The sequence below is a fragment of the Callospermophilus lateralis genome, chromosome 2 (assembly GCF_048772815.1).
Source record: "Callospermophilus lateralis isolate mCalLat2 chromosome 2, mCalLat2.hap1, whole genome shotgun sequence".
NCBI classification, from domain to species: Eukaryota; Metazoa; Chordata; class Mammalia; order Rodentia; family Sciuridae; genus Callospermophilus; species Callospermophilus lateralis.
Window position 1 is genome coordinate 148,623,307 of NC_135306.1, and position 121,101 is coordinate 148,744,407.

The following is a 121,101-nucleotide window of genomic DNA, read 5'->3' on the forward strand; positions in this document are numbered from 1 at the left end:
AACTTCAAACAACAGTGCATCAGATTGAATGCAGAAGCAGCTGAGAATCCATCAGTCTTCTATTAAACTAAGCACTAAAGAAACTTGTACACATTAACAATATCACTGTTTTCATTAATATTTTTGTTTTGTTTTGGAGAATTTATTTTTTAAAAAATACATTATATTAATACTTACTAGTAACTTTTTGTTATTTTAATAGAGAAATGCAAATTAAAACACCAAATGCAAATTAAAACACATTATTTTAATTATGTAAATATTTTTAAATGTATCCATTTTAAGTAATGTAAGTATCAATAGGTATAAACTGGTAAGCAGAAGTTCTTGTAAGTTCTCAATAATTTGGAGGTATGAAAAGGGGTACTGAAACTGAAGATTGGAGAGGAGTGTTCTAGCATTCTTTTTTAAAGAAGATAACCTTTATTCTTTTTCTTTTTATGTGGTGGTGAGGATCTAATCCAGTGCCTCACACATGCTAGGCAAGCACTCTACCACTGAGCCAGAAATGCAGCCAGCTGTAGCCATTCTTAGTATTATTCTGCCCTAACCAGAATCAGGCAGCAGGGGGCAGCAGAGGCAGCCAAATGAAAGCACCCTTTGCCTTTCCACAGTAAAGGCACTGAGCCCCTGTTGGGTGTGACCCATGCTCTGGGCTGGGAACGCAGAAGTTAATCTCCCAGACTTCATGGTTCTGAAATTGACAGTGAAGGGGACAAAGTAGACACCTCCTGTTGTGAGCATACCAAGGTGCTGGAAAAGGGTAGGCGTGGAGCTATGATTGCTCACATTTCCCCTGACTAGCTGCAGAGGAGGAAGCCCCCAGGATCTGGGGTCAGAAAGGAAATGAAGGTCCCCATCCTTTCCAGATTATCGGAGAATGAGAAGAGGAGCCAAGTATCATCTTTTATTAGCTTGACACAGACCCTTTCCAAAGTGACCCAACCCTTTTACCAAGTAAGAAGGGGCCATGTGGATCTCCCTCATCTGCCCCTGCACCCCTATAGTTCTCAGGCCTCCCAGAAGTGCTACCTCTCCTTGGGACTGTGTCAGTCTCCTGCCCTGGCCTCCCTCTGCACATAGCTTTCAGCTTTAAGTCCTTCAAACTCCACCCAAATCCTCCAACTCTGCATCCACCTCTGCTGCCACTCAAGTGCCCAGTCACTTGTCAGCTGCCCTGGAAAGGGCTCTCCACCATGAACGAGTGCTCCTCTGCTCCAGCCTCCTTCTCCATCCACACCCATCTCCCAATCACCCAAGGTCTCAACTGCCCATTCCAGACATTTCGTCCCTATCCTCCTGGCCCTTATTAACCTCTTGCCACACTGCCCTCTCCTCCCTGCCTCAAGGGGTCCTCCTCTGGTGCTCCCCCTTCCACATTGGTTTTCCTGCTTCATCCTTGGTGGGCCATGTTCCTTCCCTAGAGCTGCCACAATTTTCATCTTGATTTTATCATTGAGGAAGCAGAGGCACACAGAGGGAGGTAGCTGGGCCAGGAAGTGTCTGGTTCCCAACCCACAGCATCACACTCCACAGTGCCCTCCAACCAGATTGCTCTCCAACCCCAAGCAAACATCTTTACCTCCCTGTGCCCTTCATTCCCTGGTCTGTTCCCACTTACCCTCTTAACTGGATCCATTAGCGTTTAAGTCAAGGCCTGAACTAGGACACTCATCTGGGTGTCCAGGATCAGGGACTTTGGCAATAAATTAGGCCATAAAGTTTTCCCTGGGTATGTCAGGTGGGTGTGGCCACAGCCCCTACAGTTCCACAATACATGGATTGTGGCCAAAGAGACCCTGGGAGCACCAGAAGGCATGGGAGATGGAGGGAAGGCAGGGGACCCTTGGGAGGCCCTTTAATGTGTGGGTGGAGAAGTGAGGCTGGACCCAGGCCAAGCCTCTTGCTCCCCTCAGCTCCTCTCTGTTGCTTCCAGTGTCCTCAAAATGAAGTCCAAACCCAAGCCCCACACAAGACAGCCTCACCTGCCCCTGATGAGGCATGCACAGCTTATCCCATAGCAACATGGCCCAAGCATTTAATAAAAATGAACTTAAGCCTTATAAAGTTCTTATAAGGCAAGTACTTGTATAATCCTCACTATACAGATGAGGAAACTGAGGCACCGAGAGGGTCCAGTGTCAGGATTTGAACCCAGGGCACATGGCTCTAGCATATGTGCCTAAACTGCTCCATTGTGCAGCCTCAGTTCTCCTTCTGGTATTGTTTCTGTTCCCCAAATGCACCTCCCTCTACCAGTCACTCGACAGTGCCCTCGTTCATGTCTTGTGTGATTGGTGTCTCTTCTGCCGAGAAGGCTCATCCCTCATCTTGGCAAGTTCTGTTTATCCTTAGATACCAAATCAAGTGTCACCTTCCCTGTAAAGCTGCTCTTGCTCTGCCCTGCCCCAGCTGAACTGGCAGCCGCTGTGTTCACAAAGCACCTGGCACCAATGTCCATGCAGACAGCCATGCCCATACAGACAGCCCTGGATGGCCTCTTCATGAGATCAGCTTTGGACCCCTTCTCATGGAACACGTGTCACAGGTAGGCACAGTGCTAGGTGGTAGCAGGGCAGAGCTGGGGGCTCCTGACTGTCCCACCTCTGGGTTCCTGATGTCTGGTATAAGACTTGGTCCAGCTCAGGAAACAGCGAGTAGGGCTTGAGATGTACAACCCTTGTGCAGAGAGAAATCAAATCCCTGTCCTTTAAAAGCTCATCATCAAATGGGAAAACCAACTTGCAATGGTTCAGACGCAAGGGGATCGGAGTTCCAAGAGAGAGACAAGACCCTTCAGTGTCACAGGCTCCACAGGAGGATACCGTGCTGCCCACTAGGAGAACAGGGCAGGCTTCTCAGAGGAGCATATTGTGGGTGGGGCCAGGAGGGATGAAGAAAGTCCCACTGGCTGCACGGGGCACAAGCAGGCAGGGGAAAGAGGGGAAGGACTCCAGGCTGGCAGAGCCAGGACAGAGAGGTGAGAGGGCACCACGTCCTGTGAGGGCTGATGAGCTCACTCTAGCCTAATAATCCGGTCAGAGAGACAGCTACTGGGGGGGGGGGCACATTTACCAGCTACGCCCTAGCACTGGGCCTACCCCTCATGCTTGCACCACATGGTTGGGCTGGAAGCAGATCTTGTGGAAAGACCTTTCTGAATTGCTTCAGTGGCCTATTAAGAAAAACAATGCAAAATTACTAGTAAATGCAGGCCTGAGAGAGAGAGCTGGGCTGTGTGAGGAGGAAAGGGCTGCTCTTCACAGTGGGCTTGACCAGGCTGCAGCCCGGCTGTGAGCTTCCTCTAGTGTGAGGCATGGAGAGGGCAGAGGTTTTTGGTAGTAGTGGGGCACAGGCAGAAAAGGCTACTGTTTCCTATTAGCCTCCAGGCTCATGGATCCTGAGCGCCTGCGCCCTCCTAGACAAGCCACCCTGATTCTGGAGCTGTTCTGCTGGGTGGGCCTCCCTGGCCACAGAAAGGCCAGATTCCACCAATTCCGAAGACTCCCTCTTCTCTGAAGGTTATCCAGAGGGCAAGTGTGGGCGTTTGAGACCTGTATACTGGTCACCTCTTGGTAACCCCTGGGCAGGCCTCAGGGGTCATAGAGGGTCCGCTCTGAAAAGCTCCTTTTCATTCTGACTCTGTTCATCTGGCATGGCTGAGGCAACAGGGGCATCCAGACAGCTTTTCTCTGAGAATCTCATTCATTCACTTCCCAATGCTGAGATCTCTTGAGGGCTGCCAGACACTGGGCTGGGAGGCCAGTGGGTGGGGTCACATTTCTACTGAGGTGCTCCTATCCCAATGGCAGGAAATAGACATGAACATACATAATTACAGAACCTTCAAGCCAAGGGATCCAGAACAAATGCAAACTACCTGGAGGAGTTCAGGAAGGCTTCTCAGAGGAGGTGACTCTGACGTGAGAGATGGAACATTCCATAATTATTTACTAAGCACCTGCTATGCACTGGACTCCATGCTAATCTCTGAGCATGCCACAGCAAAGAGGACAGGTGACCATTTGGCCTCCAGTTTCTTCCCTTCAACCCAGCAGGGAAGCAGAAATTAAAAAGTCAGGGCCCCTGACTAGGGAACCAGCAGGAGCAACCACATTGGAGGAAGTCCATGGAGATGTTCGTTGATGGAGCTGAGAGAAGTGAATGTGCGGAGGGTGGAAGAGGTGAGGAGATGAGGCTGGAATGCCAGGCTAGGGATTCAAAGCTTGATCATACCAGCAACTTGAAGCTAGAGAAGGTTCTAAGCAAGAGCTGAAGGAAGAAGGTTTCTGAGCACCATTACCAACTTTGACACATAAGGCAAAATTGCCTCCTACCAGACCTCAGGCCCCAGTGACTAGTCTGAGCTTCCTGGGGCCAACCTCCCAGTCCCTGGGCCTGACAAAGGGCCCCTTACTCTACCTCTAGCCTGGACTTCAGCCTCCAGCCCACGCTCTTCCTTGTTCTTCCAACCAAGGTCTTGGCTGGTGTACTCTACAGAGGGGACTAGGCAGCCTCCGGCTAGGCCTTGGCAGACACCGTCTCTTCTTCAGGCAGACCCTACAACATAAGCTTCTTGGGAGGTTAGAAGTATTTCCATGCTATCTGCTTTCCTATCAAACTCATCCTTCCCATATCAATGCCTGGTTTAAGATTTTCCCAGGGCTCCCCTCTGACAAACAGGGAATCCCAACACATGGATCTTGAAGGCTTGAACCTTAGCATCATCCTGCAGGGCTCAGGATCATAAGGAAAATCCCAGGAGTTTGTGGCTCTCAGAACAAAGTCTGAACCCCCTTGTCTGTACCCCTCTGCCTCTCCACATTCCTCTCCCCATGGATTCTACTGCCCTCTCACTGGCAGCTCCAGCCATTCTTTACTTTTCTGGGCTCTTTAACAAAGTTCTCCTTCACCTGCCTAGAGCTATGTGGGTTCCTGACTAATCCCTTCTGGCCTCAGCCTGCCCATTCCTCCCTCAGGGAACCCTCTGCTAACCAGAATAGTCCAGGGGTCCCCAGAGGTGTTCTTTCAGACTCCACACCTTTGCACAAGCTGTTTCCCCTGGTGGGAATCCCTTCTCTCCATCCTCTAAAGCCTGCTCTCTCACTTGTATCCCTGCCAAGTCTCAGCATCTTAATTCTTTAAAAGAACCAGAGGTTCAGAAAGATAAAGTAATCTTTCAAAACCACACAGCTTTGCCCTGGAATGTGGTACTGACGGGTGGTTAGAATCCTGTGCCAGTTGTGGGATCTGGGGAGCATCGTTTGGACTCTGTACTTGAGTCCTTAGCAGTGAAATGGGGTTCTTACTGGTTCTCGCTTGGTGTGAAGCTTAAAAGAAGCTGTACTGTGCCACCTCCATTCCTCCACTTCCTGGGCCAATTAATGGCTTTCACATCGCCCCCGTGCACATTCAACATTCATTCATACAGCAAATCCCTCCAACGCGTGCTCTGTGCCGGGCCCTGCGCAGGGCGTGGGGGACTCAGAGGCATTAGACACAGCTCCTGCATCCAAGGCGCTGGAATGGGGAGGTGCGTGAGCAGACGACAGACACATCACGATTCGAGGAGTGTTGTCCTCACACAGCTCTGCTTTTGACTTCATATTTGTAAAACTTACAACGACGTTCCTCCCGGCGATGAACGCTGGGAAAGGGGAAGTGTGGAAGACAGATCCGCTCTTCATTTTCAAAAACTTATTTTTCACCGCTTCTTCAAATCTGAACATTCCACAGCACTTAACTCTTCTGTGCGCACTGAGCCCTAAAAGCTAGGGATGGACAAGAGGAGGGCAGGGTCGCCTCACCCCCAGGTTCGCGGTGACCTGGTGGCCATCCTGGCCACCGGTATCCCACCTGGCCGCCATCCTGCCTCTCCTCTGCTTTACCTACCCACCCGTGTTCCTTCCCATGACACCCCCGCGCCTCCCACTGCAGACTTCACGCACCGGTCCCAGACAATTCAGACCACCTCGCCTCTCCTTCCATCCGGGTCCCCAGGTTACCCCCCTTTCCCGCTTGGCTCTTTAAGAACCCCCAACCCATCCATTGTCCTCTCTGCAGCCGCACCTCTCCATTGTCTGCCCCGCCTTCTCGGAGGTAGAGTCCACGTTCCGCAGAGCTCCGCCCTTTACCCCTTCTCTGATTGGCTCCGGCTCGCGACCGTGCAGGGGCCCAAAGAGGAGAGCAGGCGCGCGCCCTGCCCCGGCCCCCGGCGTGTGAAAGGCGGGGCCTCGGTTGGCTCCGCCCTATAAGGGCGGGGCCGCGCTCGCGGGTACTCGGGCGCCGGGCGGTGCTGCCTCAGCTGGGCTCGGCTCGGCTCGGCACGACTCGGGCTGCAGCTCCGGTGGGGGTGGGTGGCTAGGATGACAGCGGCAGTGGCAGCGGCTGCGGCGCGGGGCTAAGCGAGCGGCGAGCGAGCAGGAGAAGAGGAGGAAGTGGAGCCGCTGCCAGGAGCTCAGGAGTCCGCCGTCGCGCTGAGGTCCGCCCCGTTTTTGCAGAGCGAGCTGCGTCCGGACCTCGGAAGACTTCCCAGCGGGGCTCCGGCCGCCGAGTCTCCCAGGCGGCGCCTGCCCTGCCCTGCCCTGCCCGACCCAGCCCCGGGTTCCGCGCCAGGACTCTCCCAGCCCCAAGGTCCGAAGCGGACTCACGGGACGCCCAAGTCTCGGCCCTGACCCGGAGCGCCGGGACGGGACAGCTCAGGCTCCACATTCGCGTCCATCGTTACGGGGTCATTCCCAGTCTTTCTCTCAGTGTGTGTCGGAGCCCCCAGCCTTTCGCCCAGGGGTTAGCGCAAGGTGGCCCCAGCCTCCGACTGCAGTGCAAAGGAGTCCGGACGTCCCCACCCTCCGGCTCCCGGAGAACCAAACCTTCAGCTGCCTCTGATCGACTGCCTCAGACTTGGAACCGTACGAGCTCCCGGGAAGCCTGGCCAGGGTGCAGCGCCCCGCGAGGGGTCCCAGGTCGGCAGGACAGTCGGACTGAACCACTGGGCTCGTTCTGCGAGTCGAAGCTGCCACCTTCCTTCCGCTCCAAGCTCTTGCCCCGAAAGGAACACAGACCCCCTCTGCCGTGGCTGCCGGCGAGAGCCTAGGCTGCAGGTGAGAGAGCCCCGGATGCGCGGCGGGAGCGGTTCAGACCCTTCGCGGCTGGGCTAGAGACTGAGGGCGTGGAGGGGACACTGGCAGAGGCTGGAACTAGCTGAGAGAAGGAGCGAGAAGGGAGAAAACGAGCACTTATTTAGCTCCCATTGTGTGCAGGTTCGCGCCCCGCCCTTGCACAAATGGTCTCTTAAGGGGCACTGCTACCTCGTGAGATAGAAAGTACTGTGTATTGTTATGGGTGCTGACAGATGGAGAAACTGAGGCTAGACAGAGCTGAGGTTCCCTACTCTCATTAAGCTGGGGATAAAGGAGAGGGTAAAAAAAAGAAGAGCAAAGAGGGGCTGGGATGTAGCTCTGTGGTAGAGTGCTTGCCTAGCATGCCTGGGGCACTGGGTTCAATCCTCAACACCGCATAAAAATAAAATAAAGATATTGCGTCCACCTAAATTAAAAAAATAAAAAAATAAAGCAGAGCAAAGTCGGAGAAGAAAGGAAGTGAATAGTGGGCCGGTGGGAGGTGGGGGGGCCCAGTGCAGGGCCACTGATCCTGAGGCTAAGGAGGTGGCTTCTCCTGGCCTCCAACTCCTTGGACATCTCACCTCCCAGAGTTGAAGGCAAAGGTGGGGGGGGCTTCCCAGTTTCAGAGCTTTCCGTGGGGTCCAGGGTAGAGAAATGGCTCCTTACCCCTACCTGCCAGATTCTGGGGTCTCCAAGACACGCTGGATTTCCTGGGATTCTGCTTATCTGATGGCAAACTCACTGTGGAGGTCTCCAAGTCAGTCCTGCAGAAACTGGAGGAGATGTGGCCCCTCAGCACTCACCCAGCTCATGTCCTTCACCCTATTAATGAGGAGGTGCTTAGGATCATTCCCCAGATCATAAAGTCAGTGAGTGGTTGACCCAGAAGTTCCACTTGAGAAAGCTTTCCCAAGCGTCCCTCAAAGTGTCCACTCCCCTCCTCAGTTTGCAACTTCTGGGGGCGTGGCTGGGGTTTTCTCCACTCCTGATTTGAGGTCAGTGTGACCATGTTTGAGGCTGCTGTGAGAGTCTCTGTGGTGGTGCAGGGGCCTGAGACATGCCGGAAACCCCACAGCCTTTGGCCCAGATGGAAAACCTGACCTCAGTCTCTCTTGGGCAGGGGAACTTGCAGGACACCTCTGACCCAGGAAGAGAGGGCTTGTTTAAGATCTTAAGGATGAAGCTGCCAGGGCTGTGGGCATAGTCCTAGGTGTCTTGAGTCCCAGGCAGGGGCTCCTGCTGTCCTTGGGGGCCAGGTGGATACAGGACAGAAGCCCTTGGCATGGACTCTTGGGCTCTTGTTCTAGGTGAGGAAGAAGAGGGCATATGGCCTTGGTCTGGACCTGTAGCCTTGGCTGGGACTACTTAACCCCTGCTGTACCCAGCTCCCTGGAATCAAGGGGGAAACCACCTTGGAAAGCCCCTGGGAGGTGGAACAGGTTAGTGAAGACTAGAAGCTCGTCTCTGGGGTTAGAGGGACTAGGGGAACCCAAAAGGTGACTAAGGGGCTTGGGATTCCCCCTACTCCCTCCTCTGTCTGAGGATTCAAGTCCTCATAATAATCCCTGCATCTAAACAAAGCTCTTCTTTGATGGAATAATTTCACACCTGTGATCTCATTTCATGGGGTGGTGGAGAAAGCCTGGAATCTGGAGTGAGGTGCAGCAGGGTTGGGGCATCTTCTGGTGCCTCACCTCTAAAGTGGGGTCAAGCATGCTCTGTGTTACTTGTGATAAGGCAGTCACATCAGAAAACTGTCGATAAGGAGTTTGTCGTGTTTGCCAAGAAGGGGCTTGTTATTAATGGCTACCTTGTATGGAAACTGAGGCTCAAAGAGGTAAAACCACTCACCTAGGGCCTTTGAGTTTGTTTCAGGAGTTATTTGAGCACCAGCTATCTATCCAGTGATCTGGAAGTTACCCAGATGGGCTAAATGGCAGCCTAAACTGGTGAGAGCAGACGGTGGTAAGTCAGACCAGGCAGGTGAACTACTCTGTCTCACACTCACTGGGCAAATCTCTTCATGCCCTGAGCCCCAGCTGCTTCTCTGTAAAAGTAGAACATCTCCTTACCAGGTCATTGTGAGGACTGAATGAGATACCAATATTCAATGCCTGACCAAATATCTATTTCCTGCCCCATGAAGAAAAGGAAGCTTGAATTTTGACCAGGAAGTCTGGGACAATTCTCAGACTTGCCTTAGATTACAACTCAGGCTATTGTTGAAGCCGCAGAGTCCTGAATTTGCTCAGCTCGGGCTTCCAATATAGATTAGATTGTCCTCGACATCTTCCATAGTCTCATAGCTTCTGGAATCTGCTTGGGGATACTGGCAAGGGTCTCTGGGTTCTGATGATACCTTCCCATGGGGAACAGGGAGCTGGTGTCCATTCCTTGGCCCATTGTCTGGCCTCCCTAGGCACAAAGTGCAGTGAATAATTTATAGCTCCCACCCCTGGGAGGCAGGCTCAGGGAAATGGCTTTGTGTTCAGCTGAGCTTCTGAACCCCACCAGAAGAGGCAAGAGGCTCCTATTTATGCTGTTAGTCTTGGATATGACTGTATTAGAGTGGGGGATGGAATAGACTAGAACAGCAGAGTGACCCATTATCAACCCGATTCTCCTGTTGGAGGGCCAGATGGACCCACAGGCAATAGGGAGAGCCAAGCTAGCAGATCTAGGATCCAACTGTGGGCCTCTTATTCCAAAGAGATATGGGGGGGCATTAAGGGTGAAGGTACAGGGGGAGAGTTGTCAAGGGAGAGGGGAGGTCCTAGGGACTAGAGTAATGGGCAGGCTTCTCTGAGGTCATAGATGGTTGGGCTGGAGCTAGAGGTAACTTACTGCATCAATTGGGAGTCCTGTCATCAAGGTTGAATCCTGACTCTGCCACCTACTCACTGTCAGACTGTGGGCAAGACACCTGGCCCTGCCAGGCTGTTTCCCTCTCTTGAAATGGAGGGTTGTTATGGGTAACCATGGGGTCACCTGCATAGAACCCAGGGCATGAAATATACTCAATAAACTGGTGCTTCACTGTCCATGTGGACCATGGGGCAGGCCTGTAATAGAAGAGATGGGATGGGATGGCAGGCAGAGAGGTGGGGAGAACTCGGGGTAGTGATGCTGGGTTTGTGGGGATAGCGAGGGGCAAAGCAAGGGGCGAATGATCAGCTGGGGGGGCCCTGGAGTGTTAGAACCCCTCTGGGCTCCCTGTGCTTCCTTTGTAAGGTGAAGACCAGGCTTCCAGTTGTGGCATTCAAGTCCTTGCCCGTGGGAGCCACTGCATGGACCTGGGGCTCATTGCTCACCAGTGTCTCCTACGTGCACCACCTGTGCCCCCATTGCTGCCTCTTTGCTTGTGAGGTGCCTCCCATCAGAACCACCAGCCCTGCCTCTTCTTCACTTATGTCCCCATCTGTCCAGGTCCAACTTGGGTCATAAATTCCCCTAGAAACATTCCTAGATTGTCCAACCCTGTGGGTACACCCCTCTGAATTTTAACACTTCACAGGAATATGTAATACCTACCATCCATGGCATTTGACAGTTTATAAAATGGATCAGCACATTTAATAATACTATGGTGATGATATTAACAATAGCTAATATCCTTGAATAATTATTATAAGCCAGACAATGTGCTAAGACTTTATGGACACTCTCATTCACACTAGTGCTGGAGGTAGCTACTGTTATGCTCCAGAATCTGAGCCTCAGAGAAGTACATTGTCTTATCCAAGGTCACACAGCTTGACAGGAAGTAGGGAGTCAGGGCTGCAACTGTTTGAATTAGAAATCCATGCCTCTGTCACTGAACAGCCAGCTTTTAGATGTCCTGTCTCCTCAACTCCACTCAGTACCTCGAAAGCATTCTTTGCATGTGAAGAACCTGGACACGAGCCTTCTTCCAAGGCTAAGGAAGGGCAGTGTGAGACTGAGCATGGGGCCCAGGAAGGAACCTTTGGCCTGGGCTCTGCAGCAGCTGGCTGTGTGACCTGCGGTGACTCAGCCCCTCCGTGCGGTTCTCTTTGCCCACATGTATGGTGAGCTGGCGGTGTCCAAGGGCCTTACCTCTCTAGATTTCTGCAGTGTCCTCTGTGATCCTGGCAGAAGGAGGAGGAGACCACAGCACAGGGTAGAGGATGTGGTGTGACAAGCAGCTGTGATTTTTGGCCTGGCTGCTGTCTGGGCCAGAAGGAACTGTGGTCACCCTAAAGAGGGTGGTGCCCTGGGCTGCAGGCAGCATGGTCATTAGCTGTGATTGGGAGCCGGCTGGGCCAGGCCAGGTTGGCAGGACTGGGAGCAGGCTGGCCTGGGTGCAGTGGGGTCATTGGCAGGGCAGCTGGCTTCTCCTCCCTCTGCCGCCTCCAGGGCAGCAGCGAGTATACCCTGGGCACCAGAGCTTTGTGGGCCACAGCTGCCCTTTCTCCTGTTGTGGTGGCCGGGCAAGAGCAGCGAGATCCTCCAGGCCTGAGGCTGCCTCCTCTGAGAAGGCCCCAGGACTCCTTCCGAGCAGGTGGACGCCACCCCTCTGCTCACTGCCTGTGGTCTGCATGGATTTGCCATCCTTGCCAGCCACCTCGTCCCCCAAGTGCCTGGCAGTGTGCCTGGCACAGGTGGCCACCCCCAGGTCAGGGAGGCCATGCAAGCTGCCCTGGGACCAGTTGTTTAACTCTGCACCTGTTTTCTTACCTGTAAAATGGAGTTGATAATAACAGTGTTGAGGTTTAATGAGGTGAAGGGAGAAGGGGGTACTCATTGAGGCCTGGTACCTAGGCAGACATTTGATCAGCGTCCCCCTCGCCCATCCTCTCGGTGGCCTTGTGAACAAGTGACTCAGTGAGAAACTGACTAAAGAGTCCATCGGGTGCCGTCAGGAGGGAGGGTGTGGCAGGTGGCAGAGAGGACTTCCCTTCAGAGGGCTGCTGAGGGTCAGTTGGGACTTGCAGAGGTGCTGTTCCCAGTGACTTCCCAGTGAGCAGTGCGGGAGCAGGCAGCTGTCAGCCTGGGAGGGACCCCAAGCCTGGTCAAGGGCAGGGAGCAAAACAGGATGTCCACTGACCTGGGTTTTCTTCTTAGGCCTTAGAAACAGAAATGACCCAGTTGGAAGGAGCAGCCAGGGATCTAGCCAGCTAGCAGTGCTGAGCAGAGTGAGTCCTTCCCTACAGGGAGGCAGCCTTCTTTTGACCGTCCCCCTACACACACATCCAGCCCCAGTGTGACATGATTGGAGAGTCTGTAGTCAGGCAAACACACAGACACAACACTTCCAAACTGTGGAGAGTGCTGAGCTCCTGAGGCAGGGGCCAGCCCACTGGTAATATCCTTGATGGTAAAGGGTAGGGCTCAGGTGACTTGGGCAAGTGATTAAACCTCTCTAGGCCTCAGTTACCACATCTGAAAAATGGGGCTTAATCACAGAATCTGCTTCACAGGGTTGTTGTGAAGTAGGTTAAATGGATTGTGCACGTAAAGCACAAAAAAAGAGCCCAGCACATAATAAACCCTCAGGCAGGCTGGCCCTTGTTATCTGTCCCCAGCACCTAGCGAGGAGCTGAGAGAACAGGTGCTCAGGAAGGCGTTGGAATGAATCCCAGATCAAGGGCAGCTGCTCTGTGGAATGAATGAATGAACAGCCCAGTAGGAAGGGAGGACAGAAGCAATGACAACACAGAATGTGACAAGGCAGGCCAAGATCTGGGTTGCCCAGAGCTGTGTGGGAGGGAGCCAGGATGGGCTTCACGGAGGTGGTGCTCCCAAAGCCGCTGTGACGTCTACACCCTGAGCAGTATCCAAGGGGACCGCGGCTCCTCTCCAAGGGCAAGCGGGTGGCTGGGGCCAACCCCAGGAAGCTGGGCTGCATAGGCTCTCTGTCCCCACCACCCACGCTGCCACCCTGCCCCTGACATTCAGCTCTGAGGGCGTGGGGAAGGCCAAAAGGCACCTGCGGAAGAAGCGTGGGCCGCGGTCCTGAGACACCAAGCTCTTCCCCGGCTGGGAACCAAACTGTCCAGAGAAAAGAAGCCACAGGCCCGCGCTGAGTTCTTTTATCTGCATCTTGCTCCCAAGGCACACCAGCAAGCTGAGGGGTCTCCCGGCATCCATCCTGCAGCTGTTTAGCTTTGAAACAAGTGGACTCTTAGAAAACAACCCCAGGAGAATTCATCTCACCCTCCCACCCAGGAGGCTCAAAGAGAAAGTTCTGTCCCACTGACAAGGGAACCAGACCCCCCAAGTATCTTAAAAGACAGCACCCCAGAGGCCAGCCCTAAGGTCAGAGCTCCCCACCCTGCCTTTGTGTGGCTGAGTGTGGACCTGGAGGACACCCTTGTATTTTGCCTGAATCCTGGCTCTCTGTAAAATGGGGTCAGGAAAATAAGTCCCTTCTTACCTAAAAAAGGTGTAAGGTGGGGGGTGTCTTCTTCAAGCCTCAGTGTTCTCCTCTGAAAAATGGGAATAACAGTAATCTCTGTCTGAATTGAGGCCACACATGGGAAACGCAGTGTCTGACACCTCAAGGGTGTGTGGAGCAAGGCCACAGGAGCAGGAGCAGAGCCAGGCTGGGGGCAGAGCCAGGCTGGACACAGACCCCGGGCTCCTGCCCCAGCCACCTTAGCTGGGTTTCCGAGATTAGGGCTGGCTGGGGAAAGGGATCGGTCCCTTGCCTTGGTAACTTCCCACTGTCCCCCTTCTCTCTAAGGGATAAGACAAGGCAGCAACATTTTGTTTTGCTTGGTTTTGTTTTAATGGTCAAAGTGTCAGATTCTGTAACAATGAGGCCTTGTATGAATCTGCTTGTTTTTCCAACCCGGATACCCAACTGCACTGCCTGCTTCGGGCCTTGTTCCACCTGGGGGAACTAAAGAATGTCAGAGGGCTTTTTTGTTCCTCCTAGGGGAGAGCGTCTGGGGACACTGGAGGCTACTACACAAGCCCTCCTGGTGGTGGACCCCACTGAAGCTGGTCTCCTCTGTCCTGAGCTGCTTGCACATAGTAGCTTAGTGTATTGCCAACCTGGGGGACTTCAGAGGCCGAGGAGCTCGCGTTTGAATCCTGGCTTTGTCACTTACTGGCAGGATGACCCTGGGCGGGTCATTTTGTCTGTTCTTTAAAGTGCATAATTTATACCTACAATCTGAGCCATTCAGGAGGCTGAGGCAGGAGAATGGCGAATTCTAGGCCAGCCTGGGCAATTTTGCAAGACCATGACTCCAAGTAAACAATAAAAAGGACTGGGGTTGTGACTCCATGGTGGAGTGCCCTGGGTTCAATCCCTGGTCCTATTAAAAACATACGACCTTGTGTGAGAAGTGAATGAGGTTCTCGGAGTGTAAAGCACAGTGCCTGCTGTATACTCAGTCTCAAAACAGGCAGGAAGTATGCTCTGGGGGTCCTCCTTCTCAGGCCGGTTCTTGCTGCTCATTCTCGGGGTTCTCAGGGACGCCCAAGCTGAGGCAGGGCAGGCTGCTCAGGTGAGCCTGAGCGTCCCCTCCAGCTGTTCTTTTGTAATTTGTTTGTGAGGGGAGCCCCTTCTAGAGGAGGCCCTGAGGGCCGTTGCGGGGGAAGACTGCAAAAGCAATCATTGGTGGCAGGGCTTGGTCTCCTCTGGTCCAGCAAGAGAGGTGTGGGGCCCAGAAAGGAGAGTGCAGCCCCAAGGGCTCACAGCAGCTGGGACCATCACTGTCACCGCCAGGGTTTGAAGGAGAAGGGAAGAAGTGGTCAGCTATAGGAACAGGGGCTGGGACCTTCTGTAGAGCAACCCACTCAACCCTGAGGACCCGACAGGGCACTGGACCTCCACTTCCTTTTCCCTCCCTGTAGTCCCCTTGCTTCCTGTGGCCTGAGCTCCCCAAGGCCAGCAGCATGGAGCCCAGTGCAGCCCTCAGAGGTCAGGCAGGGTGGGCGAGGCCTGGAGAGGTGTGCTGAAGCCACTGCTCACCCTGTCAGTGGCAAGGCACAGAGCCCGCGGATGCTGCCACCTGAAGACCATGGGGTCTCAGCCCTCACCCAGAAGAATCTCAGCCTTCCAACTGCCACAGCCCGCTCAGCGAGAGGAGTTTGGGAGGGCACCCATCTCTCTCTCTCTCTGCCTCCTCCCCCAAATCAGGCTGCAGGTGGCTTCTGAGGTGGTCCCGGCAGGGACAGTCGTATCTCTGGAGTGGGCAAAGGCCATGGGCTGGCTAGCGGCAGGTGTGCTCAGGTGCACGGAGCCCTCGGCAACCCGTCCAGTCCAGAGCCTGCGCAGAACTAGGCAGCTGGCCCTGCTTTACTGCACCCCTGGGCCAGTGTTGGCCTCTGGCTCCCAGAGTGGGTCATTCCACCTGAGCTCAAGGGACCCCTGGGAGCCTGTGAAGGCCACCAGATGCAGTGTGGGGCTGGCAGGCCTGGGGCAATCTGCAGGGCCCTGGAATGGGCAATCTGCTGTCGGGTGTGGGGCTCACAGGGGCTCCTGCCAAGCAGGTAGTAGGCAGCATCCTGGCGCAAAACTGAGCCTGGACTCAGAGGAGGCCCAGCTGGGGGAAGGACAGGAGATGTGCCTGGGTACTTTGCATGGAAAGCACCGGGAGGCCCTTGGGATAGTGTCCATGGGGCACAGCCAGGCTGCCTAAAACACACAGCCTCTGCAGCCAGCCCCTGCGAGCTCCTGGTTTCCCCACAGCTCACCCCTGGGCATTGTCTGAGTCCCTAGAGAGGCCTGAGGAGGAAGGTGTGTGGCCCTTGGAGTCATAGTCCTGGCTTTGAATCCCAGCTCTGCCTCTTTTGAGCAGAGCTCAGAAGACACTGGGCGAGTCATGCAGCCTAGCTGAGTCTCAGCTGCTTACCTGTGAGATGGAGGGAGCAACACTCTCCTGCCAGGCTGAAGACAGCGTCTTATATTTTAGAGGAAGTGCTACACCCACATGCATCCTGCTCCCCTTCTCTGTCTGCTGTCCATTCTTAATGCTTCTCTAGGAAGTTCTTTCTTGCATCTAACCGAAGTCCATTATGCTGTAACTGAAACCCTTTTCTTCTTATTTCAGACTCTGCAGAGGCAGACTGAGCCTATCCTTCATCCAAATATACCTTGTCAGTATCTATAGTGAATGAGACAGAAAAAGGAGCAACCAGGTGTTGGTTTTCACCTGGGAGCTTAGGGTCCTAGCTGTCAATGACCACAGCATCCTGACCAGAGCAGAGTGTGCATGGGTGCGGCAGCCTAACTGTTCACTCTGTTCTTCCTCTCTTTGCTTGACCCATGCTCTTGAAAGGGTGGCTCTGGGGCAGTGGAGACAGCCTGGGCTGGACCTAGAAGGCCTGCATTCTGGTACCTTCTGCCTTGCTTTGTGGCCTGAGGCTAGTTAGCAACCTCTCTGGGCCACAGTGGGCATAGGGGATGTCTGGGCTCTGGGCTCCCCCTTTCCTACCTCCCCTCTGCTAAGACTCCAGCCACCCTGGGAAGACAGAAGATGAGGGTCTTGCTGGTGGCCGCTGGTAGGTTCTGTGTCTACCTCTCTGACCTGGGGCTCCTGAGGGCCAGTCCCCAAGGGCAGGTCACAAGTTCACAATTAGAGTGGGGATTCTTTGGGGGGATAGCACTTCCCTTCTCAGACCAGGCCTTTGGAGAGCCTGATTTCCTCTGCTTACCTACCTAGCTAAGTCAGCTGTTGGAGGTTAGGTTCGTTTGAGTCTCTCCTTGGGGTAGACCTGTTCCATGTGTGATCTGCTTTAATCCCTCATTTAGCAGGTGGCAAATCAGAGACTCAGAGACTCAGGTGAGATGATTGGCCTGAGGTCTCACAGCCTGTCAGTGGTGGGTGGTGAGGGATCTTGGAGTGATTTCATGGCCCCTGGGCCAGGAGGTGCCCTTTAAGTCCCTGGTAGTGTGGAGCACAGGAGAGACAGGTGATGGTGAGACGAGTGGTCTTCCTGGGCAAGAGGGGCCTGGTGGGCCTCGGGAAGAGCCCTGCTCTGAGGGCTGCATGGGGTCAGCTCAGGCCCCTGGGACTGCAGATCCCTTTCTCTGAGAGGCAGTTGGCCAAAGAATGCAGGAGGTCGAAGGATCAGGAGCCCAGGGGTTCTGGGCTTGGCACATTCTAAGTGTTCTTCTGAACTTCAGTGTTGGGTTTCATGGAGGAATCAAGACTTATTTTTTGTTGCCTTTGGACACATACTAGTTTAACTTTACAAAGCCCTTTGATACCTGTGATGTCACTGAATCCTCAGCAATCTGTGGGGAGGCAGTGTGGGATTGTTTGGGAGGGCAGGAGAGGGGCGCTCTGGAATCAGACACACCCAGGTTACATTAGGACGCCCACAACCCTTGGACCTCAGGCAAGTTAGAAACCAGCTGAGCCTCAGTTTGCTCATCTGTGAAAGGGACAATCCACCCCACAACAAATAGTTAGCAATCGCTGCCTTGCTGGCTGTAGCATTAGGTGAGAGAATATCTGTGACTGCTGGCCAGGTAGCTGGTGCTGTGGAGTAGTGTTTGTAACTTTTATCATCCGCCTCACTTTATAAATGGGAAGATGGAGTCCTGGAGAAGGAAGAAAGCTGGCCTGAGGCAGCGATTTAGGTTAGTCCTCCAGACTTCCTGTCTGTGGAATTTTTTCTGCATCTCCTCCCTCCCTCTCATCCTCAAGTGACCAGATGCCTCGCTGATCCAGAATCTTTCATGCATGATGTTGTCTGCGGTGACCTCAGGTCCCCACTGCCTAACAGTCCCTTGCCAGGCACAAAGTCAGCACTTTAAAAACGTTTGTCCTGTGCATGAGTATGTTGAATGGTATAAATACAGGAAGCAGTTTTCCACTTAGGAAGCTAAGTGGGTGTCAGGTCCTGGAGCTGTCCTCTGCTCCCTATACCAGCCAAAGCAGTCTAATAGTTTAAGTGGAAACCTTGTTTTTTTTTTTTAAAAAAAAAAAAAAAAAGGTCACTTCCTTTCAGCTCCTCCCACCCTGTCCCTTCCCTCTACTGCCCAGTGGACCTGACTCCAGCAGCCCGGCACCTCTTTCTCCTCCCCTTCTGCTTGTGTGTGTCCTTCCTAATTTGTCACTTCTACCAGTTGGGCACTGAGAAATGAGACAGTTGACCTCATTTCAGCTCGCTGGTTTGTTTGTTTGTTCCTTCATTCATTCATACCTAGCTACGAGCCACCGGTGAGCCTGGGCCCTGCTGGGACTTCCGTCATCCTGACAGAGGACCTCTGCAGAGGCTTGTGATTGATCAGGATCTGCCCACCCCTCCTGGTAGCACACACAGGGAATAATGGTGCACATAGTGAATGCTGGCTCAGGACGTCACAGTTTATACTCTGCCTCTGTTCACGTCACCACCGTGAATCACAGTAACCTTAAGCAATCCCCACTTTACAGACAATGAAAGCAAAGCTCAGCAGGATGAAGTCCCCTACCCAATGGCCAACCGTGAGCACAGAATTGCAATTGGGGATCATTCATCCCCAGCCTGGCCTGTCACCTTCTCCTTTCTGTGCTCCATTTGCAAGCTGCACTATATCCCCTTCCTTTCTGTTTCTGTCACCAAGGATTGTTGTTGGCTGAGATCAGACCTTCTACCTCCATGAAATGGTCAATGCAAAGAAGAATGGCTTTGGCCAGCACAAGTCCCCTTCAGTGTGCGTACCTTGTCCTGTAGTGGACCCTGCCTGGTCAGGTGCCCCCACTAGTGTACACTTCCCAAACCGTGCTCTGGGGAGCTCTAGTTCCAAGGGACAGTAACAGGCTCTAGAATCCATGCTGACACACAGATTCAGAAACTGCTAGGTTACATAACTCAGAACATGCCTTCTCAGGTCCTTTAATGTGTTGATTTGGGTCAGGGAACTGCCTCAGACAGCAGTGCACAGCCAGTGCTTGTTGGGATGTGTACCTCCTTTGTCACAGAGCAGGGCTAGGGACTTGGGACAAGTGGATGGAAAAACTCTTGCTTTGATGCTTTGCACAGGGAAGCCCCTAGCCCAAGGTAAATTCCCGGCCAGGACCATTTGCGTCTTGAAGAACATCTGAGGAACACTGTTTAGCCCCAGAAGAGGATCTGGAATAATGGTGGGACTTGAGACATCGGGGGCAAAAGGAAGGGGGATATATTTTTATTCTTCACCTAGCAAACATATCTCAGGCATCTACTGTGCACCAGGCACAGAGCCAGCTCTGGGAAATGCCAAGACGCGTCTCAGAGCCTTCCACTTCATTTCACCGTGCCCACTAAGGTTTTTAAAGAAAGACAAATAGAAGCCTTAAAAGGAAAAAGTGATTCTTTTCATTGTTCTGAGTCGTGGCAGTAGGTGGGTGGGTGACACATTGACTCAACTAAGTGGAGCAGCGCTGAGTGCCAGGTCTTCCCAGGGGCAGAGGGGTCACCATGAGCAGAGTGCACAGATGTTGTAAGAGGTCAAGAGTGTGGGGAGGCCCAGAGAAGGGAGCGTCGGCAGGCAGGGCAGGAGCTAGGGAATGAGGCCAGCAAGGAGGAGGTGGGTGGGACGCAGGCTCTGGCCAGCTGGGAAGGGACAGCAACAACTAGAGCAAAGGTGTAGAGGTAGCAATGTGTGGTGACACCATGAGGGATACTAGATGACGGGGCAGAAGGAGGTAAAAGGGAGCCATTGGAGGTGGGGCTATAGAAGTCACTGGGGCAGATCGCGGGAGTCCAAACACCAGCTGAGCAGGTGCCCACCTGACTGGGAGTGTCATGGGGACCAGGACCATGTAACATTAATCCCAAGCATCTGGCTGGTGCCCAGTAGGTGTTTGTGGACTGACAGGACTTAGACAATCCTTCCCTTCTCTGAACCTTGGGCTCCTCTCACTTGTGGTCTGGCAAGGTCCCTGGCACATCCCTTCCATCTCCAAATGGCTCTTGGGAATTCTGGGTGGGTGCAGGGGAGACCCGATTGCCTCTCCCCCAGCCTTGAGGTTTTCTGGGCTGCTCCCGCTGGGCAGGCGTCAGCAGCCCCCTGGCGGGGATGTCTCTTGCTGCCAGTGGAATTCATTCCTGTGCTCTCTCCTTCAGCAATTGGTGCCCTGAGCTCAGATGGACCACCCTGTAGATTCACTGAAGGCTCTTCTCAGGTCCCAGCCTCCATATGGGTGGAAGCAGGGTAGAGAGTGGGTGAAGAGTTGTGCCAGGCTAGGGTTGAGGGTGGTGTGCATACAGCAGCTTGGTACAGGGCAGGAAATTCTGTTGTATGAAAAGAGGTAAGTTACTAGCTCTGATCCTCAGTTTCCTCCTCTGTAAAATGGGAACAATAGTAACTCCCACACGATTCAGTTGGACAGTTTGTGGACACGGAGGGCAAACTGACACGCTTGTGAACAGTTCTTGTCATCCAGAGTGTTTATTTGTCCACTTTCCATTCATCCCCCAGGCCTCTGGTCCACTCATCGCCCTTTCCAGAAGTGATTCTTGGCGATGGCTTGCCTTTCCCCTCATAGGCTCCTCCTGCTGGGTAGGTTTTATCCAGGCCACGGCAATAGGAGCCTGTGAATTATGTACAAGTTGCACTCAGAGGCTGAGAGCCTTAGCCCAGTGTCTGTGTTACCTCCAATAGGAAGAGAAACCCCACAGTTCCGCCCATCTCCTGGACCCAGGAACTAGTACTGTCCCCTCCCTAGATGCAGCCCAGAGTGCTGGGTCCCAGCCTCCTGGAAAGGATGGGAAACACATGTCAGGGACTCCCACAGCCTGTCTCTTTAGCACCTAGACTGGGTCCAACAACCTACATACCAGGGACTCTGTGTCCTTAGGTAGCTGGTGGGAGGTGGACCTTTGGGGTTTGTGGGCATGGGACCTGAGGGACAGAACAAGACAATTACCCCTCGATCTCCTCCGCGGCCCTGTTCTCAAGACAGGAAGTGTCAATCAGGGCAGCTCTGTGTCTGGTGTGGATGCTGTTTTATTTCAGCAGGGCCCGAGGCACCCACTCTGGGGGGCCTACAGCCTGTCTAGCAGAAAACTTGGTCAAAGCCCCTGGGCTCAGGATGCAATGCCTGGGGAACAGGGGTGGATGTGCCAGCATCCCTTCCCCCAGAGTTCCTAGGGTCCCTCTCAATGCCCTTGTGCCTGAGCAGCTCCCAGATGGTGTTCTGGCCCCATCAGGGCAGGATAGGGGGCAGACAGCTGGTGAGGTTGGCCCCAGGGCAGCACAGATGCTCCCTCTGCTTGGGTTGGCGTGTGTGTGTGTGTGTGTGTGTGTGTGTGTGTGTGTGTGTGTGTGACTGGCAGCATGGAGAAGGATACAGTGGAATATCAGGACAAACTTGGGCAGCTTTCTGAAAAGAGAGCCCCCCTCCAACTCTTCCTTGCCTTTTTTTTCCCCTCCTCCCCCCCCCCACAGGGCTGGGGCTCCCTCCCAGGCCTCTGCCATGCCAGGCAGGAGCTCTGCACTGAGCGGCACCCTCAGCCCACCACCCATCTTTTAAAGAGGCCAAGCAGGAACACACTGGCTTCCTTCTCAGTTCTGCTCCTATACCTGTGCAGCCTTGGCTTTGTGACTTGGCCCTTCTGAGCCTCGATGGTTTCTGTAAGGTGCTGACGATGAGGCCTCCTTGTGGGTACATGATGGGCCACCGATCCGCAGGGGAGACTCAACTCTAGGCCAGAGCAAAGAAACTGGATGTTTTTAGATACTTGATCTGTGTCCCTCTAAGCAAGAAGGAGGGCATTTCTGCTTGGCTCTAGGAAACGGTCAGCGCAGCTTAGAGGCCCTCTCACACCTGTTACAGCCAAGGATCTGCAAATTACCCTGGGGTCCTTACCTTCCTCGGGTACCAGGAAAGACCATGAAGCCAGGCATTCCTGAGTGTGTGTCCCCTCTCTGCCATGCTAACTAGGTGCCTTGGGTGTGTTTGTAGTTCCCTTGACCCCATAAAACGGAGGGAACACACACCAAACTCAGGGTTGTTGTGAGGTTCAGATGAGAAATAAATTTTACAACCCTATTGGGAAAAAAGCAGCAACTGATAGGTAGGTAGTTGCATGGGGTAGGGTGGGGTCTGGGGCGGATGCCCAGGGTACAAACCAAGGGCTCAGGCAGCTGAGGCTGGGTTCCAAGTCCTGTGACTGCCAGGCTCTGTGAGGACCAGTGGAGTGGAGCCTCATTTACTTTCCTTAATGGGACAGCTGATTAATTGGCCTCTGAGTGCTCCTGACAAGCGCTCCCGTGAGTGTCCCTGGTATGTGTCACCGTTAGCCCTTGCCAGGCTATGTGTGTGCTTAGCCAGTCAGCCTTGGGCATGAGGCTGTGACCCACTGTCCTATTCTCTGATTCTTAGCTTGTCCCTTAGATGACCTCGTGGAGCAGTTGCTGTGTTGGGGACTAAGGGAACCGGAGAAGTCCTGCCCTGGGAGCCCCAGTTCCGGGCAGGTGTAAAGGAAGAATCCAGAGAAAAATCAATGGTGGGGACTCAGCTCGATGATGGGGCCAATCAGTATCCCCCAACCTGGGCAAAATTCTGCTTGGCTTTGCCACCAATTCCCTGTGTGCCCTTGAAACCTGACCTTTCTCTCTCCGGTCCTGTTTTCCCATCTAAAACAGGGTGCTGGAGGAGTTGGTCCCAGGAAGCTGCGGCCAGAAGCAAAGCAGCATATGGGGAGGAGTGGGTTATGAAGCAGTGGCTCGGGGTTTTCACCCAGCTCCTCAGAGCTCTAGTCCATGACCTTGGATGGGTTTCCTAGGCACTTAGCGAGCTTGACTGACAGGGGTGCTGGCCCTGCTGGTGTAGAGCAGACACTGCATATGGAACCCTGCCCAGCAGTGCCTGAGGTAGTGGGCTGCGGGACAGCTTTGGCCCACTCCACTTCTCTCCCTTTATCCTGCAGTACCCAGAGGCTCCCTAGCAGGTTGCAGGTGAGGTGGGGCCAGGGGAGCATGACTGACCTCAGTGCTGAGTCTGCCGGACTACTCCCCTAGGGGGGACCCCACGGCCCGGAAGAGCTGGTCATCCTCAGCCTTTTATGGGCAGGCTGGGAAGTGAGGGGAGCGCTGGGGTGAGGCGCACACACTAGGGCCCAGCCTCTTGGAACCTTGCTCTTCTGGAACCATGGACTCTTTCTATTCCCAAATCACGGAAGCAATCAATGGATTGTGGGACCTTTAGAAATAAAGAGTTGGACCTAACCTTGGGGTTCATTTGACTCAAAACTCTGTCCAGCCCAGGCAGCCTCTCTGCTGACCCCTGTACATCCTGGAGACCCTCCCATGGGTCATAGGGCTGTCCCCACTCCAGTGGTCCTGACTAAACCCAGGCTCTACCATTGGCTCCCTGGGCTGGTTGGTGCTGCTGCGGGGCTGGGAGGAAACCAGGCCCTTGCTCAGCTAAGAATAGAAGGCTTTGTGCGATTTAAGTAGCAGCCCCATCGCATTGGGCCTCCCGCTGGGCCCCTGGGAGCTTATTAAGCGGGATCTGGGGCCATCCTGGGTCCTCCTGGGTGGATGGGTGGAGGCCACGCTTCCTGGGGATTTCACTCCTGTCCCAGGGAATGATGATTTTCCCTTTTTCCATCAATCAGGGCTCTTCCTTCTCCTCCCTGGGGCCCACTGGGGAATGGCTCCAATTGTCCTGGGGGAGAATCTCTTCTGGGACAAATTCAAACAAACAGATTTGCCTTTGAACAGAACAAATAGATCGATGAAAATGGTTTTGTCTGAAAGGACAGAACTGCTGATGGTGAAGACTGCTATTGAGCGCCTATTGTATGCCAAACCCTAGGCTCAGGGTTTGGGGCTCTAGCCTCATTTAATCCTCCCAAGAGGCCGCAGGGAAGGGTTCTTGTCCCTGTGGAGCAGATGAGGAATCAGACCCAGATACTATTTGGTATAACTGGGGTTAGAACCAAGAACTTTCCCATCCCATCCCATCTGGGGGAGAAAATAGGGATTCCTGAGAGTCCTGGGAAGGGGTGAGGGTCAGAATTCTTGGAGAGAGCCCTGAGCATGAAGGATTTGGTCAATGACAGCAGTGAATCACATTTTACCTTATGTTAGAATGTTTTCCACTTTGGGCAGCATGGAGATATCGCACTGGGCTGGGGACAGGAATTGTGGCCCTGTCACAAACATAGCAGGTATATGCCCATGTTTCTTAAGTTTGAATTAAACCAAACCCTCTTGGGTCTCAGAGTCCCTTCTGTGAAGTGGGCAGAAGCTGCTTGGGGCAGATCACGAGGCCAAAGCCAAAGATACCTGATTTTCTGACCAGGGAGTATCCTGGTCCTTCCTGTCCACAGTCCCTAATACCTCCCCCCCCCACCCCCCCACCCCCCGCCACCTCCCTAACCTCAGAGGTTATTGCCAGTGTGAGAACTGGAAGGACACTAAGAATCCTAGGCCACCCTATGGCTGTACACATGGGAAGACTGAGTCCCCAGAAAGACAGAGTGATCCAAGGTCATGGGTAAGTGGGCCTGTGAGCATATGTTGGTGTTCAAGAAATCCCTCCTTCCTTCCAAGCCATTGCCTGCTCCCTCAGGAGCATTGCTTTTGGGTGGAGATCTGGAGGGCTCAGCGGGTAGGAGTCAGCTGATCCCAGCAGGGAGGCAGGGGCCAGAGATACAAGCCTCTGCCTGTAGCACCCTGGGCTCATCTGTGCTCAGTCAAACCTGCCCAACTCCACTGGTCTGTCTGCACAAAGCTTCCAAACCCTCTTCCCTAGTCCCCTCTGGGGACAAAGCTCCCCATTTATCCCAAGGGTGGGAGTGTTTTTAAAATTTTATTTAATGTTAAAAACATAACATAGACTTTATCATCTTAGTCACTTTAAGTGGACAGCTTGGTAGTGTTGACTATATTCACACTACTGTGCAGTGCCTCTCTAGGGCTTTATTTTTTTCTTTGCAGTGTAGACCTCACACATTCTAGACAAGGGCTCTACCCGAGCTCCTCCTCAGCCCTGACCTCCAGAGCATTTTCATCATGCAAAACTGGAACTCCCCCTCCCAGGCTCCTACTAACCACCATTCCACTTTCTGTTTCTACGTGACCACTCTAGGCCCCTACAGTGTTGGGCCTGGCTCATTTCACTTAGCATAACACCCTGTGGGTTCATCCATGTTACAGCAAGTACCAGGCTTTCCTTCCCCTTTGAAGCAGAGCAGCATTCCACTGTGTGGCTACACCATACTGTGTCTGTCCACCCACCTGTTAATGGACACTTTGGTTATTTCCCTTTAGCTGATGTGGCAAGAATGGGAGTTTTGAAGTGAATGGGCCTGGGTTGGACCCCACATCAAGCATCACCTTTGCTATTTGTCTAAATCCCTCCTTACTGGCTGCCCGCCCTGTGGGGTGGTTGCAAGGAACAGCATCTGTGCCTGCAGAAAGGCCCGGCACACAGCAATTTCACTGTGGCAGGATTTGTTCCCATTACCTGCTTTCCTTCTAGGGATGGTCCCTTTTGTCTATGGGTTATAGGACCCCCATACCCACGTCTCACCTATAGCCTTATCCGTGATGCTGGTGTAATGCCTTGGGAGTCTCAGTATATTGAAACAGGAGAGAACTTGGACCCAGAAAGGGGCAGGGACTTATCCAAGTTCACACAGCCAGTCATTGGCCATGGTACTAAACCCAGGTCTCCAGCCCTCCCCTACTCCCCAGGATCCACAGACCTTGTCCTTAGGAGGGATTGGCTCCCCAGGGACCTGCATATAATCTTGCAAGTATCAGGATTCTGGGAGGCAGGGGCAGGGCGAGGAGCATCTCAGGAGAATCCCTATGGGGAACAGAGCCTGTGACACCTGCAAGTCTCCTCTGATCTCTGACTCCCCCCCCCCCCAGGGCTGTGGACAGGGCTCACCTCAGGCTCATTTGCATGGTGCAAGCTTGCCCAAGGTCCTGGCCTTGCACCTGGGCACTTCCTCTGCTTTTACTCATTCAGTCATTCATTTACTGATCCCTTCCCGTGGTCAACCACACCCTGAGGCCTGCCGTGGACTGAAGGACCAGCCAGACTTGGAGACAGTGTGGCATAGCAGGGAAGAGAAGATTCTGGGACTGAACTGGTGGGGTTCGCATCCTGGCTCTGCCAGGTATTACTTCTTTGACCTTGGGTAATGGTTTAACCTCTCTGTGCCTCACATTCTTCTCTAAAGTGGGGAGAGCAATGGTTTCTACTTTATACTTGTTCCAATTATTATCCTCACATAACATATCACCCTAAAACTTAGTAACTTTATATAAGAACAAACCTCTCATTTTCTCAGTTTCTGAGGGTCAAAGATTTAGGACAGCTCAGCAGTGGCTCTGGCTCGCGGTCTCAGTCAGATGGTATGAGCAGCGAGGACCTGGGCAGCTGGGATTGGTGGCCTGTCTTGCTTTCCCTGCATCCTCAGGGCTTCCTTTCTCCCTGAGTCTGGTTGGGCTGGCTCTCCCATGGCATGGCAGCCTCTGAGCAGTGCCTATGTGGTGGCTGGGGACTGCAGCAGGAACATCCCAGTGAAAGACACAGGAGCCACATCACTTTTGGTGGCCTGGTCTCAGAAATCTCATAGTGCCACTTAATCCACTATTCTCAAATCCTCCTAGATTCAAGTTGTGGTAGGAAGACCCTACCTCTTCTGGGAAGATGTCAGCATTAGACTGCAAGAAGGGCTTGGGGCCGGGGGCTGGGGTTATAGCTCAGTTGGTAGAATGTTTGCCTCACATGCACATGGCCCTGGGTCCAATCCCCAGCAACAACAACAACAAAAAGGGCATGGGGGATGGGAGGTCCTGCTGCAGATCTCTTTGGAAATATAATCTGCTATAGTCTTGAGGGCTATGTGAGTCAAAACAGGAAATGCCTAGAACAATGCCTAGGCATTGCATATAAGTGGTAGCTATATATAGCCAAGGATGAATTTGACCATATGCAATTTGCTTATGGTACTGATTTGAAGACCTGAATTCCACTGCCAAAGCCAATCTACAGAACAACAGCATTTTCCATCTGGTATTGAGGAGTCTATTGGAGTTTACCAAGACCAGAAAAGTGGGAGGTCTTCCATGCAGCAGAAATTAGTTGTACAAAGGTATGGAATAGAGTGGAGTCCCTGGAGCAAGATAGAACTCCTAGTGGCGGGGCTGTCCTGAGGGGGAGGGGGAGATTGGAAAGGTGTGCTGAGGCCAGGTGGAAAAGAGCATTGCACATGGGGTTTGTACCTGATCCTGTAGGTTCCAGGGAGCTCTTGGCTGTTTCTTAAGAGATGAAGGACCTGGTGTGCTACCTTGGGGAAGCCTTGCAAGGTGGACTCAGCAGATGGAGGGAGGTCTGGACCTGGGAGTGGTAAGGAGAGGGCAGGCCTGATGGGGATCACACTGGGAGTTTCCCTTCGGTTGTTTGCTTCAGTTCTAAGTGTGATGTGCAGACCCAGCTTGCTGCCCTCTCCATCCAAAAGACTGAACACTTTGTGATTCTTCTCTGCTCACATTGGCTTTGTTGTAAGAGAGGGTACTGCTTCCCCTTCTGCTCCCAGCCCCATCCATGGAGAGAACAGCCCTTGCACCCCTCATCCTCTCCCTCCCATAGTCCTCTCCACTCTGCCTACAGCCTTAGGGTCCAAACAGACTTGGCTGGTCCACCCAGGGCTGTTAGTCCTCTCTGGGGCCCAGTTCTGCAGTCAGGGAGCCAGCCTGAGCCCTAGCTGTGCCAGCCTGCACTCCAAGTGAGTCAGTGGTCCAAGTTCATATCGTTTCCTGGATGCTCAAATCCCCATAGGCCCATCTCTGCACATCCGCATGTACCTCTGTGAGCCTGTGTGCTTGTACCACCTGTGTCTGTAACTGTGCTCTGTGTGTGTGTGTGTGTGTGTGTGTGTGTGTGTGTGTGTTGAGCTCATTGGCTCTCTCTGGGCCCCACGGGACAGCTCCTTGTAAATGGCAAGTAGGTTAGGAGCCTCTACGTGTGACTAAGCACACCAGCCCGAGGAGGATCAGAGCAAGGACACAGCCCTTGCCCTGGGAGGCCAGAGGCCAGAGGCTGAGGGAAGATCCAGACTTCACCAACGGGGCAAATCCAGCAGAAATACAAGTTCCCAGATTTGAGAGAGCTTACGCTGGACGCCAAGGCCCAGGTCACAGTAAACAGCTGCCCCTGCTTTCCAGAGCCAGCCTGGGCATCTGATGTGCCACTGAACAGTAGCAGGAATGTGGACCGGGGGCTATGCGGGCCAGGAAGACGGACGAAGGCCGAGTCTGTGGGAGTCAGGGAAGGCATGGTGCAGAGGAAACCAGAGCTCAGACTCCAGGGACACTTGAGGGGATACAAGGGAGAGGAGTGGGGAACAGGAGAAGGACCTGCGGCCCCGGTGGAACTTGGGGGTTTGAGGAAGTGGAAGGAGGCTGGAGAACAGGGAGGATGGAGGTGCCCCGAGAAGAGTGAAATGGTGGGGACAGGCTTCAGGGAAGGGATGAGCTCCTACTTGGCCACTGTGGGTGTGAGACTCCTGTAGGACATCCAGGGGAGAGGCGACTGAACCCGTGGGGGTGGCTGACATGGCCCAAGGAGAGCATGAAGCAGGAGGAGGCGGGGGCAGGAGGCAGGGAGCAGGAGGAGGCGGGGGGCCGGAGGAGGCAGCGGGCATGGCGTGGCAGCAGTGGTCAACCTGGGCAGAGAGGAGCGCAGGGGCTGGGGAGGCAGTGGGGAGCAGGAGAAAACCAGGCAGCGGGTGTCAGGAAGCCAGGGAAGGAGAATGTTTCCAGAAGGAGGGCCAGGTCCAGTGTCAGCTGAGGACTGAGCAGGATCTGGCGGATTTTCCCATGTGGATGTTGCTGGTGACCTGGTGGAAACAGAGGGTGGTGGGCTTAGCCCTCTGGCGGGGAGGAAGTGCAGAAAACTCTTTCAGAAGTTCGGGAGGAAAGAAAAGCAGTTTGGCTGGAGAGGGGTGGAGGGAAATGGACCAGGCAGGACTTGGGCCTGTTTATTGCTGACTGGGAGGTGGCCTGCAGAGAGCAGAGGGACTGTGCGGGAGGGAGGGAGGGAGAGTCGTCCATAAACACTGCCCTGGCCCTCTGCAGCAGGGTCTGCAGTGGTGGGGGTGGCTCTCTCCCAGGGATAGTTGTGATGGGGAGGAGGTGCCCGTGGTGGCAGCCCTCATCATGCTTTGAGCGCTAGGCGGCCAGGCTCCAGGGCCCCTGTCTGACTTCAGATCTGCAAAGTGGTAGTAACCACACTGGAGTGTGGGGAGGATCCTGGGAGCCCCACAGACTCAGTACAACCTCATCAACCCATTCTGGTCAGGAGCTGAGCCTCTGGCTGGGAGGCCCAGTAGGTTGCCCGGTTGGTTGCTGCATGGACACTTCAAAGGAGGAAAGCCTGAGAAGTCAGGACAGGGATTTGTCTGCTTCCAAAGAGGCCACACCCAACCTCACCCCTGGGCCCAGCTCCCAATTACTGGGAAGTTCTTCCTTCGGGTCTGGCCTGAGTCTTTCCTGCTGTGTGTTCCCTCTGGCGAGCTTGCTCAGCCCTGCCTGCACAGTGGAGCCAAGCCTATCAGCCGGCCACTTGGAGTGGCCGCTCATGTTTTTACAACTTGTTTTCATGAAATCGGGTTTCAAGTCTCCCTGCATTCCCAGGACGCCAGACCCGCCCTGATTCACAAGGATTGACCAAAACAGGGTCTGAGCCAGTCAGAGGAATCCGAGAACTTAGTCATTCTCCCTGGATCTCCCACAGATTCTCCTCCTTTCCTTCCAGTAAATAAATAAATAAATAAATGAAAAGAAGTAAAGTTAGCCTAAATGACCAGTGGTAAGGTAGAGGCTCAGATGATGCAGGTGGTGGACAGAGGGACTGGGCTGGTGAAGAAAGGAGCCAGTATATCTGGTGGACTTCAAGTTCCCCTGCCTAGAAGGCAGCAGAACTCAGTTTGCACAATGGAAGAATTAATGGCTGCACCTCTAGGTGCTGAGGTTGGTCGGATCAGTAGGTCCCAAGGCAGGAGCTGTGTGAGAGTGACTTACTGGGAAGTTTTCCGGGAGACACACTAAGGGAACAGGGAAAGTAGAAAGCGGAGAAAGGAGGAGGAGAGGCAGGAGACGATGTTGTGCCAACTCCACACAGGGAACTGCAGCTTAGTCTGGCAGAGGAGCTCAGGGGACAGTGTCCGGCCACACCCCAGGGCTGGCCCTCCTGTGGCAAGGATGCCAGGGCACTTACAGCCCACCTGGTCAGTCACTGGTGAAGGGCCACCTTGGGAGCTGGCCATGACCTTGGTAAAGGGATTTCAGCAGTCCAGGGGCATCTGGACATCACCCCCCCCGACACACACACACACATACACACAGCTGGGTGCTGGTTGTTGGGAGGGACCACACAATCCCATGTGCCCCGCAGTAGTAAAAGGGTCCCAGGGGATATGGGTGGAGCACGCAGAGTCGGCTTCAGGGGATTAACATGTGGATTATGTGAGATGAAGCTCGCAGGGTGCTGAGTGCCCAAAACCTGGCACCAGTAAGTGGCAGCTCTTAGGAAGGCATGTGCCGGGGGGGAGCCCAGGGCTGGGGTAGCACCTCCTGAGAGCTGTGTGGCGCTCCTGCTGCTCTCCAGCCCCAGGTCTCCTCTCGCTCACCTTCCAGAGGCAGAATCCCAGCGCTGCCCTCGAGGTAGGAGGTGGGACAGGCAGAGGTTAGTCTGTCCAGACTAACAGATCTGAACACCAGCAGGAAATGGAGGCCCAGTGGCCCAGCCCCTCCTGAATTGAATTTGGCTTTTGTTGCCAGCCCATACCACTGTGTCTTTTTCTGGACTTTGTCCCTAGAAGGTGCTCCGTGTCACTTGGGGGAACTCGTGTTGGTCAGCATGTCCCAGGAAAGAACAAACAGAAATTGTCCTTCCAGGCTGTTTTGACTAAATCCTAGGATCTGACAATGTGACTTTAACCGCTGCCTGGGTCAGCCTGCCTGTGTCGGCCTGGATGGTATCCTCCCTAACTCTTCCTCTGTCCCTCATGACAGACATCACAAGAGATGTCACCCATGACCTGATCTCCCCACTCAGGCCCCTGAGGGTCTATCCCTATAGACCATGAGAGACGTGAATACCAGTCCAGATTCTATGACCTGCTAGGTGACCTGCTAGGGCTAGGTCACCTCCCTTTTCTAAGCCTCGGTGCCCCATGTTCCTAAGCAGAGCTGTAAATTGCTCACCTAAAGTGAGGCAATTTCATGATGCTGATCCCTGTGTGACAAAGCTGATGTCCAGAGAAGTCAGGTGATTTGCCCGTGACCACACAGCAAAAGGATGGAGGTGAGAGGGTGAGGGCCTGCTCCCAGGCAAGTGGCTGGTTAAGTGAGCACCTTGACATTTCTCAGCTCTGCCCTGGCCCCCAGCCCTGGCCCCTTTTTGCCTGGGTTCATTAAATGCTTCACCATGTGAAGGTGAACTGAGCCAAAAGGTCCTCATTGCTGTGTCCCTAGTGGCTCACCTGGTCAGCACTAGGGGCAGCTGCTGGGTGAGGGCTCTGTGTTCAGATGGGCTAATGTCCCATCCACTGCAAAGCTGGGAACCTACAGGCCCCAGGGGTGAGGGTGGACATGGGGTGGTGACCCCAGAGGAGGAACTGGTCTAAAGGGTCAGGTCCCTGCTGGGCTGGAGGTGGGGGTGCCAGGGAAATAAGTCTGCTCACCCCCAGGGGGCTCCAGCCCTATGCCAACTGACCCACCAGTAAGGACTCCCCTGGCTTCTGTCATCTTTGTCTATACCATTAAACCTTGGGCTCCCCCATCCCGAGCCCCATCCATTCACTGGTTGCATGGAAGCTTAGGGAATGTGTGTTGGTCACTCCACCTGTGATCGTCTAGACAGGCTGGGGGTAAGTGTATGAATTCCAGGAACTAAAACTCCATCCCGCCTCTGCCCACCCTGTGCAGTGAAGCACCCCCTGCCATGGGAGGAACAGAGCTGAGTGACAGCCTATTAAATCTATTAAATAAAACAAGTGTGACCTTCCCACCTTGAAAAACATACCTTCATTATGTAAATTGAACCACATGCATAAAGGTATAGTGTTTTTGATGTTTGTTGTACTAGGAATTGAACCAAGGGGCACTTAACCACTGAGCCACATCTCCAGCCCTTATTTAGATGTTTTATTTAGAAGTAGGGTCACACTAAGTTGCTTAGGGCCTTGCTAAGTTGCTGAGCCTGGCCTTGAACTCAAAATCCTCCTGCCTCGGCCTTCTGAAGTGACAAAATATCAAGGATGTCTGAAGTTATTGTTGCCCAACTCTGCTTGGTTTATTGATGGGCTGGGGTTATTTGGGTAAATATTAAGACTTATAATTATGATTACTTATTTTATAACATGTATTATCTTCATTTTATCAAAATCACTAATTATATTGTTATAATCAAGATTTTCCTATTATTTGTGCTCTATTAATGGCAATAACCTAAAGGGCTAGAAGTAAAATATGATTATATTTCAAAGTATATAAAGTTGAGGGCCAGTGGTGGAGCTGAGTGGCAGAATACTTGCCTAACATGCACAAGGCCCTGGAGTCCATCCCCAGCACCAAAATAAATGTGTAGAATTTGAACATATGTCCAATCCAATGTAAACACAGGAACATTTATTTAAATTTTCAAAAATTGTTTTTATAATATCTGTTAAAATTAAAACAATATACATCAATTGACATCGGGTTTTAAATAAAATTATTTAGAGATGAAATACCAATTCAAAAACTTTATTAAAATGAGACTATTCAGGGCTGGGAATGTGGCTCAGTTGGTAGAGTGTTTGCCTTGCATGCAGAAGGCCCTGGGTTCAATCCCAAGCATCACAAAAAAAAAAAAAAAAAAAGAGAGAGAGAGAGAGAGAGAGACTATTCATAGTTGTGTTCAATGTCCATCTCATTGCCAATTTAAAGAACTAGTATCACGATTTATGTTATGTTGGAACAATAGGAATTGTTAAATACTGTAAGAGATTCCTCAGCCAACACGTGTGTTTTTTGTGAATACCACACTAATTCATGAGTACTTTCAGAACCACAAAATGGAACAGGAAGAAATGCCAAAAAAAAAAAAGGATGCTCAGCATTACTGGAAAACTGATACTTGGTTATGCAAGAAGCTACTGCACGTCGCCGTCAGAGAGACTGACAGCGACAGGAGTTGACAAGTTAATTTGTCTTCCCTCTGACTCTTTTTGCCCCTCCGTGCCCCTCCACCTTCCCTCGCCTCTGAGGCATCAGCCACCCCCTCAGCAGATGACCTTCCTGGCATCTGGACAGAATCACCTTTTGTTGTTCAGGTTCAAGAAATGGAGAAGAGTTCGGCTGGGGCCTGAGTGGTGTCAGGAAAGCAAATGTTTAGGATTACAGGTCACGTGGGTGTCGCGTGACAGGACTCCTGTGTGCGTTCTTCAGACGTGTGTGCATTTGTGACCTGTGGGGCTGGGGGGGTGGGGCTCCTTTCCCCATCTAAGGGTGGTCCAGGGAGTGAGTCTTCTGGCCAATGAGAAACCCTCTATCATACAACTAGCAACAGATAAAGGATGGGTCCTGTGCTGCCGCTGGAGTTGAGGTGTCTTTATTCAGTCATTTCATTCAGGTGTGTTTGGTCATTCATATAAACAACCTGCACCAATGCTCTTGCACCAGTGCTTCATCCAGGACACAGGAGGCTTTTAGTGCAGCCCATGATCCTATGGAGGTTCAGAGAAGGGCACTGATCCACCTGAGATCACTGCCAGGCCACAGCAGGAAAGCCCCCAAGCCAGGTGTCCCAAAGCAGAGGGTGCAGGCCACGTTTGAGTTTCTGGTAAAGTCTGAACGGGTATTGCTGTGTCCCATCAGCTTTCCTTCTTTCATCAACTTCTACTTCCTGTCCCAGAATGTCCTAGGGCCATCCTGCAGGGGGGTTTCAGCTTAAAGGGCCACTTCCTGTTTGGGGCCAAGCACTTCCTTCAAGTGACTCACAGGCTCCCATTGGCCCTGTGCTGGGGAGTCAAGGTTGGGATGGAGCCAGGCCCCAGCATGTCACTCTGTGACTGGACCCCAGCAGGGTGACCCTGAGACTGAGCCCTGACCCAGGCTGGAGGTAGGAGATGGGAAATGGAAGACAGGGATTGGATTGTTCTGCGTCACCCAGCCTGTGCTCAGGGGCTCTCACAGGTGGGGCTGACAGCAGAGCTGGTACCACTCAGGGAGACTTGGTGATACTTTCTCTTCCTTACAGGACAGTGAGGTGTGGCAGAAAGAGCATCGGGCCAGGAGACACGGACATCAACCCTGCCCTTCTCTGGGCTTCAGTGTCCATGTCTACCCAATGGGTGTAGGACTTGCTGGCTGTGACATTTTTGTGCAGCTTGATGTGGCAGGGTTTACATTAAGACATTTGGGTGTAAGCCAGGCCTGATGGCACACAGCTAGAATCTCAGCTACTCAGGTGGCTGAGGCAAGAGGAGCCCAAGTTCAAGAATAGCCCTGAAAATGTAGGGAGACCCTGTCTCAACATAAGAAATCAAAAGGGCTGGGGAGGTAGCCCAGCAGTAGAATAATCCCTGGTTCAATCCCCAATACAAAAGAAAGAGAGAGAGAGAGAGACAAGAGACAGAAAGAGAGATTTGGGTTTGAATTCTAACTTCACCATCTTGTGAGGTCTGCCTACCTCTAAGAACCTCTGCTTTAAAATTTAAGTAAACTTTAAGTGTTTCACACGTTAGCTAATTTAATCCTCACATCAGCCCCATGGAGTAGGTTTATTATTACTATTTTGTACATAAGGAGATTGATGCAGAGGGGTGAAGTAACTTGCTTAAGTTCACATCATGAAAGCCAAGATTCTAACTTGAGCAGTGTGACCCCAGAATCATGCTCTCAATAATATCTTCGCTGCTCAATTGTGGTCTATGGACCTGCAGAATTGGTATCATCTGGGAGCAAGTCAGAAATGGAGACTCTCAGGTCCCAGCCTGGAACTACTGAGTCAGACTGCAGCTTAGCAAGATCCCCGGTGGTTTGTGTGCACACTGAAGTTTGAGAAGCCATAGTCTATTTATATTCTCCTGTCACTTAGGCCTTAGGATCATTGTGGGAATAAAGGAAACAAGTGTGTTTTTGTAAATGAAGTGCAGGGATTCCAGGCATGGTGGAAAACCTGGGCACTGGAGGTGCAGAGGTAGGGCTAGGGTGCTCTGGGGTCTGTCTAAGCTGTTTCTGAGCCCAACTTTGGGTGCCTGAGTCAGAGGTGTGTTTTTTGCTTCCAGAGTATGAATGGGTTGGGGAAAGTTCTCATGTTGACGCAGGCCCAGGGCTGGGCACTAGGCTGAGACACCATGGCCCTGGGTCCCAGCCCTGGCTCTGCTTCTGCCTCTCTGGGTAACATAGGAAGGCCTTGGCTCTGCCAGTTTCAGTGTCCCCAAATAGGCAAAGTAGCAGCACCTCTGAAGCCTGCAGTGCTGACCCCAAGCCCCTTCCCCTCCCCTCTTCTCCCCATGTCCTGAGACTACCATCTCTCCCCGCAGTTCCTGGGCAGGGGGCTGCCCTGCTGGCTGTGGGAGCTCAGGGAGCAGGGAGGTGATGCATGAGTCACTCAGGCACATAATTGTGGTGCCCCAGATCCCGCCTCCAGCCCACCGGCCCTCCCCACTTCGGCTGCTTTGGAAGAACAGCTGGTCTGGCAGCTACCTCAGAGAAGCAGGTCCCTGGCAGCAGAAGAGGGCCTCTGCCCCCAGGGTGGCTGGGCTTGGGTCCTGCTTCCGTGGGCCCTGCAGAGGGGCACAGGTGGTTTGAGAAGCATGCTGTCTGGATTTGGGATTGGTTGGTTTGTGGGCAGCATGTGTGGAAAAAGAATTGCATGCTCCATTTCCCATGGGCCAGGACTAGATAAGCCACCAGATTCATGCCCAGGGCAGGGACCAGCGTGACCCATCACTGGACTCTACATCTAGCACAGGGTGGGCCCAGGCTAGGGGCTCCTTAAGGGCAGGGTGTGGAGGGTAGAAGGCAGGGCAGAGTGATGAAGGATCTCACTGTCTTTGTCCCCTTGTCCCCTTAGGTGTTCCAGTGAAGTGACATCTCCACCTCCGTGGACAGGACACCCTCAGGAGCTCAGCTAGCAGCCACTGGTACGTCTTTTGGGTAAAGAAAAAAGACATGAAGGAAGAAGAGAGAAAGGAGGTGGAAACCGGCCGCAGAGAGTAGCCCCCTGGCTTCTATGTGATGCCTGCCTCTCCTGAAGGGAAAGAACAGTTATGGAAAAACAGGAGGAGTGGGAACTATGGACCCATTTTATAAGACCCACAGCTCTGGGTGGGGGTCTCTTGCTTGGGACAATGCATATGTACCAGGCACTTGTCTAAGGGCTTTCCGTGTAATAGTTCATTTAGTCCTTATAAAAGCCCACAGGATTGGTGTCATGACCCCCCCCCCCCATTATAAAAGAGGAAAGTGAGGCACAGAGGTGTAAGAATTTGCTCAATTAGGCGCATGGTAGAACCAGGTGAGTCTCCTTCCCAGCGGGATGAGTTCAAAGCCCTGGGATTCACTGCCTCTCTGGAGTCAAGTGGTAACTAAATTTCTTTGACCTCCAATTTGGGGTTTAATGGGCTCCTAATTCCAGGGAAGATTTGTGTTTTAAGAGAGAATTTAAATTTAATTTAGAACCCTAAAGAAAACAGTGCTTCAGCCAAAGGAATGAATAGCAAGCAGTAGCACTGGAGGCCCTGAGTCATGGAATTGGCTTGGACCTTCAAGGTGGGCTGGCCAGCTCCTGGGATTTTCAGCACTTGAGTAAGGTCAGTTTTCTCTGGTCACCAAAGAAAGAAGTCATTTGAAAGAGGTGAAGAAAAGTTTAGGTTCTGGGTCCTGAGACATGCCCAGAAGCAGAGACTTCTGCTTTTTGCAGAATACTGTGAAGAAAAGCAATGTTAATGACAGGGATGAAATTAGGATCCTATGCTAAACCTGAGGTCATTTGCACTAGATCTGTGGGAGAAAAGTACCTGAGACTTTTTTTAGTAACTTATTTTTTTTTTTCCTGTAAATTGGAAAAAGCCTAATTATTATTCAAAGGCGGACTTCAGCTCAGGCTCAGGAGTGGTTCTGCAGTCGTGTGGTTTACACAGCTCTGATTAATTCCTTCTTTCCTTCCTTTGCATGTTTCACCAGGTTTTCTTACTGTCAAGCACATAGGCACCTTCTTGGTGCTAGGCCCAATGCAGGGGACACAGACCCCCTATACAAAACTCCTCTAGCTGAAAGTGGACAGGGGACAGGGTTGGGGGTGGCAGGGGTATCTTTTGTCCCCATCACTGGGCACAGGGCAACAGACACTCAGGTCTTCAGAAAATCTTGGCCACCTTGGATAAGAAGCCTCAGCCTGGAAGAGCTCTGAGCCTGGGGGTAGGGCAGCCAGGGTGCAGATGATTACCAAGTGCTGAGGCCTGTGAGTGTTCTCAAGAGCTCTGTCAGATGATGAGTGCGGAGGAAGGACACCCTGGACCTCTGGGGGCAATCAGACTAAGTCTTGCACAGGGTCCATTAGTTCAGATGGACAAGATTTGGTTGGGGTCGGGGAGGGCTTTCCTGGCAGCTTGCCCAGCCTGGGCACAGGCGTGGAGGTGGGACAGCTGTGTAGCCTGGTGTCCTTGGAGCACAGACTAGGAGGAGGGCCAGCGGGAGGGCAGGCTGTAGAGGTAGGTGTCAGGGAAGGAAGTGAAAGGATTGCTTAGATGGTAGGACCTCCATTCCGGGCCTGCTTGGGAAGCCTGTTTGTATAGCAACTCTGCTAGTTTACATAAGTAAATAAAATAAATCACTAGCCCCATCCTGCAGGGGTAAACACCAGGCAGAGAGAAGGCCCTGGTGCAAGGCCCTGCTGGACTCAGCTTCCTCCTCCCCCTCCCCATTGGGAGGGGGCCCCCCCTTCTCTTGGGCCCAGGGAGAAGCATCAGAAAAAGTCACTTAGGTCCTGTGACTGAGGCTCCTGGAGAAGGCCCCTGGAATCAACTAGAGGGGTGGAGGATGGTGAATCTGCTCCCTAGGCCCTGGGGCTCCCCAAGAGGCCTGAGCGAGACCTTAGGCCTGTTTGCTGGCTCTGCCTGGGCCAGGGGGAACCTGTCAGTGCCAGTGAGGAAGGTGGGGCAGGAGACCTCCCTACAATCCTGGAGGCTTAGAGAGAACCTAGAGGTCCTGCAGAGCCTTGCTGGGAGTGCACACACCTGTGGCCCCACTGGAAGGCTGGGCCCACCACTAGGGAGAGGAGGCTAGAGAGAATGGCTCTAGGACTTTGTTCAGGCTGTCATTTTGTGGCTTAATAGTCTTAAGACCCCAACTGGATTATTCCAGGATTTCTTGAGAGTACGGTCTTGGGTGATGTAATTCTAAAACTGGTTTGGGGCGCTCGGGAGTTTGAGCTCTGAGATGCTCAGCTCTGCTCTCTGTGAGGTCTCAGCTGAAGCTGACTGGAATCAGAGAGGTCTGAGTCTGGCCTCTGCCCAGGTGTGTCCCACACATGCAGGTCTGTGTCCTAAGGGCCTTACCTGAGGGAGAGGCTCAGCAGACCTGGTCCTCAGCCTGGTGCTGGGTGAGTCCTGCCTCCAGCATCCTCTGCTTCCTTGTCTGTGAGTGAGGTGGGGTTCTTGGTGATGGCCTGGGAGTCGGTGTGACACTTCAGTGGCCGGCAGCTGTGGAAACTCTTTGTAAACTGTAAGCACTGTGAGTGTGCTCGTGACTGTAGGGGCTGTTGCTACAGTGAGGCTGTCTCCCTGCAAGGAAGAGAGGTCCACATGTGATTGTCGGTGAACCCCTCAGCTCCAGGGGAGGCGGGGAGGCCCCTGAAATTCACAGTAAGGGAGCAAAAGAGCTGGAGGGACAGGACAGATGGTCCCCTGAATGCGCAGTTTCAGGGAGGACACCGCCCCCTCCTGCTGGGGGACCATTTCCTAGGGAGGCCAGCCAGGAGGGTGGGAGAACTGGAGAGCCACACCGGAGTAAGAGCTGGTCTTCCTTGGCTTCCAGCCTTTCTCCCAGAGAAAGAGCAATCGAGGTCTCTTGGGACAGAAGTGTTGGGTAAATAGGAGGCCCTGACATCATTGTGTAAGATTCATAATGACCCTAATTATGGCATGATTGATTCTTTGAGAGCTCTGGCTCTCAGCTCTCAGAGTAACTTTTCCCCAAACAATGAGCAGGTGTGATGAGGGCGGGTCCCACCTGGCCTTTTCCCCTCCCAGCCCTTCTACCCTTACCCCCAAATCCTCCTTCACTCCTCCTCCAACCCCCCCACCTCACTGCAGCTGCTTTGGGTACTTAGACTCTCTTCCTATCCTAGGTCTGGCCACCTTCTCTGCCAAATTCATTAGAATCTACGGTTTTCTCTGAGGCACAGAGTGGTGAAGGAACTTACCTAAGGTCATGCAGTGAGATGGTGACAGCCTAGATGTCTTGATTAGAGCCATCAAATGATGCCGGCACTAGGAACATATGAAATTTCTAAGTGTGCCAAAGAGCTAACCACAGAAGGCTGGAGAGCAGTAGTGTGGGCCTGGGATTGGTTAGCCCCATAGTTCTCCGGGTGGACTTTTTATCAACCTCAGGGAGAGGGGCGTCCCAGAATCAGTGCTGTCCCCCAACCTCCAGCCCTGGCACTGGGGCCAAAGATTTGTGAGGTTTGTGTTTGTGTTTTGGAAAATGACCTGGTTGGTGAACTGTTTGGGGGGTGTCTTGCTGTCCTGGGTCCCTGGAGGGCAGCAGGGCCTACCAGCACTACTGCATGGAGCCCAGCTGGGGCCTAACTTGCTGGCCAGAGCTAGGGATCCTGCTCTAGGAGCCCCGATCACTCCCTCTTGGCCTTTCAGGCTTACTCTGTACTGTCCCTGCACCTGAAGTGTCCTTCCTTCCTTCTGAGTTCTGCTTAGATCCCACCCTCTCCAGAGTCTCCACGCATAGGCCAGTTCTACAACCCAAGGACACTCGGAGTTCTGGGGTCCAGAGGAGACCTGGCCCATCAGGGAAGGCTTCCAGGAAAGGGGCTCCCTGCCTTGAGGTGGGGGTTGAGGACAGGCAGAGGGGCTCCCACTGGCACACTGGGTGGGAACAAGGGTTGGATGATCAGCAACGAGGACCACACAGGGGCCCCAGCCATGCTCCCCAAGCTCTGTGTGAAGAAGTCTCTGTGGCCCTGACCCTGTGGCACCGAGGGGTTGTTCTAGGTGAAGTTTAGGTCATTACTGAGTATGTTTATCCAGGACCCCTTGGTCACTACCAAAGATGGCAGAGGCCCTTGGGGGGCAGACTGAGCAGGCAGCTAACCTTGCTGTGCACCCTCATTAAGCTTTAAACCAAGCCCCAGGAGGACAATTCACTGCCAGGACTCCCAGTGATTTTGCCCTAGGAGCAGAGAGGGCCCTTCCCCAGCTGGAGCAGGAAGGACTGTGGGACATGTCCTTCTGTCCTTGAACACTCCCACCTCTGCCTTGCTCTTGGGGATGTGGAGAGAGCAGGTGGCTAATGGGTTTTAGAAACCATGCTAGAAAGGCCCTTGGAGATCTCTGGAGGTGTTCAAGGTCCCCATATAAGGGTGGGACAGCAAAGGCCTGAGGCTTTGGGGGGTCACCCAGCCTGCAGGTCAACCCAGACTGTGGGGCCTGAGCTCAGCCTCAGACCTTCAGGCCTGGGGCGGGGCTGGGGTTGAGGCCCCAGGGAGGGGACCAAGGCCAGGGAGGAGGGAGGATTTCCTTTGCTTGCTTCCCTCCTCCCCCTGGGGCCCTGGCCTGCTGCAGGAGAAGGTCAGGCCTCCACCTCCCCCAGCCCTGGCACCCCTCAGGGGTTTTCCTCTTTCCTCCTGGGTTCCTGGCCTCACTCCTTGCTTGAACATCCCCGCTGCCAACCAAAACACTAAGCTCTGCCCTCTGAGCGCAGTCCACTGTTCCACAGATGCTGCAGCTGGCAGATGCGGAAGGGGGTGGAAATGTGGGTAGACCTCCCTCTGCTGGTGCCATGAGAAGTCTGCCCTTCAGAGTCACCGGCCCTGGGTTCAAATCTTCCCTTCTCCATGATTAGCCCTTCGGCCTCAGGCAAATCACTTTTTGCACATACACACATGTGCATGTTTGTGTGTGTGTGTGTGGTGTGTGTGTGTGTGTATGTGTGTGTGTGTGTGTGAGAGAGAGAGAGAGAGAGAGAGAGCGAGAGAGAGAGATTAATAGACTTTTTGTTTTATAGAAAAGTTCACTGGGAAATACAGAGTTCCCAAGTACCCTCTTCCCCTCCCCCGACTCTCCTCTGTTTTCACATTTTGTATCCATGTGGTACATTTGCTTCAGTTGATACTGTTACGTCATTACTAGCCCAAGTACATAGTTTACACTAGGGCTCACTTCCGTGTTGCACATTCCATGGGGTTTGACACATGGGTAAGGACACCTATTCTGGGCCATACAGAATAGTTTAACTGCCCTAAAACCCCCATTTCAACCTACTTCTCCCTCCCTCCCCCTGAGCTCCTGGCAACTCCTGATCTTGCTGCTTCTGTGGCATTGCCTTTTCTAGAATGTCATATAGTTAGAATCACACAGTATGTGGCCTTTACAGATTGGCTTCTGTCACTTAGCAATATGCTTCCGAATTTCCTCTGGGTCTTTTTGGGATTTGAGAGCTCATTTCTTTTTATCCTGGAATAACACTGCATTGTGGGGATGGGCCACAGCTGAGTCATCTATTCGCTCAAGCCCTTATTTTTGATCTGTAGGACAGGGCCACGGTCCTGCACTCGGAAAGGTTGTCATCTGAAAGTAATATACACTAGCTTGATGCCCAGCAAGTCCCCAGTCCTCCTGGTCCCCACCATACACCCCACGAGCGAGCGACAGCACAGCATGCTGCAATGACTGTGATTGGCAGTAATGCCACTGTGCGGATGCTGGGTCCACCATTTTAGGAACACTTTTATTGAGTGCTTAAAATCTGCTAAGAACTGGGAACACAGTGAATGTCCTTGTACCAGTTGAGGGTTTGGGTTGCAAACAACAGAAATAATTCAGAGTAATTTAAGCAGAAGATTTCCTTGGAAGGGAACAGAGCAATTCCTGGAATCTGAGGCCCTGGAGGCACCAGCCAGGGTAGGAATGAAGGGGGTCCAGCTGTAGTCAAGGACCCCAGGCCATCGTCCTTTCTGGTACAGCAGCCATCAACCTTGCAGCACCTTCACACTAGAGCAGATAGTCTTCTGGTGACTTCCAGATCTGAGCACTTAAACAGTTTTACCCAGATAAAATCCACACACCATACAACTCACTCTCTGAAGTGCACAATTCAGTGGGTTTTCGTGTATTCAAAGAGTCCTACAGCTGTCCCCACTATCTAATTGCAGAACATTTCCATCACTCTAAAAAGAAACTCCATACACCCGTTATCAGTCTCCCCACCCCCGTTCCTCCTCACACTCCTGGCCCTGGCATTCACTAGTCTACTTTCTGTTTATATTTGCCTATTCTGGACTTTTCTGGAATCATATAATCTTAGCCCTTTATAACTAGTATCCTTCACTCAGCATAATGTTTTTAAGATTCCTTTAAGTTGTTCAGATTCATCAGGTTTGATTACAGACTCAGGCACTTCCATGTGCCCCGCCCAAGGCTCAGAGAGAGCTGGTGGCCTGTCCGAGGAAGACCAGGTAGAACCCAGGCCCTCACACCTGGCCTGAAACTCTGTCTGCTCTCAAGAAAAACAGTGGGCAACAGGGTCTGGGAAAGTAAGGGCCTCACAGCCTGGCAGAGCTGGGATAAAGGTCAGGCACATTCTGGGATGTTGGGATGGCAGAGGACCCTGGACGTGGGGGCTCAGCCTCAACATCCTGCTTCAGCTGCATGTGGGCATTGGCTGCCTCTCAGGCGTGACTCTGGGAAGGTCTTTCCCTGTGCAAACAGGAGACCACGGAAGTTCAGGGCAGGGGCCAGAAATTCAGACAGAAAACAGGACTTTGTGCTGGGGAGGGGCTTTCCTTTGTCCCACAGCCAGCAGGAGCTATTGGCAAGGGATTTCTCAGGAACTTGGCTGGTATCAGCAGTCCTGGGAGGTGGCTTTGAGAGATCTGTTGATGCTAAGGAATGTCATTAGCCTGGCAGGAAGGGGAGGTGTGTTATGGCTGGGGACAGGTGGGAAGTGTGCTGACTCCGAGAGCTTGTTTGAGTGTCTGCTGCCCAGTATCTGAATTGCACAACTGTGAGCAGAATTTCCAGGTACCCCCTGAAGCAGAATCCAGGGAGCCCTTAGTGTGTCTTCTCTTCTCACGGCCCTGTGCCAGTCACTGGGGACATGGGATAACCAGGCCATCCCATGGAGGAGACAGGCGTGTCAATGGTGTATATGTGGTGTGCCCGGGTAAGAGTGGGGGGATATGCAGGGCTATGGAAGGGCTCTCACCAAGCTGGGGCTCAGGAGAGGCTCCCCAGAGGAAGAGACATCTGAGCTGAGATTCAAAGGATCAGGAAGAGGTAACTAGACAAGGGACAGAAAGCTCTGGAGAGGCCAGGCAGGAGGAGCGGCAGGGGCCAGATCCTGGTCACGTGACTGGAGAAAAAGTTCACTCCGGTTTCAGCAGGGAGGTCCTAATGGAGGGACAGGGCCCACCCCAGGGACTCCAGGGAAAAGAAGAGGTCTGAACCAGGGGAGTGGCTGAGGATGGTGAGAAGAGGGCCAAGAGGGGTGTGAGAAGCCGGCTGGGGATGGCGAGGAGGTCACCGCGCAGAGTGGGTCTGCAGGAGCCTGGGTGTCACTCTCGGAAACAGCCACTGGCCATCTCCACCAGAGGCGGAGACTAGGTGACCTTGGCAGGGTCTGATAACTGCAGCTGTGGGAGTGGACGAGCTGTCCCTGCTGAGAGAACACACAGAGGAAGGAGAGGAGGTCTGTCTCCCAGGGGAGTCCTACCAGCATGGCAGGACGCACACCCCCTCGGGGGAGAGAAGAGTCACCCCAGCAGTCATCCGCTGAGCCCTGGACCAAGGCGAGGTGTACTGTTCCACTTCCCTCTTTTCCAGATTGAAGCGGAATTTCCATTCCCAGGTGGGTTGTAAGGAGGTGACTGGGAAGGGGCAGCAGAGGACCTGTGGGCATCAGGCCCATGGTCAAGGATGCTGGGAAAGGACTGGGGACATGGCTGTGGGTTCCTGCTCCCAGAACGCCCACTTGCTGAGCTTTGGTCACTGCTGCGCTACTCAGACACCTTTCTGCCTACCCCTATGTGTTTCTCCAACAAAGCCAAGGCAAAGGCAGTCATCCCCACCCCATGCTGCCCCCAGGCCCTGGGCTCAGGGAAGTCCCCTCAGCAGCACCATATTCCACAAGCCTCTCCAAGAGCCCCTGGGACAGAGGCTGCATCAGACAATTCCCAGCAAGTAAGAGGCTCATGGTCGTTCAGTATTCCCAGCAAAAGCTCTAATGCATCTTCCCCTGGGGACCGGAGGCTGTAATCCCTAGGTTGAGGTTAGCATTGGTGGTGGGGTTGGGGGTGGGAGGAGGAGATAGGCAGAGGCCCTGGTGAGGCCCAGAGGAAGAAGTTGTGAGTAGGCCCAAAGACCAGTGTTCCCCAAGGGGCACCTGGCGGCAGGCATTTGGAGACAGGCATCTTAGGAGGTCTTCTTACGGCCTCAGCTCGGCCCTTCCTCAGGAAGCAGGCCCTGACCCTTCCTGCACACGGCAAGTGCCCACAGCCCCTCTCTCCCCCACCGCATGCCTGCCGCCTGTGGCACTTACAACGCTGGCCCAGAAGCAGTGGAGCCTGGTGCAGGAGTCTGCAAATGTTCCCTCCGAAGGGCCAGACAGTGAGTATTTTGGGCTTTGCCGGCCATATGGTCTCTGTGGCAACAACTTAACTCTGCAGTTATAGTTAAAGCAGCCACAGACAATAATCCATAAATGACTGAGTGTGGCTGTGTCCAATAGAGCTTTATTTATGGACACTGAAATTTGACTTTCATCTAATTTTCATGTCTCACAAGATATTCTTGTTTTGATTTTGTTCCCCAACTATTTAAAAATGTGAAAAGCATTCTTAGGGGGCTGGGGATATGGCTCAGTGGTGGAGCCTAGCACGTGTGAGACACTGGGTTGGATCCTCAGCACCACATAAAAATAAATGAATAAAGATATTGTGTCTACCTACAACTAAAACAATATTTTAAAAATAATTAAAAATAAAACATTCTTAGCTTTTGAGCTGTATAAAACAAGGCAGCAGGTGGGGTTTGGTGGCCTCTGGGTTAGTTTGCTAACCCTAGGCTTAATGAAAGGCCCTTGTAGCCAGACTGCCTGGGTGTGAGTTCTGAGCTCTGCTGTGTGACCTTTGGTAAGTAGCTAAATCTTTCTGTGCTTCAGATTTCTCATCTGTAAAATGAGGATGGCAATGATAATATTTTGGGAACATAAACTGGTGGTGCCACTATGAAGAGTAGTTTGGCACTTCCTCAAAATGTTAAATGTAAGCCAGACACACAGATGCACGCCTACAATTCCAGTGACTCAGGAGGCTCAGTCAGGAGGATTTTCAGTTTAAGGCCAGCCTCAGCAACTTAAATTATATATCAAATTTTTAAAAAAAGCACTGGGGATGTAGCTCAGAGGTAAAACACCCTGGAGTTCAATCCCCAGTACAAAAAAAAAAAGTTAAACCTAAGATTTATCATCTGACCCAGGACCCAGCTAATCTATCCCTAATCTATTTCTAAAGAGAAATGAGAACATATATCTACACAAAACCACATTCATGGCAGTGTTATTTATAGCAACCAAAAAGCAGTGACAAACCAAGTTGTCCATCTACTGATTAAAAAAGAATAACAAAATGTGGGCTGAGGTTGTGGCTCAGCGGTAGAGCGCTTGCCTCGCACGTGCGGGACCCTGGGTTCGATCCTCAGCACCACATAAAAATAAATAAGTGAAATAAAGGTATTGTGTCCAACTACAACAAAAAATGAATATTAAAAAAGAATAACAAAATTTGGAATATCCATACATTTGAATATTATTCAGCCATAAAAAGGAATGACGTCGTTACCCATGCTACAACCTGGATGAACCTTGAAAACATCACACGAAGTGAGCCACACATGAAAGGTCACATGTTACATGAATCTGTCTGAAGTCTCCAGAATAGGCAAGTTCATGGAGACAAAGTAGTTACAGGGTCCAGAGGTGAGCTGGGGTAAGTAGGGGGACCTGACTACTAATAGGTATGCGGCTTGATGGCGATGAAGGAAGTGTTTTGGAATTGGGTGGTGGGATGGTTGCACAATTTTGTGACTATAGGAAAAATTGAAGGTGACCAATACAGACTTGTACAGTGTGAAAGGGTGGCTCTTACAGCATGTGAATTCTATCTCAGTAAAGAAACAGTGATGAGGGCTGGCTGTGGCTCTGAGGTAGAGCACCCGCCTGGCATGTGTGAGACACTGGGTGCATCCTCAGCACCACAGAAAAATAAAATATGTTGTGTCCACCTATAACTAAAAAATAAATATTAAAAAAAAAAAAACAGCAATGATACTTCCTTCTTAGGATTGCTGACTGCGCTAACACAGGGCAGCCTCCTGGAACAGGAGACCCTCACGGGTCCTGGAAGGGCCCTGAATAGCCACCGGGCCTGTCCTCTACCCACTGTCTCCCTGGCCTAAGACAGGGCCTGGATCAGAATATATGGCTTGGAATTCTGAAGTCTCCAGACCAGGGGTGGAACTGTCAATAACAACTGCCACATGATGGTTGAGACTTGGGATGAGGTGCCTCAAACCAATTTCACTGGTTACACTTGACCAACATTGGCCTCCAGAAGCCAAGACCCCTTCAGGTATCCCCAGGGTGCCAAGCAGACTGGGGCAGTAGCAGTTCAGCTCTCAAGATATTTGCCATTGCGGGGCACAGTGGTGCACACCTGGAATCCCAGCTGCTTGGGAGGTTGAGGCAGGAGGATTGAGAGTTCAAGGCCAGCCTCAGCAACTTAGCAAGGCCCTAAGCAATTCAGTGAGACTCTGTTGTCTCTAAATAAAGTACAAAAAAGGGCTGGGGATATGGCTCAGTGGTTAAGTGCCCTGGGTTCAATCCCCAGTACCAAAACAAAACAAAACAAAAAAACATTCCATTGCTCCACCAGCCTCCCACAGGCTCCGCCAGGCTGGGCCCCTGGGCCTGGAGAATGAACACCTTGGGGCACTAGAGCAGATTCCTACATCCACCATACCCAGGTGTGACTGCAGGCCAGGCATTCCCCTTTTTCTCTCTGAGCCTCATCTGTTCAACTGTCAAATGGGTTTAGGACACTACCTGCCACTTCAGCTTATTATGACAACCAGGTGGAACAGTGGATGTACACAGGGCCTGCTGTATTTTAGTGCTCAGTGCATGTCAGCTGTTATGATAATGTATTTGAGAGTGTTTATTTTGAAAGTCTACTATTGCTAGGCACAGTTCCAGTTACGGGGGCTAGAGCAGGGAATAAAAGAGACACAAATCCTGCGTTCGCGAAACTTATAATGGGGTAGGCAGACAAGAAACAAAATAAGCAAGGAAATTTAAGAATATGGTTGCTCCGGTGGTGCATGTCTGTCACCCCAGCCCCTATGAGGGAGGCTGATGCAGGAGGATTGTAAGTTTGAGGCTAGCCTCAGCAACTTAGCCAGGCCCTAAGCAACTTAGTGTTTTAAAATTTAAAAAGTAAAGAGGGCTGGGACGGGGCTCAGTGGTAAAGCAGCCCTGAGTTCAATCCCTGGTACAAAAAAAAACAAAACATGATTGAGAAAGTAAAACTGAGAATGTGGGAGGGAGCTTAGGGAATACAGGAAGAGGTTCCAGTTCTGTAGTAAGTCATCTGGGGAAGTCTCATTAAAAGAAGACATTTGACCAAAACCTTTAGAGAGGAAGGGAAAGAGGAAGCCACACGGGTTTGCAGGTTTCTAAGGGCAGAGCCTCCCAGGCAGAGGAAAGAGCAGCATGCTGGGCAGGGGTGCAGGACACGGGAGGGGTTGGCAGGAGAAGGAGGAGGCAGGATGAGGTCATGAGTGGATGGCAGGGACAGGTTTGGAGACCTGACTCCAGGTGGACAGGACCCACTTCAGGGCTTGACCAGAGGCTGCCCACCCCCCTCACCTCGGCTACGATGACGCTTCCAGTGTTGAGCCCATCTCCTCGGCCCGGCCTCACAGCCCTGTGCTTCCTCCCACAGGACCGCCGGGGCCTCCATGGGTGCTTGAGGGCTGGGCACCAGGGCGGCGGGCACGAGCATGGTGAGACACCAGCCACTGCAGTACTACGAGCCCCAGCTGTGCCTCTCCTGCCTCACCGGCATCTACGGCTGCCGCTGGAAGCGCTACCAGCGCTCTCATGATGACACCACACCGGTGAGCCACCCTGGGACGCCATGAGAGGGACCTAGCCAGCCCAGGACCCAGGGAGACGGGGCGTTCGCTGTCTCTCTCCTGGGGGGCTCTGGACAGGTCTATGACCTTTCTGGGTTTGTTTCTTCCTCTGTGAATTGGGCTTGTAGTAATTCCTGAACCCACCTGTCCAAGTGGACCAGCAGGTGCTCAGCTGTCCTGATGTGTCTAATTGTTAACTTTCCTCTGATGGCATGGGGGCTGGGCTGCTCCCGAGGTCTGGGAAGGAAGGGTCTACAGAGGGTAAGGTCATCCCAAGAGAAAAAGTTCCCAGCTTCGAGCCCTGGCAGGTCTAGATGTGGGCAGTGGCAGGAGGCTGAGGAGGTGGGCCCAGCCATTCTGGAGCCTGGGAGCTGGCAGGGCCGGGGTCTGGCACCAGGGCCCAGTCACCTGAGCCCCTGGCCTGATAGATCTGGCAGCAGGTGCTGAGCCAGATAAAGAAGGCCCCCTCAGAGCCAGGCTTCCCAGGCTAGACCCCTCACTCCTGTCCCTGGGGCGCTATCAGCGGGTGGATCTGGTTTCTTCTCTGAAGTTCCTGTGTGGTGTTTATCTAAAAGCTTTGCTGCCTAGAGAACAGCTCTCCTCCTCCCTCCTGCTTGTCTGAACAAAGAAGCCAGCCTGGTAATTCAGGCAGCCCCAGGCAAGCCTCAGTGCCTAGGCAGGCTGCCGCCCAGGTTGGAGGCCAAGTCAGCGGGCTGTCTGGAGGCAGAGGTCAGGCTATCTTGTCTGCCCGTCTGCCCTCTTCTGCTTATGCTGGTAAGGGACACTGAGACAGGAGTCTGGGTTCATAACTCCCAATCCATGAAAAGCAAGGGACCCCCAGAGTAGCCCCTAGGCCAGGTTCCTGGCCCATGTCCCCATTCCCAGGACAGAGAAGACAACGTGGCCAGACCAAGTCAACAGAGAGGCTGAGGCCTGTTCAGGGCCTCACAGCAGGCCCCTGGCAGTCCTGGGACCGGAGCCCCCGGCCCCGCCTCCAGGCCCCAGCCTAGGAGGCCTTTCCCCCATGAGCTGCCTCACCTGGGAACTAGAGGTGACAACACCCTGCTCATGGCCAGCAATGTGAGATGAGGGATGGGGAGTAACTGGCTCTGGGGCAGCGCTGTGCTGACACACATGGTCTCCGTTCCTCTCAGCAGGCCTGTGAAACAAGCCAGGGAGGGAATGACTGGACCAGAGTCCCCCAGCCCCACTGCCAGGAAGAGCCCAGCACTGGCTCCGGGGGTTGATCCAACAGCTATGGGGATGGGGGTGGAAGGACAGCCGGGGCAACCCAGAGGCAGAGGACGGCTGAGCGCCAAGCCCCTTGGCCACCAGCGCAGTCCTGGAGGGAGGTGCTCTCCCAGGACACGGTGTGCCCCTTGGTGGCCCAGGCCAGCCTATCTGGAGTCAGAACGTGGTGGGTCTCGGATGTGGCTGGCACAGGGTTCTGGGTGGAGGAAGGGGCTCGAGGCTGCTGGTGGGAGGTGGAGGGGGGCAGGCTCTGGGGCTCCAGGGACAGGGCCAAGGCTGAAGGAGCCACAGGAAGCCCAGGCCAGGCTGGCACAGTGACAGGAGGTGTAGAGTAGGGGCTCCATAACTTTTGCTGAACGTATAGAGGCCTCTGTGATCTGGGAAGTGCCGGGAAGGGAGAGGAGAACTGCCTGAAGAGCCTCTATGAGCACCATGCACCTTCCCCTCCTGGGGAGCCCAGTGCCTTGAGGAGGTGTGTCTGAGTGAAGGCTCAAGGGAAGTAGAGGACGGGGGAGCTGGGCAGTGGTGCACCCCTGTAATCCCAGCAGCTTGGGAGGCTGAGGCAGGAGGATTGTAAGTTCAAAGCCAGCCTCAGCAACGCCAGGCCCTAAACAACTCAGTGAGACCCTGTCCCTAAATGAAATACAGAACAGGGCTGGGGATGCGGCTCAGTGGCTGAGTGCTCCTGAGTTCAATCCCTGGTTTCCCCCACTGGCCACCCCAAATAAAGAGGATGGGGAATAGCAGGGGAGCGAGGAGTTGCCTGAGGAGCACTGGGACATGCGGGGAGTGTCCTCTGCTGCCGGGCTGGGACCCTGCATCGTGCAGGGGTGCCCAGTGGAGCCGGGGTGGAGCCCTCTGCATCCTTCCCACCGGCCCCAGGCCCCGCTGTCCCTCCTCTTCAAGTTCTGCTCATGCTGCCCCTTCCCAGGACACACACTGGACAAATACAGAAACAGGAAATGGGGGACCTCAGAGGTGAAGTGACCTCCTCTCCTGCCCCCTGCGCAGAGAGCATGGAGCAGCCTTGGCAGCAGGAGGCCGGCTCACTGACAGCCAGGAAGGGGAAGCGAAGCTTTTTATAACTGAGGATAATTAATTGGTTGTTGTCTGTGACTCATTACTCTAATACTACCAATTAGGGACGTGATAGGACAGAAGACTGTTCTCAGGCTGTCCCCACTGGGCCCCCTGAAGACTGTGTCTGCGGGAGTCAGCACAGTGGCAAAACCAGCTTCCCTGCAGTGGCAGGGATATAGGTCAGATATCTGGAGGAACTTCCCAGCCAGAGACTCTGAAAGAACAGATTACAGTTGTCAGCTCTCTTGCACCTCAACAGTACACGTGCCCTTTGATGGCTGTTATGACCTCAATTGATCCCTTCCATCTTACAGACAGGGCTGTAGGATGAAAGGCACAGCCTGCGCTAACCTCTGCTTAGACCCCTGGCCTGTGTCCCCTGCCCTATTCCACAACAAATAGGTTTGTCTGGGGTGCGCTGGTCACTTAGTCAATGAACAGAGCTGGTACCTGCTCTGGAGTCTGATAGGTGCATCAGACCTGGTTCCCCCTCCCTCCTGGAGCCCTCAGACTGTCAGGGAGCAGATGTGAACTGACACAGCCAGACCACCCAGGTGACCATTGGTGAACCCAGGAGAGTTGGCTGAACTGCAGCTTAGTGAGCCCCCCTCACCAGAGTGGGGTGTGTCCGGTGCCTTGCCGAGCACCCTGTACTTCAGCCTAGCGGGGCACCGAGGACCACTGTGCATGAACCCAGAGGGTGCTGCTAGGGCCAGTGAGTGAGAGTGGGCTGGGGCCTGGTGGGGGGGTGCTTGAGGGAATAGGCAAGGGGAGGGACCCAGAGTCCTATAGATGGTGTGATCAAGAGATTGAGAGAAGGAGACCTCTGAGCATGACTCCCATCCCCCCTAGCCCCCCATTGCAGCCATTTCCAGAGTTTCCTCCCATGCTGTGCCTGGGAGGGGGGGGGGGGCTGCCAATGAGTGGAAGTGACCCTCCCCCGCCCATGCCCCCCCCCATGGTGGGCTGTGAGGGGCCCCTCCTGCCCTGCAGAGGAGTCCACCCCTCCACCTAGCCATCAGCCTTTTCCTATTCCCAGATAACAGCGCCATGTCTTGGTTCGTGCCCCTCCCACTGCCTGGAATGCGCTCAGGTCTCCTCTGGGCCTCTTGACTCCTGGTACATGCCCCCCACCCCCTCCACCAAAATCAAGCCAGCTCTCCTTCCCCTCCCTCCCCTCCTTCCCTTCTCCCTCCCCTGGGCTCGCACAGCACCCTGGGCCTGTGCTGGCCTTGAGGACCGATTCTCTGTGTCCTGCAGGGTTGTTATGAGGGCAGGGCCTGGGCCTGCTCCCTCCTGGTTTGCCCAGGGAATGACTAGAAAGAAGGACAGACGATGGGATGACAACAAACGAGAAGCTGCTCAGGGCTGTGCTGCTATCTCGGGTGGGAGAGGCCCAGAGAGTCCTCTGGTGTTGGTGATCTGGAGGAGGCAGGCACACCTGTGTGGACAGGTGCACGATGCACTCCTGACCTGCTTCCCAGGCCCCTGGCTGTGGTTGGCAATGGAGGTTGCCGCCTCAGTGGTGGAACTTCCAGGGTCACCTTTAGAGCTGGGGTTGGGTACTAGAGGTGGTCAAGAGGGAGGAGGAGAGGAGTTTCCCAGCTGGCCACCAGCTCCCAGCCCTGTGGGTGTGTCCTGGGTGAGGATGCACTCAGGAACCCGGGCAGCTTGGCAGGGAAGCCATCTGGAGGTGGGCTCTAGCACGTGGTTGGATTTAGCCAGATATAACTAGGTGCTGCTGGCCGAGGGAGCTGAGCCTGATCTCCACCCTGCCTCTACCTGGGACCCATCCAGGCAAGGGCTAGACACTCCTGGGCTTCACCTTGCTTGCAGGTTAAAATCCAGTGGTACAAATCCAGGCCCTGGGGGTCCCATTAGATGACTGATGTGGCTGTGCCTTTGTTCTTGGGTAAGAAGAGACCATCTTCCAACCTTGGGAATGACCCACCCTCCCTACAAACTTTCGAGGGGTGTCATTCTCTTTTCTGGTGCTGTAGAGAAAGGGACCCAGCAGGGGTGAAGGAGGAGCTCTGGGTTTTACTCCCCCATGGAAATGGGGTGGTAGCAGTGGTGCAGGATTGCAATAAGAAGGAGAAAATGAGGTTGATACTTCACTGGGAGCTGAGAGCTTGTGGCTGCAATAAAGCTATGCTGTCACTGGGCTTTGGAACCCCACATCCCACTTAGCTCCTCTCAGAACAGTACTGGCAGCCCCTGTCATGGCTTCGCCACTCCCAGGGGAAGCGGCTCGTGGGTGACCCTCTGTGAATGTGCTTTAGGGAGAATGGGTGGGTGTCACAGGGGCTGCAGCCTCCACCCTGGACCAGGGCAGGGCCCTCTGAAGCTCTTTGGAGGGTCCTCCCTTGAAGCCCCTTCCTGGTTCTTCTGTGCCTGTGCATATCTCCCGGGGGCTGATGCCACCCAAGGGATGGGTGGGGAGGGACCAGAGCTCCTGGCTGGGCCTGGCTTCGTGCTCCTGCTTGGTGAGTTGCTCTGAATGCCCCCCAGCAGAAGCCAGGGCAGACAGAGGCCTAATTGCCTGGCATTCTGTAGCCCCGGGAAATAAATCCAGCTTCTTAGGCTGCCAGGAGCTGGCTGGGGGGTGGGGATTCTAATAATCCCTTTCCCAGCTTGGCCCTGATGCTGCAATATATCTCAAACCTGCCTGGGCTGCCCCCTCCCCCAAATCTCCTGGGTCAGGGCCAGGGCAGTCCTGCCAGAGCCTGCCCTTTTCCCCTCCCAGGAGCTCCCCGCACCTACCCAGCCAGCATCTTCCAGGCCTTTCCCTTGTGTCCATTCCTGCATTTGGAATTTGGTGAGTGTGAAATAGCCTGACAGTGGCAGGAGCCGGGGTGCCCCAGATTTGGCCTGCATGTGGGCAGACTCGGGTGTTGGCACCCCATGAGCTCTATCTCCCAGTCCCTCAGCACTGCTGGGAGCTGGGACCACTGGGGAGGCCCTGGGGGCTGGCTCAGCAGAGGGAGAGGGAGCTGAACCAGGCAGAGCCAGCTCGCAGGGGCAGGTCCTCAGGACAGAGAGGGAAACCTAGACACAATCTGAAGACCTCCTCGAATTTACCCTGTGGGAAATGGCTGTTATCCCAAGTGTCATGGTGGTGTAGGGACAGCTGAAGCATCCATGTGACGAAAGTAAAATTAGATCCCTGCCTCTTACCTCACACCAAGATAAATTCCAGATGGATTAAAGTGTATTTTTTGCCTGGAGCATCATCGCACGCCTATAATCCCAGTGATTCAGGAGGCTGAGGCAAGAGGGCCACAAGTTCTAGGCCAGCCAGGGTAACTTAGTGAGACCCTGTCTCAAAATTGGGAAAGAAATAATAATAACAAAAATAAAAAGAACTGGGGATGTAGCTCATGGTAGAGCACTCCTGAGTTTCAGTCCCCAGTACCAAAAGAATTAAAGGGAGCCTCTGCACCCCTTAGCAGCCTTACTTTTCCCACTCTAAACTTATCCCCAGGATTGGAGTCACCTGTTTTCTGCTCAGTCACCACTGCAGGTTGTTCAGAGTGGCCTAATTTATCTCCAAGTAGCCGAAGCCCATCAGGCTGGTGCAGAGAGGGCTCCATGCATTTGGGGTAAGTGGAGAGTGTGGGAGAAGATGGCGGGCGCTGAGCTTTGGCATGAGGTAGGGGTCAACTTGGATTTTTCACCAAGTGCAGGTTCATATGTCCCCAACACAGTCTGCTGAATTCTCTGCCATTTCTGCACTGATTTACTGACATACTCATCCTGTGTCCATGTTTCTAGGCTGTTCTACTTTCAGATCTGCTTTTTCATTTCTTCGTTGGACCTTCTGGGGAAGAGGCAAGATGACGAAATCTCCTGAAATCTTGTCTAACTCTGAAACTCTGAAATTCCAGGGTCCCCCTGGCACTGACTGTGACTTGCAGTGTGACCTTGGGCAAGGCCCTGACCCTCTGAACTTATTTCCTCTGTGGCCAGACAAGGATAATTACATGGCCTGCTGCTCCTCCTTGCTTTGAGACAGTTGGGGATGGTGGAGGCACCTAGACCCGGGGGGGGGGGGGAATTTTGGCTGTACCCATTGCATTTGCCCCTTTTGACCTTGGGCCAGTTGCTTCCCCTCTCTGGGCCTCAGTTTCCTCAATTTTATAACCTACTTTTGCAGACCTTCAGGGAGGAAGAGATGGGGAATGCCAACCCACAGTGCCATGAAGAGGTCCTGTGGGCTCTGTCCTCTGCAGGCAAGGGCGCAGCCTGGGACAGGCACAGCCAGGCCACCGGCTAGGGCCTCTTCTTCCTTCCTCAGTACTGGCCTGACCTGCTCTGGCTGCCCCTGGCGCCCACCCCTGCTGGGGGCAGGTGACCAGGCTTGCTGTCCTCAGCAGCAGGAGAAAACTTTGGTGGAGCTCAGGCAGGGGGAGGGAGAAGACTCGATCACTGTCTTCACATAATTAAAGGGCTGTCAGACGCCAAATGATAATTATAGGAACCATGGTGGATCTGGCGATGCGCGGCTTACATCTGTAATAGCTGGGCCCAGCCGCCTCCTGTGAGGTGGTGGTGATGTCATCACTGTGAACAGAGGAGGAAGCTGAGGTCTGAGGTGCTGAGTGCTTGGCCCACAGCCACGCAGCCAGTGGGGAGAAGGGCCCAGACTAAAGTCCAGCTCTGCGTTATAGTCCCCCATGCCTTGGCCATTTGACCCAAGGATTTCTTGCCCTTTTGGCTGGATTTGTTCTCTGTAGTATCAGGGACCCTCAGGAGCTGGCAGGTTTCAGCTCCACTCAGGGCAGGGAGGAGGGAAGGGAAATGATCCCCCTGCCTGGCCGAGGGCCCAATGCCTCACAGCTCTGCACAACACACCATGGCTGCTGTCCCAGTTCCCCGAGCAGGAAGCTGAGGCTCAGAGAAGGTGAACATCTTCTCCAAGGTCATTCAGCAGTGGCCAGCCCTGGATTCAAACCCAGTGTTGCTTGGCTACCAAGTCCCCCTTTCCCTGTCAGGCTGGGAGTCGTAGAAGTAAGAGCTTTTGGTCAGAGGACAAGGCTGTCCCCCAAAGGAGCTCTGTCCCTGGAGCTACTGGAGCAGGAATAGGCTGAGCCCCCATCCCCAGAGAGAGCGCCTCTGGCCTGGGGAGGGTACAGGCAGGGGAACAGCATTGAGCAGGACAGCGTTGGCTCTGAGTGTCTTGATTCTGAGAGTCTGTGATGTTGCCAGGGTGGCCTTGGCAGCTCCTGTCCTGGCTCTGTCCGGACTACAGAGTTCAGGCTCTGGGTTCTGTTTGGGGCTTGGGGGAGGTGCTGTATCTCCTATAGTGTCCCCAGCAGCAGCAGGGCAGCTGTGGGCATCCTGGCCTGGGGCAGTGGTAGTGGTACGAAGCAGGCAGGAGCCCATAGTGAATGGCAGCCAACAGTGGAAGGGCTGTCCCTCCCTGGCAACAGAGCCCACATTTCCTGCTTGGATTGGGGTCTGCCACTGCAGTTGAGTTGAGCTCCGTGACTCTGTGAGCCTTGCTGCTGATAATCTCCTTTTGCTTATTATTATGCAGAGGACTCAGGAGTGGGAGGGACAGAGATGGGGAGGGGTGAGGAGAGGATGTGACTATCAGCAGGAGGCAGGGTGGAGGAGCAGTGGCTTTCTATAAACTGGTCCACTATGGCCAGGATCCTGATGGAGGGTCTCATCTCCTGGAGGGTCAGGGCAAGAATGGGAGGAGGTGAGCCAGTGATTTGGACTAAATGCTGCAGCCTCTGGGAGTCAGGCCTCTGGGATTCTCTAACAGCCACTGGGCCTCAGCCTCGTCCCTCGGAGCAGGGCTACAGCATCCTACCCACCTACACCCAGGGTTTTCTCCCGACCAAGCCGGGCTTCTTCTGGCTGCCCCATATGCAGCCACCTCCAGCACACTCCCGCTGTAGCCTGGGTGAGCTGAGGAGTTGCTGACCCCATGAGGGGGCGGCTGACCCCATGAGGGGGCGGCTCCGGCTAGGTCAGCTGTGCCTGGCTCAGCCTTTGTCCTGCTCCCTGGCTGCTGCCAGGGCGCTGAAAGGAAGGAGAGGAGGCTTGTGTCATGGGAGTTCCTGCCCTTGCCTCCCTGGGCCCCTGGCTTGAATGATGGCCTTGTCCTTCAGTGGCCCTGAGCATCCCTGAGGCACAGTCCCTTCTTCAGTTATTCCCACCATATCTGAGTGCCCCCTTGTGCTCCAGCGTGAGACATTCCAGGCATCCCTGCCCCAAAGGAGCCCAAACTTCAGTGAAGTGACCTTTAGTATGCGCATGCTGTATGCCAGTTGAAGTACATCAGCTCATTTAACAGCACCCCTCTATGGCAGCAGTTATGATACCCATTTTATAGGTAAAAAAATCCAAGGCTCAGAGGGCTCTGCCATGTGACACGTGTGGCAGAGCCTGGCCTTCAGAAGTCGTGCCTTTTCCACAATGATGTTGTGTAGGGTCAAGTTGGTAGGTACCAAGAGCCAGAGCAGGATGCTCCAGGAGGGCAGGAAAGAGCAGAGTTTGGACCCAGGGTACAACCCAGAGAAAGGGAAGGGTGAAGCCATGCTGGGCCTGAGATGGCCAGATGGGGTCCCGAGGTAAGGGCAGGTTTGAGGGAAGCAGTTCAGGGCTGCTTCTGTCAGGAATCCAGGGTTCCCACTCTTCTCCCACTTGGTGACCTCTCTGACCTCCACTTGCCCACACTGAGCCCTGTGCAAATGAAGAAAAAAAAGCACCCCTTCTGCCACTTGACTGCCATTTGTCAAAAATTGTCGTCATGAATCTGCACCTGTGTGGAAACCCTGTGCTTCTTGGCGTGGGGCAGAGCACAATTTGCTCAGCCATGTGTGGGGATCCTTCTCTGAGTGCTGGAGACACACCCCCTGACCCTGTGCAGGCTGTGGGAGATGGGGAGGCGGGGAGGCAGAGAAGTGCTATCCCTCTGCATGGCAGCGGCCTCAGGAGGCCAGTTGGGGCAGTGATCCCTGCTGCCATCCCCCGGGAGCAGGGCCAGATTGGCTTGTTAATGGTAGAGCAGGCACAGGCCTTTTTCCTCCATAATGCACCCTGACAAGGACCATTAGTGCCATTTGGAACCTCTTTATCAGTGGAGCTGCACACAGGCCGCTTCCTCCAGTCCCTGCCTTCCCCTTCCTTCCAACCCCTGCCATGTAGTATTTTCCTCTGATTGTTCTCAGCGCACACCCGCCCCTCCCCCTCCACTGCCTGGCCCTCTTCATCCTCCTCCAAGGGCCCCCTGTAGCCAGCTGGCCTCCAGCTCCCAGCTCCCAGGCCTGTAGTCCCCAGACCCCCCAACCCTCACTCAAGCCCCTGTCCTGAAAATGGAGTTCCTAGTTCCTTGTTGCTGAGGCCCTGTCCCCGTCCCTGCCATGCCTGGGTGCCTCACCTACCTGTAGGCTCTACGCCTGTCACCCTGGTCAGTTTCTAGGGGCAGGGATGCAGTCCCTCATTCTTGTCCTGTTCTGGCTCAAAGTAAGGATCTGGCCTTGTCGTGGAGCACAGGACCTCTGGGGGCCACCTGACCCCTGCAATGCCTGTGGTCTTCCGGGCTACCTGTCGGTGTCACCCTGGGTCCTTCATCACTCCTTGCTGCCGGATGTCTTCCCAGCACCTGCAACAGGTGCTCTACTATTTCGACCTTCAGGACATTTGTACCATCCTAAGCTGTGGCTCCTCGTCACCTGGGGCCTTGGCCACTGCTCAAAGTGCAGTGCAGAGCTCGCTGCTGCTGCAGGAGAGCAAGCCCTGAAGACAGATGGGCACCCAGCACCGCCAGCTTAGTCCGTCCAGGACTGAGCACTCCTCTGGCAGGTGGGGCAGGGTGGTCAAGCCCCAGTGAAATCTCTCCTGGATGAGCATATCACACCAAGGTGGGAGAAAAGGAACCTACCAGTCTTTCTTGAGTTCCTCCACCACCTGGGGATACGAGGACACCCAGCTCCTCAGTGTGCTCACATCCCGAGGGCAGAGCCACACACAGAATCACAGACCTGCAGGTTCTGCTGACGCCGAGGTTGGTGTGAGGGTGGTGGGGCTCCAGCTGGGATTCATCCTGTAGGACAGGGATGCCCTCGGGGATGAGGGGTCTCACTGAGGAGGGAAAGGCTGCCTTCCATGGAGGATGTGGCTCACATAATGCTGTGGGCTCCACAGGGCCTGCTGGGAACTGCGGCAGGTCAGCACGCATGGGGCTGCAGGTGTGGAGCTTGGCCTGGCCTCAGAGTCTGTGGAAGAGCTCAGGCAGCAGGGAGTTGGAGCTGGGGCGTGACACACCAGAAGGGAAAGAGGCTGGGGGACACGGCTCCCTCTGTGGGAGCCCCAGACACTAAGACTGGCCTGAGAGCTGCCAGCTGGACCCTGCAGGAAATGGGGTCTGTTATGAACAAATAAGAATTTGAGGCAACAGCAGAGACTCTGAGAAGGACTAAACCGAGGCGTTGGGCCAGCCAGGGTGGAGGAGGTGGAGAGGCCTAGCCCTGGCGGTGCGGGCCAGACCCACAGCCTGGCCACGGGAAGCAGCACGGAGCTACCACCCAGACTGTCCTAGTGGTTCCCTGACATGGGCCTCAGTCCCCCAGGAGGGCACGTGGCCTGCTCTGCTTCTCACCAGGTTTTCTCTGTTCCTAAGCAATCCTGGGTTTGCCATGTCTGGAGCTGGGGCTCATGCCAGTGTACGCCCAGGTGGGGCAGGCACAAGCAACCTACTCTGAGAAGCCATCCCCACCCCAGATCTGCTGGGAGGATTGGGTTTTAGAGTATGGTCACCTTCGTCCCTGTTTTAAATCAAGTGGGGGTTAAGCAAAGCAGCCTGGCTCTGCATATGACAATGAGTGTTGGCGGCTGCTTACCCAGACATGGGTCACCAATTTGTGTGACTCACGGGGTGGGGGGAGCTGCTAGTGTGTACCAAGTCACAGATGGCCCAGGAAGATGGCTTCCCCTGCATGCTGGAGAGAGGCATGGGTGCTTATGGTATGCTAATGGAGAGTGCCCACTGTTTGCCAGTCATCGTTCTGAGTACTTGACTTGTATTAGCTCATTTAATTCTCAAATCGACCTCATGATTTGAGTGCTCTTAAGTTCATTTCTCAGAGGAAGAAGCAGGCACAGGGAGGTTGAGTAACATGCCCAAGGTTAGTTACACAGCCTCTTAATGGTAGATAGGGATTTGAAGTCCCAGGCAGTCTGGCTCCAAGTGCTGTAGTTAATGCCTCCATGAGGTGTCCCTGGGCAGCAAAGGAGAGCGATGTTCTGGACTCTTCCTCCCCTTGCAGCTTCCTGCTCAGGCATAAATGCTAATGGAGTGGAGGCAGACTCCGTCTCCATCTTGTTGGAACCATGTCATCTGGGGAATGGCCACTTGAGCAGGTCAGGATGCAAAGAGTACAAGTTTAAAAACAGAGGGATGCTGCCAGGTGCAGCATTGTACACCTTAATCCCAGCAGCTTGGGAGGCTGAGGCAGGAGGATCACAAGTTCAAGGCCAGCCTCAGCAACTTAGTGAGGCCTTAAGCAACTTAGTGAGACCCTTTCTCAACATTAAAAATAAATAAATAAAAAGGGCTGAGAATGTGGCTCAGTGGTAAACTCCCCTGGGTTCAATCCTCAATACCAAAAACCAAACAAAATCAGAGGGACCCTATTGCTGTGGAGTAGAGAGATGGTATAAGGGTGCTAAGGCAGAGCCCAGGAAGGCTTTCCAGAGAAGGTGACATTTGAACTGACTCAAAGGTGAACAGGGCTGGGCACAGTGGCGCACCTCTGTAATCCCAGTGGTTAGGGAGGCTGAGACAGGAGGATCAAGAGTTCAAGGCCAGCCTCAGCAATGGTGAGGCAGCTAAGCAACTCAATGAGATCCTGTCTCTAAAAAAATTTTTTTAAAAATAGGGCTGGGGATGTGGCTCATTGGTCAAATGCCCCTGAGTACAATCCCCAGTACCAAGAAAGGAAAAAAAAAAAAAAATGAACAGGAATTTTGGCAGAACAAGCTTAGGGACAGTGGCCCTTCCTTAGGGATGTTGACCTCCCCCAAAAGGCAGTCATCACCCACTTATGCAGGATGTTCCTAGCTTGTGCTTCTGAGACTGGGGTATAGAGAAAAGAAAGGAGGAATAAGGCCCAGGCAGAAGCACCTGTGAGCCAAAACCTCAGGAAGCAGCAGTGGTGGTCAGCATACCCTCCATCGCCACTCTGGACTGGAGACGGCCTCGCCAGGCCCTGAAGCAGCAGTGCCCAGAAGAGGAGGCGGAACTTTATACTTACTTCTTTAAAGCCTAGAGACTGGGGCCCTAGTTCTGGGGCCCTGGTCCCTAATCCTCTGCTAACTTGCTGTGTGACTTGGATAAATCACTTGGCCTTTCTGGGTTTCAGTGTTGTTATCAGAAGAGTGGGGTAGAAGTGGAGAAGAGGACCTGCTTTGTAAGCATGTCTGAGGACAAAACAAATGAGGGATGTGACTTCACAGACTGCAAGTCACTGGCCAGTGTGAAGGCTTTAGGGCAGATGAGACTTTGCTTCTGGGGACCATTTGCCAGAACAGGGGACCAACATACACTGACCTTAGTCTGCAGCAGAAAGACCACAGCTCTGGGGTGGACCCTGCTCCTTGTTCCCCACTCATTTGTGACTTTGGTCCCTGTGACGTTGGACAGGTCCTTTCCCCTCTCAGCCTTCATTCCTCACCAGTACCAAGAGGGCCGCACTTGACCCCTCTCCTCCTCTGCCCTTGCAGTGGGAGCGCCTCTGGTTCCTGCTCCTCACCTTCACCTTTGGCCTCACGCTCACCTGGCTGTACTTCTGGTGGGAAGTCCACAATGACTACGACGAGTTCAACTGGTGAGTGGGGCTGGGTCCTGGGCATCAGGGGCTGGGACCTGGGGACTCCAGTTTGAGCTTCTCTCCCAGGCTGGATCCGAGGGCTCTGACACCTGTCCTTCCTATGGCCTTGAGCAGGGCCCACCCCAGGAGCCTCTGTCCTGCCCACCTGCAGGGCCTCAGTGAGGTTGGCAAGAAAGATGGAGAGGAAAGGAGATCCCTGCCCTGAGGGCATTCCCACTGGGACCTTGGGAGGGCACAGGAACAGCCTTCAAGGACGCAGGGACTGAGCCCATGGAACTCAGTGCTGGCCCTCAGACCTTTGGTGTTTATGTGGGTGACTCATCCTGCATGGCCTGCCTGAGGAGGCACGAGGGGCACCTGAAAGATCAATGGAGGCTGGAGCGGAAGCACACCATGCGGGCTACAGGACACCCCTCCCGGGGCTGTGCCAGGGAAAAGAGGAGCGGAAGATGGGCACAGCACTCAGTCCGGGCCGGGCCTCTGGTCATCTCCTTTTTAGACAAGAACTCCGAGGCCCAGAGAGACCAAGGCCTCAGCGGAGGAGGAGCCCCAACCCCAGACCTCCTAACTCTCTGAGCCAGCCCTGGGCATGGCTGGCCATGGCTATGGTCTGGGGACAGCTCAGTCTCCTTCGTGGACACCTCAGGTCCAAAGGCAGGGCTGTCTGAGGCAGGTACCTGGGTGCAGAAGGGGTACTGTCTCTTCTCGCCCCCAGTCCTCCCCTGGAAGGCACTGGGTTGATCTGAGGTATAATGGGACGGTGGGTGTGGGAGGCTGCCTCCCAGGAGACCAGGTCTCCAGCTGGAAGGTGCTGTGGTGGGGGCTGTGGGGTTCCTCAGAGTCGGCTTTTGATGGGCCATGCTTCTGGGATTCTGTGGGGATCTGAGACTCCGTTCATGGACCGTGGAATCTGGCTGTCCCCTTTCCTCTGTACAGCCCCAGCCTGTGCCCCTGTTATTAATGAGCACAATAAAGGACGTGCTGCGGTCTCACTCCTTCTCCACAGCAGCCCAGAAAGATGAGCCAGAGCCCTCGCTGGGTCCCAGAGGTGGCCTCTGGTCTTTATTAAATTCCATAAATCAATTATTCGTCTGCTCAGGTATCCAAAGCATGAGTACTATTGTGAACATTTCCTCCTGGGCCTCAGTGGCAGACCCTGGATAGTTCTGCTGAACTAGGAGATCAGAGGGTGTACCAAGCACTGATCGGGAGACCGAGACCCAAAGAAGGAGGGGACACATTCATGGTCATATGACCTGTCGGTGACAAAAACACATATTTGAGGGCAGTCTGAGGAGGCAGACCCAGAGAGATTAAAGGGCCCTTGCAAGGTCATACGTGAGGTGCGGGTGGATCTGGCACAGGACTTGGGCTTAACTATCATGTTGTCCACGGAGCCATCCACTCTTCACAGAGAGAGCTCCCTGTTCCTGGGAGACTCAGCCGAGGATACCTGCCTGCCTTGGTGGGAGACTGCAAGGAAAGGCCCGCACAGGACTGTGGAGTGCCTGGGAGCTGCAGCTCTTTGCCTGTCACCTCAGGGTCTTGGAGGCTGGCTACCAAGGTTCAGGAGATCCTGACTCAGTCCTCATGGTCTTACGAGCTTTTGGGGTTAGTTCGTGTAGTAAGAGATTGTGAGCAAGACCCAAGAAGGCCCGTGCTCACCAAGTGGGACAGAGAGGGCCATCTGAACTGTGGTGTCCTAGAGAGCCCCAAAGTGGTTGAATTTGAGACACTTAGGACCAGAATATCTTCCAGGAGCAGTTACAGGGGAAGCCCTGCCTCAGTTTCCCCAACTGAGCAGCAAGATGACTGTGCTCATGATCTTCCAGGTAGTAGGTCTTCCCCTGGGTCCTCCTGGTGTCCCCTACCTGCCCCCTTCCAAGGCCCAAGGTGACAGCAGGCTGAATCGGCCTGGTGCTGATGTTGGCTCTCTAACAACCCTGAGCAAGTTGCTGTCTCCTTTGGGCCTCAGCTCTCCTAGCTGTACAGTGAGGACGTGAGCAGTTCCGTCGTTCTGAGAGCGGCGAAGCTGCGGAGAGCCTTAAGAAGCTCATTCCCTGGACTTTATAATCCTTCTGGTGGGCATCTGTCCTAAGGGCATAGCCAGAAATACAAAAAGATATGCACAGTTTTTTTCATTTTTGTGCTAATTTGTAATAGTGAATCAGTGGAAACGATGAAGTGCCATTCTAGGAAGTTGGCTATATATGGCACATGGATTCAATAGAGAACCACATGGCTGTTTTTAAAAATCACATTTCCTCAGCACTTTTGCAGACAGCAGTAAACACTGTGCTGAGAAGAGTCTGTTGAGTGCTCACCATGTGCCTCGCCTCTTTTCCTCCTCTCAGAACCCTCAGAAGGGCTCCTATCTGTCCTGCAGATCGGGGACTAAGGCCCAGAGAAGTCAAGGATTACATTTCATCATCTCTGAGACCCCATATTTTCATATTTGAACACCGGGGTGGGGGTGACTGTTACAACCAATGGCAGAGAAGCCTGTCACTTCGAGGTCCCATTAGCGCTTCAGAGGCAGAGTGGGAACTGGAGCCAGCGTGTCCACGGTGCCCAAAGCCTCCTGCTGTGGGTGCTCCTGGGTGCCCAGGGCCCAGCTTCGCTGTTCAAATACATAGGTGTGGGGGACCCACAGGAAGAAAATCCTGCAGTCTTGGTGACAGTTATTTCTGGACAGTAGAATTGCGGGGAATTGTTCTTTATGTGTCTTGGACCCCCTTGGTGGACACTGGGAGACCAAGAAGCTGAAGAGCATTAGTCATGTTCTAATGACGAGGGAAATGTTGAGTGCCACTACAGGGCCAGCAGGACCTGGCCGCTGGACCAGCCTGTGGGCCACCCGGCTGCGGCTGTGGAAGACCCAAGATCATTTTGGTTCCTGAGCCAGGCAGTGACCCTGTGGAGGTCTGACCCCTGCCTCTTCTCCTCCCGGCAGGTACCTCTACAACCGCATGGGCTACTGGAGTGACTGGTCTGTGCCCATCCTCGTGACCACAGCTGCTGCCTTCACATACATCGCAGGCCTCCTGGTACTCAGGGCTGTCTCAGATGGCTGGTCCCCCTGCTTCTAGTAGGCAGGGACGCTTGGTTGGTGCTAGGCCTGCCTTGGTTTAAAGGGGAAAGCTGGCTTTGCCCAGGGTCCCTCAGGTGGCTGCTCTTCTGAGACCTGGCTCCCGCAAGGAGAAAGGTCATCTGTTTTGCCAGTCTCTTTCAGCTGTCCATCCTAGAATGTCTGTCCTCCCGCACCCCTGCCCCAGCCCAGTGAGAGCCACCCTGCTGTCCACTGCAGACTTCCTCTTCCAAGAACTCCACGTTAGGTTCCTGCTCCCAGTATCCCAGTGATAGAGATTCATGTGGACCCCATTCTGGTCTGGGAGTTCTTAGGGCCAGAACTCAAATCTGTCTTAGAATCCCAGGGCCTGGGACTCCCAAAATATTTGATGGATTAAGTTGGGCAGTCCAAGTGCAGCAGGGCCCAGTGGCTGCTTCAGGGAAAAATCCAAGGGGAGGGGCCTGGAGTCCTAGAATAATCTGGAAGGAGGTCAGGCTTGGACAGGGCTGGGCTGGGCATTCCTATCGCCTGTAGGAAGGGTTTGCTGACCCTGCCCTGGGTCAGGCCAGGTCAGGCACCGGCCTAACTGCCACCCTGCGGGCCTCTCCTCAGGTGCTGGCGCTATGTCACATTGCCGTGGGGCAGCAGATGAACCTGCACTGGCTGCACAAGGTAAGCCTGCCTCTGCTGGGCCAGGAGCCGGGAGGGGAGGCTGGAGGCCAAGGCAGCAGACGAAAAGCCTGGGTCCCCCCATCCCTGCCCTGGATCACAGCTGCAGCCGCTCCACTGGCTCACAGGGAGCCCTTGCTGGGGGTCAGGCGGGATTCTCGGAGCCTGGCCCTTATTCTGCCTGCAGCCCGCACAGGGAGCCTAGGAAGTTGCTCTGACATCATTCCATGTCCCAATTGGAAGAAATGAGGTACAGAGGGGTTAAGTCACTTGCCCAATGTCTCCCAGTGCTTAAGTGGAAGGTCCAGGATTCCAGCCCTCCTGCCTCGGGTTGATCCAGCACAGCAGTGGGAGAGAGCGGCTGGTGAGAGAGCTCCTATGGCCGCCCAGCCCACCCACTGACTCTGTCTCAAGTCCCACCTACTCTTCGTTCTTCAGTGAGTTCTTTATAAAATCCTGGTCAGGCAAAGTCATTTCCATCACTCCCAGGGATCCCAGGATGACCTCAACTCCCCTACTTTCCCACCCACCCAGCCAACGCCTCCCTGCTCCTGACCTGGGCCGGTCACCCTCAGCTCCGGCTGTGTGAGACACCTCTGACCCTCCAGCCCTCCCACCTGCCTTTTCTCCTCTTTTCCCCCCTTGCTCGCTGTCTCTTGACTCCTTCCTTGTTACTGGTCCCTACACACCCAGACTTCTGTCCTAGGGCTCCCCAGTCTCTGAGATCTCCCCTGCTACATTTCGGAACATCCGTGTTGTCAATTTCCATCTGGCTTGCCCACCCCAACCCATTCCTTGGTGCTCCCTGCAGGTCTAGTGCTCCTTGCAGGCTGGAACTGGCATTGACCATCTCCCCACCCCAGCACCCCACTCAGGGCTGGACCCAGAGCAGGCAGGCTTCACACCACCTAGAACCTTAGTCTGCACATCACACGTGAATGCTTGGTGCAATTCCCTGGGTTTCTGATGCCCACTCTGCCCGAGTAGGTGCCCAGGTGGGGTGCAAACCTGATCCAGACAGCCCCTGGGCCATGGAGGGAAGGCTAGGTCATCTCTTCCCAGAACCTGGTTCAGAGTGGGCACACCACTTAGGAAGGAGCAAAAGTGTTCAGAAACAGCCATGAGCCCATGAGATGGGTTCAGAGTGACTCCAAGTGAAAGGGCTCACTTCCAGCTAGAAGGGAGGCCAGGAAGAGGAAGAGAGCTGAGAGCTCAGGCCTGTGAGCAGTGTGGGAAGGGGTGGGGGTCAAGGTTGGTTGATGACAGGGTCTGGAGCCAGCAGCTACATCTGTAGCATAGCTGGTCTTGCAGGGGTTTAGAGCAGTGAGCACCCCCTGGTCCCGTCCCACCTTTCCGAGGCTGGTGACTCTATCCGGAGCTCTCCTTTGAGCTTCCGCAGCCCCCTCTGTGAGGCACTTTCTTCTCCTGGCAGCAAAATTAACACTTGAAAGAACTGCACCAGCTGGTACCCTGGGTGGGGCTGGCACATGCTGTGGTCACCTCCTGGGGCCAAGCCTGCCTCTCAGCAGGACAGGTCACATCAGCTTGATCCAGGTAGAGAGGCCTATAGAGCCACTGAGCCAGCCGGAGGTAGCACATCAATGCTATCTCTGAACGGGTGCCCACCTGGGGGCCAGGCATGCCCTCCTCTCCCTTCTGCCCCTCCACCCTCTCTGTGGGATCTTGGGACTGCCTCGCCAGGGGGAGGGCTCAGGGATTTTGAGCAGGTGCTGGAAGTTTTCCATATGTATTCTATTTTTTCACGATTCTGTCATTGTATTCTAAGAAAGCTGTCTTTTGTTTTTGTTTTAATTTATTTTTGACCACATAATACATTGATGTGGTTCAAAACTTATGACACAAAAAAGTACATAATGAAAATTTCTTTATTTCCAGAGATATTTTAAGCACAAATATACATGTACATTTTGTTTTTCTTTCTCTTTAAGCACAGCACCCTCTGTCCTGTCCCTTGACAACATGCTTGGCACTCCTGTTAGGGACATTAAGAGTAGACCTTTGGGGCCATCACTTTCTCCTGCTCCCTGCTCTGGGCATTCCCAAGTTCCCTAGGTATCCATGCCAGGCCCCTGTTGATGGTCCTAGTCGCTAACCCAGCTGCTTTCAGTCCACAACCCAGGCAGTGTGGCAATGACCCAGGAGAGGAATTTCTGGGTAAAGAATGTCTACTTTCATAATCTTGATCTTGCCAAGTGGCCTAGTTGCCAAGTGCCATTAATTCATACTCTCTTGGCAATGTATGGCCAGGCCCACAAAAACACCCCTAACCCACAGATGTGAGCTGATTTCTTGACCTTTGCCGATCTGATCGTCGAAAAATGAAACCTAACTATAGTTTGCATTTCCCTTGGGATGAGTTAGAGTCAGCACTTTTCACAAGCTTGAGTCACGTGTGTCTTCTCTATCTGCTGTCTCTTGGTGTTTTGCCATTTTTGCTATGGAATTTGCTTTTTACTTATTAATTTGCAGGAGCTCTTTATAGATTTGGGTGATTAGCCCTTTGGCTGCAGATGATTTTTCCTAGTTTATCATTTATCTTTAGACTTTGTTCATTGTATTTGTGCCACAAGGTTTTTTTTTTTTTTCCCTAAGTACTTAGATCTGTCATCTCTTTTTATGGCTCCTGGGTTTTGTGTCAGACTTAGATCTTTCTCACTCCGAGATTATATAAAATTTCTCTGTGGTATCACTTGGTAATTATGTTTTCACTTTTTTTTAACATTTAAATTTTTTTTAATCTTTTTGGAAGTTATTTCGGGGCATGGTGTGATCTTACTTAGTTCTTTTTAGATGGTTTCCCAGTGTTCCCAGCTGTCTTCTCTGAGCAAGCCTGCCTTTCCCCTCTAATCTGAGATGCCACTTTGATCATAAACCATATATTTTAATACATTCTGATCTATTTCTGAACTTTTTACTTATTATCATGTTGCTTTGAAGACTTGAGTTTTATGGTATTGTTTTGTTTATGTTTTTGTAATACTGGGGATGGAGCCAGGGCCTTGTGCATGCCAGGCATCTACCACTGGACTACATCCCCAGCCCTGCTATGTTTTAATCATGACCTATATTTTGAATCTGGGTTTCCCCTGGATCCTGAGGAAGGAAGGACAGAGGTGCTCAGGGACTGGGTGGGGAGGGAGCCATCTATTCAACACCTGGTGTTGTGAGAGAATCAAGGATCCCCTGGGGACCTTCCTCCTCCCCCCAAGTCTGCCCAGAGTTCCTGTCTCCCAGAACTCCCTCCCAGGAGCCCAGAAGGTGTGGGGAAGGTGGAAGTGTTCTTGGGGGCTTGGCAGCAAACACAAGGCCCTTTCCTTGGGATGCAGCACCTCTGTGGGGTGCCAAAGGCAGCTCCTCCTCCTGCCACAGGGGATTCAGCCACAGCCTGCAGAGGAGGGTTCTGTCAGTGACCCAACTTGAGGCCAGAGAGGAACACTGGGAACCGTGGAGCCCCAGAGCAGCTGGGCTGGTGTGTCTGCCCACATCCCAGACTCGATCAGGGCCTCGGCTTGCTGACCACTCTGTCCACACCATCCACATTGCCAGTGAATTCAGGATTTTCTCTAATAGCTAACCCAGGCTCCACAGTTCTGCCTGGTGTCCTGCCTCTATCCCTCCAGCTGTGGCTTAAGAAAGGAACATTCATTGAGAACCTCCTATACGCTAGGCACTGTGTTCATCATAGCAGCACTAACCATTGGCACATAAAATTAGGCACTTACTGCATGCATCAGGCACTCTCCACACAGAGTTTCATTCCTTCCTCACACTCATCCTGTTCAGTTGCTGTCACTTAAAATGATCCCGGAAGCATTTCCTCTCGATGCTGGCATTTCCTCATTTATCTTCCCCAAACTCTCCCAGGTAGGCGCTCACTGTCCCCACATCTCAGCTTAGGTAAGATTTATGAAGAGCAGAAGAACCAGGATTTGACCCAGGAGTGGGACTTGGGTGTGGCTCTCACCTTGAGCCAACTGTCTGCCATTGGGACCCCAGAACCCAGAGGCCAGGCACCCGCAAGAGGTCAACCCATTGCCCCTCTGCAGGGCTGGGTCCCGCACCCAGGCAACCCTCTGGAATGAATGAGCGCACTGCCGCAGCCTCCACCCTCATCGCCATCACAGACCGCAGCCCCAGCAGGACAGAAATCCAAGACCACTCTCTCAGTCCGTCTCCAGGCCACCAGCCGGGGAGTCATCCTTCCTAGCAAGCCTTAAGGCCCAGGGCTCACATTGTTGTGAGTTGGTGCTATTACCATCAGAGAGAGGGAGATCCACGCTGAATATTCAGCAGAGCTGCTGAGCTTGTAGTTGCTGCTGCAGCATCTGTAAAACCCAGAGGTGGTCGGATTTTTAATTGTATTAGGATTATGAGGAGTCAGTTTTATTGCCTGTATTTCCACCAACAGTTACTAATTGTAATGAGATCCCACAGAAACGACCCTTCAGGGATGCCAGCTCTTTCCCGAGGCCACAAGGGGGCAGATGTGTGCCTGGAGTGGACAGCCTGGGTGTGGAGGGAGAGGCTTCTCAGGATGGTTAGGAGCCCCCCCATGCCCCGCTCAACTCCCAGCCCTCCCCACAGCAGCCTGAACTCTGAGAAGGAGCACAGGCAGAGGGGTTTGAATCTGGATCCGCCTCTGAAGCTGTGAGACCAAGCGAGTAGAGCCCGCTCCCCAGGTGGAAATGAAAAGGCCTCACCCGGGGTGTTCGAATACAGGGGAGGACACCCTGAGTCCCGCTGCAGGCAGACCCAGGCACACCTTCTTCCCTTGTCCCAGAAGAGGCGTGTCACGACCCATGAAGGCCTTTACCTGTTAGACTTGTTACTGTTTCTTAGGAGAGGACCTATTTTTCCAGGCCAATGGGCTGAAATGACAAGTCTCCAAAGGAAAAGTTAATTCCGGGCAAGAACTCCTCTTCCCTGCCTGGCAGGGAGCAAAACAAGAGGCCGCTGTCCCTGCCTCAGGTCTAGAAAACCCGCACAGCCCTTGCTCAGCTGCTGGAGGTTCTCAGGGCGCTGCTGTGAGGACAAAGGGCCTGGCAGGATGAGAAAGGCCATGGCTGAGGGAGAAGAGGGCTTGAGGGAGGCAGAGAGGCCAGGCGGCGTGTGGGCCACGAGTCTGACAAGCCAGAGAGCAGCATGCCGTGGTCCCGGCCAGCTACCGGGCAGCGGGCAGCGGGAGGCCGCAGTGGAGGTGTGACTGGGCTACAAAGCAGGCCTTGCGCACAGGGGGCTGGATGGGCAGCAAAGTCCAGGGCTCAATGGAGGGTAGCGCTGGGGGCTGAGAAGCAGGAAACCTGAGCTTAGTGGCATTTAGTTTGGGGGTTCCAGATGCCATCCATCCTCAAAGATCTCTGTCCCCTGAAGTTGTCCTTGTCCTCTGTCAGAGCCATGCTCCTCACTTTCTGGAGAAGCTCCCTGGAGGGCAGACCCCTCACACGTTAGAAGCTGCCAGCGCTGGGACCCTGGGGTTGGTGGGCCTTGGTGAAGGAACCAGTGCTTCCTCTGCCAGAAGTGCCACTGTGAGCCTAGTCCTGTGCGTGGGGCAGGGTGCACACCAGGCCCTGTCCCTGTGGCCTGGAGCAGGCAGTTTCCTCATCCCATCTGCCCTGGATGCCACCGTCCCTCTGAGCTTGCTGGGAGGCCAGGGAGGCCCTGCTGGCCGAGTGCTTCCAGTCTCCTTCTCTCCACCCTCCCTCTTTCTGACTGTCCCTTCCTTGCAGGGTCTGCCTGTCCCTTCCTGGCTGTCCTCTCTCTCTGCCTTCCCCAACTGCCCCTCAGCCCATGCCATCTCTTTCCTTCCCTTCTATCTTGCTTTCTCCAGCTCCCCTGCTTTCTCCATCTCTTCCCGCGTGTCCCTAGGTTCTCTCTCCACCCTTCCTCTCAGACACCCTGGAGCCTACTACCTTGCTCTGACACTGTGTCTGATGCTTCCTCCTTTCAGATTGGGCTGGTGGTCATCCTGGCCTCCACTGTGGTAGCCATGTCAGCCGTGGCCCAGCTGTGGGAGGACGAATGGGAAATGCTGCTGATCTCCCTGCAGGTAAAGGGGTGAGAGGGCGCTCCACCAGGACCCTTGCAATGGGCAGTGCTTTTTGTCTCCTGTTTCTCCATAGCATGGCCTGAAGTTGGTGCAAATTTGATTTGGGTCACACAGCAGGTCTCTGGATTCCCAGAGTCCTTATCAGGCAAACAGAGACAGGGTGCTGACTTTGTGGGTTAAAGGTGGGCTATCGGCTTGCTGGCAACTTGAGGGCTTGGGCATGTCTGGGAGTCCCAGGGCCCTCCTCCTCTTCACACACACAGGGCACAGCACCATTTCTGCACATGGGGGCCCTGGCTGCCATCACTGCACTCTCCTGGATCGTGGCCGGACAGTTCTCCCGCGCAGAGCGGTCCTGTGAGTACTGCCTCCCCACTGGCGTGACACCTAGGCCAGGTTGGGCTTCCCCCACTGGACTCCACCTGTGTAGCCTGAGCTGAGAAGGGGCCCTTGTGATCAAAGGGCGGGGGGGTCCTGGTTCAGAGAGGCCTACAGACTCCACCAAAAAGTGTGGCTCTGTCAGCCTTCAACTGTATCTTTCCTCCAAGTGCACGTGCATGCACACAAGTGCGAGCTCGTGTGTATGTGACTTCCCAGCAGGAATGAGCTCTACCTCTCAGAATGCTGGGCTCCTACATCCGCCCCTGGCTACCGAGGGTTCCCTGTTGGGAGAAGGTGCTCCCAACCATGGGGTGCTCATGGCCTGTGTCTGCAGCTTCCCAGGTGACCATTCTCTGTACCTTCTTCACTGTGGTCTTTGCCCTCTACCTGGCCCCTCTTACCATCTCCTCTCCCTGCATCATGGAGAAAAAGGACCTGGGCCCCAAGCCTGCCCTCATCGGCCACCGCGGGGCCCCAATGGTGAGTGCCATCTTAGGGTCCTAAGAGACTGGGTGAGGGGTGGGTGCAGCTGCCATTCCAGAGGAGGAACCTGTTGGGAAATGGATATGATATATGCAATCTAATAATAGGAACAATGCTTAGCTCTTTGGGGGAGGTGTGTGGGGAAGGCTGTGGCAAAAGCCAGAAGAGCCGGTGTGGGCCCAGATCCTGAAGAGCCCTGAAGGCTTCTTACTAAAAAGATTTCACTTTTATTCTGAGGGTCCTGCAGAGATGCAGGAGGTTTCAGGCCCAGGCACAGCACTGCCAATTTTCAGGTTAGAAAGACCCAGAAGAAAGCTGCTGGGTGAGGGGCCTGGGGCTGCAACCAGGCAGCAGGAGAACCCACCAGGCTGTGGGGCAGCAAAGCTGAGGTGCAGCTCAGAGCCCACCATGGAAGGGAAGGCTGTTGGAGCAGACTGAATTGGAAAGAGAGGATTAAATCAAAAGTCAAACCCTATTTTGCCACTAAGGTGCCCCACACCTCTGCAGGAGTACTGAGGTTGAGAGTTCCAGAGCCATGCTGTCTGGCCAGCTGTGAGAGCCTGGGGTTTCCATCTTCTCTGTTCCTGCTCCCCCATCCTGTGCCATGGGGATAGTGAGCGTGCCTGCCGGGTCAGAGGGCAGCTGTTAGATGTAGTGCCCAGACAGGCTACTTGGGAGGCTGAAAGTAAGAAGCCCCCTTTGGACCAAGGTCTCCTTACCCACTGGAAGGCTTGAACCTTCTCAACTGAGGCAATACCAGCCCCCACCCGCAGGGGGCGTTTGGGGACTTCCTGAGAGCTTGGTGTCTGCTCTCCCACCAAGCCATTCCCTGTGCCATTGGATTTCAGGAGAGTTAAAGAGGCCTCCACAAGCCATTGTTTTAAAAGCATGTGCATATGGGCTGGGGATATGGGTCAGTGCCTAGTATGCACGAGGCCCTGGGTTTGATGGAGCTCTGAATTCCCCCGAAAGTCCTCTCCTACTGTATGAGATAGGTGTTATTTTCTAGATAATATTCAGCTGGGAGGAATGACCCACATCTGCAATTCCTGCTACTTGAGAGGCTGAGGCAAGAGGCACATGTTCAAGGCCAGCCTGAACAATTTAGCGAAACCCTGTCTCAAAATAAAAATGGGCTGGAGAGAGTATTAAAGCACCCCTGGTTCAATCACCAATAATTAAAAAATAAAATTTAAAAATTAATTAAAAAAAAAATCACAGAGGACTGTGTCCCTGAGTTGGACCGTGGTACTCTCCCATCAAGCCACATTCTGCTTGTTTTCTTGGGGGTAGGGGAGGGCAGGTCATTCACCCCCTTGGAGCCTGAGTTAGGGATGCCCATGTTGCTGGGTCTTGTGAGGAGAGGTCAGAAGCACTCCCTTGCCAGGCAGACACCCTCGTGGGGGTGGGTGACCTGTCTCACTTGCTCTGGAGGCCAGAGGAAAAGAACAGTGTGCTAAAGCACGAGGGGCAAAGAGGAGATGACCCAGAAAGGGCTGTTTTCATTTTTTTTTTTCTTTTTTTCTGATATTGAATACCACAAAGCTACACCCCCCCCCTTTTTTTTTTAGGCAGTTTGCTAAGGCTGGCCTCAAACTTGTGAGTCTCCAGCCTCGACTGCTTGAGCAGCAGGGATTATAGGCATGCACCACCATGCCTGGTAGTTCTTTTCTTTTCTCTCTTTTTTTTTTTTTCAAAATTAGTTTATTTATCTTAATTAGGTATATATGACAGCAGGATGCATTTTGATTCATTGCACACAATTGCAGCACAAATTTACATTTCTCTGATTGTAAATGATTAGTGTCACACCATATGTGCAGTCATGCATGTACCTGGGGGAATGATGTCCATCTCATTCCACCGTCTTTGGTAATTGTTTTCTTTAGTAGAAAAATTTCCAAACACACAGACATGAAAAAAGCAATATAAAGTATCATGTAATGAAGAACCATGTTATGAATCCAATACCGCCTTCAATAGTTAGCGACATTTTGCCACTCTTGCTTCATTGGTCCCCATACTTTTTTGTTCTGTTGTAGTAAAGCAAATCCTAGACATCATGTTACGTCTTATTTCAGGATGTATCTCTGATCCATAAGAACTTTAAAAAAATATAACCACAGTGCTGTTATTATATCCAACCAAATTAGCAATAATTCCTTCATATCTAATATCAAATCAATTTTCTTTTGTTGTCTCAAAAAGTATCTATAGTTCAGTTATTAAAGTTGAGGCTGGCCGTGGTGGTGCACACCTATAATCCCAGAGGCTCTGGAAACTGAGGCAGAAGGATAGCAGGTTCAAGCCCAGCCCCTCAACTAAATGAGTCCTGAAGCAACTTAGCAAGGCCCTGTCTCAAAATAAAAAATAAAAAAGGCTGGGAACCTGGCTCAGTGTTAAATATCCCTGGATTCAATCTCTAGTACCAAAAATCAATCAATCAATCAATTAAAATTCAGGACTACCAGACAAGTGGCACATGTCCATAATTGGGAGTCTGAGGCAGAAAGTTCACAAGTTCAAGGTCACCCTGAGCAATTTAGAGAGATCCTGTCTCAAAATTTAAAAAATAAAATAAAAACAGGAATATTTCTCAGTGATGTAATACCCCTTAATTCAATCCCCCACCACCAAAAAAATCAGGACCTAAATGATGTCCACACTGACCCCTGAGTACCTTTTAGTCTATAGTAGTAGCCATCCCTTTTTCCCTTATGCCATTTATTTGTTGAAGAAATTCATTTATCCTGTAGAATTTTCCACATTGTACATCTGGCTGATTTCATCCTTGTAGTGTTTATTTTATAACCAATCAACTAATTAATTTTAATTAATATACAAGAATTATGCATATTTATGACAGTGTTTCATTTTCATACATGTATACAATGCATAGTGGTCAAACCAGGGTTAATTAGCATATCTATCACCTCAAATATTTAGCATTTCATTGTGTTGGGAACAATAGAAATCCTCTCTTCTGACCTGAAACGCACAGCAAATTCTCATTAACTATAATCACACTACATGCTGTGGAACTCCACAACTAGCTTCTCCTATCTGACTTTAACCTTGTATCTGTAGACCTCTCCCCTCCAGCCTATAATAACCACTATTAAACCCCAGCCTCTAATAACCACTATTCTGCTCTTTATCTCTACAAAACCAACTTTTAGTGGTGTTTGAGAAGGCCCAGCCAAGGTCCCCTCTGTGTCCCTGAAAATGCATGTGGATTTGTCCATGGGTCCTCAGGTAATTGATTATCCATGGGTTCTGACTGTCGTAAGCTGAGTGCACCTCCTGCCTGAGACGCTGTGTCTGTGTGTCCCAGATGGGCTATTCCTAGGTGGACTTTCTTATTTGGTGTGACTAGATCCAAAGCTGGGACTCTCAAGCACAGTTTCCTGTTCACTAAGAGAAACAACTTTCCACCCCACCCACATGCACCGTCCTGACAGAGCCCCACTTGGACTTGCCTGAGGCAGGTAGGAGCTCTGAGAGAGGGATTATGAATTCACCGCAGGGATGAGTGTGGTAGCATACATCTGTAGTCTCAGCTACTGAGGAGGCTGAGGCAGGAGGATTGCAAGTTGCAGGCCAGCTTAGACAATCTAGCAAGAATTTGTCTCAAAATAAAACACAAATTGGCTGGGGATGAAGTTCAGTGGTATGCTGAATGTTTGACTAGCATCCAAAGGGCCCTAGGTTCAACCTCCAGCACCACAAAAAGAAAAAAAAAAAAAAACACCCCAGAAGCCCTGCATACTTGGGGAGGTCATCCTGGAGCCCTGGCAATGGAGGACAGGTTTCCATGCCTTGCTCTAGGAGGCCAGCACCTAACCTAGGGAGAATTAACAGTGCAGAAAAGAAACGTTCCCCTCCCAGACTCTTTCTGCCCTCTCCTCAGGGTCTTCACAGCCCTTTCTAGGCTACTTCCTGTCCACCTTGTCAGGCACAGCCCGTGTGCAAGGGAGTCTACACCTCTTGCATGGTCACTGGTGGAAGGAGAGATGGGTGGGGGCCTCTACCACCCTGCTCTGGGGACGGGAACTCACAATGCCCACTGGACTGGGAGAACAGGTGGCATGTTCCCCAGGCTGGACAAAAGGTAAAGAAAGGTACTCATATTACAGAATTTCTACTGTCTACCAGGCTCTGGCCTAGGGTCTCTGATGTGCTATTCCACCTATGAGGTTGATAGCATGAGCCCATTTTATAGCTAAAGAAACTGAGGCCCTTGGGCATGGTGGTGGCTCACCTGTAATCCCGGTGACTCAGGAGGCTGAGGCAGGAGGAGGCCAGCCTGGGAAGCTCAATGAGATCCTGTCTTAAAAAATAAAAAGGGATGCAGATGTAGATCGCTGGTAGGGTACCCCTGGGTTCAATCTCTACTACCAAAAACCAAAACAAAGCAAAACTGAGGCCCCACTAGGGATGGCATTTCTCCCTCTTGGTCAGCTTCAAAGCCTTTCCTTGCCATTCCCTGGCTCTCTGGTGCCAGGCTGCCCTCCAGAAGAGGGGAGTGTGTTGGAGCAGAGCATGGCCAGAGGGACATAAGGTGGGCTTAGATCAGCCACCTCTCCACGTGTCTCCTTCCTCCCTCCCTCCCTCTGCCAACACCACTTGCACCAGGTCTTAGAGGAATCCCTGATTTGGTGCTGACCCCCAGTGGCAGAAAGGGAGTATGACAGTGTCCTCAGACTACATGGAACCAGGGAGGGAGACTTAGAACCCCAACTCTCCCAGCTTAAGGACCCACAGAGAGCAGAGAGCACCTCCTCAAGGGGCCACTGGGGAGAGAGCCCCAAGGAGGGAGAAATGCACCCAAGGTCGTAAAGCTAGTTAATGCAAAGTCAAGGCTAGAACTAGGATCTTCTGACTCATGCTGTACAGTTGCCATTTAAGCACCTTCTCTGGATCAGGCAACCTGCTAGGGGCTTTTAACCCATGTAACGAGCGACCCAGGGAGGAAGAGGACATGATATTTCATCACTCCAATGAAACTGTCACCTCAGGCCCCTCCTCTCCCTCCAAATCTTCATCTGGACTGAGCTCAGGGTATAACCAAGAGGGAACATGGCATTCTGCCTTTCCCCAAGGCTGCCAAAGAGCCACCAGACTATGGGAAAGGTTTCCTGCCTCCAGTGTCTAGCTCAGTGCCTGGGACACAGTAAGGATAATCTCATGATCGAAGCTACTATTTATTAGGTGCTAGCTGTCTGTCAGACATTTATATATACCCACCCTAACTGTCATGTCTGCCCCTCCCCCAAAAAACCTGCAAGGTGGACATGACTTAACAGAGGGTGAAACTGAACTTCAGAGAAGCTGAGTGGGCACCCAGGGTCACACAGCTGCTCCAGGGAGGGGCCAAAATTAGAACCAGACCCGCCCCAGCCTCCCAACACAAGGCCTTTCTTTGGCTGGGGAGGGGGATCTCATTTGAATCCTGGCCCTCCGCTCACCATGCCTTCCTCTCCAGCTGGCCCCAGAGCATACACTGATGTCCTTCCGGAAGGCACTAGAGCAGAAGCTGTACGGGCTCCAGGCTGACGTCACTGTCAGGTAGGTGTCGGGAAGGGAGGAGGGCGCCTCTCCTCCTCCACAGGGTCTCTGCTGGTGGAACCTCCGGCCCTGCCCTCAAAGCCGTGGAGATCCGCAGCAGGGAGGCACCCTTTCCATGCCAGTGAATCTTGTGCCAAACTCCAGGGTATAAGAGAGAAGAGAGCAGACTCTTGGTCAGGCAGAGTGAAGGGTAAGGACCTGGAGGCACAGATCCACCTGAAGAGAAGCCAGCTCTGTGTCGCGGCTTCATGGGAGGGCTCAAACGCTCAGATAAGGGAAGTTAGCTGGGGGGGGGGGGGGCGGACAATACTATTACTGTGATGCCAGTTATATTTTAAGGGACCACACAAAGGTGAAAGGTACATTTTATAGCTATAGATATTGAAATATGTATTAGTATAAAGGGGAGGAGGAATCCACCCCAATCTTATAATAGAGATCACCTCTGAGAGGGGGAGATGGGCAGGGTGCCATATAGAGAGTCATACTGGCCATAACAAGGACACCATATATGTGAGGTCACCATTCCCAGAGTGGACATTGTAAAACTGTTTATCATATGTTTCTAGCATGTGGTGGTGACATGCCTTGAGGAGTGGGGGCCGGGCACAGGTGCACTGGGTTAGCTCTTGACAGCCCTGGTCGGGGAGGTAAGGTGGAGATGGGGTGAGATTCGTAAAAGAGGCCTACATTTGCACTGTTCTCATTATGATCAATGGACTTGGTCCCAAGACATGTTCTGCTGCTTCCTGGTGGTCAACCTTGAACCTAGATACTTTCCTCTCCTCGTCTCAGTTTCTCCATTATCGAGTGACCTAGCACCTATCTTCACAGATGATAATGGTCCCAGCCTTTTCCTACCCTCCCTCTCTGGCAGTTCTCACCCCACCTGACCCACACACAGAGTGGAGGGTATTGGCCCTTCAGGGTCACCTACCAGCCAGCCCCCTGTCCACTATTCAGGCAGGGAGCCTGAGGCCCAGAGAGGGGCAGAGCCAGTCCAGGCCCCATGGTGGTTGGGGAGCAGTGTGTGAGGGGCTGATTGTGGATGGCAGGTGACTTGGTTGGGTGGTGACTCGGTGCCCCCTCCCCACAGCCTGGACGGTGTGCCCTTCCTCATGCACGACACCACACTGCGGCGCACCACCAACGTGGAGCAGGCATTCCCGGAGCTCGCCCGCAGGCCCGCTTCCATGCTCAACTGGACCGTCCTGCAGAGGCTTAACGCCGGGCAGTGGTTCCTGAAGGTCAGACCCCAGTCCTAGACAGGGATTCCACACAGTGAGAGAGGCAGGTGGCCATCAACTCGGGTCACGAGACCAGGCTGGTTAGTGGCCTCTCCAGATTCCGCAGCAGCCAGACCTCATGGTTGTCACTGCTTGGTCTGGATCTGCCTCCCTGGCTGGGACAAGCTGATGGGGGTGCTGACAGCAGAACGGTTCACTCTGGGACACTCTGGAGGGAGGTCAGTTGTCCTGTCTGAGAGGCTAGAGGAGAATGGGCTGGGGTGGAGGTGCTCTGGGAAAACCATTCCCTCTGGAAGCGGAGTTGGGTAGAGGGTAAGGGCGGGGGGCTCTGGAGGCCGCAGCACCACTTCACCTGACGGACACCAGCGGACTCCCGAAGCCCAGGGCTCTCCACACTTGGTTGCTAGGAAAGCATGCAGAGGCCCCAAATGGCAGGTGACAGAACCATGTGTGTCCCTGTCTCTGCCAGACTGACCCCTTCTGGACGGCCAGCTCTCTGTCACCCTCCGACCTCAGGGAGGCCCAGAACCAGTCCATCTGCAGCCTGGAAGAGCTGCTGGAGCTGGCCAAGGGCAACGCCACGCTGCTCCTCAACCTCCGCGACCCGCCCCGGGAGCACCCCTACCGCAGCAGCTTCCTCAATGTCACGCTGGAGGCCCTGCTGCGGTCTGGCTTCCCACAGCACCAGGTGAGGCCCTGCAGCCACCCCAACCAGCCCTGGCCAGCCCTGCTCCAACCTCAACTCACCTGTCCCCTCTAGACTTCAGGTTTCACATGGGGTCTTAGGCCCCTTGCCTCCTTGCCAGGGTCCTCGCGGGGACCAGAAGGGAACCAGAAAGTCCTTCCTGATGTTCAGTGGGCAGGCGTGGGTCCAGAATCTCCAGTTACTTCAGTGAAGGGCTGCCCAGGTCACTGTGGTGCAATGATTAGGGACCAGAGAAATCAACACCAATTTGTGACAGCAGAGTGATGTGTGTTTGGGTTCTCCATCTTGACATGGCAGCAATCCAGAGTTGTAGCCAGAGGGCTTACAGCCATGGCTGGGACCAAGTGTCCCCTGATAACCATCACACTTAAGTGGTCATCATTTTAACCTTACTCATGCTCTAGTGAGGTAGGTCTTCCTACCCAGAGTTTGCAGAAGAAAACCCTGAGGCTGCCCGCCCCCCTTGCCTGTAGGTCATGTGGCTGCCAAACAGGCAAAGGCCCCTCGTGCGGAAGGTGGCTCCCGGCTTCCAGCAAACGTCAGGCTCCAAGGAGGCTGTCGCCAGTCTGCGGAGAGGCCACATACAGCGGCTGAACCTGCGCTACACTCAGGTGTCCCGCCAGGAGCTCAGGTGCTTGCCCCACCTGGCCCAGAGGTGGGACTGAGTCTCCCCTAGTCTTGACACTCCTCTCACTGCTGGACAGAGGGCAGGGCACACAGGGGTTCTGCACACGTGGTTCAGAGATGTTGTGAGCAGCAAGCAGAGCTGGGTTGGACTGGGAGCTGGGTCCTGGTGCGGGCATTCCTTCCTCCAGGGAAAGTTGGTGGCATGAGGCTATGAAGGGAGCACATTTTACAGGCTTCCCACAGGGAGAAGCCAGTGCCCGGAACCAACCAACCTCTGTCCCTGCCCAGGGACTACGCGTCCTGGAACCTGAGTGTGAACCTCTACACTGTCAATGCGCCGTGGCTCTTCTCCCTGCTGTGGTGCGCTGGGGTCCCGTCTGTCACCTCTGACAACTCCCACACCCTGTCCCAGGTGCCTTCCCCACTCTGGATCATGGTGAGTTGGAGACTGTTGGGGGGCAGAGGACACCTGGGTTGGTGTAGAGAGCTGCCTGTGGCCTACCCCTACCACTCAGCAAGCTCTGTGCTGGGGGCTGTCCCTGGGGAGGTCTCGGGGCTGGAGGTGTCCCTGGTGTGGATGCAGGCTTGAGGCAAGAGGAGAATTTACCTCGCCTCTGGGGCTGCACTGAGGCGCTCAAGGAACTCTGGGCCCTACTCAGGGAGGAGCACATCACGTAGGGGCCCTCAAAAAGCAAATAGCTACTTGGAGTTTTCGTTTGGAGTGTGTTCATTATATTTGATTTTAAAGTAAGGGAAAAGAACAATAGGACAAGAATTAGGAATGTTAAAAGCCTTCCTTGAAAATAGTGAATCAAATGGTGTTGAGCTGGTGGGCTGAGCACCCGCAGGCTGAGTTCTAGTCCCTGTGCTGCCTCCCAGTAGCTGGGGAGCCCTGGCTTCCCTCCTGTGCGGCTCCTGCTGCCATGAAAGGCAGACACAGGGCCCCTTATGGCCTCGTGGGTGGCATCGTCAGCAAGTTACATCTGAGTTAGGATGGACTCATGAGGGAGAGAGAAGGAAGCAAGAAGCAGCCCTCGAGGAGAGGAGGAAATGGGGATCCGGGCCGTGGCCTGCATGTTAGAACCCATCACAGCCTCCAGGTCCCTAAATACCTGCTCTCCAGCTCTCACCTGCCTTTCATCCTTTAAAACCTCCCGAGTTGGCACAAAACCACTCACTACCAGCGCGGGTGACGAGCTCATCCCCTCCCAGCATGCCTGAGACCCAGGAGCCTGAGGCTACACACAGGGCCCTGCCTTTCCCAGCCCCTCAGTGTTCCCTGGGGGGAAGCCCCTTCTCTCTGCCCTCCAGTCCTCATGCGGTGACACATACTCCTACCCCACACAGTGCTACACACCTGTCCACAGGTTCGCAACTCACCGGCCAGTTGTATCACACCCTTACATTCATATGCACATATGTTCAGACATACAGTACCTTTGTTTCATCATTTGGTTCTTGCTTTAAGCCACGGACCCTCCAGATTTAACATCCATCATTTCTACCCTGAGTGTGTGCATGTGCACGTGCGCACGCGCAAACACACACACACACACACACACACACACACACACACATACACTCTCTCTCACACTGAGGCCCACAGTACGCAGAGCCCACTCCTACAAAGTAAAATCATAAGCCTCCATCCCCCTCAAGGTCCTCCTTACCCTCCTTGATGGTCACGTAGGGTCCTCCAGCCCATGGACCCTCTGTCTGGATGGGCCATGACTGGAAGCTGGCCTCGGGCCATCTGTCCACAGCCCCCGGACGAGTACTGTCTCATGTGGGTCACCGCCGACCTGATCTCCTTCACCCTCATCGTTGGCATCTTCGTGCTTCAGAAGTGAGTAGGCGCTGACACTTCCACGGCCGTCCCACCCCTTGGCAGGCCCAGCCCCCACCCAGCCAGGTGGACCTACCCAGGAGGGAAGATGGGAGTCCCCGGGGTCCCCCAGCCTTGCCTTCTTCCAGCAGAGGCTGGGTGCCTTCTGGAACGAGTGCCCAGCTAGGAGCCCAGAGCCAAGCTCTGTCCTGATTCGCTGTGTGGACTTTGGCCAACTGGGCCCCGCTGTAGCTTGCCTGCCCCTGTTAGCCGGGCATGATTCCCAGCAGCACTGAGCCCTCGCCTGTGCCTGGTGGAAAGCCTCCCCACCTCCCCCTCAGGGCGGCAGCTGGGATGTGGGTGGGTGGGGTCCAGGGGAGGGTTTAGGGCCAACCTGGGGGCCCAGCCCAGCCAGGAACCAAGGGGCTGGGTTTTATTCTTGACTGACGTTCTCTCTCTGTCCCATCCTGCTCTGATCCGGCGCATGTCCCTCCTCTCTCCCCTCCCCCCCTCTGCTGCACTCTGGCACCTCACAGCTATCACTTGATCAGGTAATTCTAGTGTGCTCCTCCTCCTGTTCCTCTTTCTCCTTACTTGCCAGTCCCTTCTCTAGTTCTGTCTGAAAAGCTGCCGTGCATCAAGCTCTGGGCCTGGGTCACCCTCGCCAACACACCCCCTTGCCTGAAGCCCCGCACCCCTCCTTCTCTCCCCAGCCCTCCTCCCTGCTCTTCCCATCTTGCCATGTGTGTCCCTCTGCTCTCTGTTCTCACTGCAGTTTCTGCCAGTGGGGACCAGTGTTTCCTTGACAGGTCCCTGACCCTGTCTCTCAGCACCAACGTGTCTCCCTCAGGGAGGGGGTCCCTGCCTGAGCACCCCATCCCCCCGAGTCCAGACCTTATGGGGGCCTTCACCACCTGCCCAGCACAGACCCCAAGTTCCTGCCTCTCTGGCTTCCTCCTCCCTCCGCCACACTCTTTACCTTTCTCTGTGTCTCTCCCATCCCTTCTTCCCTCCTCTGTCTCTGACCCCCACTGCCACTCCTCTCCCTGACATCGCCTCTCCCCTTCCCCTGGGAGGAGCCCCACAACGTCTTCCTGTCCTAGATGCACCTAGCTGCAGAGACCGTAGCCTGATACCTTCCTGCTGGGTTTTAATGTTAATTTCCAAGATGAGAACTTTGTCTTAGGCATCCCTTGGTCAACTGCCTTGGGCCCTCCTGGGTCAGGTACCTTTACTGACCAGCTTTTTTAGGAGGAGAACCTGCCCTCTGGCTATGGGACTGGGGGAGGGACATTTAGCCAGTTGATCCTTCCTCTGTCCACAGAGGCAGTAGACACTCACGATGCTGCCCAGTGTCGTGCTGGGTCCTTCAGATACAACCAGGGCAGTGTCATTGTCCCCGGAGGGTCGGGGCAGCATCATGGAGAAGGAGACCTGGGGGATGAGGCAGGGGGAAAAGATCATTTCCCTGTGGGCCTCATTCTTCTGTTTGTTCACTCAAGGAGTCCTTGTCTAGCACCCGCTAGGCAGGCACTGAGATTGGCGTTGGGGGCCCACTGCTGGATAAGAGGTGCCATCCGTACCCCCGAGGATTTGCAGGGCAGCCAGCCCAGCCAGGGGGCAGGTGCCTTCCCCTCCGCCTCCTGCTTTCTCCTTGTCTGTCTGCTCTGTCCACCCATCCGTCTGTCCATTTCTGCTGTGCTGACCCCATCCAGAAACTCACAATTGATTTCTTGTGGAGTCTTGGTTCCTTCCACCGGCCCAAGCAGGATTTGGTCCCCTAGAAGGCTGGGTGCTTGTTTCCAAGCTGCCCTTTATCTCCTTTTGGTGGGGTAGGGTGCGGGGGGTCATGAATCCTTCTGCCTAAATCCTAGGAAACATCCAAGGGAGGCCAGGGATTTGGGGTTAGTTTGGAGGGACTACTACAGCGAAGGCAGTGTCCGGGGCTGGGCCCAGGAGACTGAGTCCTCCCCACTCTCTCTTGGTCCCTGCGTGCCTTGTGCACGCCCATCTCCCAGCCCACCCTCAGGTCAGTGTGTTCACCACCCTGCCCCTCCCAGCCTTCAGGAGGATTCATGCTCCAGCCTGCCCCTCCCTTTAGGGTTGCTGGAGCAGAGCCACAGACACCCCACCCCAAGTCGCTCTAACGCCCTTGCCTCCCAGACCTGTGAAGATCACTTGTGAGCAGTGCTATTACCCTGCTGCCCTTCCCTTCCCTTCATCTCTGGGTTTCCTTCTGGCTTCCCTGGGCCTGTCATGATGGTGGAGCTGTGGGAGGCATCAGCTGGAACTTCCTGACATTGATGTGGATTCCAGGGCAAGTCACAAGTCATGCCTGCTAAACTCCTTCCTCCCTGAGATTGTCCCAAAGAGCCAGGTGCATAACTGGAGGCACCTGAGACAGAACTAACCAACCATCTTTCTGGGCCGGGTTGCCAGTTTAGGGTTCTGGAGGTAAAGGGAGGCAGGAGAGCCCTGGCCGAGAACCAGCAGACTCTGACACAAGTCCCCGCCCTGCCCCTCTCTGGACCTGTTTCCCTATTTGTCCAGTGGAACATGAGTCTTGCCGGTTTCTCAGGCCACATCCAGAGAGGCTCTGGAAGTGGCAGGGTCTGTGCTGCAGGAAGGGGTGGGGAAGGACCTGATGCCCATGGGACCATTTCTGCAGGTGGCGCCTAGGTGGCATCCGGAGCTACAACCCTGAGCAGATCATGCTGAGCGCTGCGGTGCGCCGGACCAGCCGGGATGTCAGCATCATGAAGGAGAAGCTCATCTTCTCGGGTAAGCAGCCTGAAGACAGGCGAAGCAGGCCCTGGCCGGGGGCTCACACCTACAAGCAATGTCACACAGCGCATGTATGTAGGGACACAGACGGGTGTACATAGCCCACTTGGGTTTACACCTGCACACATACAGAGGCACACACATACAGAGGCACACACAGGAACACACACACCTCCACAGGCAGGCAGCTCGGGATCCTGTGGCTCCCTTTCACACCACAGTTGTTGGGCAAGGGCGATGTGCGGGCGGGGAGGGGCCTGTTTGAAGGTCCATCTCCCTTCCCCTAGTTCACATACAGGAGCACAAATAATGATTTTACCCTACTCGTTGCTAGCCCCTGTTGGCAAGCCCTGTCGGATGGAGGAGGCAGCTATATGGACAGACATGGAAAATTGAGAGTTGCTGGAGCTCTCCCAATGCGGGTGCTGAGGAGAGTGGGGTCGGAGCTCCCTGGGGCAGCAAGGAAGGTTTTGGTGTGATGATGTAGCTGGAGTGTGGAGGGCGGTAGAGAGTACCCGGGTAGTGGGTGGAGGGTGCTCCCGGTGGGGGCAGTGTGGGAACACTTCGCCTGGGCACCAGGAACCAGAGAGATTCTTCTGGGCTGAGCTCCACTCAGCAGACCTTCCCCGAACCCGCCTGTGCCCTGCATTCTGCCATCTCTACAGCCCAGATGTTCGGGAGCCACTCTGTTTAGTCGGGTCCTAGAACTCACACCAAATGTGGTGGGGCCAAAGGAAGCAGGGGCTGTCCATGAAGAGGCCCATCCCTCCTGGGGGACTCGGAGGAGGCTTCCACAAGGGGGACACAACACAGCTGAGAAGACTTGAGTCAGAGTTTAGGAAAAGGAAGTGTCCACAGGGACATTGGTCCCTCCCAAGAGAGGGGCCAATATGTACAAAGATCCCCTGGAGACTAAGAGTGCCAAACTCAAGAGGGCGCAGGTGGCTTCCTGTGGCTGGAGGGGAGAGTTCCAGGAGATAAGATATTGAGGCAAGGCCAGAGCATTCAGCAGACCAGGAGGGCCTTGAATGCCAGGCTCAATGCCAGCTGGAACCCAGCAGCTGCACCGGGTCTCTAAGTGCCCCACTAGGAATTGCTGCAGGCCACCCTTTCCGCCCCACCTGTCACCATCCTCACCCTGGCCTCCCCACTCACATTCTGTCTCCCTCTGGCCCTATAGAGATCAGCGATGGCGTGGAGGTCTCCGATGAGCTCTCCGTATGTTCCGACAGCAGCTACGACACATATGCCAACAGCACTGCCACGCCTGCGGGCCCCCGAGGGGGCGGCAGCCACACCAAGACCCTTACAGACCGGGGTGGGCGCTAGCAGAAGACCTGTCTGTCTGGGCCTGTACCTGACATAGAAACCAGGAGAGCCCAGGAGAGCTGGCAGAAGCGTGTTGGACTGAGAGCTCCGGGAGCTGGCTCCGCAGCCTCTACTTGGGGCCTGGCCCCTTGTCACCATGACCTCTCTTGGAGGGTGTTTCCTCTCCCCTGAGGCCCAGCTGGGCCAGGATTCCAGCCTTTCAGATGCCCCTGCAGGCCTGGGGCTCCTTCTTCTGGGAAGTGTGGGGTCTGGGGCCTGGTCCTGCTCTCACAGGCCTCTCTCACATCCCAGCCAGAAAGCTTTGATGGGTCACTGGATGGTGCCATCTTCCGTGGCAACGAGGATGTGATTGCCCACCTGTGTCTGTCTACCTGTCCACGCCATGGGCAACTGACATCTCCATTTTTATCCTGCCTTGAAGACCTGAGCTAGGCTCTTACCCCTGGCTCCTGGCAGCTCTGCTCTCCATGTCAGTCTCAAAGCACAAGGAAGTTCTGCCCAGGGAGAAAGCCGGTGGCTGTGATCCAGATACATCCTCCTTCCCAACCAGCCTCCCACCACCACCACCAGCCCCTTCCCCACCAGAGGGCTCGAACCATGTCCCCTAGGAGGAGCTGGAGATAGCCAGAAGTACAGGCTTAGGGCTGGTCTATCTCACACCCAAGTGTCCAACAGGCCTCTGGGGAAGAAGTGGCCCTGAGGCCCAGGAGATCTACAGACTGATACAACCTCATGTTCCCCCACTGTGGCCACAGGGCAAAGACCCCTTAGGAAAAGTGTTCTGAGCATGATGAAATGTGGACATGTGGCCAGTAGGCCTGCAGTGGAGGGAGCCTGAGGGCCTCGTCCAGGATGATTAAAGCTGCCATCTTGATGTGTGCTGTCTATGAGTTGTCAGCAGGAGGGTGGGGACAGAGCATACTGGGTTTGGGGCTCAGTTCTGGCCCTGTGATTTGAGGAGGAAATGTTCTCAGTAACTCTGGGATGGTGGCAGGATGGCTGAGCCCCTACCCTGTCAGTCATGATGCCAGGTGTCCTTAACAGCCCTGGCTCCAGAGGTAAAGCAATTGTCTAAGGCCATGTAGCTAGAACAGGCAGAGCCAGTGTCCCACCCAGAGACTGGCTCCAACCCACATCGCCTTCCATAACAGGGGGGACAGGTAGTTAAATGCAGGGCTGGGGAGTGGGACAGCTGGTCCCTCAGCCATATGGAGGCACTTTGAGCTCCCCTATAGAAGAACAAGCCCTCACCAGGCCTCTGCCCCATGACAGGGGGTGGCTTTGAGTTCTCAGGGCTTTGGACCTTCCTGAGGCAGGCGCACCCCTATGCCTAGCATAATGGGAACACCTGGGCCAAAAGTCAAAACGCAGCCCAGGGACCACATATGTCCCTTCCTGTTCTTCAATATTTGGGGTGTGTGCTCTCTGCAGGGAGGGGTTCACTGTGGAGTCAGGGCAGATCTTCAACTCTGAGTTTGTCCCAGGGGTCTGTATGTCTTGGGTGTGTCCCAAGGGGAAAGGGTGAGGCTGAACCCCAGCTCTAGCCTGCCTGAAGCAAATGCCACACTTCCCGGGAGCCAAGGGATGTGTCTCATCTCCAGACAAGGATAGATAGAATTCTTGGGGCCTCAAAGTTTCTGGCACTTTCTTGAAGGGAAAGAAAAAGAGTCCCTTCCAAATGTTGACCCCTCATGTTATAACCTCTAGGACTATCCCTCTTTCCCTTGCTACTGAATATCTGACAAATGCTTCTTCCAGGGGCAAGGGTCAGCTCCAGCCTCTTCTCTGGACACAGGCAGTAAGTGAAACTGATGGGCCAGTGTTGGGGTTGGGGGCATTGCCCTACCCAAAATGCACACCCCCCACCATGTTATGCCTTCTCTCCAACCTCTGTCAGGCCCACATAGGAAAGAGAATAAAACTTTCACACCAGTCCTTCCCTATCTAGTCAGTTCCCCCTGGCCCACTGGCCAGGGTATCTGAGGCTCCTGGCCACACTTGGGAACCTTAAGACATCCTGGAATCTTAGGAGAGAAAAGTGGGGATGGAGGGGGCTGGGGTCCCAACTGGAACAGCCAGCCCATACCCCATCCTCCAATCCAGGGCCAGTCTAGCTGCCACCCTTTCACCCCAAATAATGGAGGTTGGAAGGCGGTCCTACCTTAGATGGGCAGACAGCCTGGCTTCTCTCCATCTAAGCCTGCAGCCATGGTCCACCCTGATTCCTCTTATATAACCTGGGGAACCTACCTTCCTGGAACCCTCCACGACCTTCCCTTCTCTGCGGAAAACAGCCTCGCCACCTACTTCACAAGGAAACAGAGAAGGGACCCCTAGACCTCTGGCTGTCCCCTGTAAACCACTCCTTTCTTCCTTCTGACCTCAGAGGATGGAGCCTCATCCTGTCTGAGCCCACTTTCCACCTTCTCCAGGCCCCTCTGTGAACCCCCAGTCCCTTCTTCCCAAGAAGAGATATGAAGACCCCCAAATATCTCACATTCTTTAAATAATAGTCACACAGGAAATCTTTTTTTTGCGGTATAAGGGCAGTTCACCATTCCCTGGAGCAGGTCCTCAGAACAGACTCTAGCCAAGCCTCAGGACACACATTTGGTCAAGATCATCTTGAGCGCCCCCATTCTGTCTGAGCCTGCTCTGCCTGGGTCAGGGTCTCCTCACACCTGGCCTCTCTAAGAGCTTTCACTCACCTTCTTATAAGCAACCCAATATGATAGGCAGAGCAGGAATCTTGTGTATCCTGCCTGCTGAGATGAAGAGCCAGGCCAAGAGGTGGGCAGTGCTAACCAGAGTCACAACCATCACAACAGTGCCAGACTAGGTCCCAGGTGCCCAGGGTCTACCCAGATTCTTGTCAAAGCAATCTTCTCCCCAAGTTGGGCCCCTTCCAAGAGGGCAACCCCGTGGGTGTCAGGCTCTGTGGGCCTTTGTAGAGGCAACAAATCATCCAGAACCAGCCTGTGGAATCCCCTTCCTTAGCTCCAGGAGGCCAAGTCAGCCCCTCTCCACCCAACTCAGCCTGCCCAGTAACACCATGCCCTACCCCACTGAGCCCCCTCCAAGGGCTTATCCCCCACTCATACCACACCAGACAGGCACAGGACCACATGCTATACAGACCCCTGTCACACACACAGACACACCATGGATATACAGGCCCACAACACACACAAGTCCGAGACACTCATGACATACATAAAAATGAACAGAAAGACACAGATACTGAGATAGAGTCAGGCAAAGTCCCACAATGACGTCTGCCATCAAGCAGGGACATGGATACAGCATAGTCACACAGAGGCAGAAGGAGAGAAACCTCAATCCACATCTGTAGCAGTCACATTCTTGGTCACTTCTGCAGCTGTGTGGTCATCCATCCACAAGTCCACACCACCTCAAGCTATAGTCACGCACTCCCACATTCACACATATTTACACTGGAACACCAACATGTTGACAACCACCTCGCCTACCTGAGGCACACCACACACACACACCCCTGTGTATTACTGAAGGACAAGGCCAGCACAGGTCACTCCCAATCCCAGGCATGCCAGATCCCAGAGTTGCACACACAGTCAATCCCACTCTTACTCCCACCCCCTCCCCTCCTGGGGCTGGTCCAAGAGTGGAACAAAAGCCCAGCGTCCACCCCTCCCCCTCCCCCTCCCCTCCTCCTCTCCTGCTGGCGTCCAGCCCCTTTGTCCTCCCGCAGCTGAGCCTGAGTGGGAGTCTGGGCAGAGCGGCAGGAAGGGACACTGGAGCCTGGCTGCTGGGGTGTAGGCAGCAGGTACAATCAGGAGTGGTCCTCGTGAAAGCATCAGCTGCGGAGCCTCTGGGAGAGGGAGTGGCCAGGTAAGTGCCAGGTAGCCCTGGGCAAGGCTCAGGATGCAGGGCTGACTGGTTGTGTGGTAGTGGTGTCAGAAATCTGAGCTGTGTACATGTGAGTGAGTGTGGGGGTGACAGAAAGACAGGGACGTTGGCATGTTGAGCCGACTTCCATAGGTGGGGCCTCAGTCACGACCTTAGCCAGGGCTTAGACTGCCCCATGGAAGAATGCTGACGAAGCCCTACCTGGGAAGCTCTACCTTCCATATTCCAACTGGGTGGAGCCCCCCACGCTCCAGACTGGGAATCCTCAGGATGGAAACTGGGTCTCAAGTCCCTGTGTCCATAGTTCACAGTACCTAGAGTGGTGGAGAGTAGAATGAAAAAGTACACGTGCACTTCCCAGGACAGAACCTCTTCCCTCCTCTCAGGGAGCCCCTCCAGCCCTGGGACATCTCAGGGGGGAGAAGTCCCTCCTTTTCCTGATGAAGTTGACCTCAGTGTGTGGCTTCATCCTGGGCTGGCTTAGGATACACTGAGGGCAGCACACTGGAATGACCTGCCTTATCTCCCTCTGATGGTCTCTGGCTGCTCCAAGTCACACCCCCACCCTGGCCAGTGGCAGAGAGTAGCTAGGCATGCAGAGCCTCTACACAGCCAGTCAGGGCTCAGCCCGCTCTACTTGGGCAAATATAGTTAACTTCCTTGTCCACCGGGAAGCTTACTTTCTGTGAAGCTACGGTAGGGAGTCCACCGCCCAGCCAACCAGACTGACACCAAGCAAGATCTCACCTCTAGAGGTGGCAGAGCAGTTGAGATCAGGAGAATGGAGGGAGAGGCAAGGAGCTCCAGTGCAGAGCTGAGCTTCCCTGGAATAAGACATAAAGGTGTGCTCCCCACCCTGGAGGGGTACAAGCAGGGGCTGTATGCTCATAAGGTCCAAACCCAAACCAGTGGGGAACAGCTCTTCAGTCTGTGGAGTGCAGCTCTTCCCAACACCCCTCCTTTACTCCTAGCAGCAAATCTCTGAAGGGGAGGTTCCCTCTGAGTGCTCACAACTTACCCAATCCAGGTCAGAGCACTAGAGCCAGGTTCTCTCCACTTCCCCACAACAGTAGGCACCTTCCCTTTACTCCTTTGGCTTCACTAATTCTACCCAGTCTTCTCAGTTTGAACGACCCCTCGGGAACACGTCCCCTGAATCCCCTCAAATTGAGTTTACTACCCATTCTGTGAGCTCCCTAGATTCTTCATACTTCCCCCAGAGGACCTCTGCCAAACTGTGACCTCTGGGAAGTCTCTGAATAAATACTTGTTTCATTACATTCACTCGACTTTGAACAGGTCTAAGCACTTACTATAGCATGATGCTGTGCTGTGAGGGTGGGGCAGACATTAAATAAATATAATCAGAGTTTGGTCAACAGGAAGCACCTACACCTACAGGAGAGCAGCAGCAAAGTTGGAGAAAGGGAGATAATCATTGCGCACCTGTGTGCACATTCGTACGCACACACTGGGGTCCCTAGGGTAGCCTGAAACCCTTAATCAAATACTGCAGCTCCTGTCATGGAACCGTCCTTATAGAGATATTTTGTCCATGTTCCTGGAACCCTCCCTCCTTCAGACCTTGGTGATGAAGACTCCCTACTGCTGGTAGCCCGTGGCACTGTTCTATCCCTGTTGGAGTCCCTAAATACTGCTTAGGTTTTTGTAAACCGATCCTTTATTGGACTCTCCACAAATTACCCTATTTGAGAGTCTGCCATCTGCCTCCTGCGGAGACTGATAGAAAAAAGCTTAGCGAGTCTGAAGAAAAAAGGGCAATATGGCTTTAGTGGGTGATGGGAGGAGGTGGTACAGATAGGGCAGAGGCTAGATTAAAGTCTGGTTAGAAGAGCGTTTGAATGAATCCAAGCACACGTTACGTTTGTGCGTGCAAGAGTAAACCAATGAGCGAACTAAAGAATAAGTGGCTGGTTTGGGTCGCGAGTAGTGCCTCCTGATCCTAGGCCAGCCTCGCAGGACAATTTCCCGACGCTGTGTTCTCCACCCTGCAGGATGCGGGAGGCCCCCGGGCCGCAGGATTCCGAGAGGGGCTGCGAGGCGCCGTGCAAAGCGTCCTGCCACGCGCAGCGCGTCCTGCAGACCCTCAACGCGTATCGGCGAAATGGCATCCTCACCGACGTGGTTCTGCGCGCCGGTGGCCGCGACTTTCCCTGTCACCGTGCCGCGCTCAGCGCGGGCAGCGCCTACTTTCGCAGCCTGTTCGGGGCCGGTCGACCCGAGCGCTGCCTCGCCGTGGTGCCTGTGGTACAGATGTCACCCGAGGAGCCTGGCACCGGGCCGACAGGCAGGGCAGCGGCTGCGGCGCTAGCCGTGGTGCTCGACTACGTCTACGGCGCGGGCGTGCGGCTGCGCGCCGAGGAGGAGGCGGCCGCCGTGCTGGCGCTGGCCGAGCGGCTGGGAGTGGTGGGCCTGCGCGAGGTCTGCGCTCGCTTCCTCGAGGGCCGCCTGCGCGCCCACAACAGCCTGGCGCTGCGCCGAGTAGCTGCTGCTTTCTCGCTCGCCTCTCTGGCAGAGCGCTGCGGCCGCGTGCTACGCCAAGCCTTCTCCGAGGTGGCACGCCACGCTGACTTCCTGGAGCTGGCACCCGACGAAGTGGCGGCGCTGCTGGCGGACCCCGCGCTGGGCGTGGCACGAGAAGAGGCGGTATTCGAGGCAGCCATGCGCTGGGTGCGGCACGACGAGCCCGCCCGCCGCGGGCAGCTGCGGCGCCTGCTGGAGCACGTGCGTCTCCCGCTGCTGGCGCCCGCCTACTTCCTGGAGAAAGTGGAAGCTGATGAATTGCTGCAGGCCTGCTGCGAGTGCCGTCCTCTGCTGCTCGAGGCCCGCGCCAGCTTCATCCTGGGCCGAGAGGCCGGCGCGCTGCGGGCCCGGCCGCGGAGGTACGGCCGGCCGCTGCTTCCCTTCCTCCCACCCTCCGCTAGTTCCCTGTTCTTCAACTACCCACTCATTCTTTCACCATTACTTAATTCACTTAGTCGTGCGTCTTGAATGAAATTCAGTCATTCGTGCAACATTTCATAGGCCCAGTGCCCAGATACTGCCCTCCAGGAGATAACAGAGCAGTTGGGAGAGGCACAGAGGTCGTCCTGGAACACACTCTTTCTTGCAGATCATTTATAACTCTGAGTGCTTACTCTGTAGGTCTTGAAGTGAGTGCTCTCTAGGAGCCCAGTGACTAGCGATTGATATAAATGGGCGGGGGCATGGAGAGTTAAATAAGGGTTTTACCCCAATCCCCAGAATGCCAGACCAGGAGACTACGGGTGGAGTAGTCCAAGATGATCTGTCACCTCAAGGACAAAAGAAGGGGATGACACTTTTACCCACTAAATCTCTAACAGCCTTACTGGGGCAGAGATAATTCTCACTGTCAAAGTAATAAGGAAACCGCTGAGTTAAGGGTTTGGAAAATGTGGTGAGATCAGAAGCCTGAAGGGTGAGGGGTTCGGGGAAGGGTTGCTTTGCTGAAAGCGTGAGCAGTCCTATTCAAAGGAATTACCGATGGCTTGGGGGATGGAAGCCAGAAAAGTGTAAAGAGGATGGATTGTCTCAGATGAAATGGGATCTGGCTTTGAGCAAGTTGTAGCCTGTGATCCTGTTTCCTCCTCTGTAAAAGGGGTAGTAATCCCTACCTCCTACCATAGTCATAATGATTAAACGAGGTGATTTTTATGGGGGAGGACTTTTTAAAGTTTCTTTTATATATATATCTATATATCTATATATAGATATATAGATATATAGATATAGATATAGATAGAGATAGAGATAGATATAGATATAGATATATAAAAACAAGTAGTGAACAATATATATATATATATATATATATATATATATATATATATATATATATAAAAGAAGTGAACAGAATAAAATTCGTGACCTTTTCCCATTGGTAACCAAAGGGAAGGTTGGCAGTGATGGAGTTCAGTGGGGTCCCTGGAGAGGTGGGTATTTAGGTATGGAAGGGCAGAAGTACTGTAGTGTGGTCAGCAAGAGGGTGAGAAAGGGCTACACCTTGGTTGCTGGTCAACAGGCCTTGGGTTTATCCCCACGCCAGATTCATGGACCTGGCTGAAGTGATCGTGGTCATTGGTGGTTGTGACCGCAAGGGTCTCCTGAAGCTACCTTTCGCCGATGCATACCACCCAGAGAGCCAGCGCTGGACCCCACTGCCCAGCCTGCCTGGCTACATGCGCTCAGAGTTTGCGGCCTGTGCTCTTCGCAATGACGTCTACGTTTCTGGTGAGGGCGGGGCCACAGCAGGAGCCCCACAGAATTGGCTCAGAGCCTCCTGCACACCGCCCCTTTATTTTTCCCCTCCAGTCGGGAGACAGGGACGGGACTTTGCCTGATAACCTACAGATATTGGTTGAAGAGGTATGTAGTCTAGCAGGGGGACACACTAGTGTAGCTAGTGGTGTCCTTCAGCAGCCTAAGTGCTGGGCTTGGGAGCCAGAACATGAGGCATTCGGCAGGTCATTCCTGAACTCCCACATCTCATGAGTTTGCTTATGGAAACTAGGTATCATAATTCCTGCTTCTCATGGAGGGTTGAGAATGGAAATGAAATCATGAAGGTAAAAGCAGAAGTGATGTAGGATTACTGCCTTACCCTCTACCCCTTCCCTCATCCCTGTGCAGATGGCTCTGCTTTCCCCTGGTCTCCAGAACATTCCTGAAACTCCTACTCTTGCCTAGAGTCCCCACCCTGACATTTGCTTCCCTGAGTACAAAGCACCCAAGGCACCCAGTGAAGATTATCTCTTTCTTCCTTATTCTGTTCCTCAAGAGCCCTAACTCAAGATCTTCTCTTCATTCAAAGCAGTCTGGGATCAGAGGGTCTTACAATGGCTCAGAGGATGTCCTTTCTACTTTCTATCCTTAACCCTTCCTTTGGGCGTCTGTGCTTCTGTTTTTTGGGGGGATAGCAAGAGGGCCTGGAGGCAACGGTTGCTTATTTCTCCCTAGGGGGTCATATCAACAGCCGTGATATGTGGATGTTTAGCTCCCATCTGCACACCTGGATCAAAGTAGCCTCGCTGCATAAGGGGAGGTGGAGGCACAAGATGGCAGCTGTGCAGGGTCAGGTAGGCATACAATGTGATTATTTCGGTGGGACCCAAGACACAGATGTGGACCATCTGGGAGAAGGCTGTCTATGAACCTCCGGAAGTAAGAAGGGATCTGAGGTCCAAGAAAGGAAAGGGACTTGCCTAAGATCACATAATAATACCAATGCTAACAATAATAGCCATTACTGTAATAATGCAGGCTAGTGGTCAAAGGTGTGAGCTGTGGGGCCAAACAGTCCAGGTTTGAAACTTGACTCTTCCACTTAAGACAAAAACTTCTAGTTGGGTGTTGGTAGTGCATTCCTGTAATCCTTGCAAGTGGGGAGGCTAAGGCAGGAGGATTGCAAGTTTAGGTTAGCCTCAGTAATTCAGGGAGATCTTCAGCAACTTAGGGAGATCCTGTCTCAAAATATAATATTATATATATATATACACACACACACACACATATAGTGTGTGTGTGTGTAGTTGTAGATGGACACAATACATTTTAGTTAATTTATTTTTATGTGGTGCTGAGGATTGAGCCCAGTGAGTACCTCACATGTGAGAGACAAGCGCTCTACCATTGAGCTACAACCCTAGCCCTCTCTCCTTTTTTTTTTTTTTTTTTTTGAGGACTGTGTTTGTAGCTCAGTGATAAAAGTGCCCCTGGATTCAATCCCCAGCACACACACACACAAAAAAAAAAAAAAAAAAAGAAAGAAAGAAAGAAAGAAAGAAAAAGAAAAAGAAAAGAAAAGAAAAAAAATCTGCCAATTATCTTTATAAACTACATCCTGAATTCAAAAACACAGAAATGCTGGGTTCGGCAGTGCACGCTTGTGATCCCAATGGTTTGGAGGATGGGGCAGGAGGATCAGGAGTTCAAAGCCAGCCTCAGCAACATATCAAGGCCCTAATCAACTCAGAAGACCCTGTCTCTAAATAAAGTATAAGAAAGGGCTGGGGATTCTGATCAGTGGTTGAGTGCCCCTGAGTTCAATCTCCAGTACCAAAAGGAAGGAAGGGGAAAAAAAATCTATTTATTTATTTGGCACCAGGGGTTGAACCCAGGGATGCCACTAAGCCACATTCTCCAGCCCTATTTTGTATTTTATTTGGAGACAGGGTCTGAGTTGCTTAGCGCCTCGTCATTGCTGTGACCCTCCTGTCTCAGCTTCCCTAGCCGCCGGGATTACAGGGGTGCGCCACCAAGCCCGGCACAGAAGTGCTTTTTAGCATCGATTAAGTGGAGGTGGTAATACTCTAGCTATTATTAGTAAGCATCAGGTATTTGTAATCTGCATTCATTAGTCATTTTAGAGACCAGCCTCATTATCCCAGTTAAGGAGAGGAAGCATCTCAGCGAAGTTCCCTAACTGGGTGAAAGATGCCCAGGTGGTGTCTGTGCTAAAGATTTGCCCATGTTAATTTGGAAGCTGGGGTGGTGACAGTTGCCCACTCAGACTATGGCCCTGACTCCAGACGCCGCTGATGTTCTCACCTACAGCTGTTCGCGGTGGGTGGCTTCGATGGCCTTCGGCGCCTGCGCAGCATGGAGCGCTATGACCCTTTCTTTAACACCTGGACCGCGGCCGCGCCCCTGCCAGAGGCGGTGAGCTCTGCGGCGGTGGCGACCTGTGCTGGTCGTCTCTACGTTATCGGGGGCGCTGGGCAGGATGGCTTCAATACCGACAAGGTGGGTGCAAGTCTAGGGGCGTGGAAGGGGCATGAGAAGTTATAGGGAATCAGCGGTGCTTACTGTGCATCAGCCGTAAACTTGGGTGTTTGCGTGTGCTGGTCCATTTTCTCAATCACGTCAGCAGCCCAGGAGTCATCCTAAGATTTCAGGCACGGCAATGAATTCAGAGAAATGTCCCGAGTGTCACACCAGCAGCACACCTGGACTTGAGTATTTGGGCTGATCCCATCCATATGGGTCTCATAGATTTAAAAATTAAGTGAGGGCAGGGGTAGGATTGAAGTTTTTTTCTCCATCCCTCTCCAAAAATACATTCATTGAAAGCCTAGAAGGAAAGGTAACAGCCCCACCACCTAAGCATAAGTTCTACAAATATTTTGGTATATTGCTTTCCAGGTTTCCACAAATTGACTTTTGCTTTTCTGTATTAGTTTTATGTTCTTACTGTAAAATTTTGCATTCTGCTTTCTAGTTTAAGTAAAAGCACTTTCCACATGCTTAGAACTTAATGGCTATCATTTCAGTGTCTGTAACATCCCACTGGGTGGATGAACTTTAGTCTACTAATCTATTGTAGCGTTTAGTTTTTTGTGAATAAAAACTTATCTTTTTCATGGCTGCTCCCTCCCTCCCTCCCCTGATGGCCTCACAAGCCTGTGGTCCTGGTACCCAAATTTTTCCCAAATTAGGAACCCTCACTCCTCCTTATTCCCAGGACCCCATTTCTCCAGCAAACCTTCCTGGAGTGGAATAGGGGACACCAGTAGTGGTTGGTGCCATTCCACACCTTCTCATGTAGCACTCGTTTATTAAAGGCTATTCTGGGAGGCCTCCAAGGATACTACTGAGGAAAGATAGTAATGGTAAACAGGCAGCCAGCTACAGGTGTGCACCCCTGAAAGGCCTGTAGCAGCTGTAGCAGCAGGCTGCAAGGTGCGTTAGCTGGAACATCGCCATAACCCCAGAGCACCATGAAAGAGGATTGACAATGTATACAACCAGGGACAAATCTCTGTTGAGGAAAAAGGGGGAATATGGATAGTACCTTCACCTGCTAGGACATGAACCTCTCCCAGCTTGATATTGGGTTCAGATGATTAATCTCATTAGGGCCTAATTTCTCCTCCATTAAAGATACTGTTCCTTTGGTGGAGGAGGCAGGAAACACCCCGAAGGGCTTTAGGAGTGGGTGACATTTGAGCTGGACCTTGAAAGATGAGGAGGCTTTTGACAAAGGGCATCCAGGGATTGGGGATGGAACATAGAAAGCAGAACTAGGCTGATAGCAGGGACAGTAGGTCTCTACATTCCAGACACTAGCCCAGGCCTGGTTGATATTGGTGGTGTGCTGAGTATCCCTGGGAAACGAAGTGGCAGGACACGGGCAATGGGGCACTTGAAGATAAGCTTCACCACCACTGCTTTCCTGCCCTTCAGGTACAGTGCTTTGACCCCAAGGAGGGCCAGTGGAGCCTGCGGTCACCAGCGCCCTTCTCCCAGCGGTGTCTTGAAGCTGTCTCCCTTGAGGATACCATCTATGTGGTGGGGGGCCTCCTGAGCAAAATCTTCACCTATGACCCTGGCACAGATGTCTGGGGGGAGGCTGCTGTCCTTCCCAGTCCCGTGGTAAGTGGAGGATCCCTAGCCTGGGCCCTGGCAATCAATGGTCCATTCAGGAAAGTGGATCTTGGAAGTGATGGGTCTTATATGGTACATGATTCTCTAACTCTGTCCTCCCAGTAATGATCAAACTTTCACAGATGAAGCAGCTGGCCTTAGAGAGGTTGGCCCAAGGCTACCGATTAGGACATATTAAGGCAAAGCCTAGAACTGCAAGTGCTGTATCTTTGAGTGAAGGGTTGATCTCAATGACCCTTCAGTGTGTTTTTTCCTACCCCCAAAGGCCACCAGCTGACATGTTGTGCAGTGGGAAGTGGGGGAGGATTCTGCTAAGTTTACTTGCTCCAGTAGTATCACAAACAGGAGGTCCAGGTCAGCTACTCTGGTGCCTATAGTTCCTTGTCTCCTGGACTTTCTATCTCCTTCCAGAGACTCCAGAGACTATGGGGAGGTGTGGTTGGACTGGTGGTCCCTGCCAATCCTGACCTTCAGCATTCCTAAGAACCAGATTTCTGGCTTCTTAGGTGTTGGTGGTGTGATTATCATTCCCGGTGTATTTACTATATCCCGGGCAATATTGCCTTTGCCTCCTAAGGCACTATATACAATGCTTTACATACTTATTCCCATTAACTGTGGAAGAGTACCCTATGAAGAAAGTACTATTATTCTTCATCCTTTGCAGATGAGGAAACTTAAGGCCCAGAGCAGATGACCTGATTATGCCTCATTTAAGAAGGGCCAAGCCAGAGCCTGAACTCTAATTTCTGCCTCCCTACGTTTGTAGGGAAAGTTTCTATTATCTGGTCTGGCCAGCTAGGATTGCAGTAGGGAGCCCCAGGCTGGACCCCATAGTTGACTGTTTTCTCTTTGTCCATCCAGGAGAGCTGTGGCTTGACTGTGTGTGATGGGAAGGTCCACATCCTCGGCGGGCGGGATGATCATGGGGAAAGCACTGATAGGGTCTTCACCTTTGACCCCAGCAGTGGGCAGGTGGAGGCCCAGCCATCCCTGCAGCGCTGTACCAGCTCCCATGGCTGTGTTACTATTGTTCAGAGCCTGGGCAGGTGATTCAGATTGGGACTGCCTGAGCCAGGAACAGGCAGGGAGAACTCAGGCATACCACTCTCCCCTCCTGGAACCTGCAATGTCAATGGCCCTTTAACTTATTGCCCCCTTTTCTTGTGAAAATAAAACCTCATTCAAAGGTTGGTGTGTGTGTATTCCAAGGTGAGCCTCCTTGGCCTGGAGATGCAATCCCTAACATCTGTTCCCTGCTTTTATTGTTTTCAAAGCACTTTTATACCATCTTAGTCCATCAAGCTGCTGTATTAAAATAACCTTAGACTAAGCAACTTGTAAACAATAGAAATTTATTTTTCACAGTTGTGTAGGGAAGTTCAGGATCAAGGCACTAGCAGACTTAGTGTCTGGTGAGGGTTCTGCTTCACAGATGGCGCTTTCTTGCTGTGACCTCACCTAATGGAAGTGGGCAAGGCATCTCCCTTCAAAAAGGCACTAGTCTCAAGTGACTGCATGAGTTCCCCAAAGGCCACACCTCACAATATCATTACGTTGGGTATTAGGTTCCATTGTGAACTTTAGAGGGATACCTATTCAGCCCATAAAACACTCATTACCTCATTTACCTTCAAAACAGCACTGGACATTTTCTAAAAGTATGAAATATTTCATGAAGGATGAAGGGCTCCAGAGTCACAGGCCTGAGAACCCAGCCAGCATGGCTGTGCACCTGGACCTGCCAGATCCCCAAAATCAATATTAGGCACAAGTTCCTGATGCCATTATAAACACGTGGTGTGGCCTGAGGCTCTAGGGGCAGTGACAAAACTGCTGGGTAGGTGGGGGTGTGCTTAATAGAGAGGGAACAAAACAAACCAGGCAGATTTTGAAGCTAAGCCCAAGGCTGGAGGCCCTGGCCAGGCCCATCTGCAGAAGCCCCCTTATTTATGCTCAGATTGCCTTTTGAAGAGGAGTTATCATCTGTTCCTCATATCTCCCTCCAGAACAGGGCTAGACCCCCTGCTCTCCCCATCTTCCAGAGCCCCAGGGCCTGTCTGCAGTCTTTCCTGCTGGGGCTGGCACATCATAACCAGACACAAAGACCCAGGTCCCAGCTGGGCTGTGACCCACCGATTATCCCAGATTAGGGATCCTGTGACCATCTGGACACAACTGATAATGGCAGCAGGGGGAGGGGAGGGGAAGCCCAGACCCACCAACCCTGCCTATCCCACCTCATGAGTAACAGAACAAAACTAAGAAGGTGCCACATTATTTACCTACCCAGGAAAAAGGAGGACATCCAGGGCAAACTCTTTCAAAAAGAGCATCTTACCTGAGTTGGATATTTTCTGTGCCAGGCAGAGTGCCCCATTTCCTCCATGCTCACCATTTTGTCCCCAGTGCCAATGTTCTTTCCTATTTTGTGTGCCTAGGCACACCGGATACCTACACCCGAGTTACCCACTCTCTTCTTGTGCTCCATATCTGTTGCCCCTCTTTTATCACCTAGCATATAACCCAGGCTTTTTATGTGACATCTCTAAGTTCCTAAAACACACCCAGAGGAGGCCCTAAGGCCTGTTGTGAGCTTCACCTCTATCCCCCAGTGCCTGAAACAAGGCCACTTACAAAATACACTCAATCAAATTTCCTGGATTTGTACCTTATACCTTTGAGGTAGGCACTATCACCATCTGCCTCTATCCTCACAAATGAGGAAACAGAATTGTCAAGTGGGGTTGAGGCTATAGCTCAGTGGTGGAGTACTTGCCTAGCATGCACAAGGCCTTAGATTAGGCCCCCAGCACCACACACACACACACACACAAAAAAAAAAAATTCTGAAGTGACTTAATTAAGGTTACTGGGATGGTAAACAGTGGCAGAGTGAGGATTCAAACCTGGGTGCAGCCTTCTCCAAAGGCTGCTCTCTCCATGCTGCCTCACCCAGGCTCTCCTAAGGAAACAATCTTGTTGAGCACACCACAGTTGTATAGAAATAAGTAGAAACTACCATCAATTCCACCCCGAGAAATCCTGGTCTGATAGGATATTGTTTGCCCTTGAGCCTCCAACCGGATGAGGTCAGACATGGTTTAAGCCCTTCAAGAGTGAGGCTCACCAGAAAATAATCAGAAGGGAACACACCAAGTGTTCTAATCTCCTAGGACTTATTGGTTAGCTAGAGATCATACAGAGAATCTCCTTGGCTCCAATTTCCCTGCCCTTTGTATCCAAGGCTGACTCTTGAATGAGAGAGCCTGTTACCATTCTCTAGGAAGCCAGACCATGAAAAATCTTAAGCATAGATAGACCCCTTAGCCATGCAGAGTATTTTGTTTTGTTTTTGCAGTACTAGAGATTGAACCCAGGGGTGCTCTGCCACTGAGCTACATCCCCAGCCCATTTTTTTGAGACAGGATGTTACTAAATTGCCCAGTCTGGCCTAGAACTTACAATCTTCCTGCCTCAGCCTCCCAGGTAAGTGGGAGTAGCTGGGATTGCACACATGCACCAACACACCCAGCAGCCATGCAGGTTTAACATGCTCTCCCAGTTGAGAACAGAGGCTTAATAGAACCCCCAGACCCAATCTAGTTGTTGAGTTCTAGCAATTTATAATTGATATTTTATGTTATTCTTTCTTAGCAGTCTTTTAAAGAACAATAACCAAACTTGTATGTTAAAAACAGAATGGGGCTGGGACTGTGGCTCAGTGGTAGAGAGCTTAACTAGCACGTGTGAGGCACTAGGTTCGATCCTTAACACCACATAAAAATAAATAAAGGTATCGTGTCCATCTACAACTAAAAAAAAAAAAAATTTAAAATATAGAATGCAGCTCAATTTATCTTGCAATCACCATAGATTCATAGGATTTTTATAAATTTAAAACACATCAAAATTTTGACACTCTTATACCATGAAAGACTATTTCATCATTGTAAAAATTACTTCATACAATTTAATCCAAACTATGCTAGACAAGACTAAGATAATAATGGAAGGATGATGGTATTACCTAGAAGGAAGATGCAATAGTAAAAATGAAATCATCACTATCATATCATCCTTCAGTTTCCTTATTGTGTTTCCCAAAGTGTTGTATCATCTTTTAGAAGTCCAGAAACATCAACTGATAATTCAGGATTTCTTATTTTTCTAGTCATAATGAAAAAGGAGAAGAAAATTGAGAGAGGACATCATATAAATCAGAAAACAAATGTAGACACATAGCAGCACTCCAGAATGGTGGTGCAATATTCACATAAACAAAAATATTTCTTAGATTCATTTTGGTAATGAATGAATGATTTCTAAACACACAAAAAATGGTATTTTCATCCAGTTTATTCATAATAGGAAGATTTTATTGCTCTTTTTTTAAGAGAGAGTGAGTTTTTTAATATTTATTTTTTAATTTTCGGCGGACATAACATCTTTGTTTGTATGTGGTGCTGAGGATCAAACCTGGGCCGCACACATGCCAGGTGAGCGCGCTACCTCTTGAGCCATATCCCCAGCCCTTATTGCTCTTTTGGTAACAAAAACCTGGACCATCCTGTTTTGCCAAAAAATGGTGTGACAATATTTTTTCATCTTTACAGTTACTATGCATCATAATTTACTAGGTACAATTCATAGGTAGAGAAAGGCTGAAAGCAGTTGTGCCCAAGGTGACTAGAGGGAAACAGATGGGATAGAGAATTTTGTTTTTAATACTGGGGATGGAACCCAGGGGTGTTGTACCATTGAGCTTCAACCCCAACCCTTTTTATATTTTGAGACACAGTCTTGCTAATTGCTGAGGCTGGCCCTCCAACTTAACAATCCTCCTTCCTCAAGCTCCCAACTTACTGGGATTATTGGCATGTGCCTTGTACCTGGTTAGATATTTTTTTAAACTATGGATTGATCATCACAATTGGCCTTTTTAAGTCTAAAAATTGTTTTATAATTAGGGAATAAAGAAAATGGTTGCCATCTCAATAAAACTATGAGCCATCAAAAATTTCAAAGTATTATATGCTGAGGATACAAGTGCAAACACAAAACAGTGAAAGCAATGATAAATCAGAGCCTATTAGAGATGTATTTGAAATCTGAAATCAGTAGTTCCAGTTGAATATGTTCCAGTTTCATGCATGGCAGACTACTTCATTGCATTTAAGGGACAGTGCTCATTTTATCTCCAAAGACAAGGAATACATGAAATTATCTGCTGTTTTAATTTACATGCGCACACATGTATCTTCACAGATATTTATTTATGAACGAAAGCCTTAAGGAAATATATTCATCTATTTAAAAGGTCCAGTAATTTCTAGTATATTAAAAAATATGATGTATTTGTTAAGATTTGAATAGTTTTGAGTATTTGAATGCCTGTTAATCCTTGCAATTATTTTTTACTATCACTCTTAGTTCTGTAAATCATTTGTAAAATTACTTAAAACATAAATGGGGGTGTCCATTGCACCAAAACAGTGAACAATGATGACCACCTTTCCTGGCATGTTGAGGGAAAAACCATAGAGTCAGCAATCCATTTCCTTTGGACCATCCAAGCAGGAAAGCAGCCCTATTATTGTACCTATTCTCTCCTTTTAAAAGGAAAACATCCTTAAACAAGAAGACCAGGGAGCTCTGTCCTCTCTAGGCAATTTTGGAAGGAAAGATTTAGCTCTTTGGCTCACCAAACAAAGGGCTGAGGAGCAGGTTGCTCAGGACAGTGGATGGCCCACCAGGGAGAGTGAAATAAATCTATCATACTATACTCCCTGCTCAGTGAACAAAGGCCCAGCTGCACCTGGCCAGGTTCGGCTGTTGATAAGTCATTCCTAACCTAAGATTTCATGTGACTTGTTCTCAAATCGGAAATGAAAATTTTGATATCCTAAATATTTTCAATGCCTAAGAGAAACTGCCATCCTCCTAAGATATATACTGCATGAGTTAAACTGTCAACTAAGGTTAGTAATGAAATCTGCCTGTTATAGGAATGCTGGACAGATTAAATGAGATGTTAACAGGATATAAACTGTTTCCTCACCGCAGCCATGCTGCTTATGTTATAAATGTAGTTTTTTGTTGTTTTTTTTTTTTAGTACTTTGTAGACTGTTAGGTGCTTTACTCTTTTTTTGGTTGTCAATGGACTTTATTTATATGCAGTGCTGAGAATCAAACCCAGTGCTGCACACATGCTAGGCAAGCATTCTACCACTGAGCCGTAACCCCAGCCCCTATAAATGTAAGCTTTGATTAACAGAGAAAGAGCTGGTAGACAAAACAGTAAAAACAATCTTTGAGGTTGAAAATGCTGATTCTCAATGGCACCTAAATATTTTTATAATTCGGTGTTGGCAAGCCCCACTTTGAAATGTAACAGCTGTATTTGTACATAGCAACATGGGAGCTCAGGAGTCATTAGACAGCAACTGGGTCAAGGCATGGCAAAAGGCATAATTTCCCACTTATAATATGGGAACATCGATACCTGCCTACCTGTGACCCTTGAACAACACAGGTTTGAGCTACATAGGCCCATTTTTTTATTTATGTGGTGCTGGGGATTGAACCCAAGGCCTTGTACATGCAAGGCAAGCACTCTACGAACTGAGCTACATCCCCAGCCCTTCCATGGTCCACTTATACATAAAACTTTTTTTTTTTTTTTAAGATCTGTGAGAACTTGTAAAAGTTTGCAAATGAACTGTGTAGCCTATGAATATTGAAAAAAATTAAGACAGGTATGTCATGAATACATAAAATATATGTAGTCTACTTTATCGTTACATGAAATACACTTATTACAAAGTTGAAAATTTATTTTTAAAAAACTTAGAAACTATACATGGTATAAAGATGAAGCACTAGTCAGGTGTGGTGGCACACACTGTAATTCCAGGAACTCATGAGGCCAAGGCAGGAAAATCAGATTCAAGGCCATCCTCAGCAAGTTAGTAAGGCCTTAAATAATATAACAAGAATTTGTGTAAAATAGATACAAAATAAAAAGGCTGGGGATGTGGTTCAGTGATTAAATGCCCAGCCTATGTGGCGTGCGCACACTCTCACACACCAAAGTCCAAAAGATGCAGTATTAAATAACTGCATAAAATTAACTAGTTAATACTGTATAACTGTAATAATTTCAGAGCCATGTCCTGTTGCTCTTGCAGGGAGCTCAATTATTGCCCCACTTAAAATGCCCTGAAGTGCTTCATTCTTGAATGAATGAATGACTGGTATCTATAGTAAATTGCTTTACTGCAGTAATATAATAATATGCAAAGCATGTGTTCATTGTTTATGTTATCAGTTAAGGATTTATAAAGCTTTTAGGGAGTCAAAAGTCATACTGGGATTTTTCAACCACATGGGGTGTCTCTAACCCCGAAACTGTTCACAGGTCAACTGTAGTAATAACAGTACTTACTGGGCACTTGCTGAGTTAGGCAGCATGCTACATGCTAAGAGCTCTACATGCAGACAGTCTGGAGTAGGCAGAGATGTTAACTGATGTGTCCTGCTCACATAAAAAGTTGTGGACTGGTATTGAATTCAGACTGGCTTAAAGACTAGGGTTCTTAACTATTGCTATTATGTCTCTAGAAATATATTTTATGTGGAAAAGCAGATCCCAGTCACAACTGGCATCCTTGGTCCCAGTTAGAAGTGCAAAACTGGCTGACGGGAGGTGGTGAGCTGGGGTCTGTGCCTGAAACTTCTTGGCCCTCCCCCTGGAGATATAGTTGTGGGGAGGCTCCACAAATAATCACACTTCACTGTGTGCTCCAACAGACTTTGTGATAGTGACAGTTTGCAAGCCCAAATATTTCCCCCTTTAAAACCCTTTCCCCACTGTCCTCACCACATTTTCTATGCTTCTCCTGGTTCTACAAACTGATGGTGCCATTTTGGTCTTCAACCTTCACCTGCCTGGAGTCTTGTAAGATTTCACACATCCAGGTGCTCTCTCCTTGCTTATGGACAACTGATTTAGCCATGCAAGTCCTGCAACCTGTCACCAGCTGCCAAGAATCCTAACAACCTAACATCTAAGAGCCTGACAGTGACCTATTAGTAGAGAGTCCACAACAGGCCTCAGCACTTGTCTTCATATTGCCTCATTATCACCAGTGGGATCCAAGGACAATTTTACAACAAAACTTTAGCTGCTCAGCATTAATACCTTACCTATTGTGGGGACAGAGACCCTGTGCTATAACACTGCGGCCATCATCATCATCATCATCATCATCATCATCATCATCATCATCATCATCATCTGCAGTTTTCCCTATGTACCAGTTCAGTAAGTTTTGTTTCTTCCTCTCCAAGCTGCTTACAGCAGTCTTGTTACAACATCACCTGCTGGGAAGTTTATTTGTCCCACAGACAAAGAACTTCCAATTCTAAGTGGATTGGTGAGGTTTGCAGAAAAATCATCAGGAAAGTAATTTACCACTACATACAAAGATCTGTAACTGGCTGTGCCAGTACTAAATGCTGATCTCAGATGACAACTGTCTTACCCTGTTTGCACCACCCAGTTCTCTATGAATACTCCAATTAATTTTAACACATTTCACTACAAATAATCATGTCTCAACTACATCAGCACAGGCTAAGAAATAATAGGAATAAAGCAGCTTAGCTTAGTGAAAATATTTGGACTTTTGATAATAGCTCAGTGGGACAGCCCTTAACCAACACGCTCAAGGACCTGGATTTGACCCCTAGCACCACCCAAAATACAATAAAACCCCACCAACATTTTTAGCAAAATTTGTACACCTAGTTTTACCTACAAGGGATAAATAAAACTTTCCCAGTTCTGGTGGAAGATAAGAGCCAAAGAGCTGCCTGTCAGTTTTGGGGGTAAGCACACAACCATTTTATATATGCAGTTACCCCGACAGGCAGCCTTTACAATATCTCACTCTCAAATCTTCCCAGAAACCTTTTATCAGTTGAGAAGGCTCATTCTTAGGATGTTAGCCCCACTTATTTTTGTTAAGTCAGGTTTTAGTTTCTAGACATAAGGTATTACAAAGTAAACTCACCCAAGGCCAGTAAATGGGTCACTAACACTTTAGTTATGCCAATGATTAGAGAATTCAGAAGTCCTTACAGGTTGTGCTTGCTATCCATGGGTTTTATGTTCAACCAACCACTGATGAATTAATAATCATGCTTATACTGAACTTGTATGGAGTTCTTTTTAAGGCATAAATAATCTAGATGATATAAAGCATATGGGATGATGTGCTTAGATTACACGTGAATATCATATGTCATTTTATTGAGACTTGAGTAAAAGAGGTCTTTGGGGGTCCTGGAACTAATCCTCTACAGACATACTGTGTAGGCATTAAAGGTTCTTCCACAAGGGGAAGACATGTCTGCAAGACAAAAAGTTCTAGAGATACGTTGTACAACACAAATGTACTTATAACACTATAGAAGTGTACACTTAAAAATGCTTAAGATAATAATTTTTATGCTGCATTTGACACAAGTTAATGGGGAACATGGATACAGATGTCCTGTGAACACTATTTAATTCAGTGAAATATTAAGTCCTTATCGTAACAATGTACAGTGCAGGTGCTCGTTCGACTCTATATAGTTAAGACAACCAAATAATCAAACAGCATTTCTGAGGCAATCGATGGAACCAAGTTTTTTATCACCAGCCAGATAGCATTTCAACCAGGATGATGGAGCCACCTGACTTGGCCTTCCATTCCTATAACAGCTGTCATTAGGAAGCTGTATGTAGTGGTTCTATGTAGTGGTAAATTACTTTCCTCTGTGACCAAAATGGTCTACCAGTCTTGTGGGATTTTTCAAGCCAACTTTATCTTCACCAATTTCACCTAATCAAAAACATCCAATTTCTTACAAAATACAGTCACTGGTAGCAAATATTTCTAAACAGACAAAACTGTAGACAATTTAGGTGTTTTTAATAGTATTCCAAGCTATAAAAGCTAACTGCACAGGACTTAGGATGTGGACTCTAATGACAGTTTTACACTGCTTAAGGCAATTCACTTCTAAGATTTAAGCACAATAGCACAGTCAAATCCCCTTTACACTTTAGAGATGCTAAGAATTCAGATAACACACACACTTAGCATAGGATGGCAAAAGTATGTACTTATATTTGCTTTCTATGTGCAATACAATTTTCCTTATACAGCAGGAAAAAATAATCTTAACCCCCATAGCTCAGTGGTGGAGTGCATGTCTACCATGTGCAAGGCCTTAGGCTCAATCACCACCTTCCAAACCAAATTCTTCTTCTAAACCTGTAATCCTGAAACATAAGATAATTAATCAAAGTGCTGCCTGCCAGCTGTCAATCTTCACAATCTCATCTTTCTCTGGTTAGCTCTGCTTGGTTCCTCCAGTTTTGGCCCTTTGCAAATACTGTAAATATGGCTTAAACCAAAATGATATGTTCCACAGTCCAACATAACTCAGCTTGAATAGTGGACAGAAAGTCTAGTCAGGCCTTATGTCTTTGTACAAGATTTTATTAAATGTCTTTAAAGAGTAACATCCAGACTGCAGATACAGCTGCCAAGAAGACCCTGAAACCAAACAGAGCACAATAGTAAGTGACACTGTACCTCAGTATCAAGTTCCTTCACTTATCAAATAGGTTCACACTCTCCCACTTAAGGTTCACATTAAGATTAACAACACAGGAAGGCATAGTGGTGCATGCCAATATCCCAGTGACTCAGGAGGCTGAGGCAGGAGGATCACAATTCTAGGCCACCCTCAGCAACTCGCCAAGATCTTCAACAACCTAGTGAGACCCTGACCCAAAACAACAATTAAAAAAAGGCTGTGGATGTGGCTTGGTGATAAAGCACCTCTGGGTTCAACTCCTAGTACCAATAAGAAGCAGCACCACCACCAAGAAACAAACAAAACCCTCAGATACATAAGAGACTGCTTGTTAGGGAGCTGCTGAAGAACACCAGCCAATTACTAACAAGAGTGCCTTGAAAATCTTGAGCAAGTATTTCAGATAACAGTAAAAGTAGGATCTTCATTCTTAGATCAGCCACCCCAACAGAAATGTGAATTAAATGGGCCCCAGATTCCAACTTAGTCAATCTCCAGCATCCAGGGGCTGGGGATGTGGCTCAAGTGGTAGCGCGCTCGCCTGAAATGCGTGCGGCCCGGGTTCGATCCTCAGCACCACATACAAAGATGTTGTGCCCGCCAATAATTTAAAAAAAAATATTAAAATTCTCTCTCTCCTTAAAAAAAAAAATCTCCAGAATCCAATTTTATTCACCAAGTGCTTATTATCAGTTTGATACCAGTGTACACATGCGTGATCATGCACATGCACATGCACACACACAAGGAATAGGAAGGACACTGCAGACTTACCTGTTATGCTGTAGGGACTGGCTGGGGCATGGCAGGGGGCTCTGGCTTCCCACCCTTCTGTTCTGAGATGGGGGTGGTGGGCAGGATCTCATCTTTGGGTTCCACGATGCTCACGTGGTCAGGCAAAGGCTTCTTAGGGCCAATCTTACCACTTGGGTCCCAGGGCAGCATGATCTTCACTTTGATGCCCAGCACACCTAGAGGACATCAGACAGGAACTAGACAGTGCTTCACCAACACCCCCCTCACACACACATACAGGATAGAAAAGAGCAGTTTTCTCGAGCCCCATTGGATCTGGCCCCTTCTCAGACAAATGCCTCTAAATCAATCAACGAACAGGACACTTTTGCAAAAGGAACCCTGCACAGCACCACAGAACGTGGCACTGACAAGGACCAAGAGCAGGATGTGACCTTTCTGACTCGTCATCATATCATCACTGAAGGGTACAGAGAAGACTAAGACAAAAACAAAGCAATGATCAACAATGTGAATTTTACATCCATGCAGCTAATCAATAAACCTAAGGAGTACTAACATGCCCAGCTATTTCCAAGGTAAATCCCTACAAACACTGAGGTTGTTTATGGAAAACCACATCTGCTTATGCTCTTTGCCCCAAATATCCCCAGCTGTTTACCCTGTCTAAGAAGCACGTGGCGCACAGCAGTATCAACATAGTAGTTAACAGGGTCCCCGCTGTGGATCATCAGGCCATCCACAAACTTCATGGATTTAGCTCTCTGTCCTCGGAGTTTCCCAGACACCACAACCTCACAGCCCTTGGCTCCACTCTCCATGATGAATCGCAGCACACCATAGCAGGCCCTTTAGAAGAACAAAAGAAACACACCTGTGTTATTAACAAATACAAAATTCATCTAACCACTCCAGCAAGTTAAAAAAAAAAGAAAAAAAAGACCATCTTTCTTATCTCTAATGATCCTTTAATGAAGAGCAAATGAGATCACATACTGACCCCCCAAAATAGTAATTCTCTTCTATTCTTCTCATAACTAATCTTAGGCTAATTTTCCTTAGGGAACTAATGTTAAGCTCCAAGCAACAAAGTGAATTCCAACCGTACCTGCATATCACTTCAGAAAGCTTTATAAAAACCAAACCCTGATGGCTCTGGGGTGGCAAAGCTCAAGGCATTTTCAAAAGTGGTCCCTAGGTAGTTTTCACATACAACAAAAGTTGAGAACTATACTTTAAAACTCCACAAGTACAGCCAGGCACATTGGCACATGCCTGTAATCCAGAGACTCAGGAGGCTGAGGTAACAGGATCCCAAGTTTAAGGCCAACCTCAGCAACTTAATAAGGCCCTAGATAACTTAGTGATACTGTTGCTAAATGAAAATTTAAAAGCTGGAGATGTAGCTCAGTGGTAAAGCAACCCTAGGTTTAATGCCCCGCGCCAAACGACGACAACAACAACAAAAAACCCACAAACCCGCTCTTAATAACTTAGGGTTCTTCCATGGTTTACTGAAATATTCAATCTCTAGAATTCATATTCAGAAGTGAACAAGAGTACTATATGGAAACCTGGCTGTCTTTTATCAGAGTTCTGGAAAAAACTTTAGTCTATAAAACTGCCCTTGCTGCCCAGTCTCATCCATTGCTTTACACCATGAGATACCAACTGGATTATTAACCACTTCCCACCCTTTCTCAATCTCATTCAATCATCACAACTAAGGACAACTGGCATAATGACCTTTATTTAAAGGAGATCCAACAGTCAGAGAAACTCAGTAATTTGATTAGGTTTCAGAACTTCCAAGATAACTTTAATGTCAACAAAAATCACATGGAAGGCTTATTTAGACAGAGAGCTGGGCCACACACACCCCTAATTTTTCATTCAATGGGTACTAGATGGAAACAGTTTTTATTTCTAAGAAGTTCCCAGTGATGGCAGTAATGTTAGCCCAGAAATAAAACTTCAGGAACACTGCTATAACAGCGAACTGGCACTCAAATCAGGTGTCTTTTCCATGTCCTTGACTTTATTACCCAATCCTACAGACCAACCTTCCTATAGCAGAACATTCATGTCATTCCTGAGCTGAAAAACATTCCTTCCTCCAGGGCTCTGTAGTCAAGTACTGTCTAAATTCCAAACAACAAGGGGAAGACACTCCACAAATAGTCAAACTGCACAAAGAGCTCGTCAACCAACTCCCTATTGCCCTTTATACCTTTATCACTCCCCATTGTCCTAAAGTGTCTAGATTTTATGCTGTCTCCCACCAGGACTGTGTTCTCTTCACAGCCCCCATAAGGGTGAATTCATTAGTGGATTTGCATGGCTTCTAGCTGGCTTGAATGGAGGTATCCTACAAGTGCCAAAGCACACTTATTGCCTGTAGATACATAACACCAGCCTAGTTAATACGAATTACTCCTTAGTGAGTGGAGGCTGCAGTTCTATTTCTATTCTACTCTCAAAATACACAGAACACTTCTCCATTACAGCACTGACCACACTTTATGGCTTTTGCTTCTTTACTAATCTTGTCAGCCTACCAGTTCAGCAATGCCATGGATTACCAGTATCTTCAGAGACTAGATGATCCTATCACTTAATAAGAGTTCATCTGCTAAATCAACAAAATGGCAGATACCATATTCTGATCCACACAAAGAGTGCATAACCATCAAGTTTCAGGACACTCACCTCCGTACAGCAAGCCCTCCTAGTAGTTTGTATCGTAGAGACTCTGCCTGGGCAATGGCACAGAGACCTCTTGTGGCCACCTTTTCAGCATAAAGCTTTAAAGAAAACAAGACACATGCTGTTACCTTCACTGTTTCCAATTATAAGCCAGCACAATCATCTTTTTCCTACACCATCATATATTATCAATGTAATATCCCTGAAGAACTGAAGCACTTCTACCCACACATGGTACACAGGTACATAGTGACACAGTTCTCACTGTGTTCCCACCACTGGCTCACCCTAAAGCCACACTAGGAAGACCAATGGAGTAGCCAGTCTATCCTGTGTTACCTTTTCTATACTCAAGTGGAATATAAAAATTCTTTAGCCATCAAATTAGTTGAACAGACCTATAAAATTAACCCCACTACTGATTAAGAACTTTTACAAAATATTTGTAATACTCAACAAACACAAATACATTAAAATTTCAAAGGTTACATCAAGGTTTTTTTTAAGTACCATTCTAAAGAGCCATTTCCAAGTCCATAATAATTTCTGGCACAAACCATGACCACTCACCTCTACACTGCCCTCAGGGAAGCCAAATCTCTTCTGAACTACCGCAGTCAATTCCCGGATCCGCCGCCCCTTCTCACCAAGAACATTCTGTGTCCTAAAGGAAAAAAGGTGACAATTCATGATTCTCACAAAATTCTAAACCTAACTTCAAATCTTATGACAAAATTCTAAATGTAGCTTTAAATCTTGCACTTATGCTTTTTTTTTTTTTTTTTTTGGTGGTACAAGGGATTGAACCAAGGGGTGTTTTACCACTGAACTACACCCCCCAACCCCACCCACCCCTTTTAGACAGGGTTTCACTAAGTTGCTGAGGGTCTTAAGTTGCTTAGGCTGCCTTGAACTTGGGATCCTATATGACTGAGTCTTTCAAGCTGCTAAAAATTACAGGCATGTGCTACTGTGCCCAGCTTAGAAAGTATAAATTTTAAATAACAAGAACTAAGATAAAATTTTTTAAATCCAGCTTTTAAAAAACTTGCATCCAGGATGCAGCCAAGTGAAGGACAAACAGTGCGTTCCCCAGTTCTCTAGCAGTGTCTGTTCCTGTCTGTCCATCTGGCTCAGAGCTCTGGGAGGGTAGAGTCATACCAGGATTCTCCCAGACTCAGCATGAGAAAAGTCAATAAAGCACCATTGGTTAACCAGGTGCAGTGGGGCACACCCGTACTCTGGATGATCCTAAGTTCAAGGCCAGCCTGGGTACTATAGTGAGACCCTCTCTCAAAAAATAATGAAAAATGATATAGCTCTGTGGTAGAGCACCCCTGGGTTCCATCTCCAATACTGATGGAGGAGAAAAGCATTCACCAAGGCCAGATTCATTGGTTGTTTCCAAAGTTTACACAGAATAAGTCACCTTAGTATATATAACAATCATAGGTAATGACCAATCAAGTGAGTTTTTACCTGGTAGCTAAGATAATGATTTCTGTCCTGGTTGGTGTAACTCGGACCTCAACTCCAGAGTAGCCATCTTCAGCCAGCTCCCGAGTGAGAAACTCATTTAACTCAGCTTTGAAGATGCCATCAGCAACAAACTAACACCACCACCACCAAAAAAAAAGAAAAAACAAGTTAAAAATTAGGAAACAAGTAAAGGTTTACATTCCCCTGAACTGGTCTAGTTTATCAGTCAATTAATCACTCATTACAAAGCAACACTTCCAACAAATAACCCATCAATCATCCTATTTCTGTTGTTGTTGTGTTAGGGACTGAACCCTAGGACAGCTTAACCACCTAGCCACATCCCCACCATTTTTTTTTTTTTTTTTTGGAGACAAGACCTCACTAAGTTGCTGTGGCTGAGCTGGAACCTCAGCTTCCTTGGTTGCTGGAATTAAAAGCATGTGCCATCACATTCAGCTAATTCTCCAAACACTCCTATTCCAACAGCAATACAGGAACCCTTCTCAGACAAATGCCTCTAGGTCATCTTTATTTAGTATCTTCTACCAGGGTCCTTTAAACTGTGCCACAGAACGTAGCACAGAGTAGGGCCACATGGCCAAAGATGAACCAAGTCAGACTCGTCATCATCTCTTCATTGAAGGGTTTAAAAATTGGTACTTAAACACGTAAAATAAAAAGCTGCTCTAAAGTGGCATATATATACACACACACACACACACACACACATATATATTTTTTTTTTTAAGCACTGCGAGGACACCTACATAACTTGTCAAAGGTGCAGTGTGGGCTGAAGATAGCAGTCTCACATGGGGACTGCAACTTGGTCGCAAAAATCCCAGCCATGTTTACCTGGTCTTAACGTACTTGTGAACTGATCTAGCAAACTCTACTTAGATTTAATTCTAAGATCGATAAAAACAAACCGTCTATTTCCAAAGCTAATGACTTTTACAGCTCTTTACTCTGGGAATGACAAAAAATTGAAACCGAGAATCTTCAGGAAGGAGCAACTATCAGTAGCCTCTCCAACTGAGGGCTCTGGAGTTGTTAGATACATTGAGACACTAAGCAAGGAAACCAAACTACACTGTTATCGCTCCTTCCCAAAGCCATGGGATGAGATGTGACGCCTCATGCCCTCTAAATGCTACGTTTACTATTTTGTCGGCCTAAGAAATGCTCACAAGCTCCTTCTCCCGGGCAGGTGGGGCGCCCAGCTAAGTCGGGAACTGGCGGAATCTGTATCTTCCCCAGCCACACTGCGCTCGGCCGCCGCGGGCCTCGCCCTCAATCCACTGCCATCCGCAGCCCGCGGGAACGCAAGGCGGCCATAGCCACTTCCTGGAACAAGGCACGGAGCTGTGGGTCTCTCAATAACACCCCAAGAAATCCTGGGCCCGTGCATCCCCAGAGTTTCCCGTCCTCGGGCCCAAAGGCTCACCTTCCTCTTCTTGGAAATTTGTACCGCCATCTTGCCGCCGCAAGCCCCGAAAGGAAAGGAAGTCTGACGGGCGGAAGTGAGTATAAAGGGCGCGGAGCGACGACGAAAACACTGCGCGACGTCGACGCCGGCGGGCGCTCATGGGAAATGCAGTTTCACGTAAAGAAGGAGTTAAGAGAAGAATGGTGACACCTGTAGGTAGAACAGAACTGCAGAGCAATCTGGAGTTTAGTTCTTACCGCTCACAAACGAGCAACGTGTGGCGTAGAGATGGAAATTACAGGTATTAACTCTCAAAGCAACAGAACTTGATCAGCGGAACCCTGGTTCCTACACATCCGGTCCACAGTAATGAAAATCTGCCGGAAGCCCTTCAGTGAAATTTATTCAAGCACCCCATCTTCTCCAATCTGTGTTCATTTTCTTTGTTTTAAATGGATAATAATACTTAACATTTATTAAATTCTCTAGGAACTGTTATGTGATTTTTTAAAATGTTATTAACTCATGTACCCCTACCTCACTTTCATAACAATCCATTAAAATTTGTATCGGACAGAGTAGTGGCTCGCCTGCTCATTTTTTTCAGCCAAAAAAAAAAAAAAAAAAATCCGTTTCGATTTATTAAGAAAATGTCTACCAAGATGCAGTCACACACCCCTGTAATCCCAGGGGTTTGGGAAATTGAGGCGGGAGGATTGCAAGTTCGAGGCCAGCCTCAGCAATTTAGCAAGCTCCCGTGTCAAAAAATAAAAAGGGCTGGAGATGGTAAAGAACCCCTGTCCCTGTTAGATGAAAAATAACTTTTCAGTGTACCACGGAACTCACTCACTTCACTTGAGTGAAGTCTCTGGAAGCTTCACTCAATTATTTCCTGGGCTTAGAAACCATTTTGAGTATATTTAATTCCAGCACTAAAACAACTCTGGTGCCGAGTGACGAGTCCTATTATCATAGACTTAACAATTCTGTGACAGCTGAGACCAAACGAAGAGGGAAAGAAGGGAATGAACCAGAGATAGGATAGGTGTGGACCTGATATATCTTAAATGTGGATTCAGGTTGAAGGGAAATTTAAAATGATGCAATGACGCTCTGACTATTTAAGAGAGAGAGAGAGAGAGAGAGAGAAATTAAAAATAAAAATGATGCCATGGTTCCTGATTTCAGTGGTGGATGCCTGGTGACAGCACTGGCTGAGATGAGGAAAACAGAAACAGGTTCTAATCCCCCCTCCATCTGTCATATTCCTCTGCTCTTCACACCTCTTCCTGCCCAAGGACTGTAAACTAAGTGGTGTCAGGTTGCCGAAACCATAACCTTGGTGAATTTGCCAGTGTGACTTCTCTATGTTTTCACTAGGGTCATGGGTACTGTAGAAGAGCACCCCACCTTGAATGCTGGGGACAGAGTGATCCACTTCAAATAGGCTAGTCCTTTTAGTGAATTTCCTGCATTTTCCCATTCTGATGTTTGTCTCATTCTCCCACAGTTCAAATATAATCTTTTTTCAAATCACAAACACCAGCATTTTCTCTTCATTCTGAGTAGTTAACCTCCCTCCTGATCCCTTCCCCCGCATACAGATTGTACAGACAACAACTGCCTTCCACCCATCTTATAATTCTATGTACCTATGGTCACTTTCCTTCCTTAGTTTAGGAAAGAAGCAGTCTTCCTACCCAGGGTCAGCCTCACCTTTGTGTTCTCTTTCAAGTTTCTTTCTTTTCTATTTTTTTTTTTTTTTTTAATCCTGGGAATTGAACCCAGGGGCACTCACCACTTAGCTACATCCTCAGCCCTTTTTATGTTGGGACAGGCTCTCTATAACTTGCACAGGTTGGCCTTGATCTTGGTGATCCTCCTACCTCAGCCTCCAGAATACTTGGGCACCACCATGACTTGTCTTAGTTTTGTTTCTTTGAAATATTACAATCATTCCTTCCCTTTCCTGTGATACTCTTCCTTCATACTAGCTCTTTCCCTTCTTTGCCATCCCTAATGTTAAATATGCTACACACTTTCTCCAGGTGATGCCCCTGCTCGTTGCTTTCATAGCCTTCTGTATGACCCCCACCATATCACTCCTCTCACTAGATTGGAATGGTCTGTTGATGTGTTTCTCTCACTAGACCCTCAGCTTTGTAAGAGCCTGGGCTAAGTCTGCTTTGTTTATCATATCCAGAACCTAGGATCTGGCCAGGCTCAAGCCAAATCAATACAAGTCTGTGAGCAAACAAATCCATGCCTGAATTCTGAATTTTAGATCAGTTTCTGGTAGTATTGTTCTTAACAAATTTGCTTGCAAGTACTGTTTCTTTTCTGGGATGTTCATGAAACCAATTTCTGAAGATTCAATACTGGAGGCTGGGATTGTGGTTCAATGGTAGACCGCTCACCTAGCATGAGCGGGACCCAGGTTTGATCCTCAGCACCACATAAAAATAAGGCATTGTGTTGTGTCCATCTACACCTAAAAATAAAATAAAATAAAGATTCAATACTGAAGATGAAACCATAGCAAGTGCTCTGAGGTAAATACCTCTCTGTGGTTCCGTGATACCTCATCTGCTGCCCTTCCCCAGTGATGCAGACGGCTGCCTAGATATCATCCTCTGGTCCAACAGAAAAACCATAAAGGAAGACTTTGTCTTTATTATAATGTTCTTTGTGTTATGTAAGACTGACATAAGAAAAATGACATTCTATTAATCTAAATAATGCTAAAAAATTACAGTGCAGTCATAGAGTTCTAATGAAGAGTGGACTGTAGGAGTAGTGCCTTCATTTCCCCTGGGGTATCCAAAATGTAAATAAGGTTTTATCCAGTTAGCCCACAGTGTCACAGAATTATCCTTAGACATGTGAAGAAAAAGGACTATGTCTGAGAACACATGAGACTTTGTGGCTACACTTGGGCCATGCCTTGGGTCTCATGAACACCACATAGGTACTTTCCTGAAATTCCTAAAATCCAGAGGTGAGAATTGCTGAGGTTGAATGAACACAGCCCACAGTTTCTGAGAGTAGTTTAGTCGCTTCAAGACAAGTAAAACAGAACCTCATAGAAAGCATTTAATTTACCTAAATCCAGCTCCAGGAGCCTGACAAAAAAGGGAAGTAGAGTTTAAGCAGTGTATGTGGGTGGGAGAGGGAGTGCCTTCCTCCCCGCCCCAGGAGGGCCTGGATCAGAGCCAGGCAGGAGGACAGAGGATTTCATCTCTTGTTGCAGGTAGTCTAGGCTAGCTGTCCTGTGGCCTCATTATGGGGTGAACGTCTAATTGAGCTGGGTGTTCAAACATAGATTTTCTTTTTCCGAAAAGACCCTGAACAAGTTAACTACTTTATCTAGTGTTTAATTAAAAAAAAAAAAAAAAAAAAACTTACCAATCCTGGAGGAAGATCTAATTCTCAAAGAGAGGAGAGGATACATCTGTTCCCATTAGGACTGCTCTTAAAGGATTGCTGTTTCAAGGTAATAGTTATCATATTTGATTGTCACTTACTTTTTTTTTTCTTTTTCTTTTTACAGACCTGGGGACTGAACCCAGAGTCTTGCACATAAAGATATCCTACCTTTATGTCTCCAGCCCTTTTTATTTTATTTTGAGATAAGATCTTGCTAAATTTCCAAGGCTGGTCTTGAATTTGCATCCTCCTGCCTCAGCCTCCAGAGTAGCTGGAAGGAGCAGTTTCTGTTGTTGGACTCTTCTTATAATGAAAATTTATTCACATAGTGCTTGCAAAATGAAAATAAAGAAAAAAGAAAACATGCAAGAAGCTACAAGCATACAGAGTTTTGATCACATGGCCTCTTGTGAAACAGTGTGGCTGTCTCTGCCTGCAATACCAAATCCCACAATCCTTTCTTCAGAAAGTTCAGTGTCTGTTAGTAGTGATATAAATTTATACTGGCCACATGGGTCTATTATTCACTGAAAGGTTGTTACTCAGAGTGGAAAAGTGCTGTTAAGTATAAACAATACCAGTCTTCAAGAATAAAAAAAATATAAAATATATAAAAAATATATAATTTTTATACCGATTACATGTTAAAGAATAACATTTTAGATATAGTAAGTGAATTTTTTAAATATAATACTGGATATTGAACCCAGGGGCATTTAACCACTGAGCTACATCCCTAGCCTTTTTTAAAATTTTACTTTGAGACAGGCTTCTGCTGATTTCCCCTGACAGCCTGAGATCCTTCTGCCCCAGCCTCCTGAGTCACTGGGAGTATAGGTGTATGCCACCATGCCTGGCCCTAAAATATGTTACTAAAACTAAGTTTGCCTGTTTCTTCTTTCTTTTTTTTTTTTTTTTTTTTTCACATGGCTACTAGAAAATTTAGTATTACATTTGTGATCACATTTGAGGCCTTCATTATATTCTGTTTTACTGTACTGGGGATCAAAGGTGTTTTACTTGACTGTTTCCATGAGACACAGCACAGTGATTGGCCGAGGATCAGCATTTAGTAAGACTTAATGGAAAGTCTTATTTTCACCACAGACTTAATGAAAATAAATGGTTTACAAGGAGTTACAAGGAATGTTAAAAACTTACCTTGTTTCTTCTCTGTTTGTTGGGAGCCCTGGGAAACTTACAGCCAAGTTTCGTCCTCTATTGAGTTCCTGGGACCCCTCACTGTGGCCCAGAAGATCAGCTCTGGAGATATGGAGGAAGCAAATCAAGAGAATTTAGGGGGGCTGGGGGTGTGGCTCAAGCAATAGCGCGCTCCCCTGGCATGTGTGCGGCCCAGGTTCGATCCTCAACACCACATACAAACAAAGATGTTGTGTCCGCTGAAAATTAAAAAATAAATATTAAAAAAAAAAAAAAAGAAAAGAAAATTTAGGGTTGTTTCTGGATCCAGGGAAATGAGACCATCACAGTCCTTCTTCCCTATACACATATCTTTTTTATAAACTGATGTCTGATTGGTCCAGTGAATGAATAGAGGTGAACTCAGTGAGTATAACCACTTGGCCTTGTCCAATTTCCCTGAACAATCTGGCTATGTGTCCACTCGGCATCTATTTAGTACAGCAGAGTGTTTAAGGTCACAGACTTGAGATAGACAACTTGAGCTTATATCCCTGATCTGGTTGGTTCCTAGCTATGTGACCTCAGGCAATTTATCTCTGTATCAGTTTCCTCATCTGTAAAATGAGATGAAAATAATAATAAGTTCCCATTATGGCATGGTTGTGAGATTAAATTAATTAATACAGGCAAAATGCTTAGTATGTGGGGCATGAAAGTGTTCAATTAGCATTAGTTATTATTACTCGGAACAAGTGTCTGTGCCAGGACCCGGGTTCACTGATGAATCTGATTTAACTCTTGCCT

The 121,101-nt window shown here is 51.3% G+C and overlaps 3 protein-coding genes and 3 non-coding genes across 8 annotated transcripts; 3 read left to right on the plus strand and 3 right to left on the minus strand.

Annotated features, from left to right (window-relative positions):
• The first annotated feature begins 6,271 nt into the window (after positions 1 to 6,271).
• On the plus strand, positions 6,272 to 87,257 carry Gdpd5 (glycerophosphodiester phosphodiesterase domain containing 5). 3 transcript variants are annotated; one of them, XM_076846626.2, is made up of 18 exons: positions 6,272 to 7,100; positions 36,101 to 36,170; positions 48,260 to 48,434; positions 61,521 to 61,624; positions 64,581 to 64,674; positions 65,310 to 65,369; positions 71,335 to 71,433; positions 71,697 to 71,790; positions 72,149 to 72,294; positions 77,783 to 77,865; positions 78,962 to 79,112; positions 79,582 to 79,800; positions 80,292 to 80,449; positions 80,734 to 80,881; positions 82,209 to 82,291; positions 82,807 to 82,821; positions 84,939 to 85,051; positions 86,235 to 87,257. In XM_076846626.2, exons 3-18 carry the CDS (start codon positions 48,318 to 48,320, stop codon positions 86,381 to 86,383), a joined length of 1,833 nt encoding a protein of 610 aa, XP_076702741.2. In that variant the 5' UTR covers positions 6,272 to 7,100; positions 36,101 to 36,170; positions 48,260 to 48,317; the 3' UTR covers positions 86,384 to 87,257. The 3 variants fall into 3 exon arrangements, with proteins under 3 accessions (XP_076702741.2, XP_076702743.2, XP_076702742.2); XM_076846627.2 differs by lacking the exon at positions 6,272 to 7,100 and adding an exon at positions 8,495 to 8,560; XM_076846628.2 differs by lacking the exon at positions 82,807 to 82,821 and having other exon boundaries at positions 6,273 to 7,100.
• On the plus strand, positions 32,810 to 32,883 carry Trnaa-ugc (transfer RNA alanine (anticodon UGC)). Its single transcript has one exon. It is a non-coding gene; the product is annotated as a tRNA-Ala (tRNA).
• A 5,033-nt stretch (positions 87,258 to 92,290) lies between the features above and the next one.
• Positions 92,291 to 99,847, plus strand: Klhl35 (kelch like family member 35). The gene is made up of 6 exons (XM_076843960.2): positions 92,291 to 93,177; positions 94,362 to 94,546; positions 95,273 to 95,391; positions 96,869 to 97,057; positions 98,498 to 98,686; positions 99,563 to 99,847. Exons 1-6 carry the CDS (start codon positions 92,291 to 92,293, stop codon positions 99,749 to 99,751), a joined length of 1,758 nt encoding a protein of 585 aa, XP_076700075.2. The 3' UTR covers positions 99,752 to 99,847.
• Positions 99,848 to 109,234: 9,387 nt separating this feature from the next.
• On the minus strand, positions 109,235 to 115,822 carry Rps3 (ribosomal protein S3). Its single transcript, XM_076846629.2, has 7 exons — positions 115,747 to 115,822; positions 114,297 to 114,427; positions 113,388 to 113,481; positions 112,821 to 112,915; positions 110,773 to 110,960; positions 110,130 to 110,326; positions 109,235 to 109,312 (listed from the first exon to the last, which is right to left on the minus strand). Exons 1-6 carry the CDS (start codon positions 115,774 to 115,776, stop codon positions 110,133 to 110,135), a joined length of 732 nt encoding a protein of 243 aa, XP_076702744.1. The 5' UTR covers positions 115,777 to 115,822; the 3' UTR covers positions 109,235 to 109,312; positions 110,130 to 110,132.
• On the minus strand, positions 110,433 to 110,577 carry LOC143393220 (small nucleolar RNA SNORD15). The gene has a single exon (XR_013090523.1). It is a non-coding gene; the product is annotated as a small nucleolar RNA SNORD15 (small nucleolar RNA).
• Positions 114,798 to 114,942, minus strand: LOC143393221 (small nucleolar RNA SNORD15). The gene has a single exon (XR_013090524.2). It is a non-coding gene; the product is annotated as a small nucleolar RNA SNORD15 (small nucleolar RNA).
• Positions 115,823 to 121,101: the final 5,279 nt, after the last annotated feature.

Excerpts from the sequence above, each read along its gene's own strand:
- Gdpd5 (XM_076846626.2), top strand. The coding sequence starts at position 48,318 with ATGGTGAGACACCAGCCACTGCAGTACTACGAGCCCCAGCTGTGCCTC. Across the intron at positions 48,435-61,520 it reads CTCATGATGACACCACACCG|TGGGAGCGCCTCTGGTTCCT; the intron begins GTGAGCCACCCT and ends CTGCCCTTGCAG. Across the intron at positions 80,882-82,208 it reads CTTCCCCACTCTGGATCATG|CCCCCGGACGAGTACTGTCT; the intron begins GTGAGTTGGAGA and ends ATCTGTCCACAG.
- Klhl35 (XM_076843960.2), top strand. The coding sequence starts at position 92,291 with ATGCGGGAGGCCCCCGGGCCGCAGGATTCCGAGAGGGGCTGCGAGGCG. Across the intron at positions 93,178-94,361 it reads CTGCGGGCCCGGCCGCGGAG|ATTCATGGACCTGGCTGAAG; the intron begins GTACGGCCGGCC and ends TCCCCACGCCAG. Across the intron at positions 94,547-95,272 it reads CAATGACGTCTACGTTTCTG|GGGGTCATATCAACAGCCGT; the intron begins GTGAGGGCGGGG and ends ATTTCTCCCTAG.
- Rps3 (XM_076846629.2), bottom strand. The coding sequence starts at position 115,776 with ATGGCGGTACAAATTTCCAAGAAGAGGAAG. Across the intron at positions 114,428-115,746 it reads AAATTTCCAAGAAGAGGAAG|TTTGTTGCTGATGGCATCTT; the intron begins GTGAGCCTTTGG and ends TGGTGGTGTTAG. Across the intron at positions 110,327-110,772 it reads CCACGTGCTTCTTAGACAGG|GTGTGCTGGGCATCAAAGTG; the intron begins GTAAACAGCTGG and ends GATGTCCTCTAG.